General features: G+C 42.6%; 4 protein-coding genes across 10 annotated transcripts; 2 read left to right on the top strand and 2 right to left on the bottom strand.

Annotated features, from left to right (window-relative positions):
* Positions 1–3,777: 3,777 nt before the first annotated feature.
* Positions 3,778–56,142, top strand: ZDHHC20 (zinc finger DHHC-type palmitoyltransferase 20). Its single transcript, XM_048494039.1, has 13 exons — positions 3,778–4,032; positions 19,896–19,922; positions 24,329–24,423; positions 31,689–31,852; positions 36,271–36,303; positions 37,181–37,301; positions 40,225–40,260; positions 41,984–42,116; positions 43,115–43,241; positions 45,489–45,578; positions 48,134–48,249; positions 48,718–48,798; positions 50,671–56,142. The coding sequence occupies exons 1-12, from the start codon at positions 3,885–3,887 to the stop codon at positions 48,753–48,755; spliced, it is 1,128 nt and encodes a 375-aa protein (XP_048349996.1). The 5' UTR covers positions 3,778–3,884; the 3' UTR covers positions 48,756–48,798; positions 50,671–56,142.
* Positions 56,143–56,966: 824 nt separating this feature from the next.
* Positions 56,967–62,595, bottom strand: MRPL57 (mitochondrial ribosomal protein L57). 2 transcript variants are annotated; one of them, XM_048493765.1, is made up of 3 exons: positions 62,535–62,595; positions 60,910–61,088; positions 56,967–58,341 (listed from the first exon to the last, which is right to left on the bottom strand). In XM_048493765.1, the coding sequence occupies exon 3, from the start codon at positions 58,337–58,339 to the stop codon at positions 58,025–58,027; it is 315 nt and encodes a 104-aa protein (XP_048349722.1). In that variant the 5' UTR covers positions 58,340–58,341; positions 60,910–61,088; positions 62,535–62,595; the 3' UTR covers positions 56,967–58,024. The 2 variants fall into 2 exon arrangements, with proteins under 2 accessions (XP_048349722.1, XP_048349723.1); XM_048493766.1 differs by having other exon boundaries at positions 62,430–62,540.
* Positions 62,596–62,666: 71 nt separating this feature from the next.
* Positions 62,667–79,692, top strand: SKA3 (spindle and kinetochore associated complex subunit 3). 6 transcript variants are annotated; one of them, XM_048493761.1, is made up of 12 exons: positions 62,688–62,714; positions 67,680–67,842; positions 68,532–68,596; positions 70,552–70,714; positions 73,237–73,582; positions 75,656–75,744; positions 76,312–76,422; positions 76,546–76,598; positions 76,753–76,944; positions 77,069–77,187; positions 77,967–78,020; positions 79,135–79,692. In XM_048493761.1, exons 1-11 carry the CDS (start codon positions 62,703–62,705, stop codon positions 77,992–77,994), a joined length of 1,341 nt encoding a protein of 446 aa, XP_048349718.1. In that variant the 5' UTR covers positions 62,688–62,702; the 3' UTR covers positions 77,995–78,020; positions 79,135–79,692. The 6 variants fall into 6 exon arrangements, with proteins under 6 accessions (XP_048349721.1, XP_048349720.1, XP_048349718.1 ...); XM_048493764.1 differs by having other exon boundaries at positions 62,667–62,714; positions 67,732–67,842; positions 76,312–76,598; XM_048493763.1 differs by having other exon boundaries at positions 62,679–62,950; positions 67,732–67,842; positions 76,312–76,598.
* A 2,395-nt stretch (positions 79,693–82,087) lies between these two features.
* Positions 82,088–87,313, bottom strand: SAP18 (Sin3A associated protein 18). Its single transcript, XM_048494975.1, has 4 exons — positions 87,079–87,313; positions 86,200–86,309; positions 83,980–84,102; positions 82,088–82,614 (listed from the first exon to the last, which is right to left on the bottom strand). The coding sequence occupies exons 1-4, from the start codon at positions 87,148–87,150 to the stop codon at positions 82,458–82,460; spliced, it is 462 nt and encodes a 153-aa protein (XP_048350932.1). The 5' UTR covers positions 87,151–87,313; the 3' UTR covers positions 82,088–82,457.
* Between the last annotated feature and the right edge of the window lie 25,615 nt (positions 87,314–112,928).

The raw sequence follows: 112,928 nt of genomic DNA, 5'->3' as shown, positions 1-112,928 counted from the left end.
GAGGCGGGGCAAAGGAGAACTGCACCTGGGTGGCGCGCGCCCTGCGTCCTTGCCCACCTTAACCCAGCCCAGAGATACTTGCTTGAATCATTAGCCCGCGGCCCGTCGTGTCCCGCCCAGCCCCATTGGCGCTACGCCACTGTTTGAATCCAACCACCATTGGAACCTGTTACTAAAATGTTTGAATCCCACCACTGCTCTTATCACATTAATTTCATGCGATAGATTTCTAATCACATTATCACATCTCAGCCACTGTAGCAATTAAATAACTTAAAGGAACTAGAAGTGCAATTCCATACAGAGTTAAACTCTAAAGTCCATGGAACTCAATGGAGACAAACACTGAAAGGATTTCTGCTTTGGATGGCACTGTAGGTAGTCTTTGTTACTAGTAACAACAAAGCAACAGCTCGCTCCTCATCCTTCACATTGCTCTTGGAAGTGGCTTGCTCCCCATAACTGCTGTTGCCCTCTGTGTTGGTGGAGCACAGGGGACCGGCCACAAAAGGTACCAATTTAAGGTAATGCCGTTTGCAAGGTGCAGGGTCCATGTTCCAGAGGTTAGTAGATATGGTTCTGGCCCTGTGCCAGGGGTTCAAAGCCACCTACATCAATGACATCCTGATTTTCAGTCTGGACTGGCCTTTCTACCTGCATTGCCTTGAAAAACTCTACAGAACCCTGGATGAGGCAGGAATGAAAGTTAACCCCTGGAAAAGCTGCATCAAGTTTAAGGAACTAAACTCCCGGGAATACTTGGGTGGGGATGTCTCCAGCTGTTCCCAGACAAAGTGACCTCGCTGGAACACTGCCTGCCACCCAGCACGAAAAAGCACTTGAGACGCTTCCTAGGATTAGTGGAGTATTATACAAAGTTAATCCCCCACTTCGCCAGTAGTGCTAGCCCACTGACAGACAGCGTCCACAAGGGTCACTCAAACAAATTACGTTGGATGGAAGAGTGTAGCTGCACCTTCGATGGCCTGAAGATGGCCCTCACTTGGAGTCCTGTTCTCCACAATCCAGACTTCAACTGCCTGTTCAATGCCGAGACCACCAGCTCCAAAAGTAGTCTGGGGGGCAGTCTTGTCCCAGGAGTAATACAGGGAAGAACATCCTGGCCAAAAACTACAACCTGCAGAACAGCAGTTTTCTACAATAGAAAAGCTGTCAAGTTGGCTGTCAGGTTGATAAAGTACTACCTGGGGGGCAGGCCCTTCACCCTAATAATTGATCACACATCTCTCCAGTGGATAGCATTCATGAAAGAACACGTCTTAACGATATTTGTCCCTCTTACCTTCAATTTTACCATCCAACATTAACATGGCTGATGTTTCACTGAAGATGCCAACGTTAGATGCGGGTAAAACATTAAAAGCAAAAACAACTAAACCATGGCCACACTGGCCAGAAAACCCACAATAGCAGCTCACATTCTACTTACCCCATTTTGTACACAACTTATATATGCTTTCCCTCATTTGTATCTCAAATAATCTGTTCCGAAGAAGACATAGAGGGGTTCAGTTCTAACATATCCCTTACCTCTGTCCACATATATTCTGTCCAAAAATATTCTATTTTTAAATTATTGTATTAAAAATCCAAGAAGATTTTACATCTCAAGTCTTCATGATGACAAGCACATGGTCTGTAATAACAGAATGACTTACTGAAAAAGTTCATTCTAGACTTTAAAAATTGGTTCGTAACCACATAAGATAATTTAATTACAACAATGAAACAAATGTAAGCACATTCCATTGAAATGTGCAGCAAATATAAATCTAGTTTATCCATAAATGCTTTAGATGCTTGAGCTGTGTTTGTTTTTAATACGAGGCACATTTCTAATTATTTGTACTGGAATTGTACTGGAATATGTACCCAATTTTATGATTGCTACAAAAAGCTGAAGGTAGTAGAAAAGAGAAAGATCCAATATGAGATGGATTGACCTAGTATAAAGGAACCCATAGCCTTCAGTTTGCAAGATCTAAAGAAGGCTGTTAACACTAGAGTATTTTACAGGACATTAATTAATAGGGTCAGCATAAGTTACAAGTGACTTACACACACACAAAATTTCTCAGTATTTGAACCATAGAAGCTTAAAGCATGAATGGAATCACAAGGAGAGATATCTGTTGGGAGAAATCTCTCCCCAAATCTCCCCCCTTGAAATATAGTCTTAGGTGTTTGAACAAAGCATCCTCCCCTCTCATGCTTCTGAATCGCCAGTCACCATACACGCCCCAGAATGGCAATTATTCTTCCCCATCACTCTTTTCCTCCATTCTACTGTGCTATCAAGCAAAATATCCACAGGTGTATTTTTTCCACCTTTTCGACGCTACCTGTCCTGAAGTCTCACCACCAAGTGGGAATCCACGACACCCAAGTGACCTTGTGTAGGGCACACAATGCAGAAGTCTGGAAATTTGAGGAGGAGCAGATTGGGGAAAGTCTAGAAGGGGAAGACACGAGGCACGGTCAGAACCGGCAGGGTTAAAAATGGCTGGGCAGAAGCGGATCCATTGCAGACCACCTCTGCTCGTTCCTTGCCTTGAAACACCTATGGGGTTCGCTGAGACTTGACGGTCCTTTCCACCTCAACACGTCAGCTAGTTTATGAGGGGCTTCTAAATACAAATGTAACCCATGCCATTTTAGTATTTGTGTTTTGGCTGGATCTTAGGCCCAGGGGACAGGAGCTCAATGAGCATTTGCAGCTGGTAAGATTGCTTTTGTATTACCAACTGCAAGAGCCACACCCGCCTCAGTTGATTCAGCCTGAAACAGAAGAAGGAAGGGCAGCAGCTTAATGGAGGGAATTGCTTTTTTTTTTTACAGGCCTAAGTTGAAGAAAGACCTGCAGCAGCTACCACCTGTGCAGAAGCGCAGAAAGCAGCCCTGCATTATTAATTGTTTGAACTTTCTCACTTTTCTATATTTACTGGGCACTGTTAGTAATTGTAACTGTGCTTTTCTTGATAGACACTGAAGACTTTGAGTTGTGCTCTGTGTGTGTGTATTCATACACACACATATACACATACATACATACACACAAACATACATTTACACACACATGCATAAGAAGAATTTGGATTTATATCCCATCTTTATCCCTATATCCCATCTTTATACCTATATTTACTGGGCACTGTTAGTAAACTGTGCTTTTCTTGATAGGCACTGAAGACTTTGTGAGTTGTGCTGTGTGTGTGTGTGTGTGTATACATCTTTAATATTATTATGTATTGGCAATAATCTCAATATGTGGCCTCTTATTATGTGATAATAACAATATACATATACACACATACAAATGCACACACATATATAAAAAGAATTTGGATTTATATCCCATCTGAAGATTTTGTGAGTTGTGCTCTGTCATATTATATTACATTTTAAATTTTCCTAGGCCTCCAATGGAGAATGATGTAGCCAAGGATGAGTAGCTTATACAAACACCAGTTTTCATTGTTAGAATAACACACTTTGGGAGCGTTGAAACAATAAAGCCTCTTGAACTTGACGTGGTGTAGATCTGAGAACAATTCTGGGCAACTCTATTTCGGCGCTGCCCCTGCGGCCTCGGCAGCGGCAGCAGCAGCAGCAGCTTCCCCTCCGCGACCCGCGCTCCGACGCTCCTGGCGCGAGTCGAAAAGCACCCTGCCCCGGTGGCTGCATAGGCCGCCCTGCAGGCCCGGCCCCCTTGGCGTGCAAGCGGAGCGGGGCGGGGTCTAGCTGGCTGGCGGGCGGGCGGAGCAGCTTCGCCGCAGCGGCGGGCTAAAGAAGCGGCCTCGGCCCCAGCAGCGGCAGTAGTAGCGGCGGCAGCCCCAGTAGTGGCGGCGGCGGCGGCGGCGGGGATGGCTCCTGCGGGCGGCGGCGCGAGGAAGATGGCGCCCTCGCACGTCCTGAAGTGCTGCCAGAGGGTGCTGGCGTGGGTGCCCGTGGCCTTCATCGCCCTGGTCGTGGCCTGGTCCTACTACGCCTACGTGGTGGAGCTGTGCGTGTGTGAGTAAGCCTCTCCTTTGGAGATGGGCAGGGCGCTGCTCAGGGTGCTTCCTGCCTCGTTGAGGCACGGAGCGGGTGCTCCACCAGGGGCAGGGATTCCCACCCTCCCTGGTTTCTTCATCTTTTCTTGCAACTGACATGGCGATGAATGAGCAAAGTGTTTGCTCGGGTCGCTTCTGCCGGTCTCCCGGACGCCGCTTCTTTGTGCCTTCTCTTGGCTGAGTCGCGTGAAGGATGCGTCTGGTCACCCCCGCAAATGATTTTCGGGGAGGCTCGTTTCCTGCCCTTTGCTCAGCCTTGCTTCCCCCCAGCCATGCATGGGATCACATCTGGATGCCGTGTGTCCTTCTGATCCTCTCCCTCCAACTTTGAGATGGGGACGTGGATTAGAATATTCCATGCAGGCGAATGGAACCCCTTTTGCAAACCCGCGTGTGGGTCCATCAGGGAGTTCAGTGTGGTTGAGATCCTGCACAAGTAATCTTTGGATCCCTCCTGTTGCCTTTCTGATACTGGCTGAGACAACTGGGGTCTCTTATTGAGTCAGATGCTATGAGATGCATTTTGCTGTTCATTCCCTGTTTGGCTTCTTGTGGAACTGGTGAGCTTTTGATGAGACTTCTACTCAGTAGGGTTTCTAGAGATGCAGGCAGCGCACAGGCTCTCTAGCACTCCTGCAGCATTTCGCGGCGCATTTCTGGCCATTGCTGCTCAAACGTATTAACTGAATGGCTTTCTGGAGTGGTGGTCTGCGAAGGTTGCTGAACCTTCATCTTTGCAAATATTACTTTAAAAAAAATTAAACTGCAAAATTATTGACCAGTGAACAGGAGGTAGAAGAGAGGATGCAATAGGTTACTTATTCAGGACTACTACTTAATGCAAGTGAGTTAAAATAAACAGGATCTTGTGCTAGCTTAAAGACTGACAACATTTTGTTCCAGTGCAGTTTTTTACGAGCTAGAGCCCACTTCTTCAGATACAATGAGCAAATCCTCACGATGCTGATGTTTTGTGCAGGAGATATGGGCGGGAACAGCAAGGCAAGGGCCATGGCATGTAGGAAGTAACTACATTTCACCCTGTACTTCCTGCATGGTTTCTAAGGTGCCTCCAGACTCCTGTTTACTTTTTCTGTAGCAGAACAAGACTTGTTCTTACAATTAAGAACAGTTGAGCTTTAAAGTGCATTTTTATGAATTGTGAATCTCCCTAGAGAACTGGAAGCTGTCTTATTAACCCAAAGCAAAAGAATGGTATTGTTTTGAGCATCTACCCTAAAAACGTACAGTGATTGTTGCCTTCCAAGTTCATTCTGCTTAAAAACGTTTGAGTTAATTTTCTAAGGGCGTTTGAGTCTTTTTATTCCTGTATGTCATAACAATTGTTTCAAAGTTCTCCGAAGAAGAGGGAATGATTTGTTTCCTCTCTCTCTTTCTCTCTGATAAAGTTTCTTGTTTCACAAAGTAAAACCAAATTTAAAAAGTAAATAAGTATTGTTAGGCTTGCAGCTCATTTGTCTTCAGGTTGACATGGAAATAAGCCCTGCTGGATGCTATGAACTGAGCTGATGGAACATTTCAAGTGATTGACAGCATACCCATTGCATTGTTTGAAGTGGGTTTAGAAATTATTTTGATCCTTATATTCTTGGCAGAGCTGGTGTTATCCCGTGAACACAAGCGCGCAATGGTCGACTGCAAGAATAATGTTGCAATCCTGTCTCAGGTGTAAATTCTCTTTGGATTTTTCAGCAGGCTAACATCTATCAGGCCTGGTTCACTCTGTCTATACAAGGGAATAATAACAATAAGCCATTTTGCAAGGCTGTTTCGTGTGAAAGAAGGCTTGGACATATACAGTAGCAGGAGAGAGCTGGGTTAAGACCTTCTGGCCCCACCCCAGTTTTTATGTGCTGATTTGTCAGTTTTGCAGGATGTGGGTTATACTCAAGATGCAATCATCTAAACTGAAGCCCTGTATGTTGCTCACTACCTTCATAGTGAATTTGTGACATCATTGGTAAAGTACTTACATAGCTCATATAGAAATCACGAATGCATAAATTAGAGTGAAATACACTTTTCAGCAGAGCCTTCATATCGTCTATGCAGCTTCTGGCAGAATGCAGGTTGACTTGGACATTTAGTGGCAGTCAGTAGAAAGTATACCTAACTATTTTATTGTAAAATGGTCACATAAATCACAATGTCATACAATTCAAAAAAAATTGATGGTTATATTGAATGTGGCATCTGCTGCACATTTAAAATATACCCTTCTCTTGTTTTCCTTGGGCAGAACAGAAATGGACAGGGCAAAATAAAAGAAGGTTGAGAAATATAGCATTATGCAAATTTATCCCCAAAGTTATATCTTTCCACTTTTCAAGGTCACTGATCCCTTCTGTTTTATTTATTTGTACTTTGTTTATATCTCACATTTGTTCCCAATAAGGACCTAAAACCGCTCACAGCATTCTCCTCTCCTCCATTTAGATGGGGATCAGGATAGCAGCTGCTTACAAAGCTGCATTTTAAACATCTGCACTACCTCTGTGAGGTAGGTTAGGCTGAGTGTGTGGGACTGGTTCAAGGTCACCCAGTGGCGACTCTGACTAGGATTTGCCAGATCCTAGTCCAAAGGTCATCCATTGAAACCATTTACTTTTAAGGAAGAATCTTCTACAAGGATATTGGTCAAGAACAGGAATCAGTAGATATACTGTGCTATGCCTACAAATCTGTGGATGAAAATAAGAAGAGAAGAAGAGTTTGGATTTATATCCCCCCTTTCTCTCCTGTAGAAGACTCAAAGGGGCTTACAATCTCCTTGCCCTTCCCCCCTCACAACAAACACTCTGTGAGGTAGGTGGGGCTGAGAGAGCTCTGAGAAGCTGTGACTAGCCCAAGGTCACCCAGCTGGTGTATGTGGGAGTGTACAGGCTAATCTGAATTCGCCAGATAAGCCTCCACAGCTCAGTTGGCAGAGTGGGGAATCAAACCCGGTTACCTGCTCTAAACCACTACACCACTGCTGCTCCCTAAGGTGGGTGGAACTGAAAAAATTCTGATTTTAGACAAATTATGTGCACATGTCAGGAAATTGGGACAACTTTTTATGCACCTGCCCTTTATCAATTCGTAATTAAATTAATGGGGATTAAACAGTAGAACACAGTATAGATAAGCAATGTGCTTAATGCTGTCTGGCTACCATAGCATCTGTTAACAGTACTGTTGATGCAAGCAAGCTGGTCTGGAAGGAAGTCAATATAACTAGCCTGCCTTTATGGACTTTGGGTTGTCCATTATGGTCCAGATATTAATGTTCTGCATCAGAGGTTCCCAGTGTTTTTGAACTTATGGACACACTTTGAATTCTGACATAGCATGGTGTCCGCGGCTACACAGTGTGGCTGTTACTGGAAGCAGAGCCAGCCACAATATGGCTCCTACTGCTTTCTTTCAAGTGCACAGTGAAGATGGGGATCAGGATAGCAGCTGCGTACAAAGCTGCATTTTAAAAATCTGTACAGCCAATCCAGTGGGCAATGAGAAGCCTTGCTGGACAAAAGCCCCACCTGACCCAACCCACACTTGGCAGGTGCCAGAAAGGGTGTTGGTGAGTACCATGACACCCAGAGCACCATGCTGGGGAGCCCTCTTATAGACATTACTGTGGTCCATGCAAGTCCTAGACAAAGGCTGATTAATGTTAGTGCTTTGCAGCAGAGGACAAAATAAATATGAAGCTGATACATCTCCCTGGGACTTGTGATGGCCAAGAATGTTAAGTATTAGATTCTTGTCTTCCCTTAGAAGGGCAATAACTCTACAAGAGTAAGTTAAATTATATGCTGACCATTTGTTGCTTGTATTTACTTGTCATTGCATGATGGTAGACAGGTTTAGAGGTTGTTCTTCCAAAAGCTATCAGTTAACTGTAATGGACAGTAATGGTTGTATGTTCCCCCCACTGTAAGAGCAGGAGACTTGTCTTTTATAGTGCAATCTTAGTCAAAGTTGGGCCTTTCTAGGTCTATTAAAGTCCATGTTCTTAGAAGGTGTAACTCTGCTTATGATTGTGCTGTTAAATTTGGAGGCTAGTTCACATAATTTAGTAGTGTTACCAGTAAAGGTTAAACTTCCTTAGTTGCTCAGTATTATTTCAGAGGGCTTTTGTTCAAATAGCAGCCCAAATAGTCCAGCCAAGCAGGGTTGGCCGTGGTCGGTACTTGGATAGGTACTTGGATAGGAGTCTACTAAGGAAAAAGAGGCAGTGGCAAACCACCTCTGCTTATTTTTTCCCTGGAATGTCCGTGGATTGTGACTCAACAACACATTCTTCGGTTAAATGGTAGATAATTGTTTAGTTTTTGTTGGATTAGAGTTGAGGCTGTCGATTTTTTTTTATAGATCTCATATTTGTATGAGTTTGCACTCTGTTAACTACCTTGTGCCCACTAGATGCAGAAAGGCGGTACATAAATATTATCATACAGAAATATTAAAAAGCCATAACTTGGTTTGTGATGCTATGCATGTTTACTTGGAAAAAAAATCCCAATTTAAATCAGCAGGATTTGTTTATGAGAAAACATAGAATACGTCTCATAGTTCTCAAGGGAATTTACTATTATAGGAACTTAGTAATTGTATTCTAATTATCTTTTCCTTCTTACTGGACCACCATGGGCACACAACTGTTCGAGATGGAATGTATTGCGCTGTTGCAAAACACAGTGCTATGACACGGCGGACGTGTGAGTGCAGCAGTTCTGCATGGTGGTAGACAGAAGCATGGAAAGGGGTTCAAAACCAAGAGATCACAATTTACGGAGTACCAGCAAATGCCAGAGCAAAGCAGAGGTGGTTGGGATGGGAAGCAAGGGAATGCATAGGAAGTCAGTCAACAGCTATGTGACGTGTCTGCAGTATTTCTTCTGGCCAGCTGCTTTGGCTGTGCCTAAAAGCAGTGATAACTGGCTCAATGCCAAGATGGTACCTGGAAGAGAGATGCGGAGGTATGAGATTGGATATCTTGGCATTTTTAAAATTATTTAAAAGCTACTTCAGAGTCCCAGCTCCTGAGTTCTGTCAGTCCCTGGCACTGTTGGAAAGAGAAGTTTAACTTTTTTGCCCATGCCATTTTCCTGCTCTAAATAATTTCTGAGTGTTTTTCCATAAGGGGAAAATGGCAGCTTGCAAAAGTGTTGTCAGATTGGCAAAAGGGCTTGGGTGGTGATAAGAGCTCATCACAGGTCCCTTGTGCAGTCTGGTAGATACAGGAGTCTGAATATTCTTCCCAGTATTGGGCAGCTCAATTCAGATGGAGTGGGGAATGGCCTTTGGGAGCAGTGGAGGGCCACACCAACATGATTGCCCCCTCCGCTGGTGTATGGGGCACCAGTGCTGGCGGAGGGAACAAACACAGTGGCGTCTGAGTGGACACCAGTACAGGTGTGGGGGATGGGCCAGGTGTTGCTGGAGGTGGAACTGACTGCAGTTGGCTTCCATTGGCTTTCCGAACAAAGCCATTGGCTCATTCCAACCTAGTAATGCCACCCTTAGAGTCCACAGAGCTGTAAGCCTGTGTGGGCTTTGGGGCAATTTGGGTGGGGTGTGTGTGTTCAAATTACTCTCTTTTCCACACTACCCAAAGTTCCTTTGGAGCGGCATGGCAGCGCCTTCACTGCACTGTCCCCAGCCCCCTCAGCGCTCCCCCCCCCCAATTTGGATTGTGCTGTTAGCGTCTGCTTCATTATCTCTTCCGTAGAATAGTGTTTCACTGCAGTCTGTCTCTCTCCCCACCCTCAGGCAGGGTTTAGTATGTGATATTCAGTACGCTGAACCATGTATGGAAATTACAGGGTTTGTTTCCTCGCTGTGTTCCAGAATCGTACGATAATTTTGCCATATAAACTAGTGGGCATGCTAAACTGACTGGAATTGGGTGATTCATTTTATCTTGATATCACAGATGATTCCAGTATACGTAGGAGTTGCAAGGCAGGATGGAAAGGAGAGCAGGCAAAAGAAAAAGTAATAATCGATTGGTATTTTGGAAAAGAAAACTGTTTTGTAAATTGGGTCGTGTGAAAGATCAACCTATGATCAAAGGAGAAGAAGCTTGTAATAATCGCTTTGGAATATTTTGGAAAATCCTAGGATCTTTCCTAGAAACAGCCCAGCCAATCTCTTAGGTGTCCGAAAGGCATTTCTAAAGGCCTGTCAGATTACTCAGTATCAAACATTATGTATGGAATCCAGATGACTCAGGGTGTATAAAAGGATGCCAGGACTCTCAGGAAAAAAAGCCATTGGCTCAAATTCAAGGTGGACTGGAAGTGATCAAGCGATTCTGGGTGCAACCCCCTGGAGAACGGCTCGGGCACTTTTCTCCTGCAGTTAACAAGAGTTGTGTGAGAATGCCAGTATTTGTGATCAAGATTCAAATAAAGTAGGCTAGAGAGAGAATACTGTGACCCCTGCCTTGTGAACAGGTGTTCAGTGCATAAATTATAAAGGTACATGTATTATGCATAACTGTACAAAATCATTGCTGAGAACAAGGCACATAATATTGCTAAAGTGCAGGGTTGGCAGCCCCCCCCCCCCCCCCCCCCCCGGCAGAGCGGTATCAGGTGTCACCTTGTCTATTTTGTGTCCCAAACAGTACACTCTTGGTTGTGGACTGAATAGTTTAATCTTGTCTGTTGAAGTTGCCAGTAATTTTTGAAACGGCTCTTCGAAGATATAGTAAAGATGCATTGTGGCTGGCTTTTTCTAAAATAAAAAGTCAGGAAATTTACAGTGCCATATTATGCAAAGCAGTGGTGGGATCCAAAAATTTTAGTAACAGGTTCCCATGGTGGTGGGATTCAAACTGTGGCGTAGTGCCAATGGGGCTGGGCGGGGCACGACAGGGGCATGGCCGGGCATTCCAGGGGCAGGGCTGTGGCAAGGATGCAGCCGCTGCGCCGGTCCTTGGGCGGGAAACGAATGCGCGCAGGCTACCACGCACGCCGGTGCACCTCTTGCTAGACTTCAAGTTCTGTGCGCCACTGCTGAGAGGAGGGGCGTAACTAAGGCAAAAATCACATGGCAAAATCACCAATTAGTAACCCCCTCTTGGCACACACAAATAATTAGTAACCTACTCTCGGGGATCTGTGAGAACCTGCTGGATCCCACCTCTGATGCAAAGTTACCGCCTTGTAAGTCCATTGAGTTCAAGGACATAACTGACACAACTCCTTTTTAGGATGGCTAATACGGCCACCAACAGTGCAATCCACCAGGGGAGGCAAAAGGCTCAGGAGGCAACATGACCCCAGTCCTGGAATAAATGCCACTTGCACTAGCACAGGGGTAGGGAACCTGCGGCTCTCCAGATGTTCAGGAACTACAATTCCCATCAGCCTCTGTCAGCATGGCCAATTGGCCATGCTGGAAGGGGCTGATGGGAAGTGGACTCCCTGAATTTATCTGGAAAACATGATTCTACACTAACAAGGGGAATTCAGTGTCAGGGCACTTCTGCAGGTGTTGCAGAGCTGCACGGCAGCACGATGCGCAGGTGCCAGCACAGCCATGGCGGCAGCACTCCTCCGACGTAGGAGCTCATGCCAGTTTCAAAGGGGGTGTTCCCGAGGGCAACGCCCCCATTCACCAGTGTGAACTTATACCAATAAAAATGGTGGTGCATCCCACTGTACTGTGTATAGTGCTTTTCACAGATGGGGAGTCTTGCTGTTGGGTGGATGGGAGCAGAGCAGCAAGCATCTTTGGAGGCAGTGCTACTATGCAATGAAAGTACCATCTCCGGCCGTGGCGCATCTATCTGCCACACCCTCTCAGGATTGCACAGTAAAATTGTTTTACCTGCTTACATACCCTGTTTCCCCGAATATAAGACATCCCCGGAAAATAAGACGTAGTAGAGGTTTTGCTGAAGTGCGAAAATATAAAGCATCCCCCAAAAGTAAGACGTAGCGAAGTTTTTGTTTGGAAGCATGCCCGTCGACCAAAGAATGCAGCTGTGGAGCGGAAAAATAAGACATCCCCCGAAATTAAGACATAGTGCATCTTTGGGAGCAAAAATTAATATAAGACACTGTATCTTATTTACCGAGGCTCTGATATGTCTAACCAGGAACGTTTATCCTGGGGTTCCCCAAATGTGTTCTTGATTTTCCTGTGTTGTAATTGATGCAATCAGGGAAGACTATAATTCTTTTACATTTATTCATTCACTATAGTTCTACAGTAACACTTTATAGCCATTGTTTCCCCAAATAAAACAAACAGTAACAATCCGATACAAAATCCAGAGCCAGTAACAGAATTGCAGCTTATTCTTCATTATCGTGAATCTTTCACTTGCTTTTGAAAGGAAACTATTTGCTTGTATGTATAGTTCACCTTTCTCACTGAGACCCAGATGGATTACACAGTGTAAAACAGTGCACTCTCAAATAGCATTAGGCACCTAAAAAGCAATATAGCAGGACTAGGGTTACAAAAATAGAAACAATCCAAAAAGTATGAGACATAGTATGTGTAACAAAGCAGAACATGGAATTAAAGGTAAAGGTCGTCAGTCCCCTTGCAAACACTGGGTCATTATTGGTCCATGGGGTGACATCACATTACGATGTTTACTAGGCAGACTGTATTTGTGGGGTAGTTTGCCATTGCCTTCCCCAGTCATCTGCACTTTATCCCCAGCAAGCTGGATATTCAGAAGGATGGAAGGCTGAGTCAGCCAAGAGCCGGCTATCTGAAACTGTCTTCTGTCGGGATTGAACTCGGGTCGTGAGCAGAGCTGTGACTTTGGTACTACAGCTTACCACTCTGTGCCATGGGGCTCCTTGCACGTGGAATTACAGAAGTAGAAAATAGTGCTGGAAGAGCAGGATGGAACATACAGTAAACACATAAGATGTGTCACAAGCAGGGGAGTAAAACTACAGTTCTGGGATGGAGTCAAATTTTTCTTCTTTGCCCCCCTTTTCATATTTATGCCTGGGATCTAAAGCTAAGCTAACCTTGCCAGGAAATTATTCTGCATCACCGCTGGGGCAGCTCCTTGACAGTCCCAGTCTTGGATCCTCAAATGATGTTACCCTGACCCATCCTAAACTGTGGAAGTGAAGTTTTGTAAGGCAGCTTGGTCTCAGATGGTTTATGATTTTAAAAGTGGAAATCAGAGAGCTTGAACTTGCTGTCTGCTGTCCCCATGAGCACAATGAGTAAAACCTTTCAATCTCACAGAATATAAATGTTTGAGTGGTTCAGCTGGTTCTCTAGTGTTTGAGGTTGCTTTACCAGTTCAGTGTAGCTGAGTTCAGCATCAGGCTACCATCTGGGAAACATGGGTTCGAACCTCCACTCTGCCCCGGAAGCTTGCTTTGGGCCAGTGACCCACTCTCAGTCTAACCTACCTCACAGGGTTGTTATGAGGCAACTCTAGGCCTCTTGAGGAGAGAGGGAGTATATTTGAAGTAAATAAGTACATAACTGGTTATGGTGCTCAACATTTATAAAGGCAGGCCTGAAGATTACGGATAAGCATGGTACGTGTAATGTCTTTTCCATTCTTACATTTACTGGACAGTTTATGCAACAGATCTAAATATATTCAGCCTAATGTGGCTTTTTTCTTTTATCAGTCAAAGTTGTTCTTTTTGTGGTTTGATGCTAAAATATTATGACGCTCTTCCATGGGGTTATTTATACCTATGTCCTTTGAAGTATGCTTTTTATCTTGGGCATGCAGCATCTGTAAGTCCAACTTGCGCTAATTATTCTTCAGAGCCGTGTGATCAGTCTAAGACTCCTTCCTTATACAGCCCTTCATGAATTGAAGCATTGTTTCATCTTTCTGGGCAAGAGGAAGCCCCTTTCTAATTAACTGTATCTCTGAAAACGGTGCTGGAGACTTTCTGGTTCAGTTGCAGTTAGGTTTTTATTCTTAGAAGAGGACATTTTAGAGTTTTAAAGTTCAGTTGTGGCTGAATTTTCTGTTCCTTTCACTTTTTTGTGTCCCTTAACGTTCAGTGTCGGTGATGAACAATGGGATATGCTCCTGGCCAGTATGTATAAGTATTCAATTGTACTGGAATAAACTCTTAACACTGGGCAACAGATGGTCATTATACATTTTTTATTGAATCATCTCTGCCTGCTCTGATTTATTCTGGATGGAGTCTATGAAAGACCTGTTTATCTTAATGAAGTTTAGCAACTCTCTTATTATATTTGTCTATTGTGAGGGCCTGCAAAGGGAGGGAAGGCAGCATGGTATAGTCCAGGGGTAGGGAACCTGCGGCTCTCCAGATGTTCAGGAACTACAATTCCCATCAGCCCCTACCAGCATGGCCAATTGGCCATGCTGGTGAAACTGATGATTCCTAATTTTATCTGGAAGCCGCAGAGTTCTATTATAGTCATATCTCATCACCTCTTGGAAGCTAAGAGAGTCGGTAATTGAAAGGGAGACCTCCAAGGAAGACTCTGCAGAGGAAGGCAGTCATAAACCACCTCTGCTTTATCACTTGCTTTGGAAAACCCTACCAACTCAGCTGTGACTTAGTGGCACTTTGCACACACACACACACACACACACACACACACACACACACACACACACACACACACACACACACACACACACACACACACACACACACACACACACACACACACACACACACACACACACACACACACACACACACACAGGGGCCTGCAAAGAAGTTCATGGATTTCCCCACCTTCTCATATCAGCTGCCCTGTTCAGCCTGCAAATCCACATTCAGATATTAATGGCGTGCTGTCAAGTTACAACCAACTCACGACAGTCCCAAAACTTTTCAAGGCAAGAGATGAGCAGAGATGGTTTGCCATTGCCTTCCTCCTCATAGCAACTCCAGTTTTCCTTGGTGGCTTCCTGTCCAAGTTTTAAGCATGTCTGACCCTACTTAGCTTCTAAGCTTTCATGTGCTTGTGCTCCTTAGGGCTATTTGGACTGCTACCTCTGTCAGAGTGCCCTGGTAAATACAATGCTCTGTGGCGCTGGGGATGCAGCAATGAGTGGGAATTGGGCAGAGTTGCTCCGTCTTGCTCTTGTGTGAATGATGGAAGCCTCAAGGCTGAGTATGATGCGCTCACTCAAGAAGCAGAGGCACGGCACACCATCGTTAAAAGATTGATGACTTCTGTTCTTGTTCTCATATCAGCCATGGGAAAATTCACTATCACTTCCAATTTGCAGAGGAAGAAATAACAGTGCAGTGCTAAACAGACAGTTCTACTCCCCTAAGTCTGCGGAATCAATGGGCTTAGAAGGGTGTAACTCTTATAAATGCACCATAGGGCTATGAGCTGTTCTTCAGCAAATCCACTTGATCTGTAGCTATTCTGATTATACCTTTGCTAATCTCAGGCAAGTGTTTCTTGATGGCAGTGGCTGTGTAGCTGAGATTAACAGGTTGGTGCTCAGCACCCTTTTATAACTAAAGAGATATTACAAGGGCATTTGGGAGAAGTTATGGTATAATCTTTCTCATAAGCCCTTGATTTTACAACAGTGTACAAAATTGATTCCTGTGCGTTACACATGGTGGCTATTCTTATGCATTCCCAGACATGAGATGGAAGTTATTTTAAGCTTGTTGAATCTGCTGTTGGATGTGTATAATCTTGCTAAATAAAAATAGTGTAAGACCATGCCAGCAACAGTAACTGAAATTTGTTTTCCCCTCTTAAACTCTACTTTGTCCCCTTTGTTTTTGGCAAAACTGTTATCCAATAATCCATTCTTTAGTCTGAGCTAGCCAAGGGACTTGTTGATCAGGACCAAGACTATTAAATCATAGTAAAGAATAGAGATGCAAAACAATGTAGAGCAGGGGTGTCCAACTCTGGTACTTCAGATGTTCATGGACTACAATTTCCATCAGCCCCTGCTGGCATGGCCAATTGGGGCAGATGGGAATCGTAGTCCATGAACATCTGAATCGCCAGAGTTGGACACCCCTGATGTAGAGCAAAGAATTGTTATCGCTGATGAGCAAGTTACCACAAATTTACTCTTTATGGCAAGTGCCCAACTCCTTTCTCACAAATTTCACAGAAGATGTAGAAGAGAGGGCAGTTCTGTCATGTCATGCTAAACTTTGGAGCCCCAGAAGGGCTTCTGTCCAAAGCTCTGCAGAATAATGCAGGACTATCTTCCAAGTCCCATGGCATTTCAGGGGAAGGAGGAGCTGGAGGCAGTTACAAATATCATCGAATTACTGAACCAAGATATTATTTGTGCATGATAATTAAACTGTATGATACACCAGAAGCACACACATTAATTTTTGAGCCAAAATGTGGTTTATATCTCACTCTACTATACAAATACTCCAGGAGGTGAACTAAGTGTTGGATCCTTTACAAAATCTCTACTGATGGAGGGCGTTTCTGTCAACAAGCAGGAGGACTTCTCCGCTTTCCCCCCCCCCACACACACACACACATTGAAGCCCCAGTACAGAAGGGAGTTGAAAATCTGCCATGAAAGGGGTACCTTTGTCTGGACCTGATCTAATATTTAAAAGAAGAAATTTAAGAAAAACATAAAACCATCAAAATCACAATAGCAGCCTAAAATTACATTCGAGTCCCTCAGCTGCCCAGAACAGGCTGTGTTCTGCTTTATGTCATTTTTGGTGCAGTTTTGCATCTAATGAACAATGCTTTCGTCTTGCTTAGACTGACCTTCAACTTGTTCACCCATATGCAAAATTTCCCTGCTTCCAGTTCCATCGCCATCTTTGATTTGGATAAGCTGGAGAGAATGACCTGTCATAAGCATGTATATGATACTGTCCTCTCAAGCGCCTCTCTCTGCAGTTTCATGTAGATGTTAAAAAGTATAGGCTGAGCCCCACAGCTACCCATAGACCAGTGATGGCGAACCTTTTTGAGACCGAGTGCCCAAATTGCAACCAAAACCCCACTTATTTATCACAAAAGTGCCAACCTGGCAATTTAACCTGAATGCTGAGGTTTTAGTTTAGAAAAAAACTGTTTGGCTCCTTCTTTTTCCACCCCACCCGCTCGAGCAGGAGCTAGCCTACTCTAGCCTCCAGCAAGTCCCACGCGCACCGCTCTGTGCCTCTCTAGCATCTCTGCCTCCTCTGCGCCCCCCCCCCCCTCAGGCAGCAGCCACCCGGAGCACAGGCACCAGGCCCACCAGCCGAGTCCTCCCTGCTCACCGCGGTGCGCGCACGTTGTACTCAGTGACCCAGGTCAGTCTAGATGTGTGTGGGGGGGTGTGTGTGATTTTCCACTCCCCACATGATGAACTCTGTGTGCATGTGGCCACAGAGAGGGCTCCGAGTGCCACCTCTGGCACCCGTGCCATAGGTTCGCCATCACTGCCATAGACTAAGCGGCAGAAGAGTGGTCTTCCAACAGTCTAGGACCATTCTGCCACTACAGAACACCCAAACCAGATTTCTGGATCTTTCCTCTGTTACTTCCAACTGATGAATTCCCAGACTGTAACAAAAGCATTTTCTTGTTTGTAATCTGGAAAATTATGCCTGATTTGTACAAATATGCAAAAAAGTATCATGTTCTATTTTTTCCTTTTCATTAGCATGTATAATTAATACGGATGTTTTATAATATGCCTAACCACTAGGGTCAGATTAATCTTCAAGTGAAATTGCAGTATTCTTTCATCGTTTTTAGAGTGTTATATAAATCATATGCTCAAAATGAGACGCACAAGCAGGTCTATTGGAGGGGGCTTAGTCCCAGGAAACCTACTCCATTGGATACATTGGAGTAAACTTACATAGGATTGTGTTGCAAAATGTGATAAACTCTTGTCAGCTAGTCTATTGATCGACATTTTGTTTAAAGGAACTAAAATTGAGTGGTAAAGTATATTAATTCAGTTAAACCTTATTAATAGATGTTTCTGTAAAACTCTTCTGTAGTGAAATTAGCAGATGCTTCTGTTCAGAGATATTCCAACGGTTTGGGATATCAACCAAAGCAAATTCTAGGGACTGAAAATAAATGTACTAGCACCAAATCCTATGAACAAGTTTGATGTCCACTGTCGCAGAATGCAGTTCCTTTTGTCTAGAATTCCTTTTTGCACAAGAAGCGTTCTCCGTGGCAGAGATTATCTAGCATATACCAACTTCTTCATAGGATCCACGCCTTGAACGTCTGCAGACGGTTTCCTCAACCCCATGTTGTTACAGGATTAATGTTGCAATCCTATGCAGTTGACTTGGTTGGACGTAGAAGGATGTAATTCAGCCCGCAATTTCACTGTAAAGTACCTGGTGTTTTGCCAGTTCTTAATTACATCCTGCAGTGATTTTCACCTGGTCCTCTTATCTCTTAATACTTGATGCGTTTAGGCTGAATTCCAAGTGCAGCTCCAATAGCAGATGGTGGTTTTCCTACTTGCCCTGTTCTTCAGTAGCTCTCTTGCACCTCTTGAAAGCCATCTGTGAGGGTCAGGAATAGGTGGGCTGCAGCAGGAGAGCGAAATTAGCCAAAACCAGCCCTTCTCCAATAAAAGAAGGGTTCTTCTTACACTGGGAGCAGGTTAATGTCCCATCTGTTGAATTGCATTTTGGAATGTGTTTCTTTCTGCAAGGACAAATTAGAAATTTGCCATATTACCCTTGTGGAATGAGGTCAGTTGCCCTTTTGGAAATGCAGATGATGGTTAGTAGATGTGACTTCTGTGTCCCAAAGCAAATAAACCACATAGTCTGCTTCACACTTGCTGTTTGTGTTTTCTGAGCCACACGCATCCTGTGCAACAAATTATTTAACATTGTTTTGAAATCTGGCACACAGCAAAAGACAGTTTTTTAACTAAAGAAAGCTACTGAAGAAAAGAAATTGAAGCACTGTCCTTGTCACGCAAACTAAATTTAGCCACAAAGAGAGAAAGACAGTTTTGAGTTTATATATATTTTTAAAATGAAGATTAAAATAAATTTTAAATGATATTATATAAATCATGCTAAAATGGCTTGGGGAAGGCACAGAGTGAATGAGTATTATCTTCGGTTTGAATCTGTGGATCACAGTACATATTACCTTGTGTGTTCATTTTAAAGTATTGTTTTTCTCTGGTCAGCTTTTTCATGGAGGGGTGAGCTCTTTAACCCCTTCCTTTTCTGCCACTTTCTCAGTGGAAAAAACCCTTCCCTTGAGTTGCTTGTGCCCTTGCTGCAGGGGGAAAAAAGCAGGCACCCAAAATTTTCCCCTAGTGGAACAAAAGCAATTGGGGTGGCTTTTTTCAGTAGGAAAGAAAAGTTCAAAGGTTCTTCCCTACACTGTTCTTTGTCAAAAAGGAGTTCCATCTTTATGCCTTTTTGTACACTAGACCAGAACATGCTGGCTTCCATTTGGACACTCTCTGTACCTGTATTTTTCAGCTTAGTTTTCTCACTACATTTTCATTATTGCCCATCTTACCAATAATAGAGTGCTAAGGAATGGAATGTTTTGATGACAAGCCTTCCACCAATAAGGGAACAGGACTCATGGAGAACAGGATTCTTGGTTTGTCGGACATTCCATCCCTGCCCTGGAGCAGCGGTGCCTTGCTGCCGCTGCTGCTGTGGAGCTCCAAAATCTACCATGCCCTCCCCATCACCACCAGCAAGCTCTCCCGGCCCCTACCTGCCCTCACCCCTGCCCTAACTAGGCCCACTGTATTTCTTACCCTTCAGCTGTCTTTATTACTAGTGTTTGATAAATGTTGTTTGTTTCTCTAAAGACTGCATGTGTATTAACTGAAGTTTTCTGTGTTTTCCCCCCTAGTTACAATTGCCTCTACTGGAGAAAAAGGTAGGAATCTCTCCCTGTGTATAAAAAGTATTGTTTTAAAACTGTATTTGTTTTTCTACCTGTCTAGGGAGCATATCTGAATCTTAAATTCTTGTTGCTAAATTATTTATGCAACCTGAGTTGCATATTGAGTTTTGTATTGAGTTCTGAGATTCCATGAAGGTAGATATTTCAAAACATCGCTTTCCTAAACTGTCCCCATTCCATCATTTTTATACCACTTGTTGTGTATGTATTTCATTTCTTGCTGATTTCTCCCTTTGTTCCCACTTCCCTATTTTCAAGAATTGCAAGAATCATTGATCATTCTTTCTGTTACACTCTTATAAATATTGGACTGTGAGAATTAAGTGGCACCGCTGTGATATATTTTAAAGGGTGCTCATACGGATCAGGTTAGCTCCCTAGACATGTGTCTGAGAAGCTGATTAATCACATATGTCTCAAGGGTACTCCTGTGGTCATTGGTCAGTTGGCAACATGAATTTTCATAGATACTGTTATTATATGTGAGGAATGGGATCATGATTTGTTAGATCCAACAGAGGATTTCTGCTGGGAACTGCCCATCTGCACTTCCTCTTCCCATTATGAGAAATGGGGGAAATCATTCAGTTTAGAAAATTGCTACCATGGTCCTCAGAAGAGGGCTATAGAAATGCACCCATTTTCATTGTAGATCTGTTGCTGATCACTTGCATGGAGCAGCAGATGTTCTACTTAATCCATGTGCCTTTCTCTTTAAAATAATAGCCTTTCTCTAGTCGTTGCTATTCCAAACTACTTAAGAACATAAGAACATAAGAACAAGCCAGCTGGATCAGACCAAAGTCCATCTAGTCCAGCTCTCTGCTACTCGCAGTGGCCCACCAGGTGCCTTTGGGAGCTCACGTGCAGGATGTGAACGCAGTGGCCTTCTGCGGCTGTTGCTCCCGAGCACCTGGTCTCTTCAGGCTCTTCTCTACAAAACTTACTGAGCTGGGCACAGATCTTCCCCAATTCCCTTCCCCACAGCTCTTTCCAGCCCCAGAAAGGTTTGAACTACAGCCAAGGTCTGGTGAAGTAATAGCCACACAGGTTGGGAGGCTGCTGAGGATAGGAGGAAGGGAATGCACTTGCCCTTCCTGTCTCTTCTATCAGTGAAGCTCTGCTGATGGACAGGGAAGCAGGAAGCATCTCCCTCCTCATTATAGTTCACCGATCTACATGGATATTCCTTCAGACAAGTCCTGGGACCCCAGGAATAAAAATTCCCAGAGTCAAAATGTGGTTGCTGCTGGGAAGGAGAGAGAAAGTGGGGGATGTCTGCAATCCTTGTGTTGCATTACCTAACCTTATATTTTCTTCATGAGTCTACTAGTAATCGTTTCCCTAAAATCCTGTGAACGCTAGTCCGATGACACTCCAGAGAACGGTCTCACTGAAAAGGAGATCCCTCGTCCCCCATTCAGATTTATAAATTCCAGGATAACACTCAACTTAACTCTGTAGTGTGGATATGCTTTAAATTACTTCTTTTTGAATAAAGCCTTTATATACTAGTTGGGAATGTTGCCAGAGCACATTTCTGAGTAAGAAGCTGTCCCTATTCCCAGTATACTGCTCTCTCTACACAAGTAGCCCTAATTTTGCCACTTGTGTGTGTTTTCCTTCCTTCCTTCCTTGTGATTTCTGTTGTATAGGGCATTCATTGTTTTGCTTTTCCTGTTGGATGCTTTGATGTTGATAGTACCTGATCTGTTTGGTTTCTTCCTTTGAGTTCCTTCACATTTCTTTATGTATTGTCTGCATTTTTTGGCTTAATGTTTCCCATAGAACAGTCTATGCCACATCCTGTATATTAAAGTTCTTTATTTAAAAACTAAGCAACAGGGTACCGCAGGATTAGGATTCTCTGGAAGAGTTAGAGGCTCACATGTGCTCCCCGATAAGCATCTTATTATACAGGATCCTTGGAGTACAGTTTGTGGAAGAAGCAGCTTAAGGCAGGCTGTTGCTAAGGAAAAGTGTTTAAATACTATTACCAAAACAAATTAACCTGAGAATCGCACAGGGTGTTTCTCACCCTATGGCCCACATCCCAATTAAGATTTGTCCAACTGGTACATGCTGTCTATCCCTTAGCATCTGTTTGTCAGTGACTGAAGCCCAGACTTTTTTGGTCACAGCAGCTATTCTAGAAAATGATTTTCCAGAGGAGACGCATAAGACAACCTTTCTACTGGCTTTTTGTAAGCTTGTCGTGATTTGGCAGGTGTATGAAGGAACTGGTTGTCTTTATCTGTTGAATTAACTCCTGGAAGCTGATGGGTGTTGAGTCAGTATTCTTCTTCCTTTTAAGAACTACAGCTGTGAATACTAATTAGCTGCTAACACTGATTAATGTGGCCATTGCCTGGCATTAGGTGGAAACCTCAAGAACAGCTGGGTTTTGTTAAATAGCAGGAGGAAGGAGGTTTTGTTTATTCTGAAATTGGTTGTCCCTGCTGAAGTTATTTTCTTAAGCATAATTTGACTATGACTATTAATTAGTGATCACTTGGGAACATGTTGTTTAACATGAACTGTACAAACAGTGTAGATTCCACCTCTCAGCCTTAGGGTGCTATGTTGGGAAAGGGGGTTGCTGTTAAGTCGCAGCTGACTTATGGTGATCCCGGCATAGGTGTCAAACTCATGCCCTCCAGATGTTTATGGACTACAATTCCCAGCAGCCCTTCTAGCATGGCCAATTGGCTTCTGGCATGGACTGATGGGAATCGTAGTCCATGAACACCTGGAGGGCCTGAGTTTGACACCTATGCTAGGGTTTTCAAGGAAAGGTTCCAAGGTGGTTTGCCATTGCCTGCCTCCACATCATGACCATTGGTATTCCTTGGTGGTCTCCCATCCAAATACTAGCCAGAGCCAACCCTGCTTAGCTTCCAAGATCTGACAAGATTGGACTACCCTGGGCTATTCCAATGCTATTTAGACTGCAAACGAAATCCCCTTTCATTGTTTATTGAATGCCTTACCTTATGATTGTATTGACTGTGTAACTGACTTGAGTCGCAGTGAGAAAGGACATAAATAACATAAATAAATACTGTACTCATTTCTCCTTTAATGCTAAATATAATTAAAGAGGTAGGTTGCTTCAATCAGCAAGCAACTATTTTATGCCTGAAACATCGTTTTAATGGAGGAGTTATTTCATGTTGGTCGTCTCCATTGCAATCATCAGACACTAGTTTCTCCCTTGGTCACACTAACTTTTTCATAGTGCAGGGGTCTGCAACCTGCGGCTCTCCAGATGTTCATGGACTACAATTCCCATCAGTCCCTGCCAGCATGGCCAATTGGTCATGCTGGCAGGGGCTGATGGGAATTGTAGTCCATGAACATCTGGAGAGCTGCAGGTTGCAGACCCCTGATATAGTGTGATCTCCTCTTGTGTAGCTGGTGCAGATATGCTGATGATCTGTGTGCAAAGAGTCTCATCTCTCGTCTAAATTATAGTCCAGTTATGGAAATATGTGTTAACATGTGCTTTCTTTCTCTGCTGGAGATAAATAGGAGGTAAAACACCTGAAATGGTTGCAAAATTTTGTCTCTTTAAATGGCAGATTGTGAAGCAAATTGACACTATGAAGGCTGTGTCTGGCACATGTTCCCTTTTTATATCTTTTAATATTCACAGTGATGCAAACAGATTGGAGAGAGATCTTAGAGGAACACATGTGACGAGAGTAGGAACATATGAGAAATCAGAAGGAAGTGGGTATATCAGCAGGGATGTGATGCCACAGAATACCTCCTCAGAAGTTACCATTTCAAGGGAAACTGATCTGAGTAGTCTGGATATCACTTATAATTCTGGAAGAATTTCAGGCCTATCTGGAAAATGACAACCATAGTTTCATACTGTGTCATGGATTCATTCTTAAGTGATTATAAATACAGACTTTCCTGTACTGCAGTTGGATGGAATTTAGAGTGTTTTAAATAGTCTGTGGTTACATTTGAATAAAAAAAACCCTGACTTCAAATGTAAATAATAAATATTTTAATGTGCCTTTCTTAAAACCCTTCCAGTTTAAATTACCTAGTACTTTATTGATCAAAAGTGGCCACAGTAGCATAATTGTGGTAATTGATTCATTCCTCTGTTAAAGCAAACTTAGTTGTGTTTTGCATCCTAAACCAGGGGTAGGGAACCTGTGGCTCTCCAGATGTTCAGGAACTATTGGCCATGCTGAAATTGGCCATGCTGAAAGGGGCTGATGGGAATTGTAGTTCCTGAACATCTGGAGAGCCGCAGGTTCCCTACCCCTGTCCTAAACCATTGCTTTTTTGGTTTATTGTTTTTGCTCTTTTTTAGCTGTACTCACTGAAACCTTATTTGTATTTTATTTTTATTGCAGTTGTCTACCTTGTGGTTTTTCATCTGTCGTTTGTCATGTTTGTGTGGTCCTATTGGAAGACAATTTTTTCATCTCCCGCCTCCCCTTCCAATGAGGTAAATGTCAACACTGGCAAAAAAATTACTCCACTCTTGCTATTGAACCACTTTTGCTATTGATGTTTGCTTTAAAAGTACAATATTGCTTAAGTTTTTGTTCCCCTTCAGTAACTAACATAGTATACTGCTTGTGAGGGAGTGACTAGATTATTTTCTAAAACGATCATATTTGACTGACTATGATTTCATTAATTAGAATGTGAATTCTTCAGATAGCCTGAGTCAAGTAATCTAACAATATAGTATTCAGGTAGAAGATTTTGAAGCTCTGTCCTGTTATTTAAATTTATAACCCTGTTCTCTGACTCAGCTTGTACATATTTCTGTAAACCTCTGTATTATAACAGTTTCGCATTATGATTGGAACCCAGTGTCATACTTGTGTAGAAGTTACTTTTGTTGTAAGCAAACGATCAAAACCGTCAAAACAAGCCTTTAAAATATATTTACAATAAAAATAGTTAAAAGCAACAGTTAAATGTTATACATAAACTTATAGTGGAAGACATTGATAGAGAATCTAGCGTTATCTAGAAAGGCAACTGTAACATGTTCACTGTAGCTGCGGTATTATGCTCTTGAAAAGCTGTGGTATTATGCTCTTGAAAAGCTGTGGTATTACGCTCTTGAAAAGCTGTGGTATTGTGCTCTTGAAAAGCTGTGGTATTATGCCAGGGGTCTTCAAACTATGGCCCTCCAGATGTTCATGGACTACAATTCCCATCAGCCCCTGTCAGTATGGCCAAGTGTAGGGCTCATGGGAATTGTAGTCTATGAACATCTGGAGGGCCATAGTTTGAAGACCCCTGTATTATGCTCTTGAAAAGCTGTGGTATTGTGCTCTTGAAAAGCTGTGGTACTGTGCTCTTGAAAAGCTGTGGTACTGTGCTCTTGAAAAGCTGTGGTATTATTCTCTTGAAAAGCTGTGGTACTGTGCTCTTGAAAAGCTGTGGTACTATGCTCTTGAAAAGCTGTGGTATTATGCTCTTGAAAAGCTGTGGTATTATGCTCTTGAAAAGCTGTGGTACTATGCTCTTGAAAAGCTGTGGTACTATGCTCTTGAAAAGCTGTGGTACTATGCTCTTGAAAAGCTGTGGTATTATGTTCTTCCACGCAGTGGGACATGGCTGGTTTTTCTGTCACTGTGAAAGTTAACCTAAAGCAAATTTATCCACTGAAAAGATTTCTGGTTTATTAAATTACTTAATCCCAGGGGGGAAAAAGCAGGAGGAATGGGAAGATGTTGAATAGCCAGGGTTATTTATTGAACGCATGAAATTGCCTAATGTTGAATCACACTGTTGGTCCATTGAAATCAGTATTGTCGACTGGGACTGGCAGTGGCTCTCCAGGGTCCCTGGCAGAGAGGCCTTTCACTTCACCTGCAACCTCATTTTTTAAACTGGGAATGCCAGAGATTGAACCTGGGACCTTCTGCACTCCAAGCACATGCTCTATCATTGAGCCACAACCTACCCCATATTGTCTGGGTTTCCAAAACAGATTGTGCTTTGAATTGTTGAAGGCTTTCATAGTCGGAATGACTTGGATGTTGTGGGTTTTCCAGGTTGTATGGCTGTGTTCAAGTAGTGTTTTCTCCTGACATTTCTCCTGCATCTGTGGCTGGCACAGATCCCCTGAAGATGCAGGCAAAATGTCAGGAGAAAATACTACTGGAACACGGCCATACAACCCGGAAAACCCACAACATCCTAAATTGTACTTTGTGCCCACCCAGTTATGTGATGGTTAATGTAGCAACGTTCAGCCCTTATTCAGTTGAAGCAGCACTAGGCATGGTTTCCTGCAACAAGTCCTGTAGTCAGTTCCGTCTTGGATAGGAAAATACTTTTCAATACCTCAGAGGCGTAGCTGGGCCAAACTGCGCCCGGTGCGCATTTCACATTTTCCGGGGGGCCCCCCACGCCCCCCTTCTTCCCTTCCCACACTTATCTTAGTTCCTTTTTCAGAACTTTTCAGGCTTCAAAAGGCCTTGTTCTCAGTAAAAAAAGGCCTGATGGGAACTATACTTCCCAGGAGACCTTGTGAGCCCCATGGTCTCCTGGGAACTGTAGTTCCTCAGTCTGTTTTTACTGAGAACAAGGCCTTTTGAAAGCCTGAAAAAGTTCTGAAAAAGGAACTGAGGTAAGTGTGGGAAGGGGGGTGGGGGGTGCCGTGTGGGGGAGGAGGGGCCTGGGGCGATTTTTGTGCCCCCAGGCGTGTGCCCAGTGCACGACGCACCCCCCTGTCCCCTTGTGGCTTGGCTGCTGCAATACCTGCATTTCTCAGGATGCCTTCTGCCTGCAAATGAGAACAAGACATTGGGCTTGTAATGAGTGTTCCTACCAGTTGGAATTAGGTTGGACATCCTGCTCTGCCTACTGTTCCAAGAGAGCTGGTTTGTATGACAGGATCTTTCTTGGATTAATAGGATATATATGATCTTGTATGATAGGATAATTTCTTGGATTAATATCTGATTGGCATCTAGCATTATCACAGTCTGATTCTGTCTTTATGGATCTTGGCAGAAAAATGCAGTTCAAGTGTAATTTTCTTTTTTAAGGAGATATATTTAAGGAGAAATAAACAGGAGCGTTGTGGTGCCTTCTCAATGAAAGTACAGAATGCATTTTTGTGGCACCTTAAAGACAGTTTTTTATACTGGCATCTGCTTTTCTCCCTGGTTTGAGTATGGTTTTTCTTTTGACTTTATTTTACAGGATAAAAATAAGGCCACACTAGTGGACACACTACTGGAGCACCTTCCTTATGAGGAGAGGCTGCAGCGTTTGGGACTCTTTAGTTTGGAGAGGAGGCGGCTGAGGGGGGATATGATTGAAGTCTATAAAATTATGCATGGGGTAGAAAATGTTGACAGAGAGACATTTTTCTCTCTTTCTCACAATACTAGAACCAGGGGGCATTCATTGAAAATGCTGGGGGGAAGAATTAGGACTAATAAAGGGAAACACTTCTTCACATGGCATAGCGTGCGATTGGTGTTTTGGAATATTATGCTGCCACAGGAGGTGAGTGATTAGGCACCATCTGGATGGCTGCAAGGGCAGACGTTGCGGAAGTGGAGTGTGGCCGGTATGATCCTCGCCAGTCTCAGATTACCGTACCTTAGCAGACCAGGTGCTCGAGGCAGCAGCAGCAGCAGAGCCACCTTTCACATCCTGCATGTGGCTCAAAGGCACCTGGTGGGCACTCTGGTATGAATGCTGGACTGGATGGACTCTGGTCTGATCAGCAGGCTGGATCTTATGTTCTTATAGCAGCAGCCTTTCTGTGAAAATTTTCACTTTTTCTGCACTTCCCTTCTTGCAGGGAATAGAGCACCAGCTTTATGATGGCAGATTCCTTTGTACGACGTGTGATTGGTGTTTGGAATATGCTGCCACAGGGAGGTGGTATTAGCCCGCACCTGGATAGCTTTAAAAGGGCCTTGGCCAGATTTATGGAGGAGAAGTCGATTTATGGCTACCAATCTTGATCCTCCTTGATCTGAGATTGCAAATGCCTTAGCAGACCAGGTGCTCAGGAGCAGCAGCAGCAGCAGGAGGCCATTGCTTTCACATCCTGCATGTGAGCTCCCAAAGGCACCTGGTGGGCCACTGCGAGTAGCAGAATGCTGGACTAGATGGACTCTGGTCTGATCCAGCTGGCTTGTTCTTATGTTCTTAAGGGAAAACAAGAAAGGGTTCAAGAGCCCAAGATCTAGAAGAGCTTAACTGAGCTCTCAGCCAGGCACCTTCCTGTGTTTTGACTTGGTATTACAGTCCATTTGTCCCCAAGTTGGCTATCAAATGTAAATCTTTCCTAAGTAGTAGAATACATTTTCAGTTTATTGAAAATGCAGATCTTGTGTAACGTAACATCCTGTGACCAAAGTGTCATAATTTTTTTTTAATCCCAGCAGGTAGTGTTGCAAAACAACATTTTGTAATAATGAAAGACAGTTGGTATTGTATGAAGTCTTGAAAGGGAGGGCAAAAAAGAACAAGAAAGCCACTGTTTTTTTCTCCAATTTAATTAGAAAGCCTTTTGGATGTTGCCTGAAACACTCTTACTTTTTCCTAGTTTGTAGGTTTTTGTTTCTCTGACCGTAATAGATATTGTTGGGTGGAACATTATTACCATCTCCTGCACTCAGAAATTTGGATAGATACATTAAAGCAGCGTTATCGCAGCAAGAACTGTTTTATTTGAATCAGTCAGTATTTTCTGGTTGTCATTTAATATTTTTAATGGTCTCGCTTTCTCTTCTCTGTGGTTGACGTTGATAAACGACATCTTTCCCTGGAATAGCTGCTGGAATATTGACATGATATTCTTTTTCTTTTGGGCAAATATGTTTAGTAAAGCAAATTATATTGCTACAGTAAAGTAGTTAAAGACCAGGCATTCAGGATATATGACTACTTCTCATTCCTGCAGTTCCTTGTGTCTTTCTGGGCCTGTTTTGTTGTCTTACGTGAACTGCCGTGATGACAGCAGCAACTCTTTTTTTCCTTTTAATAACCTGCCCTTCACACCTCTGATACAGACACAATGAAAATTTAAGAGGGTCTCTTTGTTCTATGATGGAGAATAATCACAATTCACCTGCTAATTGTTTATGTGCCAAGCTACCATTAATGGTATATTTAAGTAAGTAAGGTCTTTATTGGCATATATACCAGATGACACAATAATACTTATAAAATACACAATGAGCTGAAACACATTTCTTCAGCTAAAACGCTCAATTGGCAAATGTAAAATATTAATAATAATTATGTAGTATAGCTAGCAATATTGATATAATATTGTTAACCATTTACAAGTTAGTATCCATCTAGGCTTGTATCTATAACATTTAACAGAAATTTCGCTACATTCTCACAAACAGTGGGATCACGGTTGTCCAAGATTAGAGGAATCTTAAGAGCATCAGTTAATTGATTGTATAGGAGTGGAGACAGGGAGGATTGGTTCATTCTAACTTTAGCAAATCTTGCACAATGAAAGAGAGTGTGATCGAGTGTTTCAATTTGGCCCAAATTGCATGGACATAGTCTCCTTTGTTTGTCTATTTGTTGGTATCTACCATAGAGAAGCATAGAGGGCATTATGTGAAATTGGGCAAGCGTCATAGCTCTTCTTTGTTTTGGATTTACAAGCCAGAAGAGATAGTTTGTTAATGGTATATGAATGAAGAATAAAAAAATGTTGTAAGGGCTAATAAGACTGGTTCTGAAGACCACTGTCCACACATTGTGAGGCCAATACAATTGCTGCATGCTATGCTGATGTTCCATATATCATTGTAGACGGTAGCATACCAAGATAAATGAAAATGGTGTTTAGATATGCAAATGTAACTGCCAAATGACGTTTGATAAATTGCACTGGAAGCTTTGTCTAATTTCTCCCTCTTTCAGGGTAACAACACGGGTTATGTGTGATCACTTTAACCATACACAGTTGTTCCCATGTGGATGGTGTACACCAGTGGTGACCAACCTATGGCACGCGCAAGCAGAGTCGCCTCCAACCCCTCATCTAGGCTGGCCTGGGCCGCTGGGCTCAATTGTTAGCATTAAACCTAAGACCTAGTTTTGGGGAAGTAGGTAACCCTGTTAAGCGCTGTTAAACACCACTGATTTTCATGCAAAGAATTAAAGCGTGATTCTTTACCTGGGAGTAAAGTAAAGTATTACCAACAGGTGCCTCGGTTGCTGGCAATGGGGCTTGCTTCTGAGGGTCGTGATTCACCCGTTGGAAGAGTTGCAAGTTGCTTCAAAGCAAAGCCACTGACTACCACCAAGCTTACTCCTGAGTAACACATGCCTTGGAGCCAACCGTTTTTTCTAAACTAAAACCTCAGTATTCAGGTTAAATTGCCCTGTTGGCACTTTGCAATAAATAAGTGGGTTTTGGATTGCAATTTGGGCGCTCGGTCTCAAAAAGGTTCACCATCACTGTTGTACACACATGACATGAAAAAACAGTCGTTTTTTAGTTATTGGATAAGAAGTAATTGCTTGTGAATAATTTACTTGGCTGCTAAAGAAATAGGTAATTTGGAATGAAGTTCAGTCAATCCCCGCACATGCATGCATCCTTTTAGTGCCAAACGGGGAGTTATTGGTGCTGCTGGAAGGCTCTGGGGTGGGAGAGATTTGGTAGAAAGACACAGCTGTGCTCACTGGTCCTGGGAAATAGCAGTTGGCCTCCGTGTACACATGCTCGCTGCCTGTTGTTGGTTGAATTCCCAGCTCAGATCAGCCTGTGCTCTGTGCTGCTTGTGTTCCTTAGCAGCATATGCACAGCAACCCAGCCTTGCTATTCTGAGTGGTAGTTCCAATACCCTATATTTTTCTGCAAGAGTTCTCTGGCATTGGTTGTGGCACTCCCCACACACACACATACTCTTCTGGCATTAAGTGTGCCCAAACCAGCCATCACGCAGTACAGCTAGAAGGAGTGCTTATACGGCAGTTAAAGTGACAACTGTATAGTGTAGTGACAAACTACCACTGTGGACAACTAGATTTCTGGTTCCTAGGTGACAGGTTTCAATCAGAATTGTTTTGCCTCTCTCACACACCTCTATCTCATGTTGTTCTGAAAACTAGATAAAAAGAAGCAGTGAAAGCACAGTTGATGTGGGGCAGAATCAAATGTTTGTGTGCCACTTCTGGGAATTGGGTGGAGGAAACATTAGACATGCTGAAGGCCAATTATATTCCTTCCCTTTTTTTGCCGTCAAGTCACAGTTGACTTATGGTAGCCCCATAGAGTTTTCAAGGCAAGAGATGTTCAGGGGGGGGGGGGGGGCTTTTGCATCACAGCCCTGGTATTCCTCGAAGGTCTCCCATCCAAATACTAGCCAGGGATGACCCTACTTAGCTTCTGAGATTTGGCAAGATCAGGCTAGCCTGGGGCTATCCAGGTCAGGGTGTATGGGGCCTAGCTGTAGCTTTTTCTTAGGACTTACTTAATTCCAGATGCTTCTATCCCCTTTATTTTACATCCCTTGAGAAACTACTTCTTATATAGAAATAGTTGGGGGGGGGGGGAGATACTCATTTTTTTTAACCTGTGGAAGTTCTACTGGTCTTTTTAAACATTTTGAAAGTGAAGTGTGAATAATTTTAAGGCCTTGATATGTTTTTGGTGTTGTACACTTCTGCTGTTCAGTGGTCTTTATGATTCTGTATTGCTTAAACTGGTTTTTAACCTATAAATCATTCTTCTGCCCTTTTCTTCAGTTCTGTTTATCCAAATCTGATAAAGAGCAATATGAAAAGGAAGAAAGACCAGAATCCCAACAGGAAATTCTGAGAAGAGCCGCTAAAGATCTTCCCATTTATACCACAACTGCATCAAGAGGTCAGCCTGTAGACATCATTGCCAGAGTTTTTTTGTGGTTACAGTGACTCATGACGCTTGACTGTGTTGAACCATCGATTTCTGTTTGTTTTGAGCCTGTGTCTCTACAAACAGCCTATATTCTTTAAAATGAAACCAACTGCAATTTGATGTGGATATTAACTGTATTGTCAAGTTGCAGCTCCATTTAGTCTGTGCAGCCCAATGCATGCACATACAGTAGTGTGTATTGCTGTTGTGATGATTCAGCCAATGTTATGATTCAGCCATATATTATATTAATGTTTAGGACATCAGATGTGTAACTTGCATTCATGTTACCTTTATTTCTTACCTTAATAACATGTGTTAACTGTTAACCATTTTTAGTCTGGGCTGCTGTGTGGTTTCCAGGCTGTATGGCCGTGTTCTAGCAGCATTCTCTCCTGCGGGGGGGGGGGGGGGTGGGGGGGGGGGGGGGTGGGGGGGGGGGGGGGTGGGGGGGGGGGGGGGAGGGGGGGGGGGGGGGGGGGGGGGGGCTCGGGGGGTGGGACATGCTGGCAGGGGCTGATGGGAGTTGTAGTCGATGAACATCTGGACAGCCACAGGTTGCAGACCCCTGGTCTATAACATGCTGCCTTCCCACCCATCAGTGGGCTTAGAAGGGTACAATTTAGTTTAGAATTGCACTGTAAGTCACTTGACTATAATGAGTTATTGATTACTCATGTTTAATGCCCTGTGAAACAAACTGAACAGCTGTATCTGTGTAACAACTATATAACAGCCCTATATCAAAAAAAATAATGCAACAGTTTTTTGAATTTGGAAGTATACTTGCTACTGAATACCCTCAGATGCATTCAATTGACACAAATATCTTATATTCTTGATCTGGTAAGTACTTACAAGTCACAGGCGGAACAGTGGTGACATCTATCAGGCTTGATTAGTTGGCATCTATCACAGTATCTTATGGCTGTATTAAACATTTTAAAAACCAAGTTATTAAATATGTGCTTGTAAGTTCAGAGATATTCTGCTCTGCATAACAGGTTTCATCATATCATATGAAATGTTAAAAGCATGTGAAATCTTAAATGTTTAGCAGACTAAAAATGTATTGTCGAAGGCTTTCACGGCCAGAATCACTGGGGTGCTGTGTGGTTTCCAGCCTGTATGGCCATGTTCTAGCAGCATTCTCTCCTGACATTTCGCCTGCTGGGGGGGGGGGGGTGGGGGGGGGGGGGGGTGGGGGGGGGGGGGGGTGGGGGGGGGGGGGGGTGGGGGGGGGGGGGGGTGGGGGGGGGGGGGGGTGGGGGAAACATTGTGATTTTCAAACCCTGGAAAAGCTCAACTCTTCCCCCTTGGCAGGGGCTGATGGGAGTTGTAGTCCATGTACATCTGAAGACCCATAGGTTGCAGACCCCTGTTATAGACCGATCTATAAAATCTCAGAAGCTAAGCAGGGTTGGTACTTGGGCGACTGCAGAAGAAGGCAATGGCAAATCACCTTAGCTTCTCACTTGCCTTGCTGGGGCTTTCAAGGCATAGGTCAGCTGTGTCTTGATGGCACTTTACACACAAGCCCATTGATTTAATGGGTTTAGAAGGATGTTGATCTGTTTAGGATAGCATTGTTAGCTTCTATAAACTATTTCATGCTACAATTAATACTGAGCATTTTTATACTAGTTTCACAGTTCGTCACACACATTCTCTGATAATCCTTATAATTATCCTCTAAAGTGTTTTTGGCATTATGACTCCAGGGGCAGGGTAGGAGGGAAAACTGAAGTGAGATTTAAACCAGGTATTTCTTGAGCCACAGCATGTTCTCTTAGCCACTCTACAGATGGAGAGGAAGAAGATTTGGGGAAGGAGGAACCTATGGCCATTTATGCATGTGTGGTCTCTTCTGCAGTGAGCATCCCTTCGGGGATAATCTCCCTGCAGCACACACATTTTATCCTCTTCCAAACTCGCCATGCCTCAGCTACGAGAAACATTGTGATTTTCAAACCCTGGAAAAGCTCAACTCTTCCCCCTGCCCCCTTTGCAGAGAAAGCAAAAGCAAAAGTGTGTATTTTGCTTTCCGTGGGTCTTCTCACTCTTCCTGACTTTTCCTGCCAACACAACAGCAGTTCCTCCAACAGGGATTGAACCAGGAAGTGGGGGTGGGTGGGCAGAAGGGGGTCATTTCCCATCAGGAGAATCCGATTTGCTAAGAAAACAGCGGGAAAAACCCCACTGCGAAGCACACAGCCTCGCAGAAAGTTGTATGTTCACAAAAGGTCTGTGTAAACAATTTGGAGTCTTTTATCTCATTCCAGATTTGACAACATTTGAATAAGCTTTATTTCATTGAGAGCCCACCTGCTGTAACTGTTCTATAATTGGCTTACACTCTGGCTAATGATTATACATCAGAATAAAGAACTGGAAAAACCATAAAGGGTATAAATCATGCAGATCAAATTAGGCAGTACCCAGTATCTTGGGTTTTCTCTCACGTCTTATAATAACCATAAAGCAAAAACGAGACAGGGGCTTGCTTAGGGGGAAAACTGCAAGTGATGGGGCAGATGCATAATTTAAATGCAGCTGCGGAAGAAGGGTAAAACACCAGCTGGTGGGGACCACATTTTGTGGAGCTCAGCACAGAAAAAATGGTAAAATGCTTCCATCTCTGCTATACATTTATTGGCTATTTCCTACAACTGCATGTTAGTCAAAACAGTAACACAAGGAGAGAATCAATGCCATGGAATGCAGTGGTTAAAATACTGGATTAGGACCAGGGAGACCTGGGTTCAAATCCTTACTTCCCTTGAAACTTGAATGGGTGACCATGGGCTAGTTCAGGGATCTGCAACCTGTGGCTCTCCAGATGTTTATGGAGTACAGTTCCCATCAGCCCCTGTCAACTGGCCATGCTGGCAGGGGCTGATGGGAATTGTAGTCCATGAACATCTGGAGAGTCACAGGTTGCAGACCTCTGGGCTAGTTGTTGTCTCACAGTCTAACCATTTCATAGGGTTGTTGGATGAGGAAAAATGGAGGAGGGAGAGAACATTATAGGCTGACCTGATCTCCTTGGAGAAAGGGAAATCGTTGATCTCTGGTGTAACCTGTAGTTCAGCCCCAAGGCTATCCAGTGGGTTCTGAGCACAGTCTTCCTGGCTTATAGCTCATTTTCTCAACCGGTGGGTATCACTGTCAATATACAACCCACAGCATCCCTTTGGAGGATGTCCTGCATTCTAGATTTACAGAAAAAGAATCTTCTGTACCATAGGTTTGTGGAATGTTTAGGTCATTAGCATACATGGCAGTGTCACTTATGTTTTGCAACCACCTACCTTAGTGCCTGCTACTAGGTTAAGAATTAATGAATAAGGATTATGGTTAGAGTGTCAAATCTGTGTTTTCAGAAGCTTGTTGGGTAACCTTGGGTCCATCCCTGTCCTTCAACCTAACCTATCTAACAGGATTGTTGTGAAGATGAAAATCGAGGTTGAAGGATAATACTATAAGCCACTTTGGATTCCCGTTAGGAGGAGGCTGGGATATATCAAAATAATAAATAAATGTATCATTAGCTAATTATTTTGATTAGTGTAAGGAAAGGCAGGGTGGAAGGTGGTATGGTGTCGCCTGATCTCATCAGATCTCAGAAGCTAAGCAGGGTGAGTACTTGGAAGCGAAACCACGAAGGAAGGTGATTGTGAATCACTCTTTCTGAGTTGTGGTGGGAGTTCCGGAAGGAAGAGTTCAGGTAGATCTACCCTAACGTTTCGCCTACATCTGTGGCTGGCATCTTCAGAGGTGTATCACAGAGAGAAGTCTGGTAAACACTGGGTCCAGACTTCTCTTATAACAGACTTCTCTCTGTGGTACACCTCTGAAGATGCCAGCCACAGATGCAGGCAAAACGTTAGGAACAAGATCTACCAGATCACGGCCACACAGCCCAGAAAACCCACCACAACCAGCTGAATCCGCCCATGAAAGCCTTTGACAGTATAGCAAACCACCTCTGTTTCTCGCTTACCTTGAAAGCCGTGGGATTCTTGCAATTTGAGCAGAATAGCAGACAGAGAGGAAGGACTGCTTAATATATTTTTTGCCTTCCTTCTCCCCCACCTTCTCTTCTGCTCAGATTTTTATCCTCCCTTTGTAGCTTTTCATTACCAAAGATCAGATATTGGAGGAGACACTATTTCCTTCTGCTTCACTGTTTTTCCCTTCTTAAGTGAAATATTGTATTAATCTGCCGTGTAACCTCTCCTTTGACCTTGAAGCTCCCATCTTATACTGGGTGGCAATTTTGGTAGTTTTAATAAGGCCCCCTCCCCCCCCCCCACATGCAAAATGTCATTATAGACTTAGAAAGACTGAGATTTCATGTGTGAGCAAATGCATGTAGGTGCACTTTGATCTCATTTAAATTGATTGAAAATGGCTTCTTTTTTCCTTTAGGTGTGTACTGAAAATGGATCATCACTGTCCTTGGTATGCTTTTTATTCCCGATATGTGCCAGTATAAAAAGAAATATTTAACAGTGTAACCCTAAGAACATTTTCCTAGAAGTAAGCCTCGTTGGATATACTTGAGTAGAATTTTAATAGATCAACTTAGAGATGTTCCCTAAACCTCTTTGAGTTGGATTCAACAATTATTTCCCCACTGGTGAGAGAGAGAGAAGGACGTCCCTTTGACCACCAGAATTGCTATGCTGAGGATCATGGGAAGACCATGGAGTAAAAGTCTTGGGGGCTGTAATAAAAGGATGAAATTGAAATCTTGGTCCCAAACTTTTTTCTGGCTGTGCTGTAAAATATGTCTGAGCAGGAATGACTAGGAGTGACTACTTACAGGAGAAAGTGAACAGGCACCAAGCCAACAGGCACCATGGGCCCTCAAAAGATTCTCATTGGGTCTCCTTTGCCCCACCCAGGCCCAGTGTCACATGATCTACCACACCATTGGTCCCCAGGATAACCAGCTTCCCCATCTGAAATTTGTCCCCACAGAGGCCCTTCCTATATAAATGTTGCCTTAATGTGGGGGTTATTCTGTTGACAAAATGGCAGTGCAAATTACTCAAGGTCATCCCCATTCCCTGGAACACCCCTGGCCATGTCAGTGGTCCTGGGCGACTGTGGAGGCTTCCAGGTTGGGCACCACGGAGCTGGGTAATTTGCCCTTCTGCTGGTGGAATGGGCACTCATGCCAGTGCAGGGGTGTGTTAGCTGCAGAGGGGGATTCCTCCTCCCCTCTGGATTGAGCTGCCCGTATAATCTGAAAAGCCCAACTTTATGCTCTCTTTATGTGTAAAAGAAAATGAAATGTATTTGACTCAGTCATGTTTCTTTTTTTTCCCCCTAGGGTGAATAACTGTGTGGGATTTTCTAACTACAAGTTTTTCCTCCTGTTTTTATTTTACTCCCTCCTGTATTGTCTGTTTGTTGCTGCTACAGTTCTGCAGTATTTCATAAAGTTTTGGACAGTAAGTCTTTTTGAATTAGATCATCATAATGTCTGTCTGTCTAATAAAAACGTCTAGATTTTTCATTCATTTTCCACATCAGCTGATCCTAGTTAATTGGTTTTAAAGGGTTAGCTGTTCAATAAAATATAATTTTTTAATAATTTATGGTTATATGAACACTGAAAGTGACTGACACTCTTGGAAAAATTATCTCTTTCAAATCCCGTTTCATATATTGCCCCTCTATGCCTCTTTTGAAAAAGCACAATATGTTTGAATGATGTTTCTATTTGAAAAATGTCAGTGTTGTCGACTTATTTCAAAAGAGTCTGTTTTCATGATCTTAGCTTGCTGTTATTGAGCCACAGAATTCACTTAGGTTGTAGTAAATCGATTTTGAAAGAATATTTGACAAATTAGGATGTGAACGTTTATGCCACGCTGAGCCAATAATCTCTTGAGTGCTAGATGCTACATACTTATACTATGCTTCTGAAAAGAGCTGGCTAACCATCCACACAACAGGAGAAATCCCCTTTATCAATGCGAGAGCTTGTAACATTTAAAAAATATCTAGTTTCAAATAGCAATTTAATTGATTGCTCAGTTAGGAAAGGCAGTTGTCTTTGACCCGATTTGAGTATGTACATTTGATTTCTTAGGATGTAGACTGATTTGTTCTTATTTATTCCTCTGTGAGATTGGTTAAGCAAAAAAAAAGAGAGTCACTTTTATGCATTTGGGTTTTTGACTGAACCAGAATATAAACTTGAGTGATACATTTTCCAAATTCAACATTCTAGCTTCTCCACTACTCTTGTGTACTGTATTAACAAATGTCCAGGGAATATTTTTTCTGAACGTTCCTTTCTTTGGGAATGTTAACTTTATTGAGTAGGAGGAAATGTTGCCTCTGATTCAGGTGGGTGACTTAATTTCACTGCAGTAGTCTTTTGTGCTTCCCAAACTTTCAGCGTTATTTGGGTGCACCTGAGGGGGGGGAGAAACTTCCTGTGTTTCCAGAGGGGATCCATATAAAGTGTGATCTCATATCACAGGACTTTTTTGCATGTATGCATCTGATATGCCATAGCATGGATTGTACTCCACTTTTATGCATGAACTGTCTGGAAAGTGTTGCAGGTGTATCACTGGGTCTAATTCTTTCATATAGCATCTTTCCCATTTTGATTGTTCCGGCATTTGATCTTAGCCAATAAGATCATACATCAAAGGTTTGAGTACTGCTGTTTTCCTGAGAAACCTGCTAAAGCCTCCAGGCTGATTTTTCACAATTTGATGACTGTTGTTTTAAAATGGGGAGGGGAGTTTGGCCTCTTTTCATAAGATTTATCTAGGCATGTGGTAGCCCACCTGTTCTCCTGTGCTGGGGCCATCTTTCCTGCTGGTGTCAGCAGATCTTCCTTTTAAACTGAATTCTGGTGGTCTGTTTCATACAACTATCAAGAAAACTTTTTCACAAATTGGTGCTCTATATAATTATGGAGGTGTTCCTGAAGGTAGTTCAGGAGGATCTTCAAACTGGCTGACCCTCCATGTGAATGATGAGAACTGCACAGTGGGCTCCCCAGGTACGCCAAAATGTACACACTTTGGCTCCTTCCGCACAACCAGAATAATGCACTTTCAAACTGCTTTCAGTGCTCTTTGAAGCTGTGCGGAATAGCAAAATCCACTTACAAACAGTTGTGAAAGTGGTTTGAAAACGCATTATTCTGCGTGTGCGGAAGAGCCTTTGTAAATTACTTTCCATTCAATACTATTAAATAAACTAGCCCACCCCACTCCAAGGTACTGAAAATGTTGTGGAAGAGACAGGTTGTTAAGAGCAGTTGATATCTAAAGGGGAAAAAGATATCTAAAGGGGGAAAAGACCCTGAGAACTTAGAAAATCCTGTAAGGCGAAATCTTGAAAAGAGGCAGTTTGCCGTTGCCTACCTGGGTGTAGCAACCCTACATGTCACTTGTGGTCTCCTGTCTATGTGCTAACCACGGCTGATCCTGCTTTGCTTCTCAGATCTGATGAGGGCCATCCAGTCTAGGGTAGGAAATGCCTATTTAGGATTAAGTCCTTCCATTTATCAGATATATGATCAATAATGCCTTTGCCCAAAAAAGTGCTGAAATTGAGTGCATGATTTCTGAAAGTTACATGTTTTTGAAAAGGGCACTGTTACCCATCATTAAAATTCATATAAATCTGCTCTGTAAAGCATGAGGAGATGCAGTAGGAATTTTGAGGCATCTCAAGAGCCAGTGAGCAATTTGGATTAATATTTTATACTAAAGTTCGACATTCTGCAAAAACTAGTTTCAGGGTAATATTGCTCATCCAGATGTTCCTGTCTCTGCCATCAAAAGACTCTAATTTATAACTGAGTAACAAAACTAGCATCATTATAGACCAGGGGTGTCCAACTCTGGTCCTCCAGATGTTCACGGACTACAGTTCCCATTAGCCCCTGCCAGCAAGGCCAATCAGCCTCTGCCAGCATGATCAATGGCTGTGCTGGCAGGGAATAATGAGAATTGTAGTCTATGAACATCTGGAGGGCCAGAGTTAGGCACCCCTGTTGTAGACTTTTGGAGGCTTCTTATATTTGCACTCAACAGACAAATGGCTTTAGCGGTTCTTCAAATAAGGTATATTAGAGCAGTCTCTTCATTTTAATGGCACATCCTGAATCCTCACCTTTAAAATGAATGGCCATTTACTTTGACTTCATTAGGCAAGCACAAGATCATCTTTACATATTCATTCAGTGAATGCAGAATAAACCTCCTTGCCATTGGAATGCTACACGTTTTCTTATCTTGTGCGCACACAAGCCATTAATTTTCTAACAGCGTTTTTACTGTTTCTAAACATTGGCATTGAAGGGATATAGCTGTTTAATAAATTGTCTTTATTTGCATAAAGCTTTGCCGCAGGAAATCTGCTGAGAATTGTCCAAAGGTAAAAACTCAGTATTGATGCAATTTGAGCTGAAATCTGTTTCAGTGTGCTTTATTTTTTATATTTATTTCTCAGAGCGAGTCACAAAGTGATCATAATAAAAGGAAACTTATAATCCTTCGTCTCATCTGTAATCTTTGGGGAAATGATGTCTGTTTATTTGAAAGTTTATTGTTGAGAGGCTAGGGATAAGGAAGAAACCAGTGGTGATAAGCTTATTGGCTGAGTTAAGAGAAAACAAAACAGTTCATAGACCCATTCCCCATGGGCCATAAAGACTGGTGTGTGGCTAGTAAAAATGCCATTATGGGGGAGAACTTCACACAGCTGCTACTGCTGGAGCACAGCTGCAGCGGCGCTTCCCCCACACAACGGCGTTGTCATGTCTCACTAGTTGTGCGAGTCTTTTGGAAAACACCGGCTTCCACCCAGTGCCAAACAAACAGTTCTGGGTGGAAACTGGCATTTTCCCCGCACCACTACAGGTCCCCTCGTCCCGGCTGCTGGCGCTCTGTGGAGGCTAGGGGACATGCTCCTGGCCTCCAACCCTGGAGGCGTCGCCATGGCCATGGGGGCGTGTCCCTTGGCCTCTCCAGTGCAACAGGCAGCCAGGAAACAAGGTAAGAAAGGATCTTCGCCGGCAAGCCCATGCGAACGCAATCCTGTGGGGCACTGGGGCCATTTGCAGGGTACTGTGCAAACAGCCCTGGGAGGTGCACCAGCGTCACCCAGCAGGCTTCATGTAGAGGAGCAAGGAAACAAATCTGTTCACCAGGTAAAGAGCCTGCTGCTCATGTGCGGGGAATCAAACCCAGTTCTCCAGATTAGAGTCCGCTGGCTCTCCTGTGTTGTATATAGTTATGAGAAAGAGGGAGGAATTGGATTTTAACAACATACTTCATTGATGTCATCTCTGTGACCAAATCTTTTCCCCAACAATCATTCCTGGGGTGAAGGAAAATTTAGCCCTTTCTTTGTAACTAAAGTAATTTTAGGGAGTTAGCTTTGAATTGAGTTTCCTCTGTATTCATTTCCCCCTCTGATGGTCAATGTATAACGGTCAGGAAAGAAAGAAGTTAAAGAATAGTCCTTTGTTCTCCGTTTTTCCTCCTGCCCCCTTCCAATTACTTGGGGTTTTCCTGTTTGTAGCAATGACTTTTCATTTAGGTCTAGCTTGTCATTCTGTCTCTTAATATTGGCCTGTCATGCTGTCCTTGAAAATAGAGAGTGTTTGTCCTTGGCATGTGACAGTGAAAATTATATAGGGAAAATGAAGATTACCCTTATTAGAAAAGCTTGTATCTACAGCAGGAGCGGCTATCTATGTGTTTATCTGATCTTCTTTTAACACCATGTACTGTAATGTAGTACTCTACAAATTACATTTTCTGGAAGGTGTGTGCCTGACATTCTTGTGCTTTTGAATTTTAGAATTTAGAATTTCTTTTCTATACTGCTCACAGATTTCAGAAGTATTTAACAAAGGATATGAATTCTCTTTAAGGTTATGCTTTCGCAGGAAATATTAAATTCTGACTAACGACGTTGGTTACATACGGTTAAAATAAAGACGTTTCTGCTAAATGTATAGCAATTCGAATATAGTGGTGTGTGGTTTTGCTCAGAGGAGGAAAGTAGCATTTGAACAGAAGTTTGATCTTTTGATTTATTTTAGATTTAGATTTTAAGAGATTTAACTTTTTTTTTAACTTCTCCTTCCTAGAATGAATTGCTAGACACACGTGCAAAATTCCACGTTCTCTTCCTTTTCTTCGTGGCTGCCATGTTTTTCATCAGCATACTGTCACTTTTTAGCTATCACTGCTGGCTGGTTGGCAAAAACAGATCAACAATAGGTCAGTAAATACCAGGAAGCAGATGTTGCTGTGAGTCGGTGGTCTCTAAGCAGTGACTTAAAATGCCTATCAGATCATAACAGCTTGGATCAACTTATTCTTTTCAGAGGTCCCCCAGTTTGTAAACACAGTTTTTTTCAGTTATTTTAAAAAGTTTTAAAATATGCCTGGTGGGCCACTGCGAGTAGCAGAGAGCTGGACTAGATGGACTCTGGTCTGATCCGGCTGGCTTGTTCTTATGTTCTTATGTGCTCTTTTGTTTGGGGTTTTTTGGTAGAGCAAGAGGTTTTGCATAAAGTTGCATGCAATATAAGGTTATTCACCCAGCAATACCTCACCATTTGCAAAGTGTGTGTGTGTTCTCTCTCTCACGCCCCCCTCAACTGAGCAGAATGTATTCCCAAACTGCCACACTAACATTTAGAGTTTTAATGTATTTTTTTAAAAGAAAAATAAAACAAGTTGTTTCCTCTGGTATCAAAGTTACACTGCCTCCCCAGAACCAGGTTTGCACATACCTTCATTTTGATTGTAGGTTTCTCCAGCTTTTGAAGGTGGTTTAGTGCTAGCAGTACTGTGCGGGATAGAGGGCAACTTGCTCGAAAATTGTTGCTTGTCTCACTCCTTAAACAAATTGTTCGGCCGTGTTTTGTTTCTGGGAATGTGCAGATTTTTTAAAAAATCATTGATGAGTTATCATCTGGTATTGGAGGCCGGTTAGGACTTTCTTATAGAGAACATTTTTTTCAGATTGCTTTATGCAAGGCCTGTTCCTTTAGAAACCATCACAAAACAGTTCATGGAGAAAAAAATGCCTATAAATATAGTATTGTTACTTAACTGGGATAATTAATAACTATTGGTGTTAGGATCATTCTTTCTTGTCCTCAACCGCTACTGGTCTGCAAGCAGTGATAAATTTGCATGGTTTAGTTTGTTGCACATATATTCTTGAACATTCTTAGTTTGTTTATCTTTTCTGTGTGTGTGTGATACAGAAGCTTTCCGGGCGCCCATGTTTCGAAATGGACCAGATAAAAATGGCTTCTCTCTTGGATGCAGTAAAAACCTGAAAGAGGTTTTTGGAGATGAAAAAAAGTATTGGTTGTTGCCTATTTTTACAAGGTATTCTTATTTCAATTATGTTTTTCTCACCTTCAAAAAATGTTGGCAGAGTAAAACCTAGAGATTTACAACTGAACAGCATCATCCTAAATAGAAGAGAGGAAATATAAGAATTTTACAAAATTTCATAGGGCATTTACAATTTTAAATATCTTCTGATTTTAAATTGTGTGGCCTCTAAACACTAATCTTAAATGGTTTCCTTTCTGTTTAGAACTGCATGGATACATGACTGTTTTCTTAAAATGCTGCTTCTACACATAATGGAGCAGAGAATATGCTGATTATACCATGTTTCCCCGAATATAAGACAGTGTCTTATATTAATTTTTGCTCCCAAAGATGCGCTATGTCTTATTTTCAGGGGATGTCTTATATTTCTGTATTCTGTTCGTCAGGCATGTTTCCAAACAAAAACTTTGCTACGTCTTACTTTTGGGGGATGCCTTATATTTCGCACTTCAGCAAAACCTCTACTACGTCTTATTTTCCGGGGATGTCTTATATTCGGGGAAACAGGGTATCCTTTGGTATAGGACTGTTGCTCGGCAAACACTCATTCTGAGATATATTTAAACTATCACTTATGCAGACCCCACTCCCTCTTGTTTCCTGTTTACACTTATAATTCCTCTTGTGAACACATGAAGCTGCCTTACACTGAGACGGTTCATTGGTCTTTCGAGGTTGCTATTGTCTCCTCTGACTGGGAGTGGCTTTCCAGGGTCTTAGCTAAAGATCTTTCATATCACCCACTGCCTGATCTGTGTACTTGGAGGTGCTGGGGAGTGAACCTGGGACTCTGTGTATTCAGAAGTTTACTATGAAGAGGTATTCAGAAGTTTACTATGAATCATAGAAGTCAGCAGTTCACTTAATCAAGTGTAATTTCTTTGCAGTAGCATTAATTGAATAGTGGGCAGTGACGTACCTAGGCAAACTGGAGCCCTGGGCAAAACCTGAGTTTGATTCCACCCCCACCCCCCCCCATGGGCACCCACCTTCCCCCACCGTGACCAAACAATGATTTTTTCCTCCAGGTCTTTGAACCATCACATTATAGAACATGCCCCAACTCACAAATCTGAACACAGCAATGGGCCATGCCATACAGCAGAAATATTTTTTTTGAAAACAATTTCAAAATGTTTTCAAAATGTTTTATTACAGCTATGAAAACATTTATGGTGTTGCATCCAGTCCCCCCAATTGGAAACAGCGTCACTTTCAGTGTTATTTAAACTGGGGACCCCAGATTCTCCCTTTAAGGTAGATTTAAAAGGAGAATCTGGGCTCCCTAATTTAAACAAGTGATGCTGGAATCCACCCCCAAACAGCCCTGGGCAACTGCCCACTTTGCCCAATGGGAGGAACGCCTCTGATAGTAGGTGAAGGTAGATGTAGCCTCCTCTGCAAGCACCAGGTCAGTACTGACCCATGGGGGTGACATCACATCATGACGTTTACTAGGCAGATCGTGTTTTCAGGGTGGTTTGCCATTACCTTCCCCAGTCATCTACACTTTACCCCCAGCAAGCTAGGTACTCATTTTACTGACCTCAGAAGGACAGAAGCCATGAGCCAGCTACAAGAAACCAGCTTCCCTTGGGGTCGAACTGTGGGTGTGAGCAGAACTTTGACTGCACTTCTGCAGCTTATCACTCTGCACCACAGGGCTCTTAAGTGAATAGTAGTAGCTTTTAAAAAATGCTTTAGAAATAAGAGAAATCATGAAGACTTTGGAGCCAAACAGTCTGCATGCAGTTAACTGATAAAATTGCAAAAGCCTGCAATCCAGGCAGTCTGAAGATTTGAAACACAACATTGCCCAGTTCCAAGTTTATTACTCATTATAACATCCATTAATGTTATGTGTGCATCAAAATCTTTAAAGATGAGATTCAATTTTTCATGTCTGAGGGCAAACAATTATTGTGTTGCCAAAGTAAAGTAGTATGTATGGCTTCCAGATTGTTTGTCATAACGGTATCCAAAGTACATGTAATATAAAAGGAAATGGTACATTTTAATTTGCAGCGCATGCTTCAATGCTGCAAAAATTAAATGTTTAATACACTTTTTTATGCACTACCAGCAGGGTGAAATGCTATCTGTTTGCACTGATCCAATTGAATGTGTTAGTTCTTCCCTCCTTTCAAAGCACTCAGGTCTTTTTAAAACCCAGTGCATTTAATAACATTAATATTAATTATATATGAACTGCTTCTTATTTATTTTATCCTGCAGTTTAGGAGATGGCAGTAACTTTCCGACGCGCCTAGTAAATATGGATCCAGAGCAGATTACTGTCTCAAGCCAAAATGAACCTGCCAAAAGGTATTTTTACTTGGCTCTTAGTTTAATTCATCTCACTTCACCATTTCAGTGATGCAGAGAAAAACATATTTTGAAGACCACTCTACAATTCGTAAAGTTGGCCAGAATAGTCAAACCCGCATCAAACTCCTCTTTTTCTCAATCCCGCAGTCCCCTTTTTGATTCTACTCCTCCTTTCCCTGCTATGACTTCGAACGTGTGGTCTTACCAGAGCCTTTATTTATGTATTTAGAATATTCCTGTGCCCCCTCTTCAGAGTCTTGCTTGAGGTGGTTTATCATTAAAAGCCGTAGTATTAAGAATAGAGCCATTAAAAAGCATAAAAACTGCTCATAAAACAGAAACAGACCATTAAAAACCCCTAATTAGAAGTTTGGGTTAAAAAAAGATGTGTTTTGGCTGGGTGCCTAAAAGAAAGTCAAGCAGGCACATTGTGAGCCCCAATGGAGAGGGCATTCCAAAGGCAAGGTGTCAACACAGAAAGTGTACTGTCTCTTGTTGCCACCCGCTTCACCTCTGATGGCAGGTACGCAGAGATTAGGGCTTGAGAGTCGCATCTTATCTGGTAGGCTGTACAGTATGCTTCTTTCTTTAGCTCTGCCCCTGCCCTCACAATCTGTTCATCATTTCCTACCTGACTTCAAATGGATCTCTCTCAGTTCGTTCCCCTCATTTCTTTATCGATGCGATGCGTCGTGGCATCAGACCACTTCAGCCAACCAGTACCAGAGGCTTCACATACATTTGATTTTGTGTGAGCTTATTACATGTGGGAACTGAATGGAATCTAGCTGGCATATTAGCAATAATTACCTCTTTATAGAGCAAGAGCAAAAACTAAGATATTGAATTGCTCTAGGATGGATATAAAAATACATTAAGGGACTAGGAGACTATCCCCCAAGTTATTTTAGCTTTTTAATTTTTCTGGTGGGAAAGATTGAAAAACTAATAAAGCATGTGTTCTAAAGCCTCTGGGGAAGCCAGGAAACCTGACTAAAAAACTGGGTCTAATCATTATCAACTGTTTAGAAAACAGAACGTGGAAAGGGAGTAATGTGATCCATTGGATGTGCCGTGTGACTTGGAAAGAGAAAATCTGAGTTACATAAATGCCTGCACAGAATTGTAAACGTTAAAATTGTTGCGTATGTATTTTATACACCAACTTTTCCCTCCCAGTGGAGATCCAAAGCAGATTATAATGCTCTCCTTTCTCCTTTTTTTCCCTCACAACAACCCTCTGAAGTAGGTTAGGCAGAGGGTATGTGACTGGCTCAAGTTCACTCAGGAAGTTTCAGTGGCATTCAGACCTGGGTCTCCCAGATACTGGTTCAGCATTCTAAGCACTGCAGCACACTGGCTCTCTCAGCCTGACATTGGAATCATCGTCGTTCTCTGCTCAAGTGATGAATGGCCTTTTTGTTGATGACACTTTTTGGGAAACTGCCAGGGAACAAGGTTGGCCAATGTTAACAGCTGCAGTAAGTGCAGTTCATCTACACTAGGCTAATGCACTGAGATGAGTGTTAAGCAGTCGATCAATACTAAATATACTAGCTCACCCCAAGCTTTTTAGATAATCTGGTGTGCTAGCCTTTGAAGCTGTTGAAGACTCTCCCACACTTTGGCTGCAGAAGAAAAGCGAATTCTTTAGCTGGAGGCAAAATGATATTTCTCCTGCAATTCAGAGGTGGTGATATGAGCCCCATGCAAGTTGGAACACATACTGAAGCATTCTTGCCCTCCCTGTGTTGGCGCTGTCTTTCGAAATGAGGTATTGATTGTAGGTTGCACAGGATTCTGCCATTTTTCTGTATCTTGCAACTTCTTGCTATGCAGTTTGACCCAACGCTTCCATTCAGTCTTGTTTTTAGAACTAGCCGGAGTTAGGAAGTGAGCTTGATTATCTTGGTCTCTTGATGGGATAAGAGAATGACTTAAGGATATGTCTCCGAAGAAGATGCAGGTGAAAACCTGTCAGGACAAAATGTTTTACCTGTGTTGACATTCAGGATATTTTGGTTCTAAATTACCTTCCTTCTGGCCTCTATCTTCCAGAGGCTGTAAAAATTTCATTTAAAAAAAGCATGGTACCCTCGTAAGAACTTATATTGTCCCCTGTCCATTGGCATCAACCTACTTTGACGAACATTAATGGAAACTATTTTGTCAGAAATAAAACTGAAAAAGAAACATCACATGGTTTGTATGTTTGGTCGGATTTGCAGCAAAAGCTCAGCTAGCCCACTGTATTTTAAAGGGCTTGATTTTTCTGAGACAAGTCTTTTTTCCCCTTCTTCTTGACCTGTCCAAACCAAATGGGTCATCTTTCCGACTCCCAGTTCTGGCCAATTAATTTCTTGCTTATCCCTCTTGTTTCTGTTCTGGTAATTCAAGTTGTCTTGTGTGCCCATGAAAGAGGCTAGGAATGTGATCCATAATATTCCATATGCAGTTTCTTCCAAACTGTAGGTTGTTTGTTAAAGAAAGATCTGAAGGGTGAACCACTATTGTGGTAGAATCCAACCTCTGACAGTACTTCTGCTTTTCAGCCCTGGCCCCAGTCAACCATTTCCTACTAGACCACTCAGCGAATCCCAAAATCGATTGCTTGCCAGTGAAAACCAGTGGCCAGAAGTCAGCTTGGAAGACGAAAATGTTAAACCAGGTATTGCATGTTAACTGATTAAAATATTTTGTTAGGAAAAAATGCCAACAAGCCGCCCTTTTCGCTAAACCAATTTGATTGAATCCTATCTTGTGTTTTCCCCTTGCACAAGACATAGAACAAAGTATATTTCAGCAATCCTTTCTCCTGATAACGACCTCCTTCAGTCATATCTCATCGCACCTCCAAATCTGACTGTAAAAACTGCATCAAATACTGGTCCAAATTGAAAAATCTCTACTTGATCTTGCACAAACAGAACTACATTCAATACAACTTCTCTTCCAGTATCACACTATATGGCATCCAACTCAGTGTTCTGATTTTATTTTTAATTCTTTTAAAGATTTAGACAGAAGAAAATGTTTATCTGTTAAAAAGTAATGTCAGCAGAGAACCCAGGTTTTTTTCACTCTTCTGTCACCCAACTTGTGCCTTTATGTTTTCCTTTTTTGTATTTTGGTGTAGATGTTAAAAAGCATATTATAGTTACATTGGAAAGCTGATCCTGGCTTCCATGTTCAACCTTCCTAAGAAGAGGAAAAAATGGTAAGATATATAAAATAATTTCTACTCAAAAATAATAATTCATCTTGGTCTGATAAATAAATAAAAATTTTAGGTAAAAAATACATTATAGAACATGACTAATCTATAAAGGAAGGCAAGAATATTGCAGCCCAGAGAAAGTTGAACTCTACCTTTATTCTTCTTCGACAAGTGGAGTTCCAACTTATCTCCAGGGTGAACTTGGGCTTGGATGAATGAGCCTGGGGGTCCCACCCTCTTCCCCTCATACACCACATTCTGTCCCTTCCTGTTTCCCAGTGTCACGGTTTGCCATTACATCTGAACCAGCTAAAGCAGGTTTCAAAATCAGAATTGCAAGCCATGGTGCATTCCTGTTGCATGAGTCAAGTGCGGCCCATAGTTGTCCTGTTCTGAGAAAAAGAGAGAATTAATGCTTGGGAGTGGGAGGAGGAGAAGTCAACAGGCAGGCAACCCAAGGCTCAGTCATGTCACACCAAACCAAAGGTTAGCGTTGCCTGTGAACCAGGCTGCTGTCTGCTTCCTCCGTAGTGTACATGGCTTAATTTAATGTGGACTGAGGCATGGGACTTCCTTTAGTGCTGGAATCAAGTACTAGCAATGGAGCTGTCACGTAAGCAGATTCCAAGCAGGAGGGATTAAACTCCAGCAAGGAACATTCAGGAAGACAAGACTGAATTGTTCTGAAATGGAAAACACAGAGCGTAAATGGCTCCCGTCTGGATAAAAATTAAGTTTCTAATACAATTGCTAGCTTGCTAGATTAAGGCCACCTTCACACATGCAGAATAATGCACTTTCAATCCACTTTCAGTGCACTTTGCAGCTCGATTTTACTGTGCGGAATAGCAAAATCCACTTGTTAAAGTGGATTGAAAGTGCATTATTCTGCATGCGAAGAAGGAAGAAGAGTTGGAAAAGAGTTGGATTTATATCCCTCCCTTTCTCTCCTATAGGAGACTCCTATAGGAGACTCTCCTATGAACTCCTTTCCCTTCCCCCCTCACAACAAACACCCTGTGAGGTGGGTGGGGCTTAGAGAGCTCAGAAGATCTGTGACTAGCCCAAGGTCACCCAGCTGGCGTGTACAAGCTAATATGAATTCCCCAGATAAGCCTCCACAGCTCAGGCGGCAATGCGGGGAATCAAACCCAGTTCCTCCAGATTAGAGTACACCTGCTCTTAACCACTATGCCACTGCTGCTCCTTAGTGTTGTCTACTCTGGAGCCTTAGCATTGTCTACTCTGATTTGCAGATCTCCATGGTCTCAAGTGGAGGTCTTTCACATCGCCTACTTCCTGATCCTTAAATTGGAGATGTCAGGAATTGAACCTAGGACACTGATGGTGAACCTTTTAGAGACCGAATGCCAGAGGTGGAGCAAGGGGAAACTGTGCCTGGGGAACATGTGCGCCCTGCGCCCCTGCCACACCCTGTCCGCCATGTCACGCCCTGGGACACCCCCACCATGCACCCGGAACACCCTAGCCATGCCCCCATAGGGGCGCGCGCCAGGTCCATCACGCAGCCCCGCCACCCCAACCCCCTTGGTGCTTCTGAGTGCCCAAACTGGGGCGATGGCGTTTGTGCCCACAGAGAGGGCTCTGAGTGCCCCCTCTGGCATGCGTGCCATAGGTTCACCACCACTGACCTCGGACGACTATTCTGCATGTGCAGAAGGGGCCTGAGGCTGCATGGGTGGAAAGCAGTTGATTGCACAGAAGGATGCATTTTCTGCAGCCCTTCCTTCATGGACAGCAGGTCAAATAAAGATGCGTAGATTTGCATGCAACATAAGTAGCTTTTTCCTGTTTCTGTGTATATTCATCCAGTATTACATTTAAACTAACTTTAATTTTTCTTCCCAATAGGTTTCTACATTTGTGCTTGGATATTACTTAATTTTGTAGGGAAGACACTGATATATCAATGGAACAGCGCAAGCATGTTGACAGGATATGAAAAATGAAATCCTTGTACGGTGCATAATGGATGCTCATGAGCACTACTGCAGAGCAGGAAGTATGACTGATGCCTTAAGACTCTTATTGTGCATTTCGCAACACGGACAAGCCGCTGCCCAAGGGCCCTGAAAGGGTGCGCAAGACTCAAAATGCAGAAACTATGCATTCCAGCTGCATTGCAATGGAGGGGACTAATTCTGCAAAAAAACATGCGAGCGATGGTGCTGTGCCAGTGATATGCCGAAGTTATTTTCATAGCGCTAGTAGTGGGGGAAGTAGGTCTGGTATACCAATTTTCATAGCACTAGTAGTGAGGGAAGTAGGTCTGGTATACCAATATGGAACATGGCCATTAAAACTGCACTCTGCAACTATGGGTGATTCAACGACCACCTGGTAGACCAATGGCCTGGTACGGTTTCACTACCCTTCACTACCATTATCAGATAATCAGAAGAACTGGTCAGCAGCACTAAGGAGCCTAATGAATATCCTGGCTTTTTAGTCCATTGTGATATTGAAGTTCTTTTCCGTCTGACTTCCTCTTTTGCAATATAATACAAAATCAAATGAGCAAAGTTAATCAGTTGCTTGTTTGAGGATTTAGGCCCCCTGTCAGTCTGAAGAATCAGTTTCCTCGGTTTTCATTTGTCTTTTTAAAAAAGGCAATATTTTAATTTCTTCACTGTTTGGTCGAAGCCATGTAATTCACTAACCCTGTATAGGCATGTTTACCTGAATATTTTTACTAGGTCTTTCTTGCTGGTAGTCCTAAAATACATATCTCCATCTAAAGCCAGTAGGTAGCATGTACTTAGATTTCTTTCAGGCCAAGTCCCAAGACACACACTTATTTCATTTAAGGGAAGAAGCATGTTTATAGTGTCTGATGTCAAGATGGATTCCCCCAAGGATTGAGTATTACTCAAATGTGGTAGGAAAGGGAAGAAACGGGATTATCTCATACTTGAATACGGCTAGTTTATTTCCCAAGAATCTAAGGCCACCAGCCTTTCCCACAATCTCATCGATTCTAGGTTCTGCCTTTGGGTGCAAATCCTTATCTGAGCAAGTAATATAATATAATGGGAATGTAATTGTGACAATAAGTTCACTAAGGGCACTGAGAGATGGAAGCATGGCTGGCAAGGGGAAGAGAGAGATTTTCAGATACTTATCCAGCTGACCTAACTCGACCACTCCATAGAGCTCATGATTTAATTTTAAAATGGACAAAATTCGGTTTTAAATCTAACAAGATAGCTTATTTAATCTCTGTGAACCCACAACCACCAAAAGCCAAACCAAATAGGAAAGTCACACCAATTTACCAAATGGAATGTTTGGAACTTTTGTTTTGCATATTCTCATCCTAAGATTTTGTTTTTTTTCCAATAAAGGTGCTTCTTGGTTAATCTTAAAGATCAAAAGATAATAGGAAAGGGCAGCAGTCCTTTAAGTAAGGCAGCTTAGCTCAAAATTATGATGTGACTTGTGTCTGGAAAGCTACAGGGAACTAGTGTAGATACTGAAGTGTTAGTTTAACATGCTCACAACGAGTGATAGATTTAGGAGTATGTCAAGGCCTTCATCTTTGAGACGTCCGTGTTCTACCTCTACCTCCCCTGCACCTTCCAGAGTTGCGAGCCCTGTAGGCTATTTGGTTTTAGCTTCCTTTTTTCAATATTTTGCTGTTTCTGTATCAGATAAATCTAGAAAGAAAAGAACTTACTTTCTTTTATCTAACTGCAACGTTTGTACACATACCAAAATGCATTAAAAGGCATTGCAGTGATGTAGATGAGAAAGGTACTCACAAAAAAGGAGGCTCAAAAAGAAGTTTTAGCATGCTGTTCCTTTAGGACCCTCAGAGCCTAATGAACCGCAGTGCCTCAGTCAGGCCAAAAAGTGAGGGAATCTAGATTGGGGGGCCACTGATAGGCCTCAGTCTGAATATCCAAGTGTCATAAACAGTAACAAGCAGAGACATTATTGATCTCTGCCATAAGCTGTGTTTTGCTTGACTATCCCAGCTATTTTCTGTTACTGTCCTTAGCAATTTTGCTAGAGAGCAGCTTGGCAGCTTTGAAACCTAACCTCGCAATAATGTAAGAATGATCCTTCCAATGAATTCCTTGTCATATACTATCAAAAGCCAACATGGTAATGCACCTGAGTCTACAAAAACAAGTCACAGTCATGTAGCACCTTCATGTTCACAAATTTATTGTAGTGTTAAGTTTTTGTGAGCCGGCTGTTTCCTGAAAGGCTGTGGCCCGAATTATTTTTCTGCACCAGACTAGCTGTCCCTCTACATTTGTAAAAACAAATTAGCTATCCAGCAACGTTTTCCATTATACATTTCTCCAACCAGATCCTGCCCTAATGTTTTCAATTTTCCTTCAAACTGGCATAATTACACAGTGGAAGACGCTTAACAGCCCATCCCTAAACTGCAGTAAATCAGTATGTCTAGATACCCAGTCATCTTAAGCCAATACGATTTAGTCATTAAAATCAGCACTAAATTGACTTGGCATATATGCCACTTCTTGAGCGACTTCTCATTTATGATAAACATTCACTTCAGCACATGGTTTAGCTTACAACGAATTACTTACACCTCAGCCAGAAGTTGTAAGACTTGAAGTATATCATCCAGAATATGAATGCAGAAGGCATCTTTTCCTTCCCACAGAGCTGTGGCATTCCAGTCTGCTTTCTTCCCAAAGAAGGGGTGAGACCCCCTGTGCTCTTACACATGGCAGTGGTGCTCCCAAACTGGTATACTGGCTTTTCAGTGGCATCAGCACCTCATCCCATCTTGATCTGTACCTTTTGCCCCCGATTATACGGCTATTTGAAGCACTATAAAATAATAGTTTAAATAGTATTCAAAGCTGCTTTGGTATCAACAGAAACATAAAATAGGATTTAAATCGGGAAGGTAAAATCCTGGTAACATGAATCGCTTTGTGTGTAATTATTTTGTTTTTATGAACCCATGAGAAAGGTAAATCGGGCTCCCTTTTGAAATCTTAACCAATGTAGCATGTAGAAATTTATATGAAATACCATCTTTGCAGATGGTAAAATAGCATTATTTCGCTGTTCAACTGTTTGTAAAATGAGCGAACTGAAACAGTGTCTGCTGTTTTTGCAATCTGTTCACTTTGAATCAAACCAGGCATGATGCAAGAAATCCATTATTAAGCTTCCCCCTATTTTTAACAGACACTTAAGTCCACACAAGTGCTTTGAAGATAGTTGTCAGTGTGAGTGGTTTAACCCTTTCCTCCCATGCCTCTGAAATAATTGATGAATGGGCTGTTTTCAGTGCTGATACTAACATCTGTCCTGTTGCTCAGGTACTGGGATTTGACCGCATTCCCTGGACAAAATGACCAGTGCTTTGACTTAACTGCAACCAGGAGAGCTCTTGGTGTCCCATAAGGAACTTGCTGGTGCTTCTCTAATTCATGAGAGAATGGAAAGGTGATGGGGCTACTGCTGATTTCTTATGTCCTATCACGCTTGCAGAATCCTCTTGTGCCAATTGGGAGTTGTAACAGAAGGTCTGCCTCTGACATGTGGTAGGATGGAGCTGTCCTGCTCTGCCCTCCTTAGAATGTCTCAGCCTTGTTCTTCAAGGGAATAAGATGGGACTAAGTGAATCTCCAGAGCCAAAGTATGCATTTATGGGTTGTGCTTGTCGGCCAATAGGTCATCTATGGCAAATTTCTTTTTATAGCATCACATTGTTATATATGCAGATAGAAACAGAATGTGAGGGTAACAGGGTTGTGACGTGTACATAGGATTAAACGCCCATGTGCACTTTTATGAATATTAGGTGTCCAGATTATCCGAATTATGCATTCATCTTTTTTCAGCCTTGTTGGGGTCACTGGAAGGTACAGTGTCAATGTACTGCAGTCCTTAAACCACTATAAAAGATCCTATTAACCACTGGTGAAATTACCAAACTATCTATATATTGGATGAGCAGTTAATTAATGCAAGAACATCTTACCAGTCAAACTAAATGATACCAAAGAGTAGAGTCTAAAGTTTCATTATACTGAAATGTATGTTTACATGTTTCACTTCAATGCTTTACCTTCAGAGCATTTTTCTAGTGAACGAGGCTACCATCCAGAGCACTTTGAGCATCAGTGTTTGGAAAACAGTCTGTTGTACGAACACTTTCAATGTTAATAAATATTTTTGGGATGCCTCTAGAAATCCTCCTCACTTCAGTTATTGTTGAACTCTATTTCTGTTGAAAGTACTGAGTCAGTCAAATGCCCAAGAGGCTTTTGGATGAGATGCCAGCCATAATGCACTAAGTGAAGTTAAATCACAGCTACCTAAAAATACCTCCTCTGCATCAATCTAGATGTCCAGTTTATTTCCCAGATATTACATTACTTGAATCTTGTATGTAGTAAGAATCTGCTCATGTTTACAAAATTATTGATGAGTTTCAGATCGTTCCGCAAACAGTGAGGTAAATGTACAGTAATCTGGAAAAATGTTAAGACATTGTCAGGATCTTCCTTTTCTTGACAACCAAAGACCTAATAACCCATATGTTTGATATGGTTTACATTATGTTGTGATTCTGGGATCATATCAAGACTGGTCTCTAGTTAGTGGTTTAAGGATTTCAGCCTCTACCTCAGTCCTGAATTTTTTTACTCGGAAGTCCATGCAGCTGACTTTCAAGTAGATGTTTAAGGATTGCAAGTGTAGCAAATAGATAATTGATGTCTACTTTTTCATCACTTCCCCCAGTGTAAATCCCATGGCCATAGAAGGAACAACCCTGGTTTAATCTCTGGAATTGCTTCAACCTGAGTGTTTACCAGTGCTAACGTCAAATGCAATATGGTGCATTTCTCATAAGATGTCTGAAAGTATTTTATTTAATTAACAGTATCTCAATTGTAAAATTGCAAGTATTCAAATTTAAATTGTGAAATCAGAGAATACTTAATGTGAACAACATCATTTTATGTTGCCTGTAGGAATATTCCTATGCACAAAAACATTGCAATTAATGGTTTAATACTTCAAAGTGACTTTTTAAATGGGCTTTTATAAATACACAAGTACACAGATCACTTTGCCTGAAACTTTCTTATTGTTAACTGTACCTTGTAATATCTTCATGTATGTTTTCCAGCAATGTAATAATTTTAGATCATGTTGAATATTTTGTAAATCAATGGGCAGTTTCCATTCATATCTCAATTGTAACTCATGATCAAGGGGAAAATGCCTAATCTTTAAGCCCTTCTTTGCCAAAGTGGTGATACATTCATGGATTATGACACAATGAATGCAAAATAAACGAAATAAATACCTTGAAAATAAGTTGCTAGTTGCAGTATATTTCTCAACACTGGAAAGGGGGAAAGATAACAAACGAAGGGATAATTGAAATAGCATGATGGGGAACTATAGGTTAATGGGAAATCACACAAATAATTATTTTAAAATTTGAAATCCTGTGGTCTGTAAGTCCGACTTAAATAAATAGCAACAGCCAGAAGGACATGACAGAGCTGACAACTGGAGTGGATCTGTAGGATCCAATTCCATGAGTGGTGTAAACAGAATATTTGGGGGGGGGGTGGCACTTTTTAGAAGAAGAGTTGGATTTATATCCCCTTTCTCTCCTCTAGGAGACACAAAGGGGCTTACAAACTCTTTACCCTTCCCTCCTTACAATAAACACCCTGTGAGGGGGGAAGGGTGGAGCTGAGAGAGCTCAGAAGAACTGTGAATACCCAAGGTCACCCAGCTGGCATGAGTTGGAGTGCACAGGCTAATCTGAATTCCCCAGATAAGCCTCCACAGCTCAAGCAGCAGAGCGGGGAATCAAACCCAGTTCCTCCAGATTAGAGTACACCTGCTCTAAACCACTACGCTGGTAATATACCACTGGTATATATATTTAGGTGATCCTTGCAACTCTCTGCCATTCATTTTAACTAGTAGACACCCAATACAAGCACTTCACAAATCTTAATCAATCTACAAATGTGATGCAAGCTAACAACAGGTTTGAAAACATAGATGATTATATAAAAATAGGTCCAGCAATGACTGGCAGCTACAATATCAAAAGCAAGCACTGCTTCCAGAATATACCAGACTGTGAAGATGTAAGTGATGTTATTTATCCCCAACAGAACTAAAGCTGTGACTTCTCATTTTATTGCCTTTTAATACTTCCCTCACTGTCAATGATTAGAGTACAAAATATTTGGTGCAGGGATCTTTCTTTAAAAAACAACAGCGAAACACACTGAACAATAGTGATAATAGGGTATATATATTTTAAATGTTGTAATGCTCCTGATACCTTGCATGTAGGCGGAATACTGAACTATGTGAGCCAGTGGCAACAAGCTTACGCAGTTTTTCAGTACAAAACTAAGCGTGCCTGCCAAGGAGAAAAACCTGCAACCAGAAATAAGGTATACAGACATTTAAGACTTGACTATCAGGTCAGAGCGAATACAATTTATGAAAGATTCAACTTGGAACGACCATCCCAATCAAAATATTTTTAAATCACTTCTTTTATTCAGCAGTTTGAAGACCTCAGAATAAGATAACCTGCCTAACGTTTTCCAGTAACCTCTATTCCTACTCACTCCAACTCCTGCCACGTGTGACCCAAACTCACATGCATGTGTATAGTCGTACTTCCCTGTTCTGTGGATATTAAAGGTTTCGGCTAGCTTGTGCAAATGCTTTGCAGGGGACAAACGACTTCACCCTGGAATGTGAAGGGGAAAAAAGAATGATGCCAAAAAGGTGGAGGCAACATTACATCTTAACCTACCGCTACAGGGTTTTTAGAGCTCACCTGCTTTATGCAGTCTCAACTTTGTTGTTCAGAGCATGCCAACCCAACTAGCTCAGCTGCTCTAAACAACAATGCTATTTTGTGCCAAAAAAAATCTAGTCAAGACCTTTTGTTTTTAATGCACAGGACTTTAGAATGCTCGGGCCTAAGCTTTGAAGCATTTCCGTGGGAGAATGTCACTAAGCATATTACTAAACCTACGGAAGGTAAAAATGCATAATTTAACAGTGTTCCGACAATGCTGATTAAATCAGAGACTTGAAATTGAAGAATGTATTTGTCAACAAACATTACTATCGCTGATTACTGCCTCTAGTCATGGATGTGAACAGTCAGGTGATCAGAGAACAAAGTTAAATAAAGCACATGAGCTGATATTTAAGAGCTTTCCCATTTCTTGGTCACGTTAAGATGATTTAAGTGTTCTGTGGCGTATCTGTGCTCAGGAAAATTAGATCGTGATGCAGCTATCATTGCTTGCTTGCTTGCCTGCCTACGTTCCTCATTATGCCGATGCTCCTGCTCTCGTGTCATGTAGGGCCGGCTCAGCCAATATTCGTTTTCAGCTTCTATTTCCAACCGTTTAATCATTCTGTTCTTCATGCCCTCAGTAACCACCCTTGGCCGCTGGTGTTTACCAATCCACTGTCTCCCAGGAATTCTCTTTCGAAGTAGTGCCACAGTCAGAAACATTCCTTTGAAAGTAAAAAGTTAAATTTGATTAGCAGAAAATCAGCAACAAGTAAATATTCTTTCAATTAGCAGCTCAAGTGCAAAGAGATGCAATAACAGCACTGGTTGGGATTAATTAGAAAATGCATCTTCTAGCTATTAACTAGCATGCTGTTATGTCCCTGTCAGGGAATTTAGCAAGTACATCTATACAGGGCAGAGCGAACATTCTTTAGTAAAAAGACAAAAGATTTACATGATCTGAAGAGAAACCAGAGTATTGGCAGAGCTAACTGTCTTTCAACAATGGGCAGGCACCCTGTCCTGTGTTCTCGGTGAACCGCAGAGAACTTGATGGAGCATATAGCGTTCTCTCACTGTCAGCTAGCTTTGCAGAATCAGCATGTCAAAGGAAGTACCTCTTCTCACTCCATGCCAGACAATGCAGCTCCTTCTCACTATTTTCTTATTCCTTAGCAGATGCATACTGCAACTACATTCTCACTGTGATGGTGATTCTGTGTCTGAACTGACCACTTTAGCCTGCAAACAGGGGATCACATGGCTGAATGCCTACAAAAATACCACTCCATAGGCAATTAGATGTTGCAAGAAAAATTCTGCTTAATTTTCTCTTTGCTACATATGTGGAAGAATTTGTGTATGTGAAAAAAAGGAAAGCCAGTATGGTGCAGTGATTAGTCTATCCCAGTGGTGGCGAACCTATGGCACGGATGCCAGAGGTGGCACTCAGAATCCTCTCTGTGGGCACGTGCACACAGAGCTCATCATGTGGGAGGGCAGAAAATCCCACACACACACACACACATCTAGGCTGATCTGGGCTGCTGGGCACTCCGTGCGCACACCACAGCGAGCAGGAAGGACTCGGGGGGTGGGCCTGGTGCCTGTGCTCAAGTGGGGGGGGGGGGCAGAGACAGAGGAGGCGGAGATGCTATAGAGGTTTAGAGCGGCATGCGTGGGATTTACTGGAGGCTACAACAGGCTGGCCCCTGCTTGAGGGAGTGGGGCAGAGGCAGAGGGGTGGGGCGCAGGCGGAGGCACTGGAGCAGCACAGGGCAGAGTGGCGGGTGCACGAAGGACCTGCTGGAGGCTGGAGCAGGCTGGCTGCTGCTGCTTGAAGGGTTGAACAAACAAAATTTGTGCCTTTCCAAACACCAGGGAAACTCTCAGACCCAAGTTTTTTGCCAATCACCTGGGCAGATCAAGCCTAGGGAGGAGGAACCGAAATGATTTTGGGAATTTTTTAAAAGCACCCCAAAGTCTTTGCTAGAACTGCTTTTATTTTTCTGTTCCTGTTGCATTTTTGTGGGAAGTCAAGTGCTGTGATGACATGTGAAGGAAAAACCACAAACCAGTTGGCTGCTTCACCAATTTAGCATTCCTGAAGTTATCCCACCCCTCGCACAGAATTCTTGCTTAGGATTGCCTTCCTTTACTACCTTCTTACTTCTGTTTTGTAGTGAGGGGTGTTATTGGGTTTTGGAAAGCAAAAGTTTTACTTCCCTCTTCCCCCACACCCCTCCCCCTTCCCCTGCCAGGCCCCCAGTATGAAAACAGTGTAATTATTTCAGGGAGATTATTAGCATTAAACCTAAGTTTTGCGGAATTTTTTTTATGTAGCCCTGTTAAGCACTGTTAAACCCCACTGATTTTCATGGGAAGAACTAAAGCATGATCCTTTACTGGGGAGTAAGCTTGGTTGCTGGCAATGGGGCTTGCTTTTGAGTAAACCCTCCTAGGGTTGTGATTCATCCATTTGAAGTGTTGTATGGTTGCTTCAAAGCAAAGCCACCCACTACCACCAAACTTACTCCTGAGTAACGTGCGCCTCGGAGCCAACCGTTTTTTCTAAACTAAAACCTCAATATTCAGGTTAAATTGCTGTATTGTTACTTTGCGATAAATAAGTGGGTTTTGGTTTGCAGTTTGGGCACTTGGTCTCGAAAAGGTTCGCCATCACTGGTCTATCAGGCCAGGATCTGGGAGACCTGGGTTTGAATTCTTACATCTCCCATGGAAGCTTGCTGGTTGAATCCAGAACCAGTGTTCCCATCTCAGTAAAAATTAGCCTGGTGCTAACTGTAGCAGATACATCTCTCTAAGGAGCTGATCGAATATAAGCGAAAGAAAGACTAACCCAAAATTTACTTTAAAAGAAGGTTTTCAACGCATCTCTTATGTAGGAAAACGTAACTATTTCATAAAAATTATTTCATAAAAAACTATTTCATTTAAAAAAACAGTAGTTTCAGTATGCTATGCGACAAGAAGGGAAAACTTAATGCACGTGTATACTTTCCCCTGATGGGAAAACAATGTCTGTAAAGAGATAGGGGTTTCAACCTGAAATCCATATTACAATCTAGCCACAAATCTGGAGTATTAGGAGAATTATCTTATGAGGTTAAGACACCGGTAGGACATGCATTTCTTTCAGAATCTAGTAGTTTGCTGTTTTGTTATTTATTCTGAATTTTGGAAACAAGACAGGCTAAGCAGAAACTATAAGCAGCAGCTGTATTCTTGTCTATACAAGTGTAAATTCCACTGTATTTGGTGATACTTACTTTTGGCCTAAATAAATCTAGAATCAAGTTGCACAATCCACACTACTGGCACTGAGATAGGCTGAGCTAATTTCTTATCCCTTCAGTAGGGCTGGCTGAGTCCTTCCTAGGCCAAAGCCTCTGAACAAACCCACAGTTCAGCAGTACTTCTTGGCATAAGTTTGTTTTGGCTTGAGGACCTAGGATAAAAAAAATTAATACATAGAGGTCAAAATTCAATACACTGAAGTTCTTTAATCTCACTGATTCAACAGTCTTTAGTCAGTTGGATGGGGATCAGAGTGTTCAATTTCAATAAATAATACCTGGGGGGAGAGGGGCTTCAAGCTTATGTGAAGATATGCAGAATTGTATATTATTTATGTATTTGATTTATAACCCACAACCTCTCCTGAAGGAGTCTGTTATTCCAATATTTCACATATGTAACAAAGAACACCTTTTATAACACACCCGTTCTCTCAACAGCATTACACGTTACAAAAAGCATTATGCTCCCACCTCAACTATACTGCACATTTTTAATCTACAACAGCCTGCCCTGCACCACCTTCTATGACAGTTTTCCTTTGACACGTACAACTGTTTACTTTTACGGCGGATCTGGTTAAACTGCTTATAGATTGTAGTATTTCTCACACAAAACAACATTTCCTAAGGGAGGGTGGTGGATGGAAAAAAGCAAATTAACTAGAGAAGCTATTTACCATCGACACATACGAGAAAATAGTGGCAACAGTAAGATCAAGCAGTAAGAAAAAGGTAGATCCTTGGTGCAGTGATGACATCCCCAGCTGAGTATCTGAATGTAGTTGAAAAAACTAAACGGATTACTGATACCACTGCAACAAGTGAGAACTAGGATGATACAGTAGTTGCATAGTGGGTTAAGATACTGCAGATCCCCATTCAAATCCTTCTTCTGCCAGCGAACTTGCTGGCGATCTTGCAGCAGCTACTTTCTCACAACAGGGGTTGTTGGGAGGACGAAATAGTAGAAAAGTCAACATATACAGCTCATTGGAGGAAGGTCAAGACACAAGGGTCTTATTAGCTCAATAAATACTACACTCGCAAGACTGGGCTCTGATCCACTTTTACTGAAGTCCTTTGGCCATACTGCTCAACGTAGATCATGACTTTTAAAACAACCGGGTTTTTTTTTTTTACTAGCTGTTCCTGCACGGTTAATTTTGCATCCCCACATTCTATCCTCACAACCACCCTGCGAGGTAGGTCAAGGTAACAGTGAGTGGTTCGAAAACTCTACAATGGATAAACGAGGGGTGGTGTTGAACTAAAGATCCCTCGGTGATAGGAAACATTTTAAGGATTACATCATATTATGTTAGTTATTCTTTTTTTGTACTTTTAATGGACCAAGAGAATTTTAATAAGAAATATGAACGAAGTCACATAAGGCTGAGCCTATATAGCCCGTTGCCTATACAAAAGCTGCACGCAGCATTAGGGGAAAGCTACACTCCCCCCTGCCATTTCTTCGTCATAGAGAGCACTACCATAAGGGAAGCCGAGAAAGAGATCCAGATGCTTCCCGGTTTTTCCTCCGTTATCTAACCCAGATCTCAAACGCGTCACTCTCCGAATCCCCCCAAAGGTCTTACCACGTTCCCACCAGCAACCTTGCCGGACTCAAGATGGCGCGAGAATCCCCCCCCCCATCCGCCGCTATCGCGAGACCACGCGCGAGAGGATGGAGTGACCAACCAGGGTCTTGCTTTGTCGAGCGATTCGAAGCGCGAGGCGGGACGCCCAGTGGAGTGCAACGGTTGATGTCGGAGAGGGTGAGGCGCGCGGTCAAGTTTGGGGTGATTTACAGGCTGGTTTCGTTCTTTAGAGCCCCGAGTGTGTTTCTGCCGCTCCTCTCTTTTGGGACCAGTGCTCTTTAACCTATTCATAAATGACCTGGAAGTAGGGGTGGGTAGCGTGGTGGCCAAGTTTGCAGATGATACCAAATTAGGTAGGGTGGTGAGAACCACAAAGGATTGCGAAGAGCTCCAAGCCGACCTTGATAAATTAGGTGAGTGGGCTCAGAAATGGCAAATGCAGTTCAATGTAGCAAGATGTAAAGTGATGCACATAGGGGCAAAAAATCCAAACTTCACATACACGCTACAGGGGTCAGTGCTATCAGTCACAGACCAGGAAAGGGATTTAGGCGTCTTAGTTGATAGTTCCATGGGAATGTCAACTCAATGCATGGCAGCTGTGAAAAAGGCAAACTCTATGCTGGGGATCATTAGAAAAGGAATTGATAATAAAACTGCAAAGATTGTCATGCCCTTATATAAAGCAGTGGTGCGACCGCACTTGGAGTACTTTGTCCAGTTCTGGTCGCCGCATCTCAAAAAGGATATTGAGGAGATAGAAAAAGTGCAGAGAAGGGCAACAAGGATGATTGAGGGACTGGAGCACCTTCCCTATGAGGAGAGGCTGCAGCGTTTGGGACTCTTTAGTTTGGAGAGGAGGCGGCTGAGGGGGGATATGATTGAAGTCTACAAAATTATGCATGGGGTAGAAAATGTTGACAGAATTTTTTCTCTCTTTCTCACAATACTAGAACCAGGGGGCATTCATTGAAAATGCTGGGGGGGAAGAATTAGGACTAATAAAAGGAAACACTTCTTCACGCAACGTGTGATTGGTGTTTGGAATATGCTGCCACAGGAGGTGGTGATGGCCACAAACCTTTATAGCTTTAAAAGGGGCTTGGACAGATTTATGGAGGAGAAGTCGATTTATGGCTACCAATCTTGATCCTCTTTGATCTGAGATTGCAAATGCCTTAACAGACCAGGTGATCGGGAGCAACAGCCGCAGAAGGCCATTGCGTTCACATCCTACATGTGAGCTCCCAAAGGCACCTGGTGGGCCACTGCGAGTAGCAGAGAGCTGGACTAGATGGACTTTGGTCTGATCCAGCTGGCTTGTTCTTATGTTCTTATGTAAAAGGTTACAATACGAATCTTTAACAGGTGAGTTGTCTTCTTCTACTGTTAGACTTCTCATCCAGGCAAAACATAATTTGGCTAACTCCTTAGTAATACCCTAGTTTGAATACAAATATTGTCTTTCACAGAATATTACATTTAACTGGTTTTCTATACTTAGTTCAGATTTCACTCATCCCACATTACATATATTCCCCCCCCCCCCCGGGGGGATGTTATGGCCCATGACACCCCCAGAATATTATATATATATTTCTGCTTTAAAATAATATTGGCAAAAGCCAGTTGCCAAAAGCACTCCTCTGGGTGTAGGTAGCCGCATGATCACATGACCACAAGCTAAAGGTCAAAACTACTTTAACAAAAGATGAATTAAGATAATGAGTTACTCCTGGTAACCTGGAGGTCTCATCTGAGTCACTAGCATGCTTGATTACCACACCTTGCTATAGAAACTGTTAAAGACAAAGAATATGGAAAGTCACCCTGCCAGCAGATACTGTATTCTTTAGTTTGCATTGGAAACACAGGTAAGCAGCAAATACTTACTGCTCTGCATTTCCCCTCCTTCTGTAATGGTTCTCCTAAAAGCCTTTGCCTCTCCCAAGTCTAAAGGTCTCAGCCAAAATCTGAATATCTGGGCAGTGACCCTACAGGGTTAATCTGCATGGGAGCATTGCAGCCCTCCCTCATTCAGCTTGATAATGTAATTTGGCCCTATTGTCATGGGGTTAGCAATAGGTGAGCTGACTCATCAAGGTCAGCACCCCAGATCCAGCACAGATGCTGCAGAAGTAAAACTTGCTCTGATTGGTTCCTTTTCCCTCCAAGGAACGATCTACCCTATAAAAGTTCAGTTCACCTGGAGCATATTGCTCATTGCCACTTGTTCCTCCCTTGGTCTTGTTGGTGTTGAGACACGATATCATCTTCACTGGGTTTCTGTGCTGGCGTGGAATCCCTGCCTTCTACTTCGTCTACTCCTAAGAATCGTTAGGTAATGTATTACCCTGCAAAAAACCCCATTCCCCTCTCTATCTTCCAAATCTATCTTTCAGACCTGCTTATATACTAGGAACTTGAATGTATGCGCTCTTGTGCCTTACTGTGTGTATGTATTTTTGAACCAAATTCATATAAAACATTTAAACTCAATTTGGACTCTTGTGCTCCTCTGTGGAATATTCTTTGCCAGAATCCCTTCCCCGTAGACATAGTCCCAAAGATCTCCTTGGTCAACCTCTCGTAGCCAAAAGTGAGTTGTTTTTATTCCCCTGTGCTACTTAAAATTCAAAACGTGTGCTGTTACACTCTTAGCAGCTGGTGGAGAATTCCTTTCCCAAATACCCTTCCCCTGTTAAGGCCGTAACAGGGAGGACAGATAATTCCTTAGAACCAGAGGGATTCTCTGCAGTTCCATTATTTGAAATATAAAATATCTAAACTAATAAAGAGAATACACCTCAAAAAAAAGAGAACAGATCATACCAATTCCCCTTTCCTTCCTTATATGTAAATCTAAATTCATACCCAAGCTTGAGTATTTATTTTCTTCTGCTGTATAATTACTGTTAGTATACGAGTGGATAGATTATTGCTCCATTCTCCTCTGAAATAAATTTTACCTATGGTTGCCAAGGGGTTTTTTTAAAATCTTTCCACTGGTAATAGTTTTAGTTGGTTCATGGAGAGAAACACATCTTACAGTGATATGCCTCTGAAGACACGGGCAAAAACCAGACCACCGCCACACAACCTGGAAAAACCACAGCAATTAGTAATATGTTCGGAATATTTTCAGGCTCCCCTGGAGGTTGGCAGCTCTAATAAATATGCCTGATGATGCAGTTTGGGAAGGAGAAACCACTGGGGGCTGTAGGTACATGTATGACTGTTTGGGAGGTTAAAAGGGGGAAAGCTGTCTTTTAATGCTTGCTTGGAAACTGGTTACTCTGTTAGTCTGAAAGACCAGATTCTAGTCCAGCACAACAGCTCTTCAGTTATTGAAGTGTTTCAGGGTTAGTTCCAAGCAGGCTATCTAAATTACATGTGCTTAAATTGTCGTTATTTAAAGAAGTTCCCAGGCTCCACATGCATAAAATGGATAGTCAGGGTATAAGCAAGCCTCAACAGTAGCCCAGCTACGAGTCACCGGTATTGAACATCAGATTTTTGCTAAAGACCTTGTTCATAATCTGCATAGGCTTTAAACTTCTTTTGAGGTTTCCAGCAGTGGGGAGGTAGAGGTTGTGATGGTGGTCTTAAATCCAGAGGTGAAGCTGTGTCAGGCTTATGCATCAAAATTAAACAGTGGCACCTGCATCCTAAAGGATATTCCAGCATCAGCTTGTATAGGTTAGCTCTGCACTCTCTCACCTGAGTGGCTGTTTCTAGTGCTGAGGAAAGGGTCAAAAGGCAAAGAGTGACACACTTCACTTCAGATATACAAGCATTTGTGGAGAAAGACAACCCTACATACCCGGAATGGTAATTCTAAAGGTTGCAGTTATATACAATATAGCTATTACTATATTATATACTATATAATATAGTTTTACTAATGAGTGTGTGTGTGTCTATTTTGGGTAGTGCACACAGTAGCTGTTTTGGTTGATGGTGATTGTAAGTGTGAATCTTCATGAACCACAGAGATAGTACTGGGATAGGATGGAAAAGTCTGAAGACTATTTCATCTTTTCCAGTAGAAAATTTGGAGAGCGCTGGAGAAAGAATAATTTCTGTGAATTGGTAGAGTGTGTGACATGTGCTTAGATTGCAGATGTGCTAAGATGGGGTGCAGATGTTTACAGATGTCTCACTTTAATATTAGGTATACATCACTTAGTACAATTTTATATGCTAGCTAAGTTATGCATGAATTTTATTAAAGCAGAAAAAAATGAGTGAGGTTTCAAAGGAAAGTAAGTGGTACATATGTTTGTCCCCCCCCCCCCCCAAATTTCAGGGTATTCCCCCTGGATGGGGAAAAAAACCCAAATTTATTCCCATGGCTCCAAAAATGTCCAGAAATATTACATCTTATCTTTAAAAATAAAAAAATGGTTCTTGTGTTCATTCGTTTAGATAAGATTGAAGATAACACTGAAGATGGCATGTTTAATTCTTCATGTTTAAAAAACTGTTTCCCTTTCAGTTATCCAGCTTGTTGGGGCTCAAGTGTAGTTGACTGGGGAAGGCAGTGGCACATTTTCTGCGAATCAAAGCCTACCTAATAAACATTGTGATGTAATTGGTTCTGGTGGGTTTTCCGGGCTGTGTAGCAGTGGTCTGGTGGATCTTGTTCCTAACGTTTTGCCTGCATCTGTGGCTGGCATCTTTAGAGGTGTATCACAGAGGGAAGTCTGTTACACACTGTGTCCAACACAGCCACAGATGCAGGCGAAATGTTAGGAACAAGATCCACCAGACCACGGCCACACAGCCCAGTAAACCCACCAGAACCAGTTGAATCTGGCCGTGAAAGCCTTCGACAATACATTGTGATGTAATGTCAATAGTGATTTGGTGCTTTCACAGGCAACTACCTTTTTAGCCTTTACCTTCCATTACCACAGTTGACATAAGGTCTGGTCAATTTAGGAATTGTTGTTGCAGGTAATATTATGGTGGGAATGAATCCTGTGGCTGATTCGCAGAAAATAGCAGTTGTAGGTGTCTGACTAACATACATGCAGCTCAGTTACAAGGGTGAAATAAATGAAGTAGAATCTTCCAGGTTTTCAAACTTAAAACAAACCAAATTGTGTTTAAATGTTATAATGTTCCTTTATGTTGTAGTTTCTACAAATTTGCTCTGATTGCAACTGCAACCAAACATTGTTGTCTGTAGGGTCAACAATGGATCAAACAGGCAGTTTCTTCAGTAAACTACGAACCTTCGTGGTCACATTGGAGAGACAGACTGAGCAGCTTAAGCAAACTTTTCATGGAGATGAGACAGGTAAGAATAGAGAATAAGTGACAGTGTAATGATGTGAGGCTACTGGGCATGGTTCTACTAAACTATATAGCATGAATATTATGTGGGGTTTTTCTTGCTGTCCTGTGACTGCACAAACTGTAAAATGGAGCCTCTGGTAAACAGATGCTATCCTTGATCTCAAGAAACACTGCCTTGGTTTAAAGAGCTATAAACCAACTTTCTCTGGATTGGACCTTATAATATAAGGGTATTATATTAATTTTTGCACCAAAAGATGCATTAGGGCTTATTTTCGGGGTAGGGCTTATTTTCGGGGAAATACGGTACCTTCACAATTCATTAAGGCGGGCTCTTGGCAGCCCTGTTGCTTCCCCATGTGATGCTAGCTGCATCCTCATTGGCAGGGAGCCCCCTGCTGGATCACACCATCCTGATTTGTAACTACTGGTAGGGCTTATTTTTGGAGTAGGGCTTATATTTTAAGCCTCCTCCAAAAATCCTGAAAAATCATGATAGGGCTTATTTTCAAGGTAGGGCTTATTTTCGGGGAAACACGGTAATAGTGGTGATAGCTAATTTTTTAAAAAGCTCATCATGACTTCAGTGAGACTCTAGGCTGAAAAATGTTAATCTTCAACCATATCATAGTATTGCATGACCTTGAAGATACTGAATTCTGCTTTTTTAAAAATTTGTGTGTCTTGCAGAATTTGAAGAGGACTCCCCAATGAGATATTTACATGAACTGTACTCAGAAGTCAGGACACTGAAGGTACTGCTTGGTTTCCTACAGCTTACTCCATTTTCACAGTGATCACAATATAGGACTTTTGCTTACATAATGACAGTCTGTAACAATTCTGTTTCATTCCTGAAGTTTGGTCTGCATAATTGTCAAAGTAGGATATCATGTCAGTTTGGATAGATTATTGTGAATGGGCCTTTGAAGAAACTACTCCCAACAACTTCCCAAGAAGTTGGCTGAGGTCCTCCCCTTCTTTTCTTTTTTAAAACAATAACACAATGAGTGAGTTTTCAATTGCCAGTAGTTCTTACAACTAGTATCATTTTTGTAATTTGTGACAAACAGGAGATAATCTGGACCCAAATTGTAAACAGTCAATCCTCTGCCAAGGTCTGAGTGACTTTGATCTCGGTAACGTCCAAATTGATTTCAGGGAGCAACATTCACTATCAGTGTTCACATTTTTCCTCAGACAGAGTGGGCTGTGGATTAGAATGGTCAGAAAAAAGGTAAGAATCAGAGGAGTTGAGGACCTGATTGCTGGATTAGTGGATCCCTGTTAACATTTGTAATTTTGAGAAACCGCCAGTAAACTGCTCCATCACTGACTGTTGCAAAACCAAGAATGTGTTCCAACAGGAGTTTTGGACCCACAAAAGCTGCCACCATATCACGAATAGCCAGGATCAGGGAGGTACAATCCTGCAATTCTGGGTCCTTTTTTCCAAATACTCCAAATCGCTGAGTTCTCAAAGATTTTTTAGTTCTCAGCCACACATGTTCTCATTACCTTTTCTGCCTGGACCTCTGACTGAGAGATGCATCCACTTGGCCAGGACAGGGTAGAATCTAACTACCTTTGTTCCTTTACCTCTCAGGAGAACTTCCTTCCTGCCATGTGCTTCTAGTCAATCCTTTGATCTATGACCATTTGGCTACTAGCTTGTTTTAGGTAAATTTCCATAGCCTTTCTGGTTCTCCATCCTGAGATCAAAGCTGTTTGTCATGGCAGTGTGAGTTTCTTTTGTTACAGTTACAGAACAACTTCATCACACAATGTAAAGTTGAGAACACTGAGAAAGTGTTCGTTTTGCATTCTCTCCCTGATAGAAAGATTGGCTAGTACATGAACCTTAAAGATTAACATTTATTCCAGCATGAGCTTTCATGAGTCATCCTTGAGAATGCTGGATGGTGAAAGATGTTCAAGTCTGCAATGCTATTCAGTTATATAAGAACCCCCACAAGGTGTAACTTACTTCTGAGTAAATATGCATATGATCAGACTGGTCCTGCCCTCTGGATGCCCAACTGGATGCTGGACAGATTGACTCTTGACTTCTTTGAGGCAATCCCCATCAGGGAAAAGTCAGAGATTAGCCATACTTTGCTGGCTGCTCTGAACTCCTAAATCATAATAAAGCTGGGACACTGTCAGGAGCCAACTTGAGTCACAGTTGAAACCTGGTGCCTGGGACTGTCAAGGCCTGAAGTATGAAATAGAATGCAATTTGATATGTGAGATCTGTTGTCCCTAATATACATCATGGCAAAAAAACAACGACAGATTGATAGATGTTCCACATTTGTAATGCTGGTGGGAATGCTGGTTGAAACTCCTTGGAGCTACAGTGTGCATTGTGGAAATCTGTATTTCGGATGTGGCTTAGGTAAGGAGAAAATATTACATATATTTATAGCTGACCCCAATGTGTAGGAAGGCTGAATGTCTCAGTTTTCTTCCACTAAATAATCCATGCTAACATCCATTCAGAAGTTAAATGAAAATGTATTTTCCCACCCCCAATATTCTCTGTGAAAAGACGGGGAAATCATCCATATTATAGATTCCCATTTTGTGGAAGAACAAAGTCCCCTTTTTCAAAAGCTTTGTTAATTTTGCTGTGCTAGCAGGAATATTCTATTGTGTTCTGAGTTTGTTGCATAGCTTGCTGACCTGATAGTCTACTTTTTTATTAAAGGGCGAAGCTGATAATGTTCTTAAGAAGAGATCTGATGAAAGGGATGCTACGTGTGACTTCATAATAGCCAGCAAAATTCTGATGAACAGAAATACAGCTGATCTTGGAAAAATAAGAGACTGTTTTGCAAAATATGGATACCAGCCCATTATTGGGGAAACAGGTAAAGTTTTTTTCTTTCCTAGCTTAGAAGATTTGGCAACTTCTAGATACATTTTATTTTATATCTGAAAACTGACCAGAAAACTTTACCTTCCAAGAAACAGTTTCTTGGGTTTTAAAATTTTACATGCTCTATAAAGCCCCCCCCCTTTTTTTTGCTAGTAACCACAAAATATTTGACTCATGAAAAAAATCAGTACCGTGCACTTAATGTGGCTTAAATGTTATGTTTCCAGTTTTACCTAGAATTATGTGGTGGATTTGCTCATACCCTTAATGCAGGGCACCTTTTATTGGGGAAAATATCTCTCTGGCAAATAGTCATTAGATTGTACTTTATTCTTGCAGACATGATGGCTCAGTAGCATATATTTGCCTTACAGAGCATTTTTTTTTCATTTAGGACATTAACAATTGTTGATTCTAATTATAAAGTTATTCAATTCAATTTATTACAGTCAAAGACCAGCAAATTACAGTCAGGGACCAACAAATTCTATACACATTCTCTCAATCTTGTAATTCCCAGTGTAATTGTAATATATGATATACACTAAAATCAACACTGAGGCCTAATTTGTTTCACTTATCCAATACATAACGTAGCGATAAAATAAATCCAATCCATAACTTAGCGTTAAAATGAGTCACTCAAGTTAAAATTATTCATATGTGCATGGGCTTGCCTACTTATTGGCTTTCGGCCCATCTCCCATTTGCCTACTTATTGGCTTTCGGCCTGTCTCCCATTTGTTCAATCCTAGATTAAAATAATAGTAATAATATTGATAATAATTGATAATAATTGTGAGCCATACATTCATATATATGTATCTCTAATACAATATCAGTTGCCTGCTCACTAATCTGCGTTTCTTTATAACAAATGTACAAAATTTGGCAACCAATCTGGACCAGTTTGGATTTTTGTCTTCCAGGAGCTTCCTTATGCATATGTTTTCTGGATAGCCCCTGAAGTTATTTACGCGGCCTGGGACCGCGTAAGAGTCAAATATGAAGTTATTTACGCGGCCTGGGACCCTCGTATCTGAGAGACCGCATTACCCCATATGCCCCTACTCGGCCTCTGCGATCAGCAGAGGCCAATTTGCTGGCGGTTCCTGGCCCCTCGATGATGCGGCTGGCCTCCACACGGGCCAGGACCTTTACGGCCCTGGCCCCAGCCTGGTGGAACACTCTTCCTCCAGCTGTCCGGGCCCTGCGGGACCTTGATGAATTCCGCAGGGCCTGTAAGACCGAGTTGTTCCACCGGGCCTTTGGAGTGTCCAGTCGCTGAGTGGCGGCCCCCCTGCATCTTCTTGCACATACCATCTGTTGCACTTTACCACCTATTATCCTCCCAGAGAGGAACCTGACCCCTCCCTTTTCTTTTTACTGGGGTGATCTTAATTGAATTGGCCATAATAGGGCACCTATTATGATGCTAACCGCTGTTTTTAAGTAGCTTTTAATGGATTTTAGTATTATATTGTTGTTATCGATTTAATTAATTGTATATGTGAATGTTGTTCACCGCCCAGAGCCCCCAGGGGATGGGGCGGTTTATAAATCGAAACAATAAATAAATAAATAAATAAATAAATAAATAAATAAATAAATAAATATTGGGTCTAGTATCTTGGCTCTTATTTCTCTGAAGTGAGGGCAACGAAGGAGGATGTGGCCTGTAGTGTCCATTTCTTCTAGATTGCAGGAACAGATCCTCCTTTCTTTAGGTATCTTATAAATTATAAAGTTAGGAAAAGCTCAGCACCAGAGGCCATTTTTGCCCATTAATATAGCTAAAAGCTAAAACTCTGTTAAACTGTGCAACTTGGCTGGTACTGTATCAGTCCGGAATGTAATTAACTTTATGAAATAATGCATCTTTAAATGGTAAAAATTTTTTCCATGAAATAATCCAGCAGTGCAAAAGATATCCTGGAAGTTTCTATCGCCAAATCACTGCCTTCTGAATGTCAAGAGTATGGTTGCACTCAGACATCACAGCACCCTCTAATATAAACAGAGGTTTGTCTCCATTGATTGTGGATGCAGTTCGTTTGCTGGTTCATGTATTTAAAACCTTCCCCTTACAGTACCACAACCCCTTTATCTGCTGAGCTTCCTTGAATACTTCCTGGTTTGATGGTCACAGCAAATAGGATGTTGATCAAATTGTTAAGCCCCCACCTCCACTGGTAAGAAGAGAGATGTGGGCAGCACACAAGTACAGCAAACTGTGTTTGTGCCAACAATGGCATTCAGTGTAGAGCTCTTGTTGTGGCATCAGTGCTGCACTAGCATGAACTGCATTCAGATGTCATCACAAATCATGCTCTGACATTTCAAGAATGAACCTGGGAAGAATTCTGGGAATCCGCATGCCCTGGCCATGCTCCTGATATCTGGGTTCTGGGAATGTTAAGACTGAACAGCAACAGAAGTGACTGCATTCGTTATAATACTCTTGGATATGTCTTACTTCTAAGCCTATCAAGCTAACTATTTTTTTTAATAAAGCAACAAAAGATAAAGCCGAAACAGATCCTGAACCTGTCGAGTCTGATCAAGAGGAACTGAAAAACCTTGCTTGCCCTGAAAACTCTTCTGAACCTAATCCCCTAGAGCGAACTCCACAACTTTCGGATTTTGGGCTTTCAAAATATGCTCTTCCTAGTACTTGGAGCACTGTGCATATATTACCCCAACCCCAAAAGGAAGAGCCAAGAAAGGATTATTCTGGGTGCCCATCACCCAAGGTAGAACAGTTCCATATGAATGAACGCGGCCTTTGTGTGGATGATGTCACTGCGTGTTTGACCGAAGACCAAACAATCTTCCTGCTCAACAATGCAAAAAAACCTAGGTAAGGAGCATCCTTTTGAAACTCCCATCAAAAATTATAGCTAGGTGTACTTATGATCTTATTGTATTTTCTACCCTTAATGTGATGAATCAGTGTTGGGTTTCCAAACATTAAAATGGTGTTTAAGCTACAGATATGTGTCAACTGCAGATATATGTAAAATATTTAAAGCAAAGAAAACACAAGCAGGGAGGAAGGCTAGTAAGGCTTAATGAGGAATTGTCAAACAAAATGTCTTTACCCACTGGCAGAAGACAATAGAGGGAGACAGACAAATCTCTCTGGGGAGGAAGTTTCAGAGCTTTGGTGCCACAATCAAGAAGGCCTTTCTTCATGTTATCCTAAGTTGATGGAGACACCCAAAGCAGGACTTCTGAATGACTAGAATGGTTGGGAAGGTTCATATGACAGTAGGCGGTCCTTGAGACCTGTTGGCTCAACGGCACCTTGAATTGAGTGTGGAAGAAAATTGGGAACCACTGTAGGCAGAACAAAATTGCAGTGATATGGTCTATATGACCCACTCCAGTCAACATTTTGGTTGCAGCGTCCTGTACCTTCTGGACAGTCTTCATGGTCAGCCCCATGTAGAGTGCACTGCAGTAGTCTGATATAGATGTTACCAGGGCATGTAAGTGTAAAAATGTCAAATGAACGTATCAAAATAGTGTCAGGATCCTTTTTACCAAGGAAGAGCCACAGCTGGCTCACGGTCAAATCTGGTAAAAGGTGCCACTGGCTACAGCTGCCAGTTGTTCATCCAACAGGAAATCCTGGTCCAGCAGCCCCCTTTCCCCAAGCTATAAACCTGCCCCTTCAGGCAATGTGCAACCCCATCCAGAACAGAAAGCATCCCAATTCCCAGGTCAAACCTTTCCCTACCAGTAGCACCTTTGTTCTGTCAGGATTGTTTCCTTTTGCTCTCCTTCACCCCAAAAACTGCCTCCAGGCTCCTGTTCATGGTTTTTTCCACATCTGTGCATTCTGCTGGAAGCGCCAGATAGAGCTGAGTGTTATCCACGTGTTGGTGACAACTCAAGCTAAATCTTCAGGTGACCTATCTCAGCAGCTTTACATTGATATTAAAAGCATGGGAGTCACAATGCAGGAGCTGGTAGGCCAGAGGCCAGGGAACCAAGCAGCAGTAGTACTACCTTTTAACACCTCCCTTCAAGGTAGGACCAAAACCACTATAAAACAATGCCTCCCAGTCCAAACCCCGAAGGATAGTCTGGAAGAATACCGTGATTAACGGTACTGAAAGCTGTATAGTTACACTCCTATGCATCTCTTGATGAAAGTCTTCCAGGGTGGTTTCTTCCTATAACCAGGCCTGAAACCAGATTGGAACAGCTGTAAACAATACACTTAATTCAGGAACCCCTGAAGTTACCTATGTGTATAGGTTTAGTGAGGAAAGGGGAGATGACACTGCTGTAACAACTCTATAGGGCAGGGGTAGGGAACCTGCGGCTCTCCAGATGTTCAGGAACTACAATTCCCATCAGCCCCTTCCAGCATGGCCAATTGGCCATGCTGGTAGGGGCTGATGGGAGTATGCTCCCTCTCAAACATCTTCCCTTCCCCTGCTGGTGGGTAATATATTTTCAAAAGAAATAGTTATTTTTTGCCTCTTTCCCTCCACCCCTAATTTCAACTGATCATAGAATTCTATGATCCTGTGATCCATTTTTTACCAGCCTACAACACTGGAGATGAGTCAGCGTGGTGTAGTGGTTAAGAGCAGTGTACTTTAATCAGATTACATTCCCCACTCCCTCACATGCAGCCTGCTGGGTGACCTTGGGCCAGTCATAGTCCTCTCAGAATTCTCTCAGCCCCACTTGCCCCACAAGACGCCTGTGGGGAAGGAAGTGATTGTGAGAGCTGCTTTGAGACTCCTTTTAGTAGAGAAAAAGCAGGGTATAAAAAACAAAACTCTTCTTTTTCTCCTGCAATCCTAGTTTGCTATACCATGAAAACATTCTGTCTTCAGGAACATCTATGCAGTATCCCTTCACTTAAGCCATTACATCTTTCATAGCTTTGACAGAGTTTTTGTCCTTTCCTTAGGCAAGCCAATGATAAGATGAATGGGTCATCAATGGTGTTGGCATCAAAAGAGAACCTAGCTACACCTAGGCAAAAGAGTAAAGTGCACGGTAAGTAAAAATTGGCCGTTTAAACCTTGAAAGAGCCATTTAAAAGTTGAAATTAAAAGTTGCTTATATTCAAATAACACATATTTGTGCTGGGTTGGGGGAGGGGCAGATTTGGCAAGTTGGCTAAACTTAAACTGAGGTAAAGAAGCAATTGTATTACTACTAGGAGCATCCCAGGAATGTTGGTTTTTGATATCAATATGTTCAAGAGGCACATTGAGAACCAAACTAGACATCCTCGCAGGCTTGAATCTGTCACAAGGATGCCGCTGCTATTTTAAAGTCTAAAATGGGGAATTTAGGAATGCTACAAGCATTGCAAGACGAGTCATTGTTCTGTCTGCGCCCAGCACCTTCCAAGTATCAAAACATCCACGGGTCACCAGTTGCATCAAAAACTTCTAGGCATAGCTGAGGAGCTTCCCAATAGGTTTGCACTGAAACTTGAGATCTGGTGAAAAAGGAAACCATCATAGAATGATGGATTTCAGGCCTATGTTTTGATTTTTATACCTAATTTATTTCTCAACACTGAACTGGGTTCTTACCATTATATCTTTTTTTCAGATTATGATTATATGGCTTCACCTGCAGCACCCACTTTCTGTACACCTGGCGTGAAAGTCCCTCCCAGAAAGAACATTGCTTTACCAAAATCCCCAGAGAGTAATCAGTTGGGTGCATCTAATCATACAGATTATATGGCTTCACCTGCAGCACCCACTTTCTGTACACCTGGCGTGAAAGTCCCTCCCAGAAAGAACATTGCTTTACCAAAATCCCCAGAGAGTAATCAGTTGGATGCATCTAATCATACTCATCCAAATCCTCAGCCTCTCGAAAAAGAACCTGAAGTAAGTACCAAATAACCTTTTTTGTAAACGTTGAGTGTCATGGTTAGGCTTCCCCTCCTGTCACTGTGTTATCAGTGATGAGGATCATAAAATTTTGGAAGCAAGGTACTTAGTTTCCATGTTCCGGTTGCTGACCATGCTCATTCTTCTACAGCAAGCATACGTCATCCAGACGGTACCAAATAAAAGATACGTGGAAGAAGCTGTTGCACCTGTCCTGCCCTCGGTCAAGTATCTGGACTACCCTGAAACACCTGCTCCTCCTGCAGTATCAGACTACAGAAACACACTCACCAGTCCTCCACCAGCTCCGGAAATAACTGTGATTCCAACACAAATTCTGCAGGTGAGATAATCACCCTGTTCTGCACTTTCTTGCCAGTTTATGTGGGGTGAGGGAATAAAAATTGAGAACTGCTATAAGCTAGAGACATCCACACTTCTCTAATTTTTCTTCTACATGTCTTTAGATTTTATCAAAATACAACTCAAACATAAAAGCACCCAGGTTTGCCGAGAAGCTGAATAATGAAGAACTTTCTGCACAGTTGGAAAGGCCTGCTCTTGGTTTTAGTAACAAAGAAAACAGGTGAGATTTAATCATAGGAATAGCATTTTCAGAGCCAGAAATGTAATGAAGTAGGATAGGACAAGATATGCTCGCAATTGACCCTTCTCCCTGCTTTGTTTCAGTGTCTATAAGGAATTTTCTTTTTTGTGTATGATTGAAGATTGGTATATCTTCTCTGTCTGCCATGGTAGACTCTGTCCATCAAATAAAGCAATGTTTCCCAACATGTGGTTTAGGTCCAAAAGTGGGTCACAGGTAGGCTGTTCTTAATGGCCACTCCAGCCCTTTGCTCTTCCTCTGTGCTCATATTCTGAGCCCCCTCTTTGTGAAAATAGCAAGGGAAGAAAAGCCTTCTGGCTATTGAAAACAATGCAGATGCCACATCCACTTTGCGACAGAACCCAGCAAGACTAAGTCCCTGCAGCAAATTTTAAAAGTAAAACAAAAACAGATTCCAAAATGATGCTACTTTCCTGCAGCAGAATTGGGGACGCAGTTTTGCCAAATTTGATTCTTAGACAATCAGTGAAGTGTGGGTAAAAAATTTTCACTCATCACAGTGCAGGCGCTGTTAAAAGTCTACATTTCAACCACTACTCAACTGAGTAGCATCTGCCCTCTCATACATTTTGGTTCCTATGCAGTGGTAAAAGACCTGTGTTTTTCTTCTAAGTTTAAATGAAAACTAGGAGCGCTTTCATAGCTTGTACCACATTAAGCCCTTTTCACTCTACTGAAGTTGAAGACTAGGCCGTTAATTAAGACTATAGGCCTGAATTAATATTTCTTCTCTGCAGAGAAATGAGCGGAAACTGTCATGTGTAACAAATGTAACCAATTCTTTCATCTGAGTAAGTAAAGTGACATTTGCCTGCAGGCGTTAAGCGGTCACATTTTTCTGTGTAGAGCAGGGGTGGGCAATTATTTTTTCCATGGGGCCACATAAGAAACAGAAAATATTGTGGAGGGCCGGGCCAAAAGGCAGGGGGGCGAGGCGCTTTTGAAAGCCCTGCAGAAGCCGGCAGCCAAGGCAACCGGCTTCTGCGGGGCTTTCAAAGACGCCTCGCTCCCCAGCACGGCAAGGGGGGCCAGTCAGGGTCATCCGGCGGGCCGGATGTGGCCTGTGGGCCGTATAATGCCCAGGTCTGGTGTAGAGCAATAACTGCAGGTAAATCATCATGTGTGAAGTAAATCATCGTGTCCTAAAAGAATCAATTCAGTGCTTAATTTAGGCAAGGCCTGTATTTTGAGAACCTAGTCCTGACTCTGGAAATACAATCTTCCATGTTATGCAGTAGTTGGTATTTTTATCTTAAGTCTATATGTATGTTGATTGATGAAACAATCAAGTAAAACATGTCCTGATGGGAGTGTCTTAAAAAGTTAGAGGTAATTAGAGGTAGCAATGAAGGGAGGTGGAGATGGGGATGAAAGTCATGGAATGTGATGTAGCCAGTGGAGCAGGGATCCCCAACCTGTGGGCCCTTTGAGTGTGACATAGCATGGTGGGCACAGCCCAACATGGCTGCCCCAAGAAGAGGAGCCAGCCTCAGAATGAACACTTCAGCTTAATTTCAGTCACACTGTGCAGAGCCTTGTGATGTGGTGGCAGCTGCTGCCAAAGCAGTGTTTTAAAAAATACGCACAGCCAATCAGATGCTTGCTGGTCAAAATGCCTACCTGGCCCCACCCATCTTTTAAAAACACTTGGCAAGCACTAGGAAAGGAATTGATGAATGCCATGGCACCTATGGGTACCACATTGGGGACTCCTGCAGTGGAGGATCTTGTAATTCAAGTTGATACCATTTAATTGTTGATCTTCAAAAAAAGTGGATACAAATGGCACTTCTTAGGCAGCATTTAAAATAAGAGCTGGTTACAAAATATCTACACATGCAGAAAGACTTAAAACAACTGTCAGTTTGAAGACTACAATTTAACCTATTCCATTTATATTTTCAGTGAGTATTGTGGATGACTCTAGCACGAAGTCTAAAATTTTTGTCTGGACAGTCATGTTCAAGAATGCTTGCCACCTTGGATAGCTCAAGAAATGGAATGGAAAACTATGTGGCAAAAGACAAGAATATGGAAAATTTATATCAATGAGCAGCCGCAAGTTGAACAAAACACTTTCTCTTCAAATTTCATCATACAGAAAATTAACCAACCTCTCTGCACATTGTGTTGCACCTAACTAACTTTATTGACATGTTTGAAAGGAACAGACCTCTTGCTTGGACGCTTATTCTTCCTGATCATCTCTGAATCACTGTTAACCAGTTTTGTATCTCATTTAAAGGCACATTAGCTCCCTAAAGTGTCTCTGGGTAGCATCTATTGCATAACAAGGACCAAGAGAAAATTCCTTAACCCCTTTACATACTTATTAATATAAGTTATTATTGGTTTGATAGTTTTCTGACTATCTGCTTTTAATTTGTGAGCCACCTTGGTGGCTCTGATTCAACTAAAAGGCAATGTATAAAATCTACAAATAAAACAATTAGCTATACCATACAACACTGTTGTGATAAAGTTATGAAATTACCAGATTTACTGAAGGTGATCTAGCAGTGCTGGCTAGCTAGAAATGAACATTTCTATGATCAAATTGTTTTAAGCATGCAGTGTTGGTTCTGTTCTAGGACAGTATTATTAATGCAGCGTGGAACCAAGTCGCCAAGCTAGTTGATGGCTGGCCCTGGTTATTATTTGGAAGGGCGGACACGGAATACCAGGTTTGTGGAGGCAGGCAACAGCAAGCCACCTCTAAACTTCTTTTGACTTGAAGACTCTACAGTGACAATGGTTATATATATATGACATGACAACGATTATATATACATGACAATGGTTATATACCTTATATACTCGTGTACAAGTCTACTTTTTCAGCACATTTTTTTGTGCTGAAAAAAGCCCCCCTCGACTTATACGCAAGTGAACGGGTGGCAAGCGAAAAAAAGGCTGGGAGCTGAGGGTGTTTTTCTGCACCTGCTCCCTGCTATGTGGACACAAAGGCAGCTCCCAGGTAAGCCTTGGGCTGTTGCTTCGCTGCACTACAGGTGGCCAGTAGCTTCATTCACAGTGAATATTCAGTGAATAGGTGTGAATATTAAATTTATGTTACAAAATTTTTGTTCAGGCCAGGAAGCTCCATGAATGCTAGGGAGCCATACTCATTGGAAATCTGCACCATTGGAGTCCATGGTGGCAGGAATCCCACACACACACACACAGTGTGCCCTGGGGTGCAGCCACTGCCAGCACCTTTCTTGGCCCCCACCCAGTGTTTTTGGAAAGCAGGTGGGACTTCTGTCCAGCTGAGCTTGCAGACCTGCAAAAAAGACTTGCTTTGGGGCAGCGGCTGCCATCACCACGCAAGCATCTTCACTGTGTAATGATAAGCTATCAGTGTTGAAGGAGAACCTAGAGGGATCTTGTTGAGCACCTTCCCTATGAAACTCTGAAGAGATATTGTCTGTGAGAGTTCTATATTCCACTTCAGAACTTTTAAAGTTATTGTTGATACCATGCTGTTTTTCTTTGAAATAAATATTTAAAAACATTTTTTATTGGAATCTATTTTTATTTTTGAAATTTACCAGTAGCTGCTGCATTTCCCACCCTAGATTTATACACGAGTCAATAAGTTTTCCCAGTTTTTTGTGGTAAAATTAGGTGCCTCGACTTATACACGAGTATATACATAAGTATATGTGTGTGTGCAAAGTCCTAATTCATCGTGCCGAACAGAATGGATCCCAATCTTGGATATACTGAGAGAAAAAGTGACAACACAGCCTGAGCCGTTTCAGGTCTTAAGAAGCAGTTCACATTATAGACAGTCACGTTTCAAAAACTACCTCATCTGCTGTAATGTCTAGACAAAGGGGCTAAAAGGCAAGCAAGCAGCAGTAAAACCACCTCATTTTGCTTTTGGCAGTTTGTGTCCTTGCTGTCACCCTCAGGAAGCCTAATTTCATTCTGCAAAACACACTGGCCCTTGTGGATCTTTTAGAAACAGGTCTCCTAACAACCCATTTGTCTTCCATAAGAAATAACCTGTCTCATTGACAGTAACAGCAGAGGACATTTACCTCGTGAACAGCAATGTATTTTGCACATACAACATTTTTAAGGACATGGCTGCATTTCATTTAAAGGAGATGAGATTTACTTTGAGCAAACCAACATTTAGTGTTGAGACATGCAGCAAGAAAAGACACAGGATAGAAACTGAAAGAATAGTTCTGGAGCTAGCTTCAGAGCACAGTGCTCTCAAAATCAAAACCACTGTTAAAACTATTACAGGATAATTAAAAAAGCAGCTATCTAAAACCCTGTTGCACAAGGTTTACTAATATCACATTTGGAAAAAAAACTTAAAAGTTTACTCAAAATGCCTATTCACCTGACTGGATAGTTTTCTGCCTAGCCTACGCATCTTTAACATGTATTAGTCATCTTAAGATGGCTTCCAAAGAATTGCTCGGACCAAGTAAGAGCACAGGTATACAAGTAAAAATCCACTTGATGTATCAGGAACAGTAAGGATAAACAGGATATGTATCTGACAGCAGATGGCATCTATCCACATGACTACAGATGGATTGAAGAAGTCTTTTTTTGTGTAGCAATTGTGTGAAATTCTTGAATACAAGCCATACATAGACCCAAGAGTTGTGCTTCACTTACAGCAATGTGATTTCTTCCAGCAGTTCTTCCCCCAGGTAACCCTGTGGATTTTGATTGTTGAAGAGATGCAAACACCTCTGGAATACTGTGTCACAATGTCTGATTTTTTTTCAGATGCAACAGACCACATCCTTCTCCACCACTATCTATGAATGGAGACGAAGGCACATTCTAGCCTCACCTGGTTTCCATCAAAACAAATCTCAACAGCAGGTTTCTTGAAATACATCCAACACATTTTATTATCCATGCTCATACATTAATATTTGGGTGGCATTACAACAAATTTGCCAGATACCAGAATTTCAAAATCCCCACAAGACTACCAATGTTGCTCTAGCCATACTTCATGTACTTTTGAAACACTGGACAAGCCTGTTTTCAGATTAACTGGAGAGAGAGAACTTATCCAAGCAGTTAAAAAAATGCTGTTCTAAATGTATAGTTAAAAAAATATTAAGGATTGCTATTTCCAAGGATTAATAAGTTGTCTGGCATTCTTGCTCTGCATTAAGAAAAAAAATTCTCCCCCAAATCAACCTCTAATCATGCAAACGATGTGGTCATTGGAAGAAATCAAAATATCAGTAAGGTCTCATGCGACCTGATGGAGGTGGTGCTCGATTTGGAGGTGTAATTGCTATGTCCAAGTAGTCGCCTATCTGGAATTTCTGAGACTGCAGGGTCATGGAATCATCTGTGCCCTTCCTGCCTGACATCGTACTGCCGATCTCCTTCACCCTGCAGGAAGAAGCAAGATGTACAATAATTTGCTTCCAGTAAATCAATTCTCTGAAGACCACACTATGTTCAGCTTGAACATGTAAAGCTATCTGACATGGAAGAGTCCATGTTGCATCCCTATATTTGCTAATCCCCAAATGAATAAAAGATCCAGTTTGATATGAAAGTGATGCTGTTCACATGGGTGCAAACCAACAGCTGAAATTCCTTACAGAACATATTAAATACCTCATCTGAAGCCTCCAGAGGTCTCTCAGACCCATGAGCCTGAGACCCGACAGCTTCTTTCATAACACAACTCTGTCCAGAAATTCAATCACATTCACAGGTAACGTCATCAAGTTGCTGCTCAGTTTTTCTCAAACCAGCCTAAACACTCAGGTAACTCAGTAACATCACTTGAGTTATTCATCTGAGTGATGCAGCCAGGGTGGTGTAGTGGTTAAGAGCAGAGAGACTCTAATCTGGAGAACCACGTTTGATTCCCCTCTCATGAATAGAACACTCCAATCCAGTGAACCAGGTTTGCTTCCCCACTCCTACACGCGAAGCCTGTTGGGTGACCTTGGGCTAGTCACAGTCCTCTCTGAACCCTCTCAGCCCCTCCTACCTCACAAGGTGCCTGTTGTGACGAGAGGAAGGGAAGGAGTTTGTAAACTGCTTTGTGACTCTCTATGGTTGAGAAAAGCAGGGTATACATCCAAACTCTTCTTCTCTTCTGCCTACTGACTTAGGATGCCCATATTTGGACTTCCATTGTAAATTTTCACCCATCTGCACTCACACCAAACTGAAACTCAACAACAAGGAAACAACACCCTGTCCCACTTATCCAATCCCACAGGAGATCCTGAAATCTTCTCAAATTTGGGCCAATTCCCCATTGAAGTTTACTCACTTTGAACCCTATAAAGACAGCATATGAAGCCCCCCCTCATCCTTCTCCAATGGACTACAGTCCAGAACTGCTTGGACTGTGTTACTGTATTGCAACCTTTGCTCTCTCTTGCACTTCCCTTTTCTACTTTTGTATCTTGTTAGGGGAATAAGGATGTAGTTACTTGAGATCCTTTGTCTCGGGCGTTGCTCTGGAAAAGGTAACTGTGTAGACAAGAGATTGAAGCAATCCCAGTTTCCCCCAAAACACATGTATGATTCTGAGGATGTGCATGTGGCAGACCTGGCATGGAGACTGATTTAGGGGCAACATTTACTTTTCAACCAGTCTGCTGATAAGCAGCAACAGTACACAGTCTCAACCAAAGGCCTTTCCCAGCTCTACTTCCCAAGGTCCTTCCTATCTGCAGGTGCCAGAAGTCAACTATAATGAAAACAGTTTTCTACCACCACAAGCTCTATTACCTGTAACCAGGCCTTTTAAGGTCTGTGAAAACTATTGCAAAGTTGAAATGAGTGCCCTTCTTCCGTGCTTCTGGGTAGACTTCTTTCACTAAACTGGTCAGCTCTTTTAGAGTTGCATCCATCCTGGAGAGAAAAATGGAGCAATTCACATTGTAAATCAGCATAATAATGTCCTATCACCAGTTCTCCAAGGAAATCAAGATTGACCACAGATTTTTCTAAATTATTATATTAAATTAAGGCTCCTAAAATGACAAGGGAGAACATTTCCAATATCCATTCCATATCCATTTTTTTAGCCTTTTCTAACCTCTACAGAGTTAGTTTCATGTCGAACACACTTTACAGCTACAACCACGCTACAGAAATCTGTCCCATTTTAATCTGTATTAGGCCTCTGTCACCACACCTTATTCCCAAGTTGCTGTTTGCTCATCTACAATAAACACGGGTAGAAATCAATGCAGATTCAAAAAACCTGAACAGGATGTCAAGTTTTTTCAAGATCTCTCTGCCCAAATTTTACTAGTTATGATAAAGTTATTATTAGTTAATGTATTAGTTAGTTTTGTTTACCATATTCAAAGAAATATACCAAATAAGCACAATGTTTCATTACTACTGTCTGTTCTACGGCAAAGTTGAAAGGAGAGCCCGAGTCAGGGATGTGATTCAGACCATACTAGCTATTACTGATGTCTCCCAAGACAGGCAGAATAAAAGTAAAAGGGAAATGTCCAGATTTTTGGTCCATAATGTCCAGATTTTTTGCCCATAGAAAAGATGATTATATTAACAAACTACCTGGTACAGAAAAAAATAAACTTATTTTGTGTTTTCCTGAAGCCTCTCTCTTCCACTAGAAATAGACTGCATATGTGTCACTTGTAACCAGACTCCTTAACTCTACCAAGTGGGGAAGCTAAAGCTTTATCTGCCCTTCTTTTTCCTTTATGAGACATACATTACATCTCTCTTTCTCTCCCCACGTACCCTGAAAAAGGTGTAGCCCACAAACTGAACAACATTCCCAGTGTAAAATATGACCCAGAGATACTGTCTCACAAAAAGATGTTAGTACACTATATATTCCTCCGCTACAGAACTCAATAATCCAGACCTTCATTTTAGAATGCTCTGCCTAGGTCTTGGTGCCTACCAACCCGCTGTTTGAAAGTTTGATGATAGTCATTCAATGGACTATAAATGTTCTTATATCAAAGTACCATGATCAATAATGCACAAAATAACGATTTTGACAAAGGCAGCAAGTAAAAATGAATGATAATTCTCATATTCATTTGGGACTATATTCTAATTCAGAAGCGTATGATTTTCTGAACTGCTGCACCTCAACTGACTGTACTAAGCTCTTTATCTGAGATGGAGTATAGTAACTGATATGTTCTGCAACACCCTCTTATTTAGCACTGGGGAAAATGACAGAAGAAAAACATGACAGCACAATTCTGGCTTTTGGGAGGCTTCTTTTCCAGCTATCCCTCCCTCCTGCTGCCTCCTTCCTTCTTGGTACCCACAAACATCTCACTCAGAAGACTCCTCTAAGGCCTGTAACATCACAAAGGCCTTCTGTACTTCCTGAACTGTGCAAGTTGGCAAGAAGTGGGGGGGGGGGGGTTAAGCACACTGCGAAGAGGCACGTAATGCGCTGCTTCTGATCCACCAAACACCTGCATGAAATGAAAGGATACTCTACATTCACACAAAAGTTTCTGCTACACCTGTAGCACACAGCAAACACCACACAAGATGTTAGAAGTTACTCAGAGGTCTCTGCTCTCTAGGGGAAAAAGCACGAATGGCAGGGAATTCTACAAGCACTCTACAAATAAGCTCTGTCTCCAAGTTGGACAACATCCTTCTCCAGCAGCAACATAGTGGCAAAAAACTAGGATTTGATACAGCACATTAAGTGGCCATCACTTCTCTAAAGAAGCCACAGCATCAGTCAGGTAGCCACATGCTCTGTATCCATTATCTTTTTCAGGACAGAGGCTCTGTGCCTTCAACGTGCAACCCAGAAGATGCCAACAAAAGATTCACATCAAACTACCAGAATCCCAGAGCCTCATTCACCACAAAAAATACAGCAGCCATATTTGGTCTGCCCAAAGCAAAGCTCTGGGATGCAGACAGACAGCCTGGTGTCACTCACCAGGTAACTGTATTTATGTATAGTCATAGACGAGTAAGACTCACCAGGTATAGATCTGCAGCTCACTGGAGGGTACATTTCCTCGGGCAAACTCATCCATGCGGTGGTGTCGTCCATTGTTGGTCGTGAAGACTCTCAATAAGAGAGGGCAGGTCTGCAAAGTAAAGGGCAGACAATTAACTTGAGGGCACAGAATGAAACATCAAAAGCCCAACCATGCTGCACTACTATCCCTTCCACCAAGAAAGGCAGTTCCACATGACAAGCAACTCAAGAGTCACGTTCAGTAGACACTAAAGTGTCAGTAGACATTTAACAATCCCCCTCGCATCCTATATGGAAATGATACCTAGAGATCTTGCACACTTCTGCATATGAACAACATACATTGCATCTCTGACTTATCTGAGACCCTGTTCTTACCACGCTTCTCCCTCTCAAAGATCCCAAACCCTGAACTTCACAGTCTTCTACCCTCCCATGACCAACTTTACCCTACAGATTCCCCACTCTATACAAACCCATGGAGTAAATCCATTACTGAATGCTTCATTAATGAAGAAATGAGAGACAGCTATCTTCCACTATGGGGGCTTGAAATAATACATTTTCGAGGTATGCTGAATGCAACAAAATAAATGTGCAGTCAACAGGCAGCCTTAAAGAACAGCAGCTGCAGGAGACGATGTTCGTCGCCTGTAGACATGGGGGCACACCACGTTCATCTCCTGCTGACACGGGAGCACACCACAGCTTACATACAATGCTTTTTTATAGAGGCAGTTCCTACACACTGCGGGAGTCAGCCATAATCACAGGCTGAACAACCTGGAAGAAAATAAATCAACTGATAGAGAGAACTACAAACACGCGTGTGTTGCTGTTACGTAACGTGCGAAGCCATCTTTCTCCTCCTGTCCTACCTTCTCCCGATCGATGGGCTTCTCGGGTTCTTTCTTAATCTCCTCCTGAGTAACGCGAGACTCCACCGCCATCTTCCCGCCCGTTAACGCCAGTCCGCGTGAGATCGATGCAACCGAGGGAGGCTAAGAAGAGACGCCGAGCTCTGCCTCCGCGAAGGAAGGGCCCTCCCAGCACCACGACCCTTCCTTCAGCCCCGCCAAACCGACCACCACTTCCTCCTCCCGCCGCGCCCACCCAGACCTCCTATTGGCTATTCTCTCTTGAACAAGATGGCGGCGCCCAGCATTGCCGGTTTGGCGTCGAGCTGGGAGGGCCGTCTCGCGGCGACGTTGGTTCTCTCGCGAGGCTACGCGGTGAATCCTCGTGAGAAGTTAAGATTGCTTTACAAAGTTGGGGAAACTTTTTTCTTAATGGTTTGTTGCTCTTGGGGCCGATGCTGAAGAGGATGTCGCGTTGTTGGCCGGCTCGTGTTGTTGTGAAGATGAAAGTAATCACGTTATTGCGTATACGTGCATGTTTAAGTGTACCTGTACCTGGGAACGCTGCCCCAATCAGGTGTTAACGTTCATTAGTTAGTACTTACCCCTGTTTTGTTTCTTAATCTTAGTGAGTTGCCTTATTAGTCTGTTGAAGTAGATTAAACGGGGATCTAATAACACATAAGTCAAATATCACTTTATCATATCTATAGAGTGCCTATCCAAAATACAAACTTGGTATTTTGGAATGGATACTCCTAACAAAAAATTATGCTGAATTTGACGAACCTATGGTACTCCAGGTGTTTATGGACTACAATTCCTATTATCCCCTGCCAGCATGGCCAATTGGAGTGCCATAGAACATCTGGAGTGCCTTAGACTCGCCACCAAGTGATACTGGACTTGCTCCAGTTGTTTGGCTTGTATCAGGGAAATCCCTGCTTTCCCAGTATGAAGCATTATAGCCTGCCATACTGTGTTCTATGAATGATCAAGAGAATGTTGTGCTTTGACACTTGAAATGCACTCTATCAAAAAGCAACATTATCAGTTGTGCCTATTTCATTTGGCCCACAGTATGTCATGTACTGATTGAGAACTGGATCTGCTGCTTTCATACATAATCGTAAGTTGGTCTCTTCCAACAGTGCTGAGTTTACTACCCCGGATCAGCAATGGTCTCTTGAGGATTGAATATTGTATGCTGAAAGAAAAGAAAGGACAGGACTATTGTGGATATTAGTGCCAGATTTACCTATAGACTTGGCAGGGCCTTGAAATCTAGGGGGCCTCCAGCCAAGGTGTATAATATTTTGAACACTGTCATAGGCCTTTCTTATACATGCTGTCGTAATGTACTACAATCTCTAAACCCTTCAGTAATTTTCTTGGCACTCCATTTCAGAATAATACTGTCTATTGTTTAAAACACTCTTCCACCTTCCTTTCATCATGAAGATGGGGGATTGGGAGGGGCCTCACTTCATCTAAATCCGGCATTGGAAGATATGTTCTAAGGTTTAAGACAGTTCACCATCCATGCAGGAGCCAGCAAGGTGTTGGGATTAAAAGTGGTAGACTCTGATCTGAAGAACTAGGTTTGACTCCCCACTCCTCCTCATGAGAAGACTCTTATCTGGTGAACTGGACTTGTTTCCCCACTCTTACACATGAAGCCTGCTGGGTGACCTTGGGCTTATCACAGTTCTTCGGAACTCTCTCAGCCCCACCTACCTCACAAGGTGTCTGTTATGGAGAGAGGAAGGGAAGACATTTGTAAGGTGCTTTGAGACTCCTGACAGGAGAGAAAGGTGGGGTATAAATCCAAACTCTTCTTCTTCAAACTCCGTGCCAGGAAATCTGTTGTTCAGTAGACTGAGCAATACACTAGTGAGGACAAAACCAGCTGTTATTCAAAAAATACACAACGTTTGTCCCAACATATTTCTAGTTGCATTCTTTCTCAAGGGTCGTTAAAATACTTGTGGACAACACAATTAACAACTTGCATGCGCATTTAGCTTTCAAGATTTTGTGTACCAAAATATCATCTTTGAATGCATCTAAATGCTCTAATAATATCTGCCTAATCTCCAGTATTTTTACCAAGAGACATACAGTCTCAATAAAATTTCATATATACACAAAAAGAAAATAACCCCAGTATCATTTTTCAAGAAGCAAAATGATACTTGAAAGCTGTTTTCCATATGTTAAAATTTATTGAGACTATGTGTCTCTTAGTAAAAATAAAAGAGATTATGCTGATATTGTTAGAGTGTGTGTGATCAAACCTGGAGTTTTGATATATGGAATTTTAAAGTTATGAGGGTGTGTAACATAAAACTCAGCACAGAATTCTTGAGTATTTTTGATAACAGTGCACAGGGGCAGTGATAGAGAAAGCTGGTCATCTTGAATTTTTGCTTGTCAGGCAACCATTTAAAACACTGTTAGGCAGTGTCCTGCCTGCTTTGTCCTTCCCTAGTTTGCCAGGTCTTTGGCAACCTTTAAGGAAACTGAGACTCCAGAAGAGAAATGGGTGAACAGTCACAGCAACTGAATCTGTACCTGCCATGTTCAAGGTAAATTATCTGAAAGTAAAATTTGCACTCTGTTTGCTATTGTTAGATAGGTTTCACAGAAAATGGAAGAAAGTGAAGGGAGTGATGTTATCCAACAAGAAACATAAAGCCAACAACTGAACCCTGTAAACCTTGTTGAACTTGTGCTCCTTTTGGAAGTTTCAAAACAGATAGTGGGTAAAACCACAAAATGGCTGCCGGGGAAGGTGCAGCTAACTACTACGTATCTGCTGTGGTGGGAGGGAGGGAGGTGAAGCTTTAGCCAATCACAAAATTTTGTGAGGTTCCAAGCCAGTGGTTGTCCTGTGAGGTAGACTGGCAGCCATTTCCTAAAGGACAGTCCTCGAAGACACAAAGGTGATGTCGTCTGGGGTCTTCTGAAGCACCTGCTGCTCCAGTGTGGTAGGGAATGGCTCTTTGCTTTGGGGTAGAAGGAAAAGGGCAACAGAAGCACTTTGGTGAGTTACTGTAGATGCCATATTGAGGATTGCTGCTCAAGTGAAAGACATGAGCAGCCCAGCAATGAGAAGATGAGGAGTCTGAGGCATTTTTATTGGAATTTAGAGAATAGGCAACTAAAAGCAGACATTTGATAAACGTTTATAGAGTTACACATGGCATGGAGAAAGGCTGTGGAACTTTTTCTCTCTGTCCCATAATACTAGAATTTGCAGGCATCCAGTGAAATTAATGGGCAGTGGATTCAGCTGTGGAAATTACTGCCCCAGAATGCAGCAATAGCCAAAGCTTAGATGGCATTAAATTGGGATTAATATTAATGATAGCTGTCAGTTATTATTGGCCATAATGATTCAGATTTAGCCATGGTGGCTCCATTTTCAGAGGCAGCATACTTCTGAACACCAGATTCTGCAGGGCAATAATGCAGAAATGCTGTAGCCTTCAGGACTTGGTGAGGTCTTCCTGGAGCCATTTCATTACCCAATCTGGGGAACATCATTTGGGGCCCTTTGGGCTGATCAAATAGAACTCTTGGGTTTATTTTAAAAAATGATTCAAGTTGCTTTTGGGGTTGTTGTTTTGTTTTTGTTTGGGGGGTGGGTTTGGCTGACAAATTGTTTCCAACTTATAGGGAGCCTATAGGCTTTTCAAGGCAAGAAATATTCAGAGCTTGGGGTGCTGTGTGGTTTCCAGGCTGTATGGCCGTGTTCTAGCAGCATTCTCTCCTGACGTTTCGCCTGCATCTGTGGCTGGCATCTTCAGAGGATCTTCAGGAGAGAATGCTGCTAGAACACGGCCATTCAGCCCGGAAACCACACAGCACCCCAGTGATTCCAGCCGTGAAAGCCTTCGACAATATAATATTTAGAGGTGGTCTGTCATTGTCTGCCCCTGTGTCAGAACCCTGGTATACCAAGATGGTCTTCTATTCAAATACTAACCAGGGCCAATTCTGTATAGTATCTGAGATCTGGAAAGGGCCATGGTGGTGAACCTTTGGCACTCCAGATGTTATGGACTACAATTCCCATCAGCCCCTGCCAGCATGGCCAATTGTCCATAACATCTGGAGTGCCAAAGGTTCGCCACCACTGGGATAGGGCAATTCAGTATATACATAGCTACATTGCAATATATAGGAATTTAATAATGATATTGCAAAATCAATATTGTATTGCAAAATCAAGCACGATGTCAGAAAAACAATCTGAAAAGAATAGCCATGCAGTTTGCAAACACATCTGCAAACTGATAAAACAGTTCATCCCAGAACTAGCACTATGATGGTCGCAGGAGGGTCTTTCTTCAGCAAAATAACCTTAATGCATTTTCCAGAAAAATTGACAGAATTTCCTTTTATTTGATTCTGACCTGAAATACATTGAGGATTAGCTAGATGGCACTCAAGTCTATTTCTGTGTCCAGAGTGAAGGAAATGCTTAAAACTTCAAATCAAGACACATTGGCAGAAGACCCTGTTGTTTTATTGCTATTTCCTTCCTAAGTGGTCTATATCATCTGTATACTAATAAAAACATGTTGCCCTCATCTGCAGCTATTTAAATCTGTGAATTAGGGGCCCCATAGACACTAAATAAGCTTTTTGCCCAAGTTAAAATTAATAAACAATTGAGAACTGTGGCAGAGCCTAGAAGCAGCTACAATGGAGACCTGGCGTTCGGCTTCAGCTCCAGGCATGGAGCTGCTCCCATACCCCGCTGCCACCACAACCAGTCTCCAAGGTGAGTGGTTGAGCCTGGACTTTCACTGGCTCTGCTGTGGAGAGATGGGATTCCCAGCCTGGTGGGAACTACACTTCCCAGGAGACCTTGCGATCACTCGCTAAGAAGTAGTTCCCACCAGGCTGCTTTTAAACTAAGGTAGTTTCCCACCAGGCTACTTTTAATATAAGGTGAGTGTGGAGTGGGGGGAGGGGTCGGGGCGATTTTCCACTCCCACCTGACCCCAATGTCATGCGCCCAGGGCAGGGTGCCCCCATTCCTGTTGGCGCTACACCACTGCAGTAATGCATTCTTCTTCCCCCACTTCTCCTTTTCAGAGTATCCCATCCACCCATTGGTCCAGTACAGATAGCCCAACTACCGGGAATTGCAGTGATATAATGTTCTTTTATTTATTTTAGCCACCCAGTTCAGAGTTTCCCATGCAGAAAACATTAAAGACGATTGCGGAAGGCAATGGCAAACCATCCCGTAAACAGTCTGCCTGATAAACTTCACCCAATGGGTCAGAAATGACCTGGTGCTTGCACAGGGGACAACATTTACCTTTTTAGATGGAGCGAGACTGAAGTGATATGACCCCTGTACCTCTGCTGTCTCCTGGTTTAGGGTGCTCAAGGGTGTCAGATGTTGGGGGTGTGTGTGTGTGTGTGCAATTTCAGTGCTTGCCCCAAGCATCCTTTTCCTATACACCCCTGGTGACAGATCACCAACAGCCTTCTCTACCCCAAGGAATTTTCCACAGATGTTGAATTCTCTGGGTAGCAGCCAGAACACTCGCTCACTCACTCACTCCTTCCTTTGCTTTCCTTTCAATACCCTTTCACATTGCTAAAACAGCTCAATAAATTGGTTTATGTTTACTAGGAAATGTTTTATTTGTGAAATAATACGTATATCTACAATGTTAGAAGTTGTTTTCAATAATCCTCCTACCAAGAAAGAGGTGAGTATTCGTGTGTGTGTGTGTGTGTGTGTGTGGGAGGAGGGCACTAGAGGTGTGGCCTGGGAGCCAAGGGGGCGACAGCCTGAAAAAGTTTGAGAATCACTCATCTAAACTGCTCTGCGTCATCTGGGAAGCACATAATCTCATATTGCATTGTCAACAATTACTGGGGAATTTTATGGCATCTTAAAGACTAGGTTTTGTGTAAGAAATTTGGCCATTCTTCCCTCTGGCAGGTAACCCTGCCAAGTAGATTTAACTCCAGAACATTTCAGTTTGTTCGTTCAAAAACTACTAATGTGTATCTACTCAGTGCTGATCCTTCTAATAAGAATATTGGTGTCGTTTTAAGAATAGATCTTGGAAAGTATTTTAAGAACCTTGTTTGTCATGCAACCAAGAGCACAGTTTGTTCGTAGTATAAAGAAGGGGGGTTGCTTGTTTTGAGTAGTAACTGCATGTTTAAAAAGGGGGAGGCACAGGAAATGAATTTCCAGTCTTCTTCCTCATAGTCGGATGAATCACTTGCATTCTTGGCAGTCAAGTTCAAATTCACAAGAATACTCAGTTTCATCAACTTCCTTCAAAACATCAATAAAAAAGTAAGCACAAAGTATCAGAGAGGGAGAGGACAACAGAAGTTGCTGTTTGGCTGTGCATATATGTGGAAAACAACACAGAAGTATCAGGGAGATCCTTGCGCGGCCTGGGACCTCCGTACCTGCGGGACCGTCTTGCCCCATATGTTCCAAATCGGCCTCTACGCTCAGCAGAGGCCAATTTGCTAGTGATCTCTGGCCCCTCAATGATGCGGCTGGTCTCCACCCGGGCCAGAGCCTATATAGCTCTGGTCCCTGCCTGGTGGAACACTCTACCTCCAGCTACGCGGGCCCTGCGGGATCTTAATGAATTTCGCAGGGCCTGCAAGACGGAGCTGTTCCACCGGGCCTTTGGGGAGTCCGGCCGCTGATGGCCCCCCCTTCTATAACATCTGTGGACCCTGCCATCCCCCCCCCCTTTCTTCTCAGGGATTGATTAGTAGGACGCCATCGGTACATCTGATATTAGGACGCTGCATTTTAATGGGGTTGGTTTTAACATATAGAGCCATTATTTGATGATTATTTAAATCTTTATATTATGGATTTTATTTGTGCTCTATCTATCTGTTTTGTTCACCGCCCTGAGCCCTCCGAGGAAGGGCAGTTGGCTAGGCAAATGAAGTTAGTCCTACTGGAGAGAAGTAAAATGTGAGATTTGGCTATAAAAATTTAATTACAATTAAATACTTATAGCATTTTGTATTTGTCCAAATATACAAGGACGCATCTACCATATTTGCTTCTGAGGCTTTAAGGAAGCAGGAAAAGCTGGAGTGTTCCTTTTTAAGATATATAACCTTTCGACTCCACACCAGCCTTCTTTCCAGTGTGGAGATTTCACTAGCTAAGCAAGTTCTGCCAATTCTATTGTGATGTAGACAGAGAGTGAGAAGATTCAATTGTTCCTAACCATTCAGTTCACTTGTGTGTAAATTCTATAGCTATGATTCAGTGCTGTAGAAATGAGCGATCACAATAAACAATAATACTGAATCGCTGAATAAAGTAGTCTTTAAACACAGTCTCAACACCTTGCTAACATAAGTATTTTTGAAAGGGTACATTTATTTATTCTTGTTATTGAGTACATTTATATTCCATTTTTCCATCCAGTTCAGGATATACAAGGCAACCAGCATTAAAATATTTCAAACTGTAACAGGAGTTTAAAATACAAATATATAAAATGTATTTTAAACGTATATAAAACATGATATAGATACATCAAAACAGGATAGAAATAGGAACATTGGTCTTACCCGTGAAGGGACAGTCTTCATTGAGCGAAAAAGGTCATCTGAGTTCTGCGACAGCAGCCAATTGGGGAGGGGGGGGGGGCAGGAATCTCAAAGATTTCGACTTCCTGGCTGGTTGGAGACTGCCCCCTTTCTCTCCAGTTCGGAGACTCCGCCAAGCAGTGCCGTGTAGATTCCTCGTAGCTTGAGTGAAATACCCCTATTTCTTCAACCTTTTTCGGTCAATGAAGAATGACCCTTCACAGGTAAGACCAATGTTGCTTTCTTCATTGAGCTGCAGGACATCTACAGCAGTGTCACTTTTACAGGGTGGGGTCGAGGTCCTCCCCCCAAATATGCTCTAAAACTCACCAGCCAAATCTGGCATCTGAGGAACTGAAAGCATTCAATCGATAGTGGCGTATGAAGGTGGATATATAAGACCAATTGGCGCTCAACAAATCTCCACAGACACACTGTTGTTGAATGCTGCATTGGTTGACTTATTACGTACCGAATGTGCTGTAATGCTCTCTGGAACCGGAAGCTTCTGGATCTTGTAGGCTTCAGCAATGCAGTCCCTAAAACACCTGCTGATGGTTTGTGACAACAATTTCTGACCCTTATTGTGGTTGGCAACTGAGATGAAGAGAGCCTCTGACCTGTGAAAGTCATGGGTCCTAATCAGAAAGGCTTTTAGGGACCTCCTAACATCCAGTTTGTCCCAGTAGGGTTCTTTAGGATGCTTTGGTTCCAAACAGAACCAAAATGCTGGGAGGAAAATCTCTTGCTGTCTGCGAAAGGTAGAATTGATATTTGGGACAAATGTGGGGTCAGTACAAAGGACCACCTTGTCCTTGTGGAAGACACACAGGGAAGGTTTGGCAGAGAGAGCTGCTAACTCCGGTACCCTTCTGGCCGAAGTGACTGCAACCAAGAAGATCACCTTCATCCTGAGATGTTTCAATGAACAGGACATGATAGGCTCAAAAGGAGGGCCCTAACTTCCTCCCTGCCTAGAGGAGATTTGAGGTGGGAAGCTTGTATTTTTAAAGGCAGACTTTCTGGGTGAAGACTGAGAAGGTTGTTTTCCAGTAGATTTGGAGGGGTTGAGAGGCAGAGGCGTAGCTGGGCCAAACTGCGGCCGGTGTGCAGTCTATATTTTCCACCCCCCCCATGGTCCCCCATGGTGCCCTGCCCCCCGTAGCTCCCCCCCTTCCCACACTTACCTTAGTTCCTTTCCTTTTCCTAGAACTTTTTCAGGCTGAAAAAAAGGCCTATTCGCAGTTCAGGCTTAAAAATGGCCTGATGGGAACTATACTTCCCAGGAGACCTTGTGAGCCCCCAGGTCTCCTGGGAACTGTAGTTCCTCAGGCTGTTTTTAGCCTCTACTGTGAACAGGCATTTTTTTCAGCCTGGAAAAGTTATGGGAAAAGGAAAGGAACTAAGGTAAGTGTGGGAAGGGGGATGGGGTAGCGCCGCAGAGGGGCGCCGTAGGGGGGAGGGGCCTGGGGACGATTTTCCGCACCCCCCAGGTGTGCGCTCAGTGCACAGCATACACACCGTCCCCTTGTAGTTCCGCCACTGTTGGGGGGAGAGGGTGCTTGGGGGAAAAACAGCTTTTTGCAGCTGGGAGCAGAAAAGGTCTGTAAGAATTTAAAAGATGAGATGTGGGTTTAGAAGGAAGGGGAGAGGATACTTATGGATAGTTTACCAGCTGGGGACAGCAGTTTTTGCTGTGGGAAACAGAAACAATGTTTCTGGGCTGTGCAGGGAGGAAACGGAGGCTTGGAGTTACAGGCCGGGTTGCTGTCTATGAATGTTAAACGCAAAAGATACCTGCACAGTTTTGTTTTAATTCTGGGAATGTATACAAAATAAAATTTTATTCAACCGTCTCTGTGTGTCTTGTCATTTTCTCAAAACGCTTTGCTGCTCAGACGGGGAAGGGATGGCTAATGGTGAAATATAAAGGAACGTTTAAACATTATTTTACAGCTAATATACCCATTTGCAAATAAGCGAGCCGAATCAGGTTGGGGGATGCTGTCTACAGTTGGCTGCGTCTTGACAGCATTTTACACACATAATGCTTTTTTGATAGCTTCTTTGTACAAACATACCTCTACATAGTAAACAAGGGTTACTATCGTAATTTTTTTACCGTGTCATATAGTATATTTCCATGGCTTCTTTGTACGAACATAACTCTACACAGTGAACAAATATACGGTATTGTAAATTTCCATGATTGTAATGCTGTTTCACTGCAAGAGGTGTGCAAGAGGATAAGAACAAGTAACCACCAAAAAAAAAATAGTGAGGATGTCTTGCAATAATGTTTCTTTTAAAACTATCAGATTCCACTAATATTCATTCTTCTAAAATAATTGGAAGCCATACATTTCTCCAAAATTCAAGAGGAAGACAAATTGTTATCCTACTGTAAATATTTGGTCAGGGAATTTTTCTTACAAACCTTTAACGTTTTCATCTAAATCTGTGAGTAACACTTGGGAGCTGAGCTGACTGAATCTATTCCAAGACCAAAAGTTATGAATGCTGCTCTGAGCCAGCTTCCTTTCACGTTGCCACCCTGTCAAGGACAGCCCTGACCTTTGTGGACCACCCTTTTCAGGAATGGAGACCATTCAGCCTACATCCTGTCTCACAGATTCACAGCCTGCCCCCTCCTAAGCAGGAAAGTTTCTACTGCAGCAGAACTGTGACATTTTGCTTCTTTGTGCAGTTTGAATTGTGAATTTGTTTTGTCTGTAAGTTTGGAAAAGGAAAATAATAAGCCAGGTGGATTTGAGCAAAAAGTCCTATAATCAGACTTACGTTCAGAAGAGGAGGAGTTTGGATTCATACCCCCTCTTTTCTCTCCCCTAAGGACTCTCAAAGTGGCTTACAAAGTTTTCCCCTTCCTCTCCCCATAGCAGACACCTTATGAGGTAGATGGGGGTGAGAGAGTTTTGAACGAACTGTGACCAACCCAAGGTCACCCAACAAGCTTTTTGTGTAGGAGTGGAGAAACAAATCCAGTTCACCAGATAAGAACCCACCATATATGTGGAGGAGTGGAGAATCAAATCCTGTTCTCCGGATTAGAGTCCGCCACTCTTCACCACTACACCACACTGAGTTGTTGAAGTATAAGACAAAGTTGTTAGTAATGCACCAGTTATTTCTAAAAAATAAGCTTATCTAAATATTGTGTTATAATACTAGTTTCTTGCGTTCTTTCTTATCACTCTGGTGTTTCTATTGTTAGTCTGCTTGTTCAGGAATGCCTCTCAGGCGGCATCCTATAATGCACTGGGGTAGTTTTTCTTGCCTGGCTCCTGATAACTTATCATCAAGCCTATTTTGTTTGAATTTCTCTGATGTACCTCCTACTCTGGATGTGATCCTTTTTGGGAGAAAACCATCACCTTCTACTCAGCAGTGGCGTAGTGGTTAAGAGCAGGTGCATTCTAATCTGGAGGAACCGGGTTTGATTCCCCGCTCTGCCACCAGAGCTGTGGAGGCTTATCTGAGGAATTCAGATTAGCCTGTGCACTCCCACACACGCCAGCTGGGTGACCTTGAGCTAGTCACAGCTTTTTGGAGCTCTCTCAGCCCCACCTACCTCACAGGGTGTTTGTTGTGAGGGGGGAAGGGCAAGGAGATTGTAAGCCCCTTTGAGTCTCCTGCAGGAGAGAAAGGGGGGATATAAATCCAAATTCTCCTCCTCCTCCTCCTCCTCCTCCTTCTTCTTCTCAGATTCTGGCACGCACCTGAGCATATTTAGCTGTCATAGAGATGCCAATCTCCAGGTGAGGGGTGAGAGAGTTCTGGACGAACTGTGACTAACCCAAGGTCAGCTAGCAAGCTTCATGTGTAGGAGCAGGGGCCTGGAGGTTTCCTGGAATTAACAATTGTTCTCCAGGCTACAGAGATATGTTCACAGCAAGAAAATGGCTACTTGGAAGGGTGGAAAGGGGGGGGGGGTTGGCAGAGCCATAGTGTGGAATGTCAGCAGTGTCTCTTTGTCACTTGAAGGGAAAACCCAGAGGTGACACAGAGTATCTCAAGGAATCTCTGAAAATCTACGGTATCACAGAGTTTTCAGCAGTTCCTAGAGTTACGTGGTTTTGTGTTTTGTTGCTTTTTAAAATTTGTTTTTCTCCTGCCACTATTCAGAGCTGCAGCTGGCAAAGAGGGCTGACAGTGGACGGATTCCTCTAATCTTACATTCAAAATTCAGTTACTTTTCCACCTGTCCCATGCTATGCTGGTTTCTGGTTAGCCAGGTTGTGTGGTATCTTAAAGTGGAAGGCGTTAAGGAAGGAGACTTTGGGGTGTTTTTAAGAGCAGAGAATTGTCAATATTTTAGTTTGTTGTGATTTTAGCCAATTATGCACAAGGCGTTTAGTGTTTGATGGGAGCGAACGCCCGGCACAGCAAGGGTTTTTGTATTTCCTCAAGCCCTGCTTTGACTTTCCACTCCCTCTGGGGCAAGCGAAACTGCTTCTAGTGCCACTTTTAATTTGATTCGCCGCCAAAACGGGCAGATTTGCCAGTGAACTCACTTTGCCCTGGACAGCTTCTCTCTGTCCATGGCCAGCCTACCTAGTTCCACCCCTTCCACTCCCTAGCGCTGCTATCCACATCTTCCCCTTGTTCCATGTTACTACCTCCTTCCTGCTTCTCTAAATGCTCATATCAAGTTACCAGTATTTTGATATAATAATAACAACAGAGAGTTGGCTTTTCTAAGGAACAGTGCAAGCAGGGTCTCTTTTTGGCTCCACCCGCCACCTTCCCTGCTCTACTTCTGCCCTCCCGAATGGCTGTGAGGGCTTTTTAAAGTTTTGTTTGAAACGTGGTTTTATTTTCAAAGAAGCCTCTGTCGTCTTTGTTGGAAAAAGTTGGAAGATGCATTTGTCATTTTGTGCGGGGCATCTCCAGAGTACCCTGCATGCTGGTTGATGAGCTTAGACAGTAAGCAAACAAACTGGGGTTTAGAGGCAAATGGTTTTGTAACTTAGATTTGGGAGAAGAACCAAACTTTTGTTGCACAAAGCACAATTTAATTGTCATGTCTGGATACATCCCCTGACTTCTCGTTTTCTTTTCAAACCCTGCTTCCTTTCTTTTCAGTTTAGTAAGTAAGACATGGGGAGATTTTCCTTTCTTCAACACCCCCACAGCTGGCAAACGGTTCCTATCTCTGTGAGCCAAACATGCGCTCTGACTGTCATTGTTACTAGGATATCGTTTCCACTCTGGCAGAAGATCTTCTATAAAATCTTAATTGAGCCACTTTTAGGTTATTCAAGGCAGGGTTTTTGTGACGCTGAACAAGCTAAAGCCATTGAAGTGTTTTAATTAAAGGGAAAACACAAGCTGTTGGTTTCTGCTGCATGACGCATGCAAAACAGCTATCTCTTTCCCTCCGATGTGCTCAGAACAGAATGTCTAAGCGAGGGCTGTTAAGCTTTAGTAAATCCAAGCCAATTAAAAAAAATGTGTATGTCAAGGTGAAGATTGAAACCTGTGCTCACTTACTTTGAGAGCGAACCTCATTGAATTCAGTGGGACTCGGGGCCGAAATATATATTACAAGTCATGTCATGGGTGCCTGACCCAGTTCTCAGTCTCATTCATGCAAGATTGGCTACCAATCTTGATCCTCTTTGATCTGAGATTGCAAATGCCTTAACAGACCAGGTGCTCGGGAGCAACAGCCGCAGAAGGCCATTGCTTTCACCTCCTGCAGGTGAGCTCCCAAAGGCACCTGGTGGGCCACTGCGAGTAGCAGAGAGCTGGACTAGATGGACTCTGGTCTGATCCAGCTGGCTTGTTCCTATGTTCTTATGTTCTTAAGGACTAACTTTTAAAATTCTCTCAATTGCCCTGTGAAGCATTAAATATTGCATGCGACTCCAAATGCTGCAAAGAGGGTCTTTAGTAGGTGTGGGGATTCGGTGCAGGGTTTCTGCTAGGATTGCCAAGTCTGGGTTGGGAAATTCCTGAAGATTTGGCAGTGGAGACTGGGGAGGCCAGGGATGTGTGGAAAGGGGGGGGACCAATTGGATATATGCCACAAAGTCCACTTGCAAGAACAGCCGTTTTCTCCAAGAGGACAGAGTTTCATAGGAGATCAAGTGTAATTCCAGGAGATCTCCATCATAGTTTCTGCCCTCAGCAGCACAGCCTTGTATTTTCTTAAAGCAACACACCAGAAATACTTCCGACACACCCTATTGCGTGAACTCCGGTTCCAGCCCCTTCGTATCTCCAGGTTCTCTAAATCCAACTCTGCAATTTGGGGCCCTGCTCCTTTGCCTAATTGCATTGTGGCAGCAAAAGAGGCTGAGAGGGGGGAGAAAGAAGGGACAGAAACTAAGAAGGATCCAACCCAGTTTTACCCATCTCACAGAAGGATGGAGCAGGAAAAGCTGCGCTGTGAGCCCCGGGAAAATCACTCTGTGTTCTGGTAACGGTTATAATCTGAAGAAACAAATAATTATCATCAGGGTTATATCCACCTTTGGGCTTTTATTTGCTTTAGGGTTTTTTTTACTTTATTTTTGCAAACCAGTGATTATCATGCCTACGTCTGTGGGCAGAGTAAGTGGCACCTTCAGCGTTCTGTCCCTAACCTGGATTTCATGAGTAATGAGATCCCACTCAGCGTCGAATTATAGCACACACAGTGGAGGCCGAAAGAAAAGAGCTAAAAATGGAAAAGGAAAAGCCAAGGCTGCTGCAGAGCTTTTCAAACTAGCAAGAAAATATCCTCAAAATAAGCTAAAAATGGTGACTAGCGTGGGAAGAAAGTTCAGAGTGAAGATGCAAATCGGAGAAGGGCATTTGGAAGACTAGGAAGCAAGCAGTAGTAAGACAGTGACATCAGATAGGTTGGAGAGTCTCCTTGGGAGCTTAAAATGAAACTACTGTCATCAGTTTTTATGTTTATTTCTTTGCATTCCATATGGTATTTTAAATCGCCCTGTCTCAATATTCAGAGGTATACCACAGAGGCAGCAAAACTCTTCCATTCCAGTGCTGGGATTATTGTTTGTTTGTCCTCTGAGGCAACTTGTTGACTACTGTGTGAAACAGGTTGTTGGAGTAGACACTGATCTCATCCAGGAGGGCTTTTCTTATGTTCTAATATTGTGGAGATCAGTAAATCAGTAGATATTGTATAAGAAACTAGCGAGGCAGCCAATTTATGGTGACTCCAGCGAGGGGTCCAGGCAATCTCATGTTATACCATATTACAGTGATGGTGAACCTTTTCAAGACTGAGTGCCCAAATTGCAACCCAAAACCCAGTTATTTATCGCAAAGTGCCAACACGGCAATTTAACCTGAATACTGAGGTTTTAGTTTAGAAAAAACAGTTGGCGCCGTGGCACACGTTACTCAGAGTAAGCTTGGTGAAGCAACTGTGCAACGCTTCAAATGGGTGAATCACAACCCTAGGAGGGTTTACTCAGAAGCAAGCCCCATTGCTAGCAACCAAGCTTACTCCCAGGTAAAGGACTGTGCAGGCTAGCCTAAATGTGTGTGTGTGTGTGGGGGGTGATTTTCTGCCCCCTCCACATGATGAACTCTGTGCACGTGTGCCCACAGAAAGGGCTCTGAGTGCCACCTCTGGCACCCGTGCCATAGGTTTGCCACCACTGCCGTTTTATGATCCTGCTTACTTTATACACGCTCCAAACTTCTCATTGGCTTCATTATGGCTTTCAAATGTTGTTATTTTTTCTACTGCAGGTTTAAATATAACTTCTTTTCTTTTATGATGTCACTAATGATTGAAACGTGGAAGTGACATCATGCCACTCTAGGAATTGCTCAAACTCAGTGCTGTGACAACACTTCCAGGCATGCCCCAGAAGTAAATTGCATTAACTCTGTCACTCCATATTCCTTTCCCACCCCCCACCCCCAGTATGTTCCCAGGCAGAGTAAACAAGTGTGGTCTTTGTGATCGATTCTTCCTAGGCAAATTCAGGCCCATTTGGATTAGGACCACAACATATAGGAAGAGAGGGCAGAAGCTATTATTTGCCCGTTTTGGGGAAATTTAATATGCAACCCATCCATACATGTTAAGTTCCTCAGCAGGACAAATAGCAGCTGCCCAGGGCCATTTCAGGTGAGGAATACAGCATGGGGAGAAGGTTTTCCTCCACATGCCATGGTTTCAATCCAAATCAGGTTCATGTGCACTTGAAAAGCATGGAAACCCAAAAGCAACCTAGGAATGTTCTTGGGGAAAGTATCTTATGTAGTTAGTCTCTGAGTCAAAATTTTCATTGACTTATACACCAAGACCCAAGATACCATCAGCATAAAGAAATCTGCCCTACTTTGCATCATTATATACTTTCAATGAATTTTTATTTGCATCACTGTATACTTAAATTGAATTTAATTTGTCATGTGATTGCCAGCTCACCCAGTTTGGAGAGATCCTTTTGAAGCTCTTCACAATTTACTTTTGATTTTCAGTATCCTGAATAAGTTAGAATAATTTGTGAGTGTGTCTGTTTCACTGCCCATGACCAGAACCTCCATGTCTAGATGTAGTGGACCTTGCAGTGGCGTAGTGGTTAAGAGCAGGTGCATTCTAATCTGGAGGAACCAGGTTTGATTCCCCGCTCTGCCGCTTGAGCTGTGGAGGCTTATCTGGGGAATTCAGATTAGCCTGTGCACTCCCACACACGCCAGCTGGGTGACCTTGGGCTAGTCACAGCTTTCCGGAGCTCTCTCAGCCCCACCCACCTCACAGGGTGTTTGTTGTGAGGGAGAAGGGCAAGGAGATTGTCAGCCCACTTGAGTCTCCTACAGGAGAGGGGGGGATATAAATCCAAACTCTTCTTCTTCTTGAACACCAACTGTTGTGGGAGGGAGAGGGAGAAACAACAACAGAGAGCCTCTGAACCCTGCTTGTAGGCCATCTAGGGTTCAGGGCTTCTTTTTACCTCTGTGAGGAAAATAATGCTCATGGTCTGATCCAGCTACAGTTGCAAGGTAAGGATTGGCACCAGCAGAAATCTGCAGAGACTTTGGTGGGGGGAGGAGCATGGGACACAGTAGTCAGCAATGGCATGGCATCACTTCCAGGAAAAACCTTGAAGTTACATTATGACTCTCCAGGAATCACTGTGAATGAACTCTCTGATTTTATCACAGAACTTCTGACAATTTCTAGGGAGCAATCCTAAGCAGGTCTACTCAGAAATAAGTCACATCCTTTTCAGTGAGGGTTACATTTAGGAAAGTGTCTTTAGGATTTCAGCCCTAGAGAAGTGTGGCATCACTTCCAGGTTTTCCCTGAGGTGATATACTATCAGCCTGAAGACTATTTATTTTTCTCCCACCCCCACCCCCTATTTTTCTTTTTCTTATATTTTTCTATGGATCCTGGAACCCTGAATCCAGTAGACATGTTTCTTACGTTCTACCCTGTTTCCCCTAATTTAAGACATCCCCAAAAAATAAGACATAGTAGAGGTTTTGCTGAAGTGCGAGATATAAGGCATCCCCCGAAAGTAAGACATAGCAAAGTTTTTGTTTAGAAGCATGCCCGACGAACAGAACACAGAAAAATAAGACATCCCCTGAAAATAAGACATAGTGCATCTTTGGGAGCAAAAATTAATATAAGACACTGTCTTATATTTGGGGAAACACGGTAATTACCATCACCTTTTAATATATGTGCAAATGTAAGGGCACACACTTAACCTCCATGGTTGGGGGCAAAAATTCTTTATGTTTCTGCAGTGGTGCCAGACTCTGGAATAAGAAGTAGCTTTTTGCCTCCTTATAGTTGAATCCCAGATTGTAGACAGCTGATTTTGTCCCATAGAATCAGCCCTGCCCTGTCTCCCATTTCATTCCACAATGCTGCATAATGTTGGGAGTAGCATATGACAAAGAAAGGATGCTGGGAACTGGCATTACATTGCAGCCCTGCTTATGGTGCGAATAAGCAAGGTGTCAATCCCTGATCTATTCAGAGGTCTTTTTGAAAACCTTGCATTCTTCCCACAAAGACAGGATTAGATGACAATGGTGAAATACCTGTGGCTGATTTATGGTTCGCATTCCCAGGATTCCTATTGCTCTTGGAGCAGTGCCTGTGTGTACCTTCTTGTTGACTTTATAACTAGCATTTTCAACCTTGCCCTCCCTATCCCTTTTGAAAAGGTTTTGATGATAAGCAAGTGCTTTAGTGCTGACTATTCTGCTTACGCTGCAGGACAAACCTTCAGTCCCTGCTACACAGAGGCTACATTCAGGAACGTACAGGCTCCAGATCCCAAAAACATGAGAGGTACTGGCAAAGGTGTAGCCATTCAACTAACAGGCAGGTTTTCTGGTGGGCTGCTGACAGCCAGGAGCAAGCCCAGTCAAACAACTGAAATTGGGCCAGTGCTTCTGGTGGTCACATGGCTCAGACCTTTCAAAGTTTATCAGTGTTGCCAACTCACCAGTTGCCTCTTCCTGCACTTCTGCCAACGGGTGGGCAATTTGAAGCCCACTTTTGGTTCTGCTGAGCTGAGTGGTCCTGCAACGTTGACTTACAGCATCATAGAGACCACTTGCTTGCTCCAGGGCTGTTCTAATTTCCCTGTGTTAACTTCCCAATGTAGTCAATATTTAGGCTGGGAAGGTACGAGTTTCCTCAGGCTTGTGAAGTTCATGGTGGAACCTCAGTACAGTCACTGTCTCATTCTAACATATCTCCAAAGGTTGTATGGCGATAAAATGGGGAAAATTCCATGTAAACCATCATGTATAGTGAGATATAAATATGATGAAGAGGAATCCTGGTGGGCAAGATACAAGTTCACATTTAGTTTTTGTATTCATGCAGAGGTAGCCATCTGTTTAAAGCATTAGTGGGATTGCTTCGTCAAATCTCCCCCTTCCCTAATTAACTCAAAGGTGCAAAATTTGCGTGCTTACAAGTTGACTTCAGAAGCCAGTAATGTGTTGTTTCATCATGATTACCACTTTGTGTAGATCCACTCAGATTATATGCGTGACCCATGAGAGCAGTCTCTTGTGTGAACTGGTCTTCAAAGTTATGAAGAGGTATAACATCAGACATTATGAAGAGGTATAACTAGTGCGCTTTCCCATTTGTCCTATCTTCCTAAGAACATAAGAACTAGCCTGCTGGATCAGACCAGAGTCCATCTAGTCCAGCACTCTGCTACTCGGAGGGGCCCACCAGGTGCTTTTGGGAGCTCACATGCAGGATGTGAAAGCAATGGCCTTCTGCTGCTGCTGCTCCTGAGCACCTTGTCTGCTAAGGCATTTGCAATCTAAGATCAAGGGGGATCAAGATTGGTAGCCATAGATTGGTAGCCTAGAGGATGTTTTCTCAGCCATTACAGGTGTTAAACTGTTGGACTCATTATAGCCATTGCAAATGGTCACTGTGGTTTCTATACTTTAGAGCTTTGCATAGGAATGTCGAAAACTACAGGCCTAGGCGGACCACCTGTCTGTGTGTTGACTCATATGAAGAGGAAGAGTAGACATAAGTACTTTGGCCTTGCCTGTACAAATGCTGAGTCATTTGCAGGTGCAGGTGCCCACAGGAAGTGCCAGCATGTTTGTTGCTGATCTCAGGAAGGGGGTGCATGCAGGAACTTCCCCTGTGCAGTCACACCATGTAAGACAACTCAGCAATCAACAGCAGTAGAGAACATGGCCAACATGCTCATGGACACTCTCCCACAGTGTGAGTCAACGCTCTGATGGGTCATCTAGACTTTTAATCCACTGTTCCCAAAAGATCCCCACTCCCCACCTGGAAACCCAATCTTCTTCTGCATTTGCCTCCAGCCCACTGAGAACCAGTGTGTGGGAAAAGATGTAAAAATGACTTTGTGCTGGTGGCATGGTGTCACTTCTGGTGAATACCAGGAAGTGATGTCATATTGCTGGCATATGCAACATTTTAGGATATGGCAAAACCTTATGACAAAACCATAGAGTGTTGTCAAAACTTGAAAACTTTCATCAACATCACATCGATGACATGACATCACTTCTGAAGATCTGCCAGAGGTGACATCACGTCATCTACTTGACATCAGCCCCCCAGCCCCCCCCCCCACTGGTTGTCAGATTTTGGCTGACTATGTAATTTTAAGTATAAATTGATCTCCCATGGATGAGTAGGTCATGCATCTGATGAAACATGGTCTAACCCTTTTCAATCCATGCAATAAATATTCTGTTAATCTTTACCTGCTACAAACCTCTCTTGTTATATTGACTTTTTCTACGTGGAAACAAGTTGGGTATAATAAACACTACTGAGACTGAGGAAGGGAAAAGGTATTCTGTGTGGAAAGGACCTGGAAAATTCAGACTTTCTTGCTCTTATGGCATCCAGCCCTTATTTTCCCAAAACATTTCAGCAAAGCAGACTTGGGTAAGATTGAAGAAAAGATGAGGAAAATGCAACTGGTACATGGAAGAGCCACACTTAGAATTTCCAACTTCCATGTGGTGGCTGACATCCAGACAGCAGACAGAGGCATAGCTAGAGAAAATGGAGCCCGTGACATTTAGTTTTCTGTCCCCCATGGGCCCCCGTTTCTCCCCACCCCCCACTTACCTCTGGGGTGGTGCGCTGCCTTCCCGCCTCCTGGGCCTGTCCCTCCGTGGCCCAGGGACTGGCTGGGGAGCTTTTGGGGGGTGGGGCAGTGGTGGGATTCAGCAGGTTCACACCACTTTGGCAGAACCGGTTGTTAAAATGGTGCTTGTAAACAACCAGTTGTTAAATTATTTGAATCCCACCACCGGAACTGATTGTTAAATTATTTGAATCCCACTACTGGGATGGGGCCACACCTCACGCCCAGGCCCAGCCACACCCCTCCTCCTTCCTGGAAGTGGGGGGCATTTTTCCACACCCCCCCATATGACTTCACAGGGGCCACGGTCTCCGTGTCAGCTACGCCTATGACAACAGACATCAGTGCAGAAAACGGCTGCTTTAGAGACTGGGGTCTATCACATCCTTGCTGAATTCCCACCCCCCAAATCCCACCTTCCCCAAGTCTCATCCCCAAATCTTCAGAAATTTCCCAACCCAGAGTTGGCTTCCCTAACAACAATGCTTCCCCACATGATCTAAGTCAAGGCAAATAACACGTGTAAATGTTCTTTGGATTGGAAATCTGAAGACATGTCTCTTTAAGAATTCTAACGCATACAAGAGCAATAGGGAAGAGAGTGTGGAACAAAGATAATTTGTATTGTAAAAGACCAGAGTCCACATAATAATGTTGAGCAGCCCAATCAGGAAATGAAGTGCATCTTAATAGGCTATTTATTGTTATAATAAATGCCTCTTTAACCCAAGGGAAGCAGCAAATGGAAACTAATGTAAATATTAGTATAAGCAAAAGTCATATTATACTAAAGCAAGCCAACCCAAAAATCAGAAAGCTGTGTGCACCATTAAACTGTGCAAATTTTCAGGATCTCTATTATTCTTTACCGGGTTGGATGTCCAGCATAAACCTCACAAAATCGGGGGAGGGCGGGGAAAGGATTGTTTTAGGCATGGCAGCAAAGCCAAATGCCTGCAGTTGTAGTCCTAAAATGGAAAACAGGATGTGCCACAGACTAAGTGGGATTAGTTTAGCCAGCCTTAGGTGCAAAACAGGTTTGAAAGTTCACCCAGTTACAAGAACAAAAGAGAGAGATGGAAAACCAGTGTTTTCCCTTTGTGAACATTGTAAGGCATTTGGGTTCCCGTATGACTAAAAAAAAAAGTTGTAATGTCTCTTAACAATTAAGGCTATTCACTCAGTGAGCCATGATGTCTCCTGTCAAGCAGGTTGCCTCCCAAGGCTGGAAGAAATACCTCCCCCCTCCCCCCAGCTGAAGGGTGTATACCATTGTCTGCATTTGAAAAGAAGGTGCAGTTCTGATGCCAGAGGAGACAGGCAGACAAACTATGCTTGAAGTGGCTGAAACACCTTGGAAATGCTTTCTTTTATCACACACACACACACACCCTGGCAAAATCTTATCGTTAATATACTAACTTCTAAGAGTACCTTTTGCTTGCTTCTTTGATGGTACCATGGAAAGTGCTGTCAAGTCACTGCCAATTGATAAAAGGCTTCTAGGATTTTCGAGGGAAAAGATGATCAGATGTGGTTTGCCATTGCCTGCCTCTGCATAGCAACTCTTCGACTTCTTTTGGTGGTCTCCAAGTTCTAAGGAGGCCAATCTATTTAGCTTACAAGATCTGTCAAGATTGAGCCATCCAGGTCTGTCCATCTTTACCAATATATACAGGCATAGTAAAGAGTACAAATACTGTAAGAATATGGGAGCCCTGCTGAATTAGAGCAGTGCTCCAACTACTCCAGCATCCTGTTTCATACAATGACCAACCAGGTGCCCTGAAGGCACAACAAACAGGGCATAGAGGCCAAGACCTTTCCCTGGAGTTGCCACTTCACTCTGAGTTTCAGAGATATACTTCAAAAACACCCTAGGTCACCAGTGCACTTTTCTCCAAAGAGTCACAACAACCTGGGTGGGCTAAAATGGAGGAGAGGAGAATGATGTTGTAACCTGCTTTTTGTTCCCAGTGTGGAGAAAATCAGAATATAGGAAGGAAGGAAGGAAGGAAGGAAGGAAGGAAGGAAGGAAGGAAGGAAGGAAGGAAGGAAGGAAGGAAGGAAGGAAGGAAGGAAGGAAGGAAGGAAGGAAGGAAGGAAGGAAGGAAGGAAGGAAGGAAGGAAGGAAGGAAGGAAGGAAGGAAGGAAGGAAGGAAGGAAGGAAGGAAGGAAGGAAGGAAGGAAGGAAGGAAGGAAGGAAGGAAGGAAGATTCTGTCCAGGTAAGACATTTCTGTTGATAAAACTCATTCCAATATTTTGGGCACTAGTGTGGCAAATCACACGTACATGAACTGCTTTATACTGAATAAGACCTTTAATCCACCAAGGTCAGTGTTGTCTACTGACAGAGCCCTCCAGGGTCTCAGGTTGAGGCCTTTTCACATTATCTGCTGCCTGATCCTTTTTTAACTGGAGACCCCAGTTTTGGTATATCTTGCAGAGGGTCTACCGCTGAGCTACGGCCCCTCCCCTTACGACTGGCTTGTTTAAAGCTCTTTCAGTTCTTTCCTACACTGTCACAATGAGGTGACGATTTAATTTTTGCACAGTTGCATGCAGCTCAGTTCTGTTTATGTTCGCCTATTGGGTCTTCTGAGACAGTGTACATTTATTTGTTTTTCATTATTTCTAGATTAGTTAGCTTTCCCTTTTGTTAACTGTAATACTGATTGCCATTATGTGAACATCCCACCTTTCCAGAGGTGGACAAACTCTTGAGGTGGATGTAGGATCAGATGTATAATTTGCACTTCCAGAGGATTCATACTCATCAGCCTCCTTCCAGCATGGCCAATTGGCCATGTTGGAAGGGGCTGATGGGAATTGTAGTCCATAACATCTGGAGTGCCAAAGGTTCGCCATCACGGGTATAGATAGACTGCAACCTTAGACCGCAAATCTTTGCTTATGTGGAACTTTAGGTCACTGAATGCAGTGGGACTTTTTGAGCAAACATGCATAGATCCAAACTGCTGCTCTCTTATTTTTTTCCCCAATGCAGCCTAAACTTTTAAATCCTTTAAAGTAAATGGGCTTGGAAGGGTATAGCTCTCCTTAAGACTGCACAATAAGCATTTTTTGCACAGAAAAGTGTAGATTGTGCTGACTGTGTAACAAAATTAAAAGCAATAGCCACTTTAAGGAGAGGTCACATGCCCTGCTATCTCCCTCTTTGTGATAGGATGTTATAAAGAGACTAGACTGGATTAGATGCAGACAGTCATATTTTACCATTTCTCAAACGGTCATGAATGTTAAAAATTGAAAACAAATACCCCCAAATGACAAAGTTAGAATGCGAACCCGCCATTGTTGATCTAGATATCCTAACCATTAAATATCAAGAGAATCCTTGGGGAAGTCCAAACATAAACAGACACACTTGGCTACCGTTCTGATTCTTACATGTATGCTTGGACTGTAGCCTCACATGTTTTACGGCTGTGATAATGGTAGATTTATGTTGTAATTGTAGATATATGTTTAGTTTTATTTATTATGCTGGGTTATCTAGACTACTAGTAGTACTGAATTTATAAAATGGTCAAGATTTATTAAAAGGGACAATATCCTTCTGTCTCTCCCAGAAGGAAGCGATCTCCTCTATTCCAACTAAACCTAGTGTTTGTATTAGAGAATTAGCCAGTAAAATTGAAAATATTTATAGATTCCCTCCCCCCTCCCCAAGTAGATGTACTTTTCAGATAGGCAACATCTATACACCATGGAGGAATCCAAGTGAGGAGGAGTATTTTTCTCAGATCTGCAGAAGTCACAACAAAGAGATGAAATTTCTCAATGTGATGGAATGACTGTCCCTTGGAACAGTTAGTCATAGATCTAACTAGAGCACAGGCAAACTTTGATTTAATCCTGGGCGATGCCCAAGATCAGATGTGAGATGAAGGTGTTGTTGATCCTCTTGGGAACGCTGTCATATTACATTTCAGAAGACAAAAACTTCTCAAAACTAAGGCGATTTATTAAAAAGTGGAAAGAATAAGTCAGAAGGATCACCTATCTGTTTGTTTACATATTTACACTCTGCTTTTAATAACAGCAACAACAACAATAATAATAAGCTTTTAATGTCATTGTGCGCGCACAACGAAATTACAAGCCTTCCCTGATGCACTCTTCCAGACCTCACACCATACCTTCCCCCAGCCATCACTACACAGCCCCAACCATATCAGCGCGAAACCATGGAGTTCAGCATAGCCACAGCTCTCGAATAAAAGCTGTCTCTGAGCCTATTTGTCCTTGTTTTTATGATCCTGTATCGTCTGCCAGATGGTAACATTTCAAAAAAAGAATTTGCCGGATGAGATGGGTCCTTCAGAATATTCTGAATTTTCTTTAGGCAACGGGCATTATAAAGTTCCTCCAAGGAGGGGAAAGGGCAGCCAGTAATTCTCTGGGCAGCTGTGCTCACCCTTTGGAGCGCCTTCCTATCCGCCACTGTGCAACTGATAAACCATGCACAGATATAGTGTGTTAAAACACTCTCTATGGCACAGCGGTAGAAGGCCACCAACTGTTTTTCATTCAGTTGTTGTTTCCTTAAAAGTCTCAGATAGTACAATCTCTGCTGGGCCTTCTTAACCACCGCGGCAGTCCAACCAACGCCCCAGGTCAAGTCCTCTTTAATCATAACACCCAGGAACATAAAGCTGGCCACCCGTTCCACTCGATCCCCATTTATCCCCATTTTTTTCTCCAGTGGGGATCCAAAGTGGCTTATAATATTCTTCCCTCCTCGATTTTATTTCTTTAGCAACAACTCTATGAGACAGCTTAGCGAGGGAGAAAGTCCAAGGTCACTCCGTGAGTTTCATAGCAGAATGGGGATTTGAAGCTAGGTGTCCCAGATTCAAATCCCAATACTTCAGGATGGTTGAAGATTATTTAAGCCATTGCAATAGAAATGTGCATCACAGATTGATACCAAAAATACCCCAACCCTTCACCTGATAGAACAACCTCCTGTCTTCAGCAAACAAGCACAAGGACTTTGTAGTGTGATAACTGGCCCTTATGATAAAATATCCAGTAGCAACATATAGATTTAGGCACTCTGTGTACACTAGTTAATGATGGGTTTGACAGAGTCGTTGTTCCAGTTGTGCCTCTCCCCCCATCCTCTTGGAGATACCTGATGCAGAAAATTATACAGTTATTGGGTTGGTAGTACCATCACAGTTTGAAAGGATCAGATAGTATTTGACATGAAAACCTTCTACTTGAGGTCCTGAAAACTGACAGAGACAAATTTGATGGACAAACAGTCTGTTGTGATATGAGGCAACTTGACTTGATCATGTGAAGCATTCTTCCACTTAAAAAGACAACAAGTGTGCTTCAGCAATCCTAAAAATGGACGAGATCAATTATATCCTTTTCCCTAAATGTAAGAATTGTACATGGATCACGTGAATTAGACGCTTGTCCCATGGATATTTTTGATAAACATGTAACATTATTTTTGGGTTTGGCCTCCTTTTCATAAAGCCAGACTCTTAGAAAATGCCATTGAGCAAGACTCCAATTTAAGCAATCACGTTGCCACACTTCATCAGCTAAGCCTGCAATCATTTAAAAAATGAAGCTTTGCTGCATTG

The sequence above is a fragment of the Sphaerodactylus townsendi genome, linkage group LG04 (genome assembly GCF_021028975.2).
Source record: "Sphaerodactylus townsendi isolate TG3544 linkage group LG04, MPM_Stown_v2.3, whole genome shotgun sequence".
Lineage (NCBI taxonomy): Eukaryota > Metazoa > Chordata > Lepidosauria > Squamata > Sphaerodactylidae > Sphaerodactylus > Sphaerodactylus townsendi.
This window is presented reverse-complemented; position numbering and strand designations above follow the sequence as displayed.

What these genes read in the sequence shown, in the direction of transcription:
- ZDHHC20 (XM_048494039.1), top strand. Translation starts at nt 3,885, where the DNA reads ATGGCTCCTGCGGGCGGCGGCGCGAGGAAGATGGCGCCCTCGCACGTC. An exon ending in CTGCTGAGAATTGTCCAAAG is followed by an intron (nt 40,261 to 41,983) that starts GTAAAAACTCAG and finishes TCTCCTTCCTAG; the next exon opens with AATGAATTGCTAGACACACG. An exon ending in AGACGAAAATGTTAAACCAG is followed by an intron (nt 48,250 to 48,717) that starts GTATTGCATGTT and finishes ATTTTGGTGTAG; the next exon opens with ATGTTAAAAAGCATATTATA.
- MRPL57 (XM_048493765.1), bottom strand. Translation starts at nt 58,339, where the DNA reads ATGTTTCTGACTGTGGCACTACTTCGAAAGAGAATTCCTGGGAGACAG.
- SKA3 (XM_048493759.1), top strand. An exon ending in TTTTCATGGAGATGAGACAG is followed by an intron (nt 67,843 to 68,531) that starts GTAAGAATAGAG and finishes TGTGTCTTGCAG; the next exon opens with AATTTGAAGAGGACTCCCCA. An exon ending in CAGAAGTCAGGACACTGAAG is followed by an intron (nt 68,597 to 70,551) that starts GTACTGCTTGGT and finishes TTTTTATTAAAG; the next exon opens with GGCGAAGCTGATAATGTTCT.
- SAP18 (XM_048494975.1), bottom strand. Translation starts at nt 87,150, where the DNA reads ATGGCGGTGGAGTCTCGCGTTACTCAGGAGGAGATTAAGAAAGAACCC. An exon ending in GAGCTGCAGATCTATACCTG is followed by an intron (nt 84,103 to 86,199) that starts GTGAGTCTTACT and finishes TTTTCTCTCCAG; the next exon opens with GATGGATGCAACTCTAAAAG. An exon ending in CTTAAAAGGCCTGGTTACAG is followed by an intron (nt 82,615 to 83,979) that starts GTAATAGAGCTT and finishes TTCTTCCTGCAG; the next exon opens with GGTGAAGGAGATCGGCAGTA.